This window comes from Lolium perenne, chromosome 2 (genome assembly GCF_019359855.2).
Source record: "Lolium perenne isolate Kyuss_39 chromosome 2, Kyuss_2.0, whole genome shotgun sequence".
Classification (NCBI taxonomy): Eukaryota; Viridiplantae; Streptophyta; class Magnoliopsida; order Poales; family Poaceae; genus Lolium; species Lolium perenne.
In genome coordinates, this window is record NC_067245.2 from 165,321,873 (window position 1) to 165,436,184 (window position 114,312).

The 114,312-nt window shown below is 45.5% G+C and overlaps 1 protein-coding gene and 1 pseudogene across 1 annotated transcript; both read right to left on the reverse strand.

Moving 5' to 3' along the window:
• Positions 1–24,819: 24,819 nt before the first annotated feature.
• On the reverse strand, positions 24,820–111,970 carry LOC127328897 (protein PAT1 homolog; annotated as a pseudogene).
• On the reverse strand, positions 46,390–50,136 carry LOC139835078 (uncharacterized). The gene is made up of 4 exons (XM_071825062.1): positions 47,838–50,136; positions 47,364–47,728; positions 47,107–47,284; positions 46,390–46,416 (listed from the first exon to the last, which is right to left on the reverse strand). The coding sequence occupies exons 1-4, from the start codon at positions 48,708–48,710 to the stop codon at positions 46,390–46,392; spliced, it is 1,443 nt and encodes a 480-aa protein (XP_071681163.1). The 5' UTR covers positions 48,711–50,136.
• Positions 111,971–114,312: the final 2,342 nt, after the last annotated feature.

Consider the following 114,312-nt stretch of genomic DNA (forward strand, 5'->3'; position numbering starts at 1 on the left):
GGACCCCGCCAGCCGCCGGTCGACTAACGAGAACTCAAAACAATGCCGAATGCATGGAGCAGCCGGCAAAAGTACGCATGTCAAATGACACAGAGTACGAGGTTAAGATTGCGCAACGTTAATTATTCAAGACATGTAACGTATACGAGGTAGGTGATTAGTTGATCTGTTGAGGCGGCTTCTTCCTGGACGGAGCATGCTACTGCAGCCTGCAGATGTTCATACTTGAGCTGCGTTTAACACGCGATTTATTTCGTAGCGTAGTATGTTTTGATAAACTAAATTAGTTTACATGAATACTCATGGAATTAGTGGAGTATTAGTTATTGGTTTCAAGCTATGGCTTGACGTACCGGATGATGTACGGCAGGAAGGAGCAGCAGCTCAGGGAAGTACTCCATTGATTCAACTAGCTTGCTACAGGTCAAAAATTGCACACACGCACGTGACGAGACAAGTACGTTCTAATTAGTACACATTTTCCTATCAAATTATTTTTTGATGGTAGCACAATACACTGAAACCTGATTCCCCTGACGTATTCTCCGCTAGAAAAGTTACTTATTTACATTAAGAATAGGTCTTCCTACAAATCCTAAAACCTTTGATCGGCGACTACAGCGCTGTTGCACTGTTTCCTTCTTGGAGGTGTCGCTTTTGGAGAGTCTGTACTTCAGGTGTTATCACGGTTGTGGTTGTATTGCTATTGCTAGGTCTAGAAGGCTGTAGTGGGACTTTTATTTCTTAGTTTTCTTTACTCGTTTTTGACTGTGTGCATCCGTACTGTCATTAGGGTGGAGCGTTGTTGCACAGGCTGGGTGTAATTGGTATCTTTTGATATTAATATATTCCCTTTATCGAAAATGAGAATATAATGCTGCCTAAATCAAATGTATTTATATTATTTAGGAATGGATCTAGCATGGACGTCAAGCATTGGATTAGGAATGTGCATGGAGATGACAGCAGGCCTGCGAGGATTCAGGATGGCATTGCAAGCGAGGATTTCAGAACATTGAAGCCACCATAATGAAGCAACGATGCTTGGACGAATTCTACAAGTTAACCCATCATGAAATTCGTCCAAGAGTTATTTTTGGTGCTGTGACACCTTGTTTAATGGGCCAAACCCATGTATATTTTGGATTAGGTATTTTAGGAGATTTTAAGAGGCCATATAAGTGGAGGAAGGCCCATTTAGGTGTGTTTTTGGCCAACCCTAGCTGGTTGGACGAAAATCCCTTCAATTCCCCCATATATATCCCTCTGTAGCCGTCGTTAGAACTTGGATTTTGATTAGATTAAAAGTTAGCCAATTGCTGCAACTTCGTGTACTACTTTTGAGACCAACGCCCAGAACAAGACCGACTATTCGGAATCCCACCATTATCAATCAAGCTTTCATATTTATCCGCAATATTTTGATTGCATCTTTAGTTCTTACTTGTTCTTGATTTCAGGTAGAAATTAAGACCTTCTGGTCAGGTTGATCGTGCTTCCGCAAGATCAATAACTCCCGGAGATTGTCCTAGCGATTGCATTAATCGATCTATCTTCATCTCATCGAAAGTTCGGATACCTTTGTCCTATCAAGTGGTATCAGATTTCAGGTTGCTCGGTGAGATTTTACAATTTTCCTAGTGTAGATTGCACCGTCTTCATACCTAAAACCCACGAAAAAGCCAAAAATATATTAGGTTTAGATCATCCGTCCCATAGCCCCTGTCAAGCCATTGCATGATCTTTTCGGTTTTTTTCTTTTTGAGTCTTCGTCTGCAATCGTCGTGTCCCGTGCTGGTCTTAGTGCCTAGAGTCGTTAGAGTTCCGAGTTCTGGTCATAGTAGTCACATCCCGCACCATCTCCTCTTGCAGTCCGCGCCATATCACCACCACCATACACTTCCGCCACATCTACCATCAACTCCGTGTTGTGCCCCCTTCCTTCCCATCATCGTAGTGTCTTTTTTATCTCCGTTTCAGAGTTTTTTCGGGTTTTAGATCCATTTTCTTGGTCAATTTCGTGTTTTCCGTCGGAATCCTGATAGCAGTTTAGCTGCAAAAAAAAGTCTGGGTGCCCCATGATACGCGTGAGGCACACATCCGTTGGGAACCCCAAGAGGAAGGTGTGATGCGTACAGCAGCAGGTTTCCCTCAGTAAGAAACCAAGGTTATCGAACCAGTAGGAGTCAAGAAGCACGTGAAGGTTGATGGTGGCGGAGTGTAGTGCGGCGCAACACCAGGGATTCTGGCGCCAACGTGGAACCTGCACAACACAATCAAAGTACTTTGCCCCAACGTAACAGTGAGGTTATCAATCTCACCGGCTTGTTGTAACAAAGGATTAGATGTATAGTGTGGAAGATGATGTTTGCGAAGAACAGTAAGAACAAGTATTGCAGTAGATTGTATTCGATGTAAAAGAATGGACCGGGGTCCACAGTTCATTAGTGGTGTCTCTCCAATAAGAAATAGCATGTTGGGTGAACAAATTACAGTTGGGCAATTGACAAATAAAGAGGGCATAACAATGCACATACATATCATGATGAGTAGTGTGAAATTCAATTGGGCATTACGACAAAGTACATAGACCGCTATCCAGCATGCATCTATGCCTAAAAAGTCCACCTTCGGGTTAGCATCCGCACCCCTTCCAGTATTAAGTTGCAAATAACAGACAATTGCATTAAGTATGGTGCGTAATGTAATCAACACAAATATCCTTAGACAAAGCATTGATGTTTTATCCCTAGTGGCAACAGCACATCCACAACCTTAGAACTTTCTGTCACTGTCCCAGATTAAATGGAGGCATGAACCCACTATCGAGCATAAATACTCCCTCTTGGAGTTACAAGTATCAACTTGGCCAGAGCCTCTACTAGCAACGGAGAGCATGCAAGATCATAAACAACACATAGATGATAGATTGATAATCAACATAACATAGTATTCCATATTCATCGGATCCCAACAAACAGAACATGTAGCATTACAAATAGATGATCTTGATCATGTTAGGCAGCTCACAAGATCGAACAATGATAGCACATGAGGAGAAGACAACCATCTAGCTACTGCTATGGACCCATAGTCCAGGAGTGAACTACTCACACATCAATCCGGAGGCGATCATGGCGATGAAGAGTCCTCCGGGAGATGATTCCCCTCTCCGGCAGGGTGCCGGAGGCGATCTCCTGAATCCCCCGAGATGGGATTGGCGGCGGCGGCGTCTCTGGAAGGTTTTCCGTATCGTGGCTCATGGTCCTGGGGTTTTCTCGACGAAGACTTTTTATAGGCGGAAGGGCAGAGTCGGGGGGGCTAACGGGGGGCCCACACGCTAGGGCGGTGCGGGCCCCCCTAGGCCGCGCGGCCCTAGTGTGGCGGCGCCTCGCCGCCCCACTTCGTATCCCCCTCGGTCTTCTGGAAGCTTCGTGGAAAAATAAGACCCTGGGCGTTGATTTCGTCCAATTTCGAGAATATTTCCTTTGTAGGATTTCTGAAACCAAAAATAGCAAAAAACAACAACTGGCTTTTTGGCATCTTGTTAATAGGTTAGTGCCGAAAAATGCATAAATATGACATAAAGTGTGTATAAAACATGTGAGTATCATCATAAAAGTAGCATGGAACATAAGAAATTATAGATACGTTTGAGACGTATCAAGCATCCCCAAGCTTAGTTCCTACTCGTCCTCGAGTAGGTAAACGATAACAAAGATAATTTCTGAAGTGACATGCTATCATAATCTTGATCAATACTATTGTAAGCATATGTAATGAATGAATTGATTTGAAGCAATGGTAAAGACAATGAGTAAACAACTGAATCATATAACAAAGACTTTTCATGAATAGTACTTTCAAGACAAGCATCAATAAGACTTGCATAGGAGTTAACTCATAAAGCAATAGATTCTTAGTAGAAAGTTTTGAAGCAACACAAAGGAAGATATAAGTTTCAGCAGTTGCTTTCAACTTCAACATGTTTATCTCATGGATAATTGTCAACACAAAGTAATATGATGAATGCAAATATGCAAATATGTAAGAATCAATGCACAGATAACACAAGTGTTTGCTTCTAAGACAGAGATAAGTAGGTAAACTGACTCAACATAAAAGTAAAAGAATGAACCTTCGCAGAGGGAAGCAGGGATAAAATCATGTGCTAGAGCTTTTCAAGTTTTGAAATCATAAAGAGAGCATAAAAGTAAAATTTTGAGAGGTGTTTGTTGTTGTCAACGAATGGTAGTGGGCACTCTAACCCCCTTGCCAGACAGACTTTCAAAGAGCGGCTCCCATGAAATTTTTATTTTTGGGTGACACTCCTTCCAACCTTTGCTTTCACAAACCATGGCTAACCGAATCCTCGGGTGCCTTCCAACAATCACATACCATGAAGGAGTGTCTATTTATTTTAGTTTTATTTAGAGATGGCACTCCTCCCCACCTTTGCTTTCTCAAGCCATGGCTAACCGAATCCTCGGGTGCCTTCCAACAATCACATACCATGGAGGAGTGTCTATTTGTAAAATTATGAAGGTTAATTAATTGGGGCTGGGAACCCCATTGCCAGCTCTTTTTGCAAAATTATTGGATAAGCGTATGAAGCCACTAGTCCATTGGTGAAAGTTGCCCAACAAGATTGAAAGATAAAACACCACATACTTCCTCATGAGCTATAAAACATTGACACAAATAAGAGGTAATAACTTTTGAATTGTTTAAAGGTAGCACACGAAGTATTTACTTGGAATGGCAGAGAAATACCATGTAGTAGGTAGGTATGGTGGACACAAATGGCATAGTTTTTGGCTCAAGGATTTGGATGCATGAGAAGTATTCCCTCTCAATACAAGGCTTAGGCTAGCAAGGTTGTTTGAAACAAACACAAGTATGAACCGGTACAACAAAACTTACATAAGAACATATTGCAAGCATTATAAGACTCTACACTGTCTTCCTTGTTGTTCAAACCCTCACCAGAAAATATCTAGACTTTAGAGAGACCAATCATGCAAACCAAATGTCAACAAGCTCTACAGTATTTCTTCATTAATAGGTGCAAAGTACATGATACAAGAGCTTAATTATGATCTATTTGAGCACAACAATTGCCAAGTATCAAATTATTCAAGACATTATACCAATTACCACATGTAGCATTTTCTGTTTTCAACCATATAACAATTAACGAAGCAGTTTCAACCTTCGCCATGAACATTAAGAATAAAGCTAAGAACATATATGTTCATATGCAACAGCGGAGCGTGTCTCTCTCCCACATAAAGAATGCTAGGATCCAATTTTATTCAAACAAACAAAAACAAGAACATAAAGACGCTCCAAGTAAAGCACATAAGATGTGACGGAATAAAAATATAGTTTCACTAGAGGTGACCTGATAAGTTGTCGATGAAGAAGGGGATGCCTTGGGCATCCCCAAGCTTAGATGCTTGAGTCTTCTTGAAATATGCAGGGATGAACCACGGGGGCATCCCCAAGTTTAGACTTTTCACTCTTCTTGATCATATTGTATCATCCTTCTCTCTTGATCCTTGAAAACTTCCTCCACACCAAACTCAAAACAAACTCATTAGAGGGTTAGTGCATAATCAAAAATTCACATATTCAGAGGTGACATAATCATTCTTAACACTTCTGGACATTGCACAAAGCTACTGAAAGTTAATGAAATAAAGAAATCCATCAAACATAGCAAAACAGGCAATGCGAAATAAAAGGCAGAATCTGTCAAAACAGAGCAGTCTGTAAAGACGAATTTTTCTGGGGCACTTACCTTGCTCAGATGAAAATGCTCAAATTGAATGAAAGTTGCGGACATATCTGAGGATTACTCACGTAAATTGGCAGATTTTTCGCAGTTACCTACAGAGAATACTACTCAAATTCGTGACAGCAAGAAATCTGTTTCTGCGCAGTAATCCAAATCTAGTATTATCTTTACTATCAAAGACTTTACTTTGCACAACAATGCAACAAAATAAAGATAAGGAGAGGTTGCTACAGTAGTAACAACTTTCAAGACTCAAATATAAAACAAAAGTGCAGAAGTAAAATAATGGGTTGTCTCCCATAAGCGCTTTTGTTTAACGCCTTTCAGCTAGGCGCAGAAAGTGTGAATCAAGTATTATCAAGAGATGAAGCATCAACATCATAATTTGTTCTAATGATAGAATCAAAAGGTAACTTCATTCTCTTTCTAGGAAAGTGTTCCATACCTTTCTTGAGAGGAAATTGATATTTAATATTACCTTCTTTCATATCAATAATAGCACCAACAGTTCGAAGAAAAGGTCTTCCCAAAATAATGGGACAAGATGCATTGCATTCAATATCCAAGACAACAAAATCAACGGGGACAAGGTTATTCTTAACCGTAATGCGAACATTATCTATCCTTCCCAAAGGTTTCTTTGTAGAATTATCAGCAAGATTAACATCCAAATAACAATTTTTCAATGGTGGCAAGTCAAGCATATTATAGATTTTCTTAGGCATAACGGAAATACTTGCACCAAGATCACATAAAGCATTACAATCAAAATCATTGACCTTCATCTTAATGATAGGCTCCCAACCATCTTCTAACTTCCTAGGAATAGAAGTTTCAAGTTTTAGTTTCTCTTCTCTAGCTTTAATGAGAGCATTTGTAATATGTTTTGTAAAGGCCAAATTTATAGCACTAGCATTGGGACTTTTAGCAAGTTTTTGTAAGAACTTTATAACTTCAGAGATGTGATAATCATCAAAATCTAAACCATTATGATCTAAAGCAATGGGATCATTGTCCCCAATATTTTGAAAAATTTCAGCAGTTTTATCACAGGCAGTTTCAGCAGTTTTAGCAGTTTCAAACAGTTTTGCACACTTTGCATTAGGAGTAGAAACATTGCCAACACCAATTATTTTAGCATTGATAGTAGGAGGTGTAGCAACATGTGAAGCATTATCATTACTAGTGGTGGTAATAGTCCAAACTTTAGCTACATTATTCTCTTTAGCATTTTCTTCTTTTTCCCACCTAGCACGCAATTCGGCCATCAATCTAATATTCTCATTAATTCGAACTTGGATGGCGTTTGCTGTAGAAAATGACTTAATATCTTTAGTTTCATTAGGCATAACTTTCAATTTTAAAAGATCAACATCAGCAGCAAGACTATCAACTTTAGAAGCAAGAATATCAATTTTACCAAGCTTTTCTTCAACAGATTTGTTAAAAGCGGTTTGTGTACTAATAAATTCTTTAAGCATGGCTTCAAGACCAGGGGGTACATTCCTATTATTGTTGTAAGAATTCCCATAAGAATTACCATAACCATTACCATTATTAGAAGGATATGGCCTATAGTTGTTACCAGAATTATTCCTATAAGCATTGTTGTTGAAATTATTATTTTTAATGAAGTTCACATCAACATGCTCTTCTTGAGCAACCAATGAAGCTCAAGGAACGTTATTAGGATCGACATTAGATCTATCATTCACAAACATAGACATAATAGCATCAATCTTATCACTCAAGGAGGAGGTTTCTTAAACAGAATTTACCTTCTTACCTTGTGGAGCTCTTTCCGTGTGCCATTCAGAGTAATTAATCATCATATTATCAAGAAGCTTTGTTGCGGCGCCTAGAGTGATGGACATAAAAGTACCTCCAGCAGCTAAATCCAATAAGTTCCGCGAAGAAAAATTCAATCCTGCATAAAAGGTTTGGATGATCATCCAAGTAGTCAGTCCATGGGTAGGGCAATTTTTAACCAAAGATTTCATTCTTTCCCATGTTTGGGAAACATGCTCATTATACAATTGCTTAAAATTCATTATGCTACTTCTCAAAGATATTATTTTAGCAGGAGGATAATATCTACCAATGAAAGCATCCTTACATTTAGTCCATGAATCAATACTATTCTTAGACAAAGATAGCAACCAATCTTTGGCTCTTCCTCTTAAAGAGAAAGGAAACAATTTTAATTTTAGAATGTCACCATATACATCCTTATAATTTTGCATTTCACAAAGTTCAACAAAATTATTAAGATGGGCAGCAGCATCATCAGAACTAACACCAGAAAATTGCTCTCTCATAACAAGATTTAATAAAGCAGGTTTAATTTCAAAAAATTCTGCTGTGGTAGCAGGTGGAGCAATAGGTGTGCATAAGAAATCATTATTATTTGTGCTTGTGAAGTCACACAACTTAGTATTTTTAGGAGTACCCATTTTAGCAATAGTAAATAAAGCAAACTAGATAAAGTAAATGCAAGTAACTAATTTTTTTTGTGTTTTTAATATGGAGAACGCAAACAAGATAATAAATAAAGTAAAGCAAGTAACTAATTTTTTTGTATTTTGATATAATAAAGCAAACAAAGCAGTAAACAAAGTAAAGTGAAGCAAGACAAAAACAAAGTAAAGAGATTGGAAGTGGAAGACTCCCCTTGCAGCGTGTCTTGATCTCCCCGGCAACGGCGCCAGAAAATGTGCTTGATACGCGTGAGGCACACGTCCGTTGGGAACCCCAAGAGGAAGGTGTGATGCGTACAGCAGCAAGTTTTCCTCAGTAAGAAACCAAGGTTATCGAACCAGTAGGAGTCAAGAAGCACGTGAAGGTTGATGGTGGCGGAGTGTAGTGTGGCGTAACACCAGGGATTCCGGCGCCAACATGGAACCTGCACAACACAATCAAAGTACTTGCCCCAACATAACAGTGAGGTTGTCAATCTCACCGGCTTGCTGTAACAAAGGATTAGATGTATAGTGTGGAAGATGATGTTTGCGAAGAACAGTAAGAACAAGTATTGCAGTAGATTGTATTCGATGTAAAAGAATGGACCGGGGTCCACAGTTCACTAGTGGTGTCTCTCCAATAAGAGATAGCATGTTGGGTGAACAAATTACAGTTGGGCAATTGACAAATAAAGAGGGCATAACATTGCACATACATATCATGATGAGTAGTGTGAAATTCAATTGGGCATTACGACAAAGTACATAGACCGCTATCCAGCATGCATATATGCCTAAAAAGTCCACCTTCGGGTTAGCATCCGCACCCCTTCCAGTATTAAGTTGCAAACAACAGACAATTGCATTAAGTATGGTGCGTAATGTAATCAACACAAATATCCTTAGACAAAGCATTGATGTTTTATCCCTAGTGGCAACAGCACATCCACAACCTTAGAACTTTCTGTCATTGTCCCAGATTAAATGGAGGCATGAACCCACTATCGAGCATAAATACTCCCTCTTGGAGTTACAAGTATCAACTTGGCCAGAGCCTCTACAAGCAACGGAGAGCATGCAAGATCATAAACAACACATAGATGACAGATTGATAATCAACATAACATAGTATTCCATATTCATCGGATCCCAACAAACACAACATTTAGCATTACAAATAGATGATCTTGATCATGTTAGACAGCTCACAAGATCGAACAATGATAGCACATGAGGAGAAGACAACCATCTAGCTACTGCTATGGACCCATAGTCCAGGGGTGAACTACTCACACATCAATCCAGAGGCGATCATGGCGATGAAGAGTCCTCCGGGAGATGATTCCCCTCTCCGGTAGGGTGCCGGAGGCGATCTCCTGAATCCCCCGAGATGGGATTGGCGGCGGCGGTGTCTCTGGAAGGTTTTCCATATCGTGGCTCTTGGTCCTGGGGTTTTCTCGACAAAGACTTTTTATAGGCGGAAGGGCAGAGTCGGGGGGCTGACGGAGGCCCCACATGCTAGGGCGGCGCGGGCCCCCCTAGGCCGCGTGGCCCTAGTGTGGCGGCGCCTCGTCGCCCCACTACGTATCCCCCTCGATCTTCTGGAAGATTCGTGGAAAAATAAGACCCTGGGCGTTGATTTCGTCCAATTCCGAGAATATTTCCTTTCTAGGATTTCTGAAACCAAAAACAGCAGAAAATAGCAACTAGCTCTTCGGCATCTTGTTAATAGGTTAGTGCCGGAAAATGCATAAATATGACATAAAGTGTGTATAAAACATGTGAGTATCATCATAAAAGTAGCATGGAACATAAGAAATTATAGATACGTTTGAGACGAATCACCCTACCATAGAGACCTCTGTGGTCTAGCGCCAAGGTAGATTCCACACAAAAAAATCTGGGCGCCCTACCATAGAGACCTCTAGGGTCTAGCGCCATGTAGATTCAAAAAAAAATTATGGTCGCTCGATCATAGAGACCTCTACCCTCTAGCGCCAGGGTTGAGTCAAAAGAACTGGGCGCCTTACCATAGGTGCCTCTATCCTCCAGCGCCAGTTTCGCTGCCTCTTGCATTTTGTGCCGTGTCGTGACCTCGTTGGTGATTTAGGCTCGCGTCTCTAATACGATCTAGCCTAGGACCAGCACAGTACCGTCTTTGCGCGTTTACTCAATTTGCATCGCTGGTTTGATAATTGTACCACCATACCACAATATTTTGCCTTCCCAGAGCTCAACATATTTCTCCACGTGCTTTATGTCGACACCTGGTAATCGCTTTGTGCAATTTTGGGGAGAAGCTGATCTTCGTGGGTTGCCATATCGCCTTCCTCCTGTTTGGTAAGAACTTGTAAGAGCTTTGTATTTTTCTTAACGGATTACGCCTGATACCACCATGTAGTTTGTCGGCATATACACTTGTGCTTTTTGGGTACTAACCATGACAGGAATTGAGGACCAATCGATGGACCTGAATACCATGACGACTACGGAGATGCATGTGCGATCATTTACAGGAGATCATGATCAGGTTATTTCTTTACCAATTTATGAGAGTAGATATAATACGGATGCTTATTTTGATTGGGAGTTTAAGTCGACCATATTTTTGGATGCCATGATTTTACTGAACATGAGAAAGTAAGAATTGCTGCTAGAGTTTTCACGAGGTTTTATTCCATTTGGTGGGATATGACTTATATAAAAACGTTGATAATAAACCTACTACTTGGGGAGATTTAAAATCTGCTTTGCGACATAGATTTGTGCCTCTTTCTCATCAACGTGAAATGATCCGCAAACTTAAACGGTTAGAACAAGGTAGTAACACCGTGCATGTTTACTATCGGGAATTTAAATTTTACATGTACCATTGTGATATAAATGATTTTGAGGAAAGTACTAGAAACATGTTTTTCAACGGCTTGAATCCTGATATTAAGGTTATGTTTAAGTATATTCCTCGTTCTACTATTGGTATATATGTTCGCGCTTGTGCTTTTGAGAAACACATACAAGAGAAAATGTTGGACCATTCCAACTCCTTCAATTCATGCACACTAGCACCGGTTGTTTCTTCCAACATTCCACGCATGAATATTGTTGTGCAAGTCGCCTAGCCACAGATTTGTGACACGTCGCTGTGAACATCTTCTAAGTCGGAGTCACAAGGTAAAAATAAAGGTACCGATTTTGTCCTTCCACATGTGACTGATGAATTTAGTGATGATCTACATATGTGATACGTCCAATTTGCATCACTATTTTGTATCATAATTTGCTGTTATTCATTGATATATTTCATGTTTGGACACAATACTTATGTTATTTCATCTATTTTGCATATTTCATGATCATTGGAGGATCAAGCACCGGAGCCAGGATTCTGCTGGAAAAAGCACCGTCAGAACGCAATATTTCGGAAGATCAACTGTGGAAGGAAATTATACCAAAAATCCTATTTTTCCAGATGACGAAGGAAGCCAGAAGGGGGAGCCGAGAGGAGCCAAGGTGGGCCCAGACCACAGGCCGGCGCGGCCCATGGCCTGGCCGCGCCACCTGGTGGTGAGGGGGCCCCACAGCCCCTTTCGCCTCCTTTTCTTCGCGAAATCCTTCGTCCCGAAGACCTAAGCCACAGAGGGTACCTCGCGAAGAGTTACAGCTGCCTCTGCGGGGCGGAGAACACCAGAGAGAAAAGAGCTCTCCGGCGGGCTGAGATCCGCCGGGGAAATTCCCTCCGGGAGGGGGAAATCGACGCCATCGTCACCGTCATCGAGCTGGACATCATCTCCATCACCATCATCATCATCTCCACCATCATCACCGCCGTCTCCACCGCTGGACACCATCACCGCCGTAGCAATTTGGGTTTGATCTTGATTGTTTGATAGGGGAAACTCTCCCGGTATCGATTTCTACTTGTTGTTGATGCTATTGAGTGAAACCGTTGAACCAAGGTTTATGTTCAGATTGTTATTTGTCATCATATCACCTCTGATCATGTTCCATATGATGTCTCGTGAGTAGTTCGTTTAGTTCTTGAGGACATGGGTGAAGTCTAAATGTTAGTAGTGAACTATGGTTGAGTAATATTCAATGTTATGATATTTAAGTTGTGGTGTTATTCTTCTAGTGGTGTCATGTGAACATCGACTACATGACACTTCACCTTTATGGGCCTAGGGGAATGCATCTTGTACTCGTTTGCCGATTGCGGGGTTGCCGGAGTGACAGAAACCTAAACCCCCGTTGGTATATCGATGCAGGAGGGATAGCAGGATCTCAGAGTTTAAGGCTGTGGTTAGATTTATTCTTAATTACTTTCTTGTAGTTGCGGATGCTTGCAAGGGGTATAATCACAAGTATGTATTAGTCCTAGGAAGGGCGGTACATTAGCATAGGTTCACCCAGACAACACTTATCAAAACAATGAAGATTAATTAGCCATATGTAGCGAAAGCACTAGACTAAAATCCCGTGTGTCCTCGAGAACGTTTGGTCATTATAAGTAAACATCCCGGCTTGTCCTTTGTGCTAAAAAGGATTGGGCCACTCGCTGCAATTGTTACTCTCGCACTTTACTTACTCGTACTTTATTCATCTGTTATATCAAAACCCCCTGAATACTTGTCTGTGAGCATTTACAGTGAATCCTTCATCGAAACTGCTTGTCAACACCTTCTGCTCCTCGTTGGGATCGACATTCTTACTTATCGAAGATACTACGATACACCCCCTATACTTGTGGGTCATCAAGACTATTTTCTGGCGCCGTTGCCGGGGAGTGAAGCGCTATTGGTAAGTGGAATTGGTAAGGGAAACTTCTACTGTTTGTGCTGCTTTTATTTCTGCCTGCTGCCATAATCATTATGGAGAGATCTCCTCTTGAATGTTTATTTGGAAAATCTGCTACTACTGCAAAGGTAGTGGATGAGGCGCCAGGTAAAGAAGAGATACCATACAAAATACCTATGAAAATTATTGAACGCGTAGTGGGTAACCGTTATACAGGGGATGGAACTGTCCACCCTGGAGATCATTTACTGTTCTTACATGAATTATGCGGTTTATTCAAGTGTGCAGGTATTGCTATGGATGAAGTGAGGAAGAAACTATTCTCTATATCGCTGTCTGGTAAAGCGGCGCATTGGTATAAATTACTGGATAATGGGGATTCTCTTGAATGGAATGATATTGTGCCCCGGTTTTATTCTAAGTTCTATCCTCCAAGTGAAATTCACAAGGATCGGAATCGCATATATAATTTTTGGCCTCATGATGGAGAGAGTATTGCCCAAGCTTGGGGGAGATTGAAGTCTTTAATGCTCAAATGCCCCATTCATGAGCTTCCTGGTAATGTTATTATTGATAATTTCTATGCAAGACTTTCTTTTGAAGACAAGACCTTGCTGGATACTTCTTGTTCTGGATCATTCACGCGCAACAAGGAAGAGTTTAAAAGGGACCTTCTCAATCGGATCCAGGAAAATACTGAAGGATGGGAAATCGACAAAGATAGAGAATCAGGTATAAAATATGATTATAAATGCATTGAAGCTTTTATGGATACTGATAAATTTCGTAATATGAGTGCTACTTATGGTCTTGATTCTCAAGTTGCTGCAAATCTTTATAAAGCTTTTGCCTCTCATTATGAATTGCCTAAGAAGAATTTTGATAAGTATCATGAACCATATAAAGATAAAATTGATTCATCTATTAATAAATGCGTTGTAGTTGAAACTGTTGATCATGTTATTCCTGAAGCTTATATTGAAAAAACTCCTTTCCCTACTAAAATGAAGGAGTACTCTGTTATAAATAGTGCGGTTCATAAAAGTGAAAAGAAACCTATAGAACCTGAAGAACAAATAAAAGTTGAACCTGCTGTTGCAATAGTTAAAGATCTTGTGACTGAAAATTTGGAGGAAGGTCATATTATTTTCTGTGAAGATGCTTCTAATATTGTTTCACATCCTAATAAACCCAAGCAAGCTAGTGTTCCTATGCTATCTGTTAGAATTGGTGATCATTGCTATTATGGTTTATGTGATATTGGTGCAAGTGTTAGTGCTATTCCTTATGAGCTTTATACGGAGATTATGCACGAAATTGGTTCTTGTGAACTTGAAGATATTGATGTGGTTATTCAGCTGGCTAATAGAGAAACTATTTCTCCAATTGGTATTGTTCGAGATGTGGAAGTTCTATGTGGTAAGATTAAATATCCCGCAGACTTTTTGGTTCTGCTGCTAGTGAATATTGTCCTATCATTTTTGGTAGACCTTTTCTAAATACTTGTGGAGCTATTATAGATTGCAAGAAAGAGAAAATTTTGACCAAATTTGTTGGTGAATCTTATGAGTTTAACTTCTCTAAATTTACCAAAACTCCTTATAAAGCTGATTTGCCTAATAATGATTTTAAAATGGAACAGTGTGCATCTATTGTTCTTGTTCCTAATAACCCTTTGCAGCAACATTTGGAGAATAGCGAGAGTGAAGTTTTTAGGAAAGAAAGAGATGAGCTTGAGGAAATTTTTCTTCGTCAACCTATTCTTAAGCATGATTTACCGGTGGAAGATCTGGGTACAACACCGCCACCAAAGGAAGATCCTGTCTTTGATTTAAAGCCTTTGCCCGATATTCTTAAATATGCTCATATTGATGATAAGAAAATATATCTTGTTATTATTAGTTCTAAGCTTACAGAGTTTGAAGAAGAAAGGCTATTGGAAATATTGAAGAAACACCGAGGTGCTATTGGCTACACTCTTGATGATTTGAAGGGGATTTCTCCCTCTATTTGCCAACACGCCATTAATATGGAAGATGATGCGAAGCCTGTTGTTGAACCTCAGCGTCGTCTAATTCCTAAGATGAAGGATGTGGTAAGAAATGAGGTATTACGACTTCTTGAAGCTGGTATTATATATCCTATTGCTGATAGTAGATGGGTTAGTCCTGTGCATTGTGTTCCTAAGAAAGGAGGAATGACTGTTGTGCCTAATGATAATGATGAGCTCATACCTCAAAGAGTAGTTGTAGGGTATAGAATGTGCATTGATTATCGAAAAGTTAATAAGGTTACTAAGAAAGATCATTACCCTTTGCCTTTTATTGATCAAATGTTAGAAAGGTTATCTAAAAATACTCATTTTTGTTTTCTTGATGGTTATTCTGGGTTTTCACAAATTGCTGTTAAAACTAAGGATCAAGAGAAAACCACTTTCACTTGTCCCTATGGAACTTATGCTTATAGACGTATGCCTTTTGGTTTATGTAATGCTCCTGCTACTTTTCAAAGATGCATGTCTGCTATTTTTCATGGTTTTTGCGAGAGTATTGTGGAGGTATTCATGGATGATTTTTCTGTCTATGGGAATTCTTTTGATAATTGCTTGCGGAACCTTGATAAAGTTTTGCAGAGATGTGAAGAAACTAACCTTGTTCTTAATTGGGAGAAATGCCACTTTATGGTTAATGAAGGAATTGTATTGGGACATAAAATTTCCGAGAGAGGTATTGAAGTTGATAGAGCTAAAGTTGAAGCAATTGAGAAGATGCCCTATCCTAGGGATGTTAAAGGTATTCGTAGTGTTCTTGGTCATGCTCGGATTTATAGGAGGTTTATTAAAGATTTCTCCAAGATTTCAATGCCTCTTACTAATCTTCTTCAAAAAGATGTACCTTTTGTTTTTGATGATGATTGTAAGGAAGCTTTTGAAACTCTAAAGAAAGCCTTAACAACTGCTCCTATAGTTGAACCCCCTGATTGGAATTTACCATTTGAAATTATGTGTGATGCTAGTGATTTTGCTGTTCTTGGGTTTTATTGGCGCTGTTCTTGGACAGCGGGTAAATAAAAAATTGAATGTTATTCATTATGCTAGTAAAACTCTTGATGCTGCTCAAAGAAATTATGCTACTACTGAAAATAATTGTTAGCTGTAGTTTTTGCTTGTGATAAGTTTAGATCCTATATTGTTGATTCAAAACTTACTATTCATACCGATCATGCTGCAATCAGATACATTATGCAAAAGAAAGATGCTAAGCCAAGGCTTATTAGATGGGTACTTCTGTTGCAAGAATTTGATTTACATATTGTAGATAGGAAAGGTGCTGATAATCCTGCTGCTGATAATTTGTCTAGATTGGAAAATATTGCTTATGATCCTGTTCCTATTAATGATAGTTTTCCAAATGAACAATTGGCTGCAATAAAGGTGAGCTCACGAGACAGTCCTTGGTATGCTGATTATGCTAACTTTATTGTTTCCAAGTATTTGCCTCCAACCTTTTCAGCTCAGCAAAGGAGGAAATTCTTTTATGACTTGAGGCATTATTTCTGGGATGACCCACACTTATATAAAGAAGGAGTGGATGGTATTCTGCGAAGATGTGTTCCCGATTATGAACAACAAGAGATATTGAGTAAATGTCATGGTAGTGCTTATGGAGGACATCACGCCAGAGAAAGAACCGCGCAAAAGGTTCTACAATCAGGTTTTTATTGGCCAACTCTCTTCAAAGATGCGAGAAAGTTTATTTTATCTTGTGATGAATGCCAAAGGGTTGGTAATATCTCCAGACGCAATGAAATGCCGATGAATTATACTCTTGTTATTGAACCGTTTGATTGTTGGGGATTTGACTTCATGGGACCTTTTCCCTCTTCAGAAGGTAACACTCATATACTTGTTGCTGTTGATTATGTTACTAAATGGTTGGAAGCCATACCTACAAAAAGTGCTGATGGTGAGACCTCTTTAAGAATGCTTTTAGATATTATTTTTCCTAGATTTGGAGTTCCTAGATATATTATGACTGATGGAGGTTCTCATTTTATTCATGGTGGTTTTAGAAAAACTCTTGCTAAATATGATATTAATCATAGAATTGCTTCCGCTTATCATCCTCAAACTAGTGGGCAAGTAGAATTATCAAATAGAGAGATTAAATCTATCTTGCAAAAGACTGTTAATAAAACTAGAAAGAATTGGGCTAGTAAATTGAAGGATGCACTTTGGGCTTATAGAACTGCTTATAAAAATCCCATGGGAATGTCACCTTATAAAATGGTTTATGGGAAAGCTTGTCATTTACCTCTAGAACTAGAGCACAAAGCTTATTGGGCAGTTAGAGAATTAAATAAAGATCCTAAACTTGCCGGTAATAAGAGGTTGCTACAATTGAGTTCTCTAGATGAATGGAGAAGTGAAGCTTATGAAAATGCTAAACTCTTTAAAGAGAAAGTTAAAAAATGGCATGATAGAAGGATTATCAAAAGAGAATTTAATATTGGAGATAAAGTCCTATTGTATCGGTCTCGTCTCAGATTCTTTGCAGGGAAATTACTCTCGAAATGGGAAGGACCATATGTTGTTGAGGAGGTGTATCGTTCAGGAGCAATTAAAATTAGTTCTCTCCAAGGCAATGCTACGCAAGTGGTGAATGGACAAAGACTCAAGCATTATATCTCAGGTGATTCCTATAATGTTGATGTTGATATTATTCAAGTGGAAACACCGGAGGCTTTCATCAAAGGACAAGTTGACAGTCCGCCAGAACTCGACTTTGAATAGGTAACAGTACTGGTAATGAAAAGTTCGCAATTTACTTTCTGAACAATATTTTTGCTGTTTTTGGAAAATATGAAAAATTACGAGATCGAAACGGAGTGGAAAAGACGCACGAGGGCGTGCCCCCATAGGCCGGCGTGGGCCCCAGCCAGGCCGCGCCGCCCTATGAGCTGGCTGCCTCGTCGCCCCTTTCCGACTCTGGTTCGACCTGGTACTTTCCTTTTGTCGTGAAAATATTTGCTATATAATCCCCCGGACCTCTGGAGGTTCGTATATCGCTTTTTCGACGTGTTTTGTTTCGAGCTGTTTCTGCCAGGATCTGTTTTCAGTTTAGGAGCACCATGGCCTCCAACAACAAGGACAAGGGGCTTTCGGAGGAGGAAGTGAGAAGGGTGTCGCCAAAACAAGAGCAGCAAGCCGTTGGGAGTAAGCAAATCTTGGTGGGATCTGTTGACACTCGACGTTCTTTCTCTCATAACTTGCAGGGATCCTTACCACCTGCCCTTAGCCTCGACTCTTTCCCCGTGTTGGAAGAAGCTCTGCGGACTGCCGATGAGTTTTGTGATCGATACCGGGCTCTAAGAAGGGAAGTGGAGATACTCCAGGAAGAAAATTACCGTCTCCGTAGGATGCTGGAATACTATCCGATTCCCATCACAAGGTCAATATCGACAACTTCAGATAACAATGAACATCTTCGAGTCTTAGTGCAGAATTGCCAAGCTGAGAAACTGAAGCTGAAGGAGATCTGTAAGAAGCGCGGAGGAGTTCATCACCACCATCGCCAAATGAGTAATTCATCATCGGTATTGGCATCCCCTTGGTTTGTTCCAAGCTTGGGGGAGTGCCGCGGTATCACATCATCACTACCTTTTACTTTTTACTGTCAAGTAGTGTCATATCATGAGTAGGGAAGTTATCATATAAGATGGGTTGCAGTTTGGAAGTATCTCTCCTTTAGTTGGTTATCTATGTATCCCTTGGTGTGAGTTATCGTTATGGAATATTAATGAGAAGTCTTATCATTTACATATTGCACATCTTATTTTAGTTTGCAATCTCTACTATATGATTGATCTTGATCTTAGTATTGGTATCACTTTGGGAGCATAGAATAAATCTATTTGGTTTTGGCAAACTTAGCATTGGTCAATAGCAACAACACTTTGAGGTTTAAGTAGAAAAGAGAAATACATGTAGTTGTTTCATTGTCTTTCTTTCTTGTTGGCTCATAGCTTATTATTCTGAAGTTAAAATTGTTTGCGCTTACAAGGAAGATGCATGATTGTTTCTATCACATGTATATTTGTTTGTTTCCTTCGACTCTTATGCTTGCTAACTAACCTTGCTAGCCAAAGACCTGTACTGAGAGGGAATACTTCTCGTGCATCCAAACCTAAACCCAAACCTATGCCATTTGTGTCCACCATACCTACCTACTACATGGTATTTTCTGCCATTCCAAGTAAATACTTCGTGTGCTACCTTTAAACAATTCAAAACTTATTATCTCTTATTTGTGTCAATGTTTTATAGCTCATGAGGAAGTATGTGGTGTTTTATCTTTCAATCTTGTTGGGCAACTTTCACCAATGGACTAGTGGCTTCATCCGCTTATCCAATAATTTTGCAAAAAGAGCTGGCAATGGGATTCCCAGTCCCGAATTAATTAAACTAAATAGACACTCCTCCATGGTATGTGATTGATGGACGGCACCCGAAGGATTCGGTTAGCCATGGCTTGTGTAAGCAAAGGTTGGGGGGAGTGTCATCATAATAAAACTAAAATAAAAAGGCACTCCTTCATGGTATGAGATTGTTGGCGGGCACCCGAGGATTCGGTTAGCCATGGTTTGTGAAAGAAAGGTTGGAAGGAGTGCCACACAAAATAAAAATAAAATGGGAGCCGCTCTTTGAAGGTTTGTCTGGCAAGGGGGTTAGAGTACCCACTACCAGTCGTTGACAACAACAAACACCTCTCAAAATGTTACTTTTATTATCTCTATATGATTTCAAAACTGAAAAAGCTCTAGCACATGATTTAATACCTGCTTCCCTCTGCGAAGGGCCTGTCTTTTACTTTATGTTGAGTCAGTAAACCTATTTCCCTCCATCTCAAGCAAGCATTTGAGTAGTTGTGATCAAACCATTATATTTTGATTTGCTTCATCATGTCTTTTATTCTTCCTTGTTTAGTACAAGTTTTATCTGAATGAATATAGCTTTGCAAGTTATCAATGATTATGAGGAGACTATTATGATTGAGTATGCAAGTTGTGCAATATAAACTTTAACATGAGAGCATTGCTCGATAGATAAGTATAACCTGTTAATTGTTCTCTGACCAAGAACGGAGTTTGCCATCACCAACTATGATTTCTTATGCACCTTTATTTGTGATTACCTTATACTTGTTTCAAGTTGAGTTATATGAGGAAGTTGTTTACTAGAATGTCTTGTGTGAATGAATATGATGCTTCTTGTCCGTATTTTATTTATCGACTCTTCACTCCATAAACATGTGGTCCTGTTTACTGAGTTCAGTTTCGCTTGGGGACAAGCGAAGTCTAAGCTTGGGGGGAGTTGATACGTCCAATTTGCATCACTATTTTGTATCATAATTTGCTGTTATTCATTGATATATTTCATGTTTGGACACAATACTTATGTTATTTCATCTGTTTTGCATATTTCATAATCATTGGAGGATCGAGCACCGGAGCCAGGATTCTGCTGGAAAAAGCACTGTCAGAATGCAATATTTCGGAAGATCAACTGTGGAAGGAAATTATACCAAAAATCCTATTTTTCCAGATGACGAAGGAAGCCAGAAGGGGGAGCCAAGAGGAGCCAAGGTGGGCCCAGACCACAGGCCGGCGCGGCCCATGGCCTGGCCGCGCCACCTGGTGGTGAGGGGGCCCCACGGCCCCTTTCGCCTCCTTTTCTTCGTGAAATCCTTCGTCCCGAAGACCTAAGCCACAGAGGGTACCTCGCGAAGAGTTACAGCCGCCTCTGCGGGGCGGAGAACACCAGAGAAAAAAGAGCTCTCCGGCGGGCTGAGATCCGCCGGGGAAATTCCCTCCGGGAGGGGGAAATCGACGCCATCGTCACCGTCATCGAGCTGGACATCATCTCCATCACCATCATCATCATCTCCACCATCATCACCGCCATCTCCACCGCTGGACACCGTCACCGCCGTAGCAATTTGGGTTTGATCTTGATTGTTTGATAGGGGAAACTCTCCCGGTATTGATTTCTACTTGTTGTTGATGCTATTGAGTGAAACCGTTGAACCAAGGTTTATGTTCAGATTGTTATTTGTCATCATATCACCTCTGATCATGTTCCATATGATGTCTCGTGAGTAGTTCGTTTAGTTCTTGAGGACATGGGTGAAGTCTAAATGTTAGTAGTGAACTATGGTTGAGTAATATTCAATGTTATGATATTTAAGTTGTGGTGTTATTCTTCTAGTGGTGTCATGTGAACGTCGACTACATGACACTTCACCTTTATGGGCCTAGGGGAATGCATCTTGTACTCGTTTGCCGATTGCGGGGTTGCCGGAGTGACAGAAACCTAAACCCCCGTTGGTATATCGATGCAGGAGGGATAAACGGGATCTCGTAGTTTAAGGCTGTGGTTAGATTTATTCTTAATTACTTTCTTGTAGTTGCGGATGCTTGCAAGGGGTATAATCACAAGTATGTATTAGTCCTAGGAAGGGCGGTACATTAGCATAGGTTCACCCACACAACACTTATCAAAACAATGAAGATTAATTAGCCATATGTAGCGAAAGCACTAGACTAAAATCCCGTGTGTCCTTGAGAACGTTTGGTCATTATAAGTAAACAACCCGGCTTGTCCTTTGTGCTAAAAAGGATTGGGCCACTCGCTGCAATTGTTACTCTCGCACTTTACTTACTCGTACTTTATTCATCTGTTATATCAAAACCAACTGAATACTTGTCTGTGAGCATTTACAGTGAATCCTTCATCGAAACTGCTTGTCAACACCTTCTGCTCCTCGTTGGGATCGACATTCTTACTTATCGAAGATACTACGATACACCTCCTATACTTGTGGGTCATCAATATGTCATGTGATGATTTGTCTATTGAGTTGATTGAGGATCGAGTTGTCTCTTTGAAACAATTTATTGATCAAGCAATGGAGATGCTTCCTAGTTTTGTTAATCCACTTGAAATTGGTAAATACCATGTTGACATTAATATACCATGTGTTGAGTTTGCTGATGATTTGGCCACACCGACTATATTAGAGGATCATAATACTGATTTGCACGTACCATGTTATCAAGCCACTGAAATTATCATTGATATGACTAGCAATCTTTTGGTTGACTCTAGTTATGACAGACCTACATATTTGTGTGTACCATGTGCTGTTCTTCGTTCCTCTATTGATATGAGTGTACCAACAGAGACTTTTGTTTCCAAGGATGACCATGTGTTAGGAACTTGTGTAAATGATATACCAACTATGTTGAGTACACCTAGTGTACAAGTTAATTCTTCCATATATATGAGTGTACAAACTTAAATTCTTGCTCCTGATAATGCACTTTGTGACTTGAAAGATGACTCTAGTATGGATCATATAAAACTGGTTATGAACAATGAAGTGTTGGCTAAGATTTCTCATGCTAATTCTTTGTTTTCTGTTGTGATGAATCCACCTATATCTTTGTCACATGCTAGACATAAAATTGATTAACTTCCTTGTTTAAATAGTGTCTGCGCCCCCGATGTTACTTTTAATTTGGTTGGGGAGTATGTTAGCACCAATGTTTTTATGGTACATAGGATTTGCATCATGTGTGATGATTCTTATAGTTCCAATAAAACTGAATTTGTATATATGCTTTCTTATTTTGATATGACCTCCAATGTTGGTATTCATTCTATGCCAAATAACTTGCTGCAAAATTGTTTAATTCATTATGATGTGGCTAGTAAATTTGAGACCTTACATTTTGGTTTACCAACTTTAGGATGGTTTAATGATGAGCATTATAATTTGAAAGGAGTCAATATGTGCTTCACTTATATCTGCAAACTGAGTTGTGATAAATGTGTAATTGGTACTAATGATCTTCTAAGCTACTACAATACTGGTATATGTACAAACTTCAATGGGCAACATGACAGAGTTGTTAAAACGAATGACATATACATATACCATGCATATACCTTGTCTCTTTTGTTAGCATGTTTACATAATAAACATCGCCGAGGACGGTTTTTCTTTCAAGAAATGGAGGATGATGAGGACATCATAACCTCTGATTTGAAGGCATATCTTGGTGAAAAAGATGAGACTACGTCGAGGACGACTTCAATTGAAGAAGGGGAGGATGATGAGGACATCGCTATGATAGATACAACCGATACTCCTACAACCACATATCCTCTTGTACTGCAAATACAAGGATCTATCGCAAGAGCGTGTGTGTGTCAACTAAATTATCAGGTATCTTCGTTACTAGAAATCCTTCCTAATATATATGAGAATATGATGCTACCTAAATCAAATGTATTTATATTATTTAGGAATGGATCTAGCATGGACGTCAAGCATTGGATTAGGAACGTGCATGGAGATGGCGGCAGGCCTGCGAGGATTCAGGATGGCATTGCAAGGGAGGATTTCAGAACGTTGAAGCCACCATAATGAAGCAACGATGCTTGGATGAATTCTACAGGTTACCCCATCATGAAATTCGTCCAAGAGTTATTTTTGGTGTTGTGACACCTTGTTTAATGGGTCAAACCCATGTATTTTAGGGTTAGGTATTTTATGGGATTTTAAGAGGCCATATAAGTGAAGGAAGGCCCATTTAGGTGTGTTTTTGGCCAATCCTAGCTGGTTGGACGAAAATACCTTCACTCCCCCCATATATATCCCTTTGTAGTCGTCATTAGGACTTGGATTTTGATTAGATTAAAAGTTAGCCAATTGTTGCAACTTCGTGTACTTCTTTTGAGGCCAACGCCTAGAACAAGACCGACTATTCGGAATCCCACCATTATCGATCAAGCTTTCACCATTATCCGTAATATTCTGATTGCATCTTTAGTTCTTACTTGTTCTCGATTTCAGGTAGGAATTAAGACCTTCTGGTCAGGCTGATCGTGCTTCTGCAAGATCAGTAACTCCCAGAGATTGCCCTAGCGATTGCATTGGTGCACAAGCTCTGCACGTGTAGTCGGATCGTTAAGCACGAACTCTACCAACAAATCGATTTATCTTCATCTCATCGAAAAATCGGACACCTTTGCCCTATCACTAGCTTCCCACACAAAAAAACTTTACCTACGAACAAAACTACATGCAAAACCATATACATATTCCTGAAAGCAACCAAAAATGATATCATGATTTACCGCTAACAGTAAACGCAGAGCCTTGTACGACCAGCAGTTTGTTGATGGTGCAACAACCCTCTCGATATTGTCTGTTATGATTCATATCACGAGTTCAGTATTACTTCTCTGACGGGCATAGCCATTTTCAAACCTCTCAGAGGAGCCAACACGGCAAGTCTATAGGTGTAGAAAGTAGAAGAAACTCATGCTTCAATTTATTTCACCAGATCATGTTGGTTTGGGCCTGCCAGGTGCCATCATGGGTCGATTACCAGGCTCATTAGAACTCTGAGTGCTGCTAAGGCTGGCCATAGTGCTAGTATCTCAGGTAGTATCATGCATCTTAGGTCCACAAAAATGCTGATGTGGTATCTAATTAATGAGGAGAGACAAGATTAGAGTAACATAGGTGGATACTGTATCATAGCGCACATTACGAGAAAAGCTAATGCTAAATAGATCTTGTACACACATTTTGTATTAGGATTCTACAAAACAATAAATTTAGAAGATTATGATACTACTCTATAATACCACCCACTATAGTGATAGTATCATAGACAAGTATCATATGCATGATACTACATTATGATACTATGCACTATGACCAGCCTAAAGGGCACGGTACGCTGGGCAAAATTGAGTAACCGCTTACGCTGATGCTCATTTGTGTGAGGAAGGCTAGCACGCAACAGCTCCACTGGTATTTCTCTGTGAAATCGAACAAGGAAAAAGTGTTTGCGTGCTAGGGTTCTTTATATATATAATGTATAGTATTTGGTTTACAATACGTATACGGGTATACGAATACTATTCTAACACCCTCCCTCAATCTCAACTAGGGAAAGATTGAGATTTTGCTTACAATGATCATACAGCGGTAAGGGGAGAGGCTTAGTAAAAATATCAGCAACTTGATCCTTTGATGATATGAACCGAATCTGCAGTTGCTTCCGAGACACACGCTCACGGAAAAAGTGAAAATCAACTTCAATGTGCTTTGTCCTTGCATGAACTGGATTAGATGACAAATAGGTAGCACCAATATTGTCACACCAGAGTATTGGGGGCTGAATTTGAGTAACACTAAGCTCCTTCAGTAACGACTGTACCCAAATAAGCTCAGCTGTAGCATTACCAAGAGCATTGTATTCTGACTCAGTACTAGACCGAGAGACAGTAGACTGCTTGCGAGCACTCCAGGCGATCAAATTACCTCCATAGAAGATAGCATACCCTCTCGTGGATCGCATGTCATCCATATTGCCAGCCCAATCTGCATCTGAAAAGGCTGAAAGCAGCGTAGAGGAGGACGACCGAAACAACATGCCAGTGTCAACTGTGTAACGAACATAGCGGAGGATACGCTTAACAGCTGACAAATGTGGTGTGCGAGGCTCATGGAGATATTGACACACCTTGTTCACCACAAATGATAAATCAGGTCATTTCATAGTCAGGTATTGAAGACCACCAACAAGACTGCGGTACTGAGTAGGCTCCTCACGAGAGAGAAAATCACCGTCAGTACTGCAAAGGTGCTCAGAAGATGCCATGTGTGTAGTCACAGGAGTGCGCTTCAACATGCCTGCACGAGCAAGAAGCTCAAGTGCATACTTGCGCTATCGAAGAAGAAGACTGCCAGATGAGGGTGAGGACACCTCAATCCCCAGAAAATAATGGAGGACCCCAAGGTCCTTGACAGAGAACTCAGAGCGAAGCTCACTGATCAACTTAGGGATAACATCATCTGTAGAACTGAGAACAATTATGTCATCAACATAAATCAGCAGATAGACTGTAATACCATAACGCCGAAGAACAAACAACGACGTATCAGTCACAGAAGGAGAGAATCCCAGTGACCCAAGCACAGAGCTGAGACGTGCATGTCATGCACGAGGAGCTTGCTTCAGTCCATATAGTGACCTAATGAGCTTGCAGTAGTGATCATGCTTATCAGGATCAACAAAACCAGGTGTTTGGCGCATATATACCTCTTCATCCAAATAACCATTGAGAAAGGCGTTCTGAATATCAAGCTAACGAAGATGCCACTTGTGAGAGAGAGCCATGGCTAGCAACAGGCAAATAGTAGTTGGCTTGACCACAGGACTGAAGGTCTCATCATAATCTAAACCATAACGCTGCTTGTATCTTTTAGCAATAAGACGCGCCTTGTACCTCTCAATAGAACCATCTGCATGAAGCTTCACCTTGAACACCCATCGAGAGTCAATTAAATTCACACCATAAACAGGAGGAACCAAGCGCCAAGTCTGATTTGCTTGAAGAGCAGAAAATTCAGTCTCCATAGCATCACGCCAGTGTGAAGTGCGAAGTGCTTCTTTGTAATCACGAGGCTCATGAGTATGCTTCAGTGCCGCATGAGCTGCAAGTACACAAGTCCAAGCAACTGTGCCATCAGTGCGCTTTTTAGGATGATGTATACCGTGTCGCCGACGTGTCATAGGTCCGGCTGGCGGAGCAGAAGGCACTGATGTGACCACTGGTGTTGTTGTATCTGTGGAAGTAGAGGCAGGATCTGTATTGGAGCAAGCTGGAGAAAATTTGGCCGGCCGACCAGGTGCTGCAGACGAAACATCCATGGAAGGCTCAAAATCTGAAGTGCAGACATGCTGTTGTTGTTCACGCAACGGGACCTGCTGCTGCTGTCCGTGCAGCGGTCCCGATGGCTGCTCATGCGCGCCTGTGCACTACTCGCCGCGCAGCGATTGCTGCTGCTGGGCATGCAGCAGACCGGGTGGAGTAGTGGCCACTGGGGAGGCACGGGAGAGACCTGAGGCGGAGCTGTGTGATACTTCTCCAACGTCTCTATAATTTCTTATGTTCCATGCTAGTTTTATGACAATACCTACATGTTTTATTCACACTTTATAATGTTTTTATGCATTTTCTGGGACTAACCTATTAACAAGATGCCACAGTGCCAGTTCCTGTTTTCTGATGTTTTTGATTTCAGAAAAGTTGTTTTACAAATATTCTCGGAATTGGACGAAATAAAAGCCCACGGCCCTATTTTCCATGGAGTGTTCCAGAAGTCCGAAGAGGAGTCGAGGAAGGCCAGCAGGGGGCCCTCCCAATAGGGCGGCACGGGGAGCCCACTGCCGCGCCGAGACGTGGGGAGGGAGCCCCCTGGCTCCCCCGACGCTGCCCCTTCGCCTATTTATTCATTCGTCCCTGAAAACTCTAGTACCGAGAGCCAAAATACCAGAACAGTTCCAGAGACGCCGCCGCCGTCAACCCTAACTCGGGGGGTTCAGAGGATATCCTCCGGCACCCTGCCGGAGAGGGGAATCATCACCGGAGGGCTCTACATCACCATGCCCGCCTCCGGACTGATGCGTGAGTAGTTTATCCTTGGACTACGGGTCCATAGCAGTAGCTAGATGGTTGTCTTCTCCTATTGTGCCATCATGTTTAGATCTTGTGAGCTGTCTATCATGATCAAGATCATCTATTTGTAATGCTACATGTTGTGTTTGTTGGGATCCGATGAATATGGAATACTATGTCAAGTTGATTATTGATCTATCATATATGTGTTGTTTATGATCTTGCATGCTCTCCGTTTCTAGTAGAGGCTCTGGCGAAGTTGATACTTGTAACTCCAAGAGGGGGTATTTATGCTAGATAGTGGGTTCATGTCTCCATTGAATCTGGGGGAGTGACAGCAACCCCTAAGGTTGTGGATGTGCTGTTGCCACTAGGGATAAAACTTCAATGCTTTGTCTATAGATATTTGTATTTTTTACATTACGCACAATACTTAATGCAATTGTCTCTTGCTTGCAACTTAATACTGGAAGGGGTGCGGATGCTAACCCAAAGGTGGAATTTTTAGGCATAGATGCATGCTAGATGGCGGTCTATGTTCTTTGTCGTAATGCCCTAAGTAAATCTCATAGTAGTCATCATGCTATGTATGTGCATTGTTATGCCCTCTCTATTTGTCAATTGTCCAAATGTAATTTGTTTACCCAACATGTTATTTATTTTATTGGAGAGACACCACTAGTGAACTGTGGAACCCGGTCCATTCTTTTACATCTGAAATACAACCTACTGCAATCATTGTTCTTTTTTTGTTTTCTGCAAGCAAACATCATTTTCCACACCATACGTTTAATCCTTTGTTTTCAGCAAGGCGGTGAGATTGACAACATCACTGTTAAGTTGGGGCAAAGTAGTTTGATTGTGTTGTGCAGGTTCCACATTGGCATCGGAATCCCTGGTGTTGCCCCGCACGACACTCCTTCACCAACAACCTTCACGTGATCTTCATCTCCTACTGGTTCGATAACCTTGGTTTCTTACTGAGGGAAAACTCGTTGTTGTACTCATTATACCTTTCTCTTGGGGTTCCCAATGGACGTGTGCTTTACCGTCACAAGCAGCTACTTTTCTGGCGCCGTTGCCGGGGAGATCAAGACACCCTGCAAGGGGAGTCTCTCACACCTAATCTCTTTACTTTGTTTATTGTCTTGCTTTATTTTATTTTCTGTCTTGTTCGCTTTCTTTATATCAAAAACACAAAAAAACTAGTTACTTGTTTTACTTTACTTAATTCGGTTTTGCTTTATTTATTTTTAAAATGAGTAGTCCTGAAGTTGAAGTTCATTCGTTTAAGCAACAAGGGGGAGAAAGTTTTAAAGATGTTTGTTATAGAATTAGTGATGCTCATCATAGGTGCACTAAGAAACACTCCACCATTATCCTCCTTAGGAACTTTTATGTTGGTATATCTAGATGGAATAGATATGTTCTTGATACTCTTACAGGAGGTAATTTCCTACGTACTCCTGTTTTAGAAGCTAGTTACATCAATGAGAGTCTAGTTGGAATACCACCTGTTAATGAAGCTAAAATTGAAATCTCTCTTGAGGATGTCATGAAAAAGTTGTAGGCCATAGAAAAAAATCTTCCAAGTGTTGAGACTACATTGGGAATATTACTTGATAATACTGATAAACTTGATAAATCCCTAGGAGGAATTAATGAAAGAATTTCTGTCTTAAAAACTTGTGCTATCCATGATAATCAAACCCATAGGATTGGTGAACTTGAAGAAGCTATGGGAACCTTGGGTTCAACTTTTTCTTCTCTTAAGTTTAAGGAGAAAGCTTATGTGGGTAAGGAGCAAAAGTTCATGTATGTCCCTAAGATGCCTAAGCCAAAGAATCATTATGAGCATAAAATTGATAAAACCCTTAGTACCACTATGGGAAATTTAGATAATGGAGCATCTAAGGTACCTTTTGCGACAAGTTGCGTTTTTAAGGAAAATTATGATGTTGATGTTTCTTCTCTTGATGTTACTTGATTTTCACTTTTTGCGCCTAGCTGAAAGGTGTTAAAAAAAGCGCTTATGGGAGACAACCCATTATTTTATTTATGCATTTTTTGTTTTATATTTGAGTCAATGTGCTTTTTACTACTGTAGCAATACCTTTGTATATTTATTTTATTGCATTGTTGTGCCAAGTAAAGTCTTTGATAGAAAGTTGATACTAGATTTGGATTTCTGCGCAGAAACAGATTTTTAGCTGTCACGGTTTTGAGTTTTTCTCTCTGTAGAAAAATCTAAAAATCCTGAAACAATTCATGAGTAATCCTCAGATATGTACGCAACTTTCATTCAACTGGAGCTTTTCCATCTGAGCATGTTAAGTGCCCCGAAAAAATTCTTCTTTACGGACTGTTCTGTTTTTGACAGATTCTGCCTTTTATTTCGCATTGCCTCTTTTACTATGTTTGAGTGGATTTCTTTGCTCCATTAAATTTCAGTAACTTTGGGTAATGTCCAGAAGTGTTGGAAATGATTGTGTCCTTGCTGAACATGTGAATTTTTGATTATGCACTAACCCTCTAATGAGATTGCTTTGAGTTTGGTGTGAAGGAAGTTTTCAAGGATCAAGAGAGGAGGATGATATAATATGATCAAGAAGAGTGAAAAGTCTAAGCTTGGGTATGCCCCCGTGGTTCATCCCCATATATTCCAAGAAGACTCAAGCGTCTATGTCATCGTGGTGAACAGACAGATGCCATGGGATGGCTTAAGTTGGGGCCGAATGTGCTTTAGAGGATTTAGGGGAGGGTTTTGGTAATGATGGGATGAACTCCGGATGGATTCCGGTATCTTTATTGATGAACTTGGCCTTGGCCAGAGGTTGAAGATGTACAGTACAAGGTCTTTTTCTCTACTTCTAACTTCTCCTCTGCTAACTGGGTCGATCGTCTGTCCAGCATAGGGTGTGCTTCCTCTCCTTATATAGGGGAGAGGGTGGCTTACAAGGGAAGAAACCCTAGGAAACCCTAATGGTATCTTTGACTAGACAAACTACTTTACAAAGCCACTTTGGGCCGGATGACACCGGTAGACCTTTAATCAGGAACGGTGAATCCTCTGGTACCTTTTACGTCATCATCTGCTTTGGCCCCAGGGCTTCAATTAAAGCTGAAGTGCTTCGCTCATCTTTGTCCTCTAGCCCTTGAGAGCATCATTGACCAGTCTTGCCGACATGCTACAGTGTAGTCTGTACCGGTAATCCGGTACCTTCTTTGCCTATTCCGGTATACCCCTTCTGGGATACCGGTATAGATTTACTTAGTCTCACGCTTAAGTGCTTAGCCCGGAACAATCTTTAAACCGGTATCTCGATGGCTCAAACCATCCGGTTTGGCATGCCTTTGGCATACCGGGGGTCATCCCCCCAACATTATTCCCCGAAGCTGGTATAATCCGGTGGATCCTATCCAACGAACCATGCCAGGTTCCCATCACCAAAAATACCGGTTTAAACCTTCCGGCAACCAGTTCAAACTTTCCGGCGTTTGCCGAACTTATGTCATCATACCGATTTTCCCCGGTACCTTTGTCATTAAATCTCTCCTCGACGAAGTCGTGAATTTCTTGGACACAGTGGCTGTCAGTGACATGCGCATTGTTTCTGGCGCAGCAGTGTCAGGGGTCACTTCCCTTCGACTTCTGCGCTAGCATTTATGGCGCCACACCGGATCCTCGCCGCCGTTCCGGATCCGTGTGGCCTCCCTGTGGCTTTCTGTTTTCTGTGCTTGTATCATCACACCACGTGGCGGCCCACGAAGTGAACCGCCGTGGCCCAGTGGTTTCTGGCGCACGAACCTATCTCCCTATTTAAGGGTGCGGCGGTTCCTCCTTCTCTTCTTCCTCGCATTCACCACTTCTCACGCGCTTTGAGCATTTTCCCCTTGCGCTCCTTCCGCCGCCGTTCGCCGCCGACGTTCTATTCTCCGACGAACCTGCGAAGAAGCTCCGCAGGGATTCACCGCGCACCTTCGCCTTTCCTGCACCGAGCGCCGCCGCGGCACTCTCCTCCTCTTCTCTGTTCTTCACCGTTGCCCGCAAGCTCACCCTACTCCGGCGGCCGTCGTCTCCACCGTTCGCTGCCGCCCTAGGTTAGCCCCACAGACTCAGTTACTTCTTCCTCCTTCGTTGCATTGCTTCCGGGCCGGTAGAGTATTTATCTTTCCTTTTCTTCTGCTTTTTCTCTTACTCGTAGATCTTCTCGAGCGGCTAGGTTTGGGGAAAACTGTTTGTAGGTAGATCTCGGAACCTTTTAAGCCTGAATGTCTACAGAAGAATACCTTTCCGAATCCACCGCCAGCATCCATCACAGTGAGACCCCTACCGCATCTACCGGGGAAGAAATCTCAGCCGACCAGGCCTCTGATGGGCTCGAGGCTGAACTCGCCCAGATGGATGCTTCATCATCCGCTCCGGAAGCCGGTACCAGAAGGGGCCAGGAGGCCAGCAGCTCTGGCCAAGGTTCCGGTGTGAACTTGGCCGCGCCTACCCGCAGTGCCTGGAAAGGCTCCGATGTGAAGCAGCCGGAGATCAACTGGCTATATCGCTCCCGCAAGGTACCGGCACAGGTGTCTTGCCGGATTCCCGGCAACGAGCGGGAGCCCGCGCCTCAACCCGGAGAGTTTGTAGTCTTCACCACTCACTTCGAGCGCGGCTTCGGACTACCGGCCTCTAACTTTTTCCGCCAATTCCTCGATTTTTACAAACTCCAACCTCACCATCTTCCTGGCAACGCTATTTTTTTATCTTTCTTGCTTTGTTTCCTTCATGGAGGCCTACATAGGTCTCCTCTCTACTCTTGAAGCTTTTGCTCGCTTCTTCTGTCTTGGGATCAACTCGGTCCAGGGCAAAAACATTCCCAAGCCCAAACCTCCGACTCAATGCGGCTCCTGCATCATCAGTGCGCGCCAGGGGAGCCCCTTCTTCAAATTCTCCGGTCTGGAGTCATGCCGGGCATGGCAACAGACCTTATTTTATGTGAAGAACAAGGGCGCCGCTGATTTCATCAATCTGCCGGCCTACCATCCGGGAACGCCATCGAGGGCCAATTGGAGGCACAATCCGCGGAATTCCCATATCGAAACCAACCGGATTGTTCGGTTCATGGAGCAGCTCATCAAGGACACGGACATCTACTCTGACGATATCATCCGCGTGTTCATCTCACGCCGGGTGCTCCCCCTCCAGCATCGGGTTCACAAGATGAGCCAAATGTGCGGTCGCCGTGATCCCACTAAGATCACCAGCTGTAGCCTAAGCACAACGGACGTGGTCCTTAAGGCTAGGCAAATTTGCCAAACCGATATGCCGCTGGAGTGGTCCTGGGGCCTCCTTCCCCTCAGCTCCACCAATCCTCCATCTGCCGACGTAAGAGCTTAAGCAATCTGGATTGTTTTTCCGGTAGCCTCTGATGTGTAGCTAACTATCTTTTTTCTCTTTTTCAGGCCTGCGAGCGTTTTCCTCGCATTGCCGCGGAGGCACGAGGCCCTTGCCGCAAGCACCCCTTGGACGAGGTGGACCCGAATCCTTACGTGGTCGGGAACAAACACAAGATGGGCCGGACCCTTACCTCGCGCCCCGGTAACTTTCCAGCCAATGATTCCAGTTCTGGTGATGAGGTCTCTATTCTTGAGATATTTTGTTCTTTCGCTTCCTCATATATTGTCTCTCTGTAGATCTCCCCTCAGCCAGCGCCAATCCTCAGGTCGTGGAGCACGCTGCACCCCTGCAGGCAGAGGTTGGCCGGGAGTACCTGGACAACCCCACCTCGCGCGGCCGCAAGAACAAGGCTCCGGCCTCCGAGGCCGGTGTAACATCCCTGTTTTAGAAAACCCTAGTTAGGGTTGTTTGTGCATTCATGAGCATCATTTAAAATGCATTAAGAAAAATTTGCAAATAAATCAATGTGGAAACCCTAGGGTTATGCAAGTCTTTCTTTATTTGAAATGCCTTTTAAAGGTTCAAAATAAAAATATGTGGACTTTCAATTATTATTAGGAAGGCCACAAAATATTTTCCCTAAAATAATTGAGTTATTTCCTAACTCCAAAAGGTTGCAAAACTATTAAAAGGATTAGTTCTAGTGTTGTTTTAAAGCTTTTAGAAAAATCCCAAAGACCCAGGGGGCTGTGGGCAATTTCGCCCTTGTCTTCTTCCCCAGGCAGGCAGGGCCAGAGCTGCCTGGCGCCCGCGCTGCCGTCGATGGCGCCGGCGGCCTGGATCCTCCCCGCTGCCCCCGAGCGCCTATAAAGCGCCGCGCCGCCGCCAGGAGAACCCTAGCACGCCGCCCCACCTCTTCTCCTTTCTTCTTTGTGAGCCCTGCCCGAAAACCTAGCCCCTGGACACTTCGCCGTCGCCGTCGCTACGCTCCTCCCCGTGCCAAGCCGACGACGCCAACAGGTCCGCCGCTTTGCCCTCGTTCTCCTCCACCAAACGGAGTCTGCGGGGGAGCCATCAATCGCGCCAATCGGCCGGAGCCCGAGCTCGCCGGCCGCCACCGTCCTCACCGTTTCCGGCCACCTCCCGGCTCGCCGTCGCCTCCACAAGAACCAGGGTGAGCTGGCTGACCTCCTGCACCCTCCTGCGCCCTCTCTCGCCTTCCCAAACGCTGCCGCGGCACGCGCCCGCACCCGGCCGCCGCGCTGCTCAACGCCAGCGCCGCTCCGGCGACCTCCTTCGGGCGGCGCCACCATCCCTCGACTCGCCGCGTCGGCGCGCATCTAACGCGCCTGGTCGTGCGACCAGGGGCGCCCTGTAGCGGCCGCGCCGCTAGCCACTGCCGCCGGTCCGCCGTGGTCAACCACCGGCGGTTGACTCCGGTGGGACCCGGTTGCCAGGTGTCTTTTCTTTTCTTTTATTTTTGTTTTATCATTTTCTGTAATTCAAATTAATATTACAGGTGGGGTCCGTTCGTCAGAAATTTAATCATTTCCAGTATTTTAGATAAAGAATAAAACTATGACAGTGGGCCCCTATGTCAGAATTTTAATAATTACTAGAATTTCAGAAAATGGATAAAACTTGTAAAATCCATAACTATTTCATTTTAATTCAGAAAAATGTGTATAATATATCAAAATCTTCAGAAAAATGAGATCTACACTTTAGTATCAAAAGCATGCATTGTTAAACAACTTTGAACCCTGTCCTTAATAGGAGAACAAATGAACCCTTGTCTTATATGTGGGGTTAATGGAATTGCAATGCATTATGCATTCCAACCCTATTCAAATTGATGAGCATGTTATAGGATCACTTTCATTACTATTAACATGTCATATCATCATCCTTGTATGCGCATTGGATTATGCCATGTGTTGATTGTTCTTTACCTTTCCGGTATTTGCTTCTTCACGATCGATAGAGCACGAGTCCGAGACGATGAAGATCAACGACACCGAAGATCAATAATTGTCCACCGACGAACAAGTCAAGCATGCATCGAAGATCCACATTGGTTTGTCAGGGACAAAGGCAAGCCCAAGCCTGGTTCATATATGTTTTTGAAATGCTTTTACTTCTGGTTCCTACATATTGCACATGATTCAACCGTCTTTTATCGATAGGTAGAGTTATTCTATCTATTGCATGTTCCACCTTTGTATCCTCGATACCCTGATCCACTACTCCTAGCATAACTAGGTTTGGCATGTGTGCGTCGCGAGAGCCTTTATCTCTTTATGTTTAGCCATGCTTAGTTTGTTACGCTACTACTCTGGTCTTCGGACTGGAGTCTTACAATGAAATGAATCTAGCATGACAGCTTGACGTGGTAAGTGTAGAAATGTGGTTAAACATGATTAAAGGCTCAGACGAGAGGCCACATTGGGATGTGGTGGGTTGTTTCGTTTCTGCCGACCCTAGGAACCGAGTTCTCGCCTCTTGAACCAAGACTGAGCGTACAACCACACGAGGCCCTATTATGGTACCCTCTTGACTCACTAACTTGCCTAGTAGATTCCATTAGTCACATAGTTTGCGTGTTATCTGGACATATGCATCGAAAACGTTTGTGAAAAGGTGCATGGCATACATGTAGGTAAGCGTGGCCGAGGTGGCTTGGGTTAGAGTCCCTGGTGAAACCCACCTCACCTCACATCGTTAAGGACCGACTTCGGGACTTGACCCGTTACGGTGGAACAATCCTTAGCGCGTGACTCATGGTCTCGGCGACAGCAAGGTAAAGGTCGTGGTCGACCACCCTCTGCCGGCTTTCCAAGGAAGAGAGCTAATAATTTGGCATTAAGAGTCGGTTGGCACGTGTGGGTAAAGTTGTGCACCCCTGCAGGGTTAAATCTTTTCGAAAAGCCGTGTCCACGGTTACGGACGACTTGGGAATGGATTCTGTGATCATAGAAAACTTGAACCTGATCGTAAAACTTGGCAAACAATGTGTGTTTACGGATACCTTCTCCGGGTTGTTGAGGGGGTAATCCGAGGATAGTGGTTCGAGATGATGAAGATTGGTGGATACAATATGATGATCAATAGAGATAGAGATATCGCTCTCTTATCCCCTTTCAAAGGTTCTAAGTAGTCGAGCTTCTTCTCCCTCTTGTTTATTAAAGGAAAACTGGCTTTATGCAAAAGAAGCTCCACAGAAAGCCCGCATACCCGCTTTGCTAAAAGGTTGTACTAAGTCTTGCTGAGTCCCTGTACTCAGCTTTGCATGCTCTTGTTTCAGACGAAGTCGCTCCAACAGATGGTGGTTTCTAGTCGACATCGACGAGTAGCTTGGGGTTCCCAGGTGGCAGCCTGGAATCTATGGGCTGGGACGTCGCCGTTATGCTCCTGGCCTCTTAGGCCTTTTGCTATCTTGCTATGTCTAATAGCATAACTTCGCTTCCGTTGATTGATGTAATGTCAGGTCAGTGACCTCTGCTTGTAATACTTTGGTTCTTCGCTCAGTTATGAGCTTGTATTACTTCTTGAGTCGTAGAGTCACTGTTGTGTTACCGATTCTCTCACTGTAGTCTCTCGAGCTCTAGGTTAGGCTTATATTAGATGAAGATCTGGTATTTGTCTAACCCTGATACCGGGGGTGCCACAGGTTTTGGTATCAGAGCAGGACTGCCTGTAGGAAAACCCTTTCTACTGGTCGATGTTGAGTCTAGTGTTTGTGAAAACTATTTGAAAGCTAAAAGTATTTGCAAAAATCTGATTAGGCTTCTTTTTACTCCTTATCTGGTATCGCTCTAATTCTAAGGTGCCTTACCTTGTGTTGATTTGAAAGTTTTTCTATCTTTACTAGTCTTTCAAACTTAGGTGCCTCAAGGGCGGATCGTTTCAAAACCAGATGACCTAGTGCAAAGTTGTCGGGGGGAAGACCCCGGATAGGGCAATGGACGCGGAGCAGCCGGCTGGCCACTGGCCGGCTCGCGGCAAGGCCGGCTGAGGAGCAGCCGGCTGGCGCCGTGGCCGGCTGGTCCGGAAGCCGGCTGGCTCTAGGTCCTAGTCGGCCTGGCTGCGGCCACCAATGCTGTAGCTGGGCCGGCTTCTACAAGCCATATCCGACTGGGGTTTGTACCTCAGACCGACTCGAGGCTGGCGAGTCTTGCACTGGAAGGAACCGGGTTGGTGATCCGGGTTCCCAAAGTCCACGCTGACTCCATCTTCCGTAATGCGCGGGGCACTGTGGAGCAATAGTGCCACGCGCAGGCCGTCAGAAGCTTACGACGATCCGTACCGGCCACAGTGGCTGACGGCGACAGGGACACCTCCTCCATACCGCTGACCGTGGCAGCCGGATGGGACAGGCCATGACGCTCAACCACTCCTGACGTCACCGCCTCGGGAAGGAGCGGGAGCCGAAGCCGGCCAAGCCGGCGATGAACTATAGGGTCTTATGTGTAAAAGTGCCGGTGCCTATATAAGCCGCACTACCCCTCTAGTGCGGGGACGATCGATCATTTCATTGCTTTCACCTACCTACAGAGCTGCCCTGTGAGAGAGATCATCATCTCCCTTAGCCTCTCAGGGCAAGCCGGACACAGCTCTAGGAGCACCACTGTACTGTGTGATCATCATATACACTCACAGCAGGAGTAGAGGTTTTACCTCCATCGGAGGGCCTCGAACCTGGGTACGTCGCCGTGTCGCTCGTGCCCATACCCGCTTCCGGATACCGCCGTGAGATCTCTCAGGAACCACTTCGATTAGCCACCCTATGGCATATGCCGTGACGATACCACGACATTTGGCGCCCACCGTGGGGCCTTCAGCATCCTCGGCCGGTGTCTTCATCCGGACGGGCCTCACCATCACCACCGGCGAGCGAGTCGCTTCAGGCTTGATCTGGAGATTCGGCTCCCTCAAGCTGCGTCGGCGACAACGCTGGCTGCTTCGCTGACCGGCCTTTCCCAGCCAGCGGCAGCGTCATCTCCTTCGGCGGCTTCGACGTCTACGTCGCCACCGTCGCACCGCCGCGCTACCCGCGGCAGGTGCTGCGCTGCGCTAGCCCTCCTCCGCGAGCCGGCAGCAGCGCTCCCGCCAGCCCCGCCGTCGTGCAAGTCATGATGGCTGGCGAGGAGCTCCCCGAGAAGAACCCGCGCACCCGCGGCCCCGGCTTGGAGCGCAACATCGACCCCAACGCCTCCGGCTCGGGCCCGAAAGCGCCACCACCACCATCCCGGCTGGATGCAGTCCGGGCAAAGTTGAGCACCCCGCTCACGCCTGGCGGAGATCCCACCGCCGTCGAGGCGGACTTGGAGGCGCACCGCCAGCTCCTCCTCAAGCAAACCGAAGAACTGGCTGCTGCTAAGCGCCAGATGGAGATCACCCAGCGCGAGTACAACCGCGCCCACGGCCTCACTCCAGGCGGCGACGAGCCAAGCCGAGCCGGCCATGTCCGCCGCAGGGGCCGCGACCTTGGCGCTGAGATCGCCCGCGACGGCGCTCCTTCGCCGGCTCCGTCCGTGGAGCTCCCCGTCTACAACACCCCCGACAAGAACGTGCGCGCGGCAGAAGCCGCCGCAGAAGAGCTGAACCGCCTCGAAGGCGAAGAGTTACGCCGCCAGACCAGGCGGGTGACTGAGCTGCTCAACGCAGCCAACAGGCAGATCGCCGACCCCAGGTATGTCAATGCCCCCAGAGCTTCTCACGCTCGTGGAGCTGCAGGCAACGACAGGGAAGGCGCCAGGGACACTGCCGAGTCCGCCTCCCCAGGACCAAGCCGGCGCCATGACTCCCGGGCCACGCACAGCTCGGGCCGGCCAAGCCACCAGCCGAGCGGCGGCGAGCCGCAGCCGGCCCCCTCCAAGCCGGAACCAGGAACAAGACTCCGGGCCCCGCCGTCATCGCCGGCCGGCTCAGAAGCAAGCGGCGCGCGCCAGCCGGCACACTCCCGGCTGGGCCCGCGCATCGAGCCCGCCGACGCCCGAGACCGCCTTGACCGGCTGGTCGAATCCCGCATCGCGGAAGAAGAAGCTCCAGCCGGCCCAAAGTGCTTCGGGCCCCGCATCGCCAACGAGCCCACGCTCGAAGGCTTCACGCTCCCCCGCGACACCCCCAAGTACGACGGCACCGCCAAGCCGGAGGATTGGCTGCAGGACTACTCCACCGCAGTCGGCATCGCCAAAGGCAACAAGCGCTGGGCCGTGCGCTACTCCCCCCTGATGCTGGTCGGCTCCGCCCGCACTTGGCTCAACAACCTGCCAGCCGGCAGCATAAACGGCTGGCTCGACTTTGAAGCGGCCTTCATCAGCAACTTCACCGGCACCTATCGCCGGCCGGGTCGCCCCCAGCAGCTTGAGATGTGCAAGCAGGGCCCCGACGAGACGGATCGCGCGTACCTAACGCGTTGGTGCGAGATGCGCAACTCCTGCGAGGGCGTGCACGAGATCCAGGCCATCAGCTTCTTCATGGGAGGCTGTCGGCCCAACACCATGCTGTGGCACAAGTTGCGCCGCAGTGACCCCAAGTCGATGGCCGCCTTGATGGCCATCGCCGACAAGTACGCGCTGGCTGAGGAAGCCGGCAAGGCGCCGGCTGACATTCCGCCGGCCCCCACCCGAAGAGACAACCACAAGCCGGCCGAGGCCGCCTCGCACGGCAGCCGGCGGGACAACTACCGCGGCAAGCGTCACAGCGACCAGCCGGACCGCCGGTACGGCTCCACCCACGTAGCCGCCGTGGCAGACAACGCGGCAGGCGGCAGCCGCCGCCAGAAGCAAACAGACCGGCAGTGGAAGCCGAAGTACACCTTCGAGCAGATGCTCGACTCGCCGTGCAAGTACCACAGCGGCAAGAACCCCTCCAACCACCTCACCCGCGATTGCCACTTCATGAAGCGGCTGACAAGCGGTGAACCTCTACCGCCTCCACCCCCGCCTCCACCAGCCGGCGGGCCGGGTGGCCAAGCCGGCGCAGAGAACGCCAACCTCGAGCACCACGAGGCTAACCAAGTGCATCATGGCGGCCGGTATCTGGCCGAGGACGCCACCTACATCATCTTCACCTCTGAGCCCGAGGACAGGACGAGCCAAGAGCGCCGTTCCCTCGAGGTCAACGCGGTCATACCGCCGGTCCCCCAGTACCTAAACTGGTCGGAGCAGGCCATCACTTTTGATCGCCGCGACACACCGGCTGTCCTGCCGAAGCCGGGCAGCTACGCCATGGTCCTCGACCCCACCATCGGCACAACCCGGCGCAGCGTGCGTTTTTCGCGCGTCCTTATCGACGGCGGCAGCAGCATCAACATCCTCTACCGCGACACCGCCCGCAAGCTGGGCATCCAGGAGGCCGAGTTGCGCCCCACCCCCACCGTCTTCCATGGCATCGTGCCAGGCCATTGCTGCCAGCCGATCGGCCGGATCACGCTGGAGGTGATGTTCGGGAAGCCGGACCACTTCCGCACCGAGAGAATCGAGTTCGAGGTGGTGGACCTCGTGAGTCCCTACCACGCGCTCCTGGGCAGGCCGGCCCTGACCAAGTTCATGGCGGTGCCCCACTATGGGTACCTGAAGATGAAGCTGCCTGGCCCCAAGGGGGTCATTACCGTAGCCGGCGACTATCGCCGCTCCATGGACTGCGCCATGCAGAGCTCCAAGATGGCCCAGACGCTGGTCATCGCCGCCGAGAAGCAGCTCATCCACGACGCCGTCGCCCTCGCCAAAGCCGCGCAGACAGACATGCCGACTGCGGGCAACCCGGCTGGGACGACTCACTTCCAGCCGGCCGACAACACCAAGAAGATCCTCCTGGACCCGGCGCAGCCGGACAAGTTCGTCACCATCGGTGCCGGCTTGAACAAGAAATAGGAAAGCGAGCTCACCAGCTTCCTCCGTGAGAATCGGGACATCTTCGCATGGACTCCAAGAGACATGCCGGGTGTGCCGAGGGAGTTGGCTGAGCACCACCTCCACGTCCGGCCTGAAGCCAAGCCGGTGAAGCAGCCTCTCAGGCGCTTCGCCGAAGAACGAAGGAAGGCCATCGGTGAAGAAATCGCCCGGCTCCTAGCTGCCGGCTTCATCATGGAAGTGCTGCACCCGGACTGGTTGGCGAACCCGGTCCTGGTGTTGAAGAAGAACGGCTCCTGGCGCATGTGTATCGACTACACCAGCCTGAACAAGGCATGCCCGAAGGACCCCTTCCCCCTGCCGCGCATAGATCAAGTCATAGACTCGACTGCCGGCTGTGAACTGTTGTCTTTCCTAGATGCCTATTCAGGCTACCACCAGATTCCTTTGAATCCGGCTGATCAAATAAAGACTTCGTTCATTACCCCGTACGGGGCTTACTGCTACACGACTATGCCATTCGGCTTGAAAAATGCAGGCGCCACCTACCAAAGGTGCATGCAAAAGTGTTTGCAGGATCAAATCGGCAGAAATGTTCACGCATATGTGGATGATGTCGTTGTAAAAACCAAGGAGATGCCTACCCTCCTTGACGACCTGAGAGAAACCTTCACCAATCTGAGAAGATTCCGGATGAAGATAAACCGGCCCATGTGCACATTGGGCGTGCGGTCTGGCCAGCTCCTTGGCTACCTCGTCTCTCAGCGAGGGATCGAAGCCAACCCGGACAAGATCAGTGCCCTGGAGAAGATGGAACTGCCGCAGTGCCTCAAGGACGTCCAGAAGTTTGCTGGCTGCCTGGCCTCCTTGAGCCGCTTCGTCAGCCGGCTGGGGAGAAGGCACCGCCGTATCAACTAATGAAGAAGGCGGACAAGTTCGTCTGGTCACCGCAGGCGGACGAAGCCTTCCGTGACTTAAAGCGCGTGCTCTCAACCGCGCCAATCCTTGCGACGCCGGCTTCCATGGAGCCGATGCTGTTGTACATCGCAGCCACCAACCGAGTGGTTAGCGTTGTCCTGGTGGTGGAGCGCAAAGAAGCCGAAACAGAGAGAAGCTGGTCCAGCGCCCGAGTCTATTACCTCAGCGAAGTGCTCTCCCGGTCGAAGCAAAACTACCCCCACTACCGAGAAGGTCACCTACGGCGTCTACATGGCGGCCAAGAAGCTCAAGCATTACTTTCAAGAACATCCCATCAGGGTGGTCGCCACAGCACCTCTGGCGGAAATCATCGGCAGCAAGGATGCCAATGGCCGGGTTGCCAAGTGGGCCCTGGAGCTAGCCGCCCACACCATCCTCTACGAGCCACGCACAGCCATCAAGTCGCAGATCCTCGCCGACTTCTTCGTCGGCGGGCCGAGATGCGTGCCTGCCGCCTGTGCCGGATTCCACACATTGGAAGATGCACTTCGACGGCTCGAAGATGCGCAACGGCTTAGGAGCCGGCATCGTCATCACCTCCCCCAAGGGAGACCGGCTGGACTACGTCCTGCAGATCCACTTCGCCGCATCCAACAATGTGGCGGAGTATGAAGCGCTCATTCATGGGCTGAAGCTGGCCAAGGAGATTGGCGTGCGCCGCATACTTTGCTTCGGCGACTCCGACTTGGTCATACAGCAAGCATCTGGCGACTGGGACGCGAAGGACGCCAACATGGCCTCGTACCGCTTCCACGTCCAGCAGCTATCCGGCTTCTTCGACGGCTGCGAATTCCACCATGTGCCACGGGCAAACAACGAGGCGGCTGATGCCTTGTCCAAGATTGGCTCAACCCGGCAAGCCATTCCGCCGGGCATCGCCTTGGCGGTCCTCAAGAAGCCGTCCATCATACCGTCACCGGACTCGGATTCAATATTCGTGCCGGCTGACCCGGGGCTGCTCAGCCGAACCCGGGGCTTCACCGCCCAAGTCGGGGCTAACAAGCCAAACCCGCCGGCTAGCATGCCGAACCCGGGACTTCTCAGTCCAACCGGGGGCTTCATCGCCAAACTCGGGGGCTAACAAGCCGAACCCGCCGGCTAGCAAGCCGGACCCGGCGACCATGCAGTCGAATCCGGAAGCTCCCACGCAGGAGGCCCTGTTGGTCAGCGTATTCGAGATAAAATGCGTACCTTCATGGGCACAAGAGTTCCTCTCCTACCTCACCGACGGTGTGCTGCCCGACGATAGAGTCCAGGCCAGGCAGATTGAGAGAAGGGCCAAGGCCTATACCATCATCAACCACCAGCTGTACAAACGCAGCGTAAGTGGGGTGTTCCAGCGGTGCGTCGAGCCGGCTGAAGGGATTGAACTCCTACGGGAAATCCATCAAGGAGAGTGCGGACATCACGCCTCATCTAGAGCCATAGTGGCCAAAGCCTTCCGGCACGGCTTTTCTTGGCCGATCGCGCTCGAGACGCGAGAAGATTTGGTGAAGAAGTGCAACGGCTGTCGGCGCTTCGCAAAGCAAAGACACCAGCCGGCTTCCGCCTTGAAAACCATCCCCATCACATGGCCATTTGCCGTATGGGGCTTGGATATGGTGGGCCCATTCAGAACAGCGCGAGGCGGCATGACACACCTCTTGGTGATGATTGACAAATTCACCAAGTGGATCGAAGCCAAGCCAATCAAGAAACTGGACGGGTCCACAGCCGTCACATTCCTCAAGGAGATCATTGTGAGATTCGGCTACCCCCACACCATCATCACCGACAACGGCACCAACTTCTCCCAAGGCATCTTCTCTCGCTATTGCGGGGAAATGGGGATCCGGATGGCCCTATCTTCTGTGGCACACCCGAGTCCAACGGACAAGTGGAAAAGGCTAACGGCTTAGTCCTAGCCGGCATCCGGCCCCGGCTGGTGGAGCCGCTCGAGCGAGCAGCCGGCTGCTGGATTGAGGAGCTGCCCAATGTCTTTGTGGAGCCTGCGCACAACGACAAACCGCTCGGTCGGCTTCACACCATTTTTCCTCGTATACGGGGCCGAAGCCGTCTTGCCGACTGATATCGAGCATGACGCGCCAAGGATCAAGCTCTACACAGAAGCCGAAGCCAAAGAAGCTCGCGAAGATGGAGTCGACCTGGTCGAAGAGGCCCGGCTGCTGGCTGAGTCTAGATCTACCATCTACCAGCAAAGCCTCCGACGCTATCACAGCCGGAAGGTCCAGCCCTTAGCATTCCGAGAAGGAGACCTAGTGCTCCGGCTGATCCAGGAGGACAGCCGGACAGCATAAACTGTCATCCCCATGGGAGGGTCCCTTCATCGTGAGCAAGGCGGTAGGCAATGATTCCTACTATCTCATAGATGCCCAAGAGGCTAAGAAAACAAGCCGGACAAGGCTGACGAGGAGACTAAACGTCCCTGGAATGTCGAGTTACTCCGCCCATTTTACACATGAGAGCAGGAATGTATGTATCCCTTGTATCCCTTTTGCAAGTTATGAAAAAGCTTGCGCCAAGAGCGCCGTTTCCGACAAGTTTTTCGCGTACTTTACCTTGTTTCGCCAATTGGCTTGAACCCTCTCACGCGGCCGGCTCAGTAACGTGATCCGGTTTCCGACAGCCGGCTTCCGATCCAGCTACAGACCGCAACCCGGCTGTCCGGCGGGAGTAAGGCCTAGGGAGCCGGCACGCGAAAAACGACTAAGGGAAAGAGTAAAAGCGAGTTGACTTGCAACTTTTCATAAAGTGCCGGATTGCCGAATTCAGCTCGTTCGACTGAATTACTGTCGGCCTCACCCAGCGGCCCGCTCTTGATCCGGCGACGGATCGCAAGTCGGACGTACGACCGGCAAGGGCACAGCCAAAGAGTGGGGCGGATGGGAAAAAGCGAACGAGTCGAAAGAAAGCAAATCGGCACACAAATGATTAACAAACACACTAAAGTGTGACTTAATAAAAGGCGATAATATTGTCTTACATCTGCACCCGGCATCCCGGGGATTTAATAAATTGTCTTGCAAAAGAACAACTGAAAAGCAGGAAATCTAAGCCGGAGGGGCATCAGTGGAGCCGGCGGCCGGGTCGTCCTCAGGCACGTCTTCCGCCTCCTCCTCATCCATGTATTCTTCATCATTGGATGGAGGAGGGTTCGGATCCGCGACGAAGAGGGTCTTGTCGACGAACTCGGCGATGGTGCTGGCTCGAGCGAGGCGGGCGGCCTTGAGATCGGGCTGGGAGCTTGGTCTCCACGCCGGCTCGCCGGGACTCCAGCTGCCCCAGGTCCACCTCGTTGTACCGGGGAGAGGACGAAGGACAGCGCCATGTCGGCACCGGCGCGCGTGGCCGACTCCTTCCAGTCGAGGAAGCGGTCCGGCGCCCGCTCCATCGCGGAGATGAGGCCGGAGATGTCTTGCGGCACCGCCTCCCCAGGCCATAGCATGGGCACCAGCTCTTCAGCCGCTTTCCGCAACTCCCAGCCGAGCTGGGTGACGGGCTCGATGCGGGCGGCCATGGACGCCAGGTGGTCCTCCATGGAGAAGTACTCCGAGCTGCCCTCGCCAGTCTCCGCCTCCTGGAGTCACGTGCGGCGCCGACGGCTGCCAAAGCCGCCTCCTGCGTCTCGGGAAGGCCGCTGAAGAAGAAGAAGCATGTCGAAGCCATCAAAGCCGAAATAAGCTGAAAAATGCAAATTTTCGAAGTCCTAAAGTAAGCTTTGGCGGCAGCCGGCAAGAACCGATCGCCCCAGCCCGAAGATGGAGATTCCGAAGCTCTAAAGTAAGCACAGCGGCAGCCGGCAAGAACCGATCGCCCCCAGCCCGAAAATGGAGATTTCGAAGTAAAAAGAAAAGCACAGCGGCAGCCGGCAAGAACCGATCGCCCCCAGCCCGAAGATGGAGATATCGAAAAATCAGAAGTTTACGCTGCCGGCTACCAACGAAAGTCGGCGGTCGACAGCCGAAAGCCGGCACGGGGTAGGAACATAAAGATGCACTCACCCGCCAAGCCGCGATCAAGCGCGCTAAAGTCATCAGTCCAGCGTTTGGCGGTAGCCGTCAGCTCTGTGGACTTGGCAGTGACCTCCTCCTGCAGCACAAGCCGCTGCTTCTCCACCTCCGACAGCCGCCGGCTCAGATCATCCACCTTCTCCTTCTCCGCCGTCCTGAGGGAGTTGAGCTCGGTGATGTGGTTCTTCTCCAGCAGGCGCAGCCGTGTCAGCTCCTGCTCGGCCGGCTTGAGCTTGGCTGCGGCGGATCGGCCCGCCTCCTCGCTCTCGGCGCACTGCGCGCGCGAGCGGCTCGGAGATCCGACTCCAGCTGCGGGACCTTGGCGGCCTCAACTGCGAGGCGGCCGGAAAGAAATGTCAGCCAACCAAGATTAAGAAAGAAACAAGACATCAAGTCGAAAGAAGCGTAGAGCTTACCCTTGACAGCCTCCAGCTCGCGAGCCAAGCCGGCTCGCTCGATCTTAGCCTTGTGGTAGCTGGTCACCACCTGGTTGTACAAGAAGGTGCGCCGCTCCTCAACCGTCTGAAAGAATCAGTTGCTTAGACAAGACCTGGACTGGCTTCAGCAGCCGGCCCACGTCTCGGAGGGCTACCGAACAAGAAAATTGCAAAAGAAAAGAAAACACACCTTCTCGGCATCCTCCGGCGTCGCCGGTGGGCAAGGGTCTCGGCGGCCTTGGTCTTGAGGCTGGCCCGATAGCCGGAGAAGAGCATCTTCATGGGCGCCGTGCCAGGCTGCCCCTCCCGGCTGAGTACCTCGCAGGAGTTCGCCTGATGCCATGCCCTCTCCATGGTTCCTGCCGAGCCGAAGCTGGAGTCGGAGGCGGACGGCACAGCCACCAGCCGGGCACCCTTGGCCACGTGAAGGCCCTCAGACGGGCCCGCTGCGCCCTCCGTCCTCACCAGCGCGTGCGAGTCGGCGCCCTCCGTGCGCGCCGGCTCGTCCCTCGCCGGCTCCTGCCTGGTTGGCTCGTCCCTCGTCGGCCGAGGCGGCGGCGTCGCTCCGGGCGCAGCGGATGGCCCAGCCGGCCCGATTGTCTCCGGCGCACAGGCGCCCTCCGGACTCTCGTCCAACTCCACCACGGTGGGCCTGCTGCCGGCTCCGGCCGCAGCGGCGGCGCGGCCCTGCCGGCGCCAGTCCTAGGAGCAGCCCCGCCGGCTCCGGCCCCGGCTGAAAGGCGGCATGCCCCGCCCCGGCCCCGCGGCTGGGTCCGAAGAGGCGTCCGGCGCGGGAACATGTCGTCCAGCGTCGGCTGCCGCGTTGGCTCGACCCGCGTGCCGCGATCTGGCGCGGAGGCCGGCGGCACGGCAAAGGAAGAAGCCCCTGTCGCAGCGGCGGCGGCGTAGGTGCGCGCGAGGAAGGTTGCGGCGTCGGCTCCCTCCTCTGGCGCGGAAGCGGCGACACCACGCGTGGAGCTTGCCGGGAGCCGCCGCCCTGAGCAAACTTGATAGGGGCCCTAGCCGGATAAACAGAAAGATAATAAGCATAAAAGGAAAGAAAAGGAATCGAACAAGAAAAAGAGAAAGAGAACTCACCCGGCTTGCTCCGGGACCTTCTTCGGCTGCTGCCGGCGCTGCTTCTTCGCCTTCGCCTCCAAGGCGGCGGTGGAGCCGGCTCGTTTCGTGCCCTTGGGCGCCGAAGTCGCCGTGGTGCTTGGCGGCCTCGAGCGCAGAGGCACGGCGGGGATTGGCCCCGTGCCGGACGTCGCCGGCTCCTCCTCCTCCTCCTGGTGCTCTGGTGAAGGGGGCGGATTGTGCTCCCCCTGGCCGCCTAGATCAGGCGCCTGCGGCAGATCGTCGTCGCCGGCATGGTCGCCGGCTTGGTCAGCCGGATCGACGAGATCCGGCGTCCACCTCTTCGTCGCCAGGTCGCCGTCCTCGGCGTTCTGGCGCTCAAAAACCTAGAAAGACAGAAAAGCATGAGCATATGACAAGCCGGAAGTCGGCAGAAGAAAAAAGAAGTCGGCCTCGCAGCCGCAAGCCGGAAAATGGCAAAGACTCGAAGCTTACCCGCGCCGGTGGATGGTTCCTGTCGCAGGGCGCCAGCCCGTAGCTCCAGTCCTCCGCCAAGTTCGCCTTGGTGATGTGGTTCACCCGGCTGGCCACCTGGGCCTTGGTGAGCGGCGCCTTGGACGTCCGGTTCGGATCGAACCGGCCGGACATGTGCCCGATCTTGTGGGTGCGCATCTGGAGCGGCAGCACCCGGCGCTCGGCGATGGTGCAGAGAAGATCTTCGGCAGTCAGCCCGCCTGCGGTGGCTGTCGCCGGGAGATCCCAGAGCAGGTTCACCTCGGCGTTCTGGTCCGTCGAGCGGGCGTTGTGGCTCCAGTTGATCCGGCCGACTGGAGGAGCCGGATTGAACTCCGGCAGGTTGATCCGGTCGACGAGCTCCCCCTCGTTGCGCACGTAGAAGAATGACATTTGCCAGTTCTTCACCGAGTCGACGGTGGGGATCTTGGGGAAAGGCGTACCAGGCCGGGTGTAGATCGAGGCGGCGCCGCAGGCTCGCAGGCGACCGTCGTTGGTCTGCGCCTTCAAGAAGAAGAGCCGGCTCCAGAAGTCGATGTCGGGCCACAAGCCGGCGTAAGCCTCCATGAACGCTACGAAGCAGCTCAGGAGGACGCACGCGTTGGCCGGCAGGTGGTGCGGCTGAAGGCCGAAGTGGTCGAGGAATTGCCGAAAGAACGGCGAAGCCGGCAGACCCAGCCCGCGGTCGAGGTGCGCGCCGAAGACGACGCGCTCGCCGTTCCTCGGCTCGGGCTCCGTCTCCTCGCCGGGCACCCGCGTGATGACCGACCGCGGAATTCGCCGGAGGCGTACTAGGCGCTCGATGTCGTCCTCCTGCATGTAGGAGCCCCTCCACGATCCGCTGGGGGACGCCATTGACGAGGTCGAGGAAGAAGATGACCAGGAGAGGCTGAACGGCGAGGAAGAACCTTGCGACCGCGGCGGCGACAGCGGCGGCTGAGGACGCTCCGTCGAGACGCGCGGCCCCGTGGCGCCGGATTGGCGGGGTGGCGGCGGCGGATCGGTGGAGATTCGCCCGCCGGAGTTCGCCAGCGGAAGATGTTCGCCGGAGCAGCAGCGAGCTCGAGCGCGCAGAGGATAGCGATGGGGGCAAGAGCGCGAGGAAGAAGAAATGGCAAGTGGCCGCCTCGGGGCGCCCCCCCCGCGGCATTTATAGCCACCCGACGCGGGCGGTTGGCCTCCAAGTGGCGGTCGTGGGCCGTAACTCCTCCCACGTCGCCGGATTTACTGCGCCGTAACTGCGCCGTAACTCCTCCCACGTCCACGACGGTTACCGAAAACGGCCACACCACGTCGCCCACTACCGCACCGGATCCGGGGGAACATTGATGTGACCAGACAAACCGACCACCGGGCCAGGCGTCAGACCCGTCAAGTCGGGCGCGGGACCCGAGGCGGCGGAGACTCCGGCGCGCCGCAAGCCGGAGCCGGACCAAAAGTTCCACTCAAGCCAAAATTCATCAGCAAGGCGGAGGCGCCATCAGATCTTGCGAGAAAGCAAAAAACTGCACAAGTGTAAAAAGCGGCCGGCTAGAAGCAGCCGGCAGGAACGAGCCGGATGAGGGCGCAGCCGGCTGAATGGAAATTCTCAGTCGGCCCCTCCAAGTGCCGTCTAATATATTCGAGAGGCCAGGAAAACCTGCCTAGGTCCTTCTAAACGCAGGACCTTGCCAGCTTCGGGGGCTAATGTCGGGGGGAAGACCCCGGATAGGGCAATGGACGCGGAGCAGCCGGCTGGCCACTGGCCGGCTCGCGGCAAGGCCGGCTGAGGAGCAGCCGGCTGGCGCCGTGGCCGGCTGGTCCGGAAGCCGGCTGGCTCTAGGTCCTAGTCGGCCTGGCTGCGGCCACCAATGCTGTAGCTGGGCCGGCTTCTACAAGCCATATCCGACTGGGGTTTGTACCTCAGACCGACTCGAGGCTGGCGAGTCTTGCACTGGAAGGAACCGGGTTGGTGATCCGGGTTCCCAAAGTCCACGCTGACTCCATCTTCCGTAATGCGCGGGGCACTGTGGAGCAATAGTGCCACGCGCAGGCCGTCAGAAGCTTACGACGATCCGTACCGGCCACAGTGGCTGACGGCGACAGGGACACCTCCTCCATACCGCTGACCGTGGCAGCCGGATGGGACAGGCCATGACGCTCAACCACTCCTGACGTCACCGCCTCGGGAAGGAGCGGGAGCCGAAGCCGGCCAAGCCGGCCAGTAGACTATAGGGTCTTATGTGTAAAAGTGCCGGTGCCTATATAAGCCGCACTACCCCTCTAGTGCGGGGACGATCGATCATTTCATTGCTTTCACCTACCTACAGAGCTGCCCTGTGAGAGAGATCATCATCTCCCTTAGCCTCTCAGGGCAAGCCGGACACAGCTCTAGGAGCACCACTGTACTGTGTGATCATCATATACACTCACAGCAGGAGTAGAGGTTTTACCTCCATCGGAGGGCCTCGAACCTGGGTACGTCGCCGTGTCGCTCGTGCCCATACCCGCTTCCGGATACCGCCGTGAGATCTCTCAGGAACCACTTCGATTAGCCACCCTATGGCATATGCCGTGACGATACCACGACAAAAGTTCTCTGGACTCGTGTGTGTTCTATGCATCCTCCTTGTTTTGTTTCAACAGAGAGATCCCTTTCCATCATGATCTCTCTATTTTGTGGGTTCCATATCATTCTATTCTAGGCTTCGAGGTTTCCTTTTGCCTTGTATGCCTCCTTTTTATTTTATTGGGTACTTCGGAAGCTATGCATTGTTTCTAGATGCTACATCGTGACTACTACCTCGCAGTGTCTTTTGTGTCACTCATTTAGTAGTTACTCCTTTCTCGGGTTTTAACCCTTGGACTTGAACCGAAGGTCCCCGATTGTGCTGGATTCTAGTATGCGAATCTTAGTACATGAAGCTGGCCTTTAACCCAAGATCCATTCCGTTGAACCGGTGTTAATGTTCAAACATTACATCGGGATGGCTAAATTCAAATAAACCCAGCCTTAAAGCTTGTGCTTATTGTCGTGTTGAATTGCGGCAATAAAGATCTTTCCCTTCCACTGGCTATCGCAGAGGTTCTATCATTGAACCAAATGGACCACGATAAGAGTTCTCTTTGTCAGTCTCACATCTATGTCCGTGACTCTGCCACACCTCCCTTTTTAGCATGAGTTTCACAAAAGTGTTAACTTGTGCATCTACCTCTCAGGAATTCTGATCCTGATTGTGTTCTTCCTCTTTAGTTGCTTTCCGACCTTTGTCTGCTAGTTAGAAGCCAAGTGCTAAATGTGCATTGGTGTTTACCAATGTATGTTACTCGTGTGTGGTTCTTCAAGACATTCCACTTCAGTATGTCAGGAGAAACAAACTCCAATACCTTGTCCATTTTTTGGACTTGGTCAAAGTGTTGTAATCCGTTGTTTAAGAGGCCTCGTTAGCTTCTGTTCTATTCTACCTTAGAGTAGCACACTCTTCTATATCATGAGGTCGTGCTTTGTATCATGGCCTTATTGATGAAGTGATGCTCTTACATATCTTTACTCGCCCTTCCTCCGAGTTGTCCATGCTTGGGAATGTTGGGGTGTACTTATTGATGTGGCCATCCGTGATTCTTAGCAATTCTAATTGCTTTGAAAGCCAAGGACAATTGTGTCATCCCTAGCATGATTGGTTAACCAATCACTAAGCGAAGTTTGACTATGATGCCAAGTCTATTTCTTTCAGGATCCTTCTTCGGTCAAAGAGTTAGGTTAATCCCAAAGCTCTCAACACCACATCGGTTGCTTTGTAAAGCAAGATCTCCTCTCGAACTCTGTGATATACCGGTGGTTCGTGATATTCTGGATGTCTTTCTAGAAATATCGCCATGCTGACGCATGACCGTGTTATCGAGTTCATGAGTAAGTTAGTTCTGTGAACTACTTCTTTCTCCAAGAAACTGTACTGGACACCCTGGACTAGTTGATTGAGCTTAATCAACAACTTGGAGAGTTGAAAGTCAAAAGGTCTATCCAACTTTGTTCCTTCTTAAAGGTATGTCTAGTTTTGTTCGTGTAGAAGTCAGGAAGTATCTCCTTTATGGATATGCTATCTTTCCCATATTTGAATTGAGTTTGGGCTATCGTCAAATCAAACTCAGTTCCAAGGACTATCTTGATGATGTTTATACTCATGGTGTCTCGTCTGAGTATACCTTCATGTCCTTTGGTCTGACCAATATTGCTATCGAGTCATATAGAATATGAGTTCCTCATTGGAGAATCATGATAAGTTTGTTATTGAGCCCATCGATGACATTCTTATTTCCTCCATGTTTAAACAGATTCATATTGAACAATTGGCACTAATGTTGGAAACTTCTAAGAACCATCTTTGTATTATCATGAAGCATGTGTTCTGGATGTCAGAAGTGACCTTCTCTAATTCACGTGCACTTGGTGAAAGATGTCGCCGTGAGTTCGAGACGAGTTCCCTTTGTTTTCCTCGGGAACCATCGCAAGTCGGTCAGGAATGTGCGAAGTATTCTTGAGATGGAAGGTTGTTACCTCCATTCCTTGAAAAGTTTCTCTATGCACACCAAGCCACTGACTGATTTGTTCAAAGAGAAGAAGCTTAATAACTTCATTATCTTATTTGATGTCCCCACAATGACTCAAAGGTATTACATTGCAAGTTCATATGTGCGCAATTGCCTTTGGCAGTCGCAACCATATGGATTATGCAATCTGGCTCAATCTTTTGGAGCTTGACATTATAGTCTATATCTTGAGAATCTAGCAACTTTACCTTTGTGGTAGTTGTCGCAATTTCTATTCGTACATTCTGAGTCTGAAATATCTTTACACCTAACCTAAGCTGAATCTCAAGCGGCAATGATGGTTAGTGTTTCTCAAGGATTTTTATCATAGGTCTCTTTGTAAATCCGACAAGATTGATGTCGTGGTTAACACAATTAGTTGGAAGGCCTAATGCCATAATCTCTTGAATCATCAAGAATAACCACTCTCCATAAGGATGTGTGACTTATTCTAGGAGTTTCCCTTATGATGCTTTTCAAATCCTGAAGTCTTGACCTCCGCTTGATGACCTATTGAAGGCTATTCAATAGCCTAATATTGGTGTCTAGAACATCAAGGAGAACATCGTGTGTAGTGTAAATGTTTCTCGGTAAATCCCTCGAAATCATTTCTCCGGTGACAACAACTTCGTTCGAAGAAATTTCACTTCCCGCGGATCCTTGGCACTTCTCTAGCCAGTACCCTTCCCTTTCCGTTGGTTATTACCTGAAGTTTCAATCAATTCACACGTTGTGTGAATTCGTCAGTCATCTAGACCCCAGCCTTTTGTGTAGACTCTAATTGTTTCATGTAACCATACCAAAAGAGTGACTATGATTCATAAATCCAAAGTTTCTCTGGTTGTTAATCTTTTGTGCTTCTACGAGTCATCCTCTCTAAGAGTGCCTCGTCATGGTATCAAATGCAATTTAACTCCTCGCTACCTTGTCCCTTCGAATTCTTGTCAAGCTTGGAGCAATTGCCTACCAGAATTTGAAACTTCTTCCGTCTCCGCCGTTACCTTGATGTGTTTCATGATGTCATCTCAAGAGGTCTTCCTATACACCCGTTCCTTGAGTTGACCATGAGATACTCGATCTTTGTGAAGATCCACTATCTAGTGTCATTCCCTCTTTCCTTTAGAGTGAAGAAAGCAAAATTAAGAGGTCTTCATGGTGTTGCGGGTCAACTTCTTCATGATGTCGTGGATCAACTTCTTCGACAAAGAAGATCGTCGTTGTATCGACAAGTTCGTTGAAGACCGGTGTAGTTCTTGTTACCTTCTCTTTTCTTACCTTAGGAATCTCGGGGACGAGATTCTTGTAAGGGGGATAGAGTTGTAACATCCCTGTTTTAGAAAACCCTAGTTAGGGTTGTTTGTGCATTCATGAGCATCATTTAAAATGCATTAAGAAAAATTTGCAAATAAATCAAAGTGGAAACCCTAGGGTTATGCAAGTCTTTCTTTATTTGAAATGCCTTTTAAAGGTTCAAAATAAAAATATGTGGACTTTCAATTATTATTAGGAAGGCCACAAAATATTTTCCCTAAAATAATTGAGTTATTTCCTAACTCCAAAAGGTTGCAAAACTATTAAAAGGATTAGTTCTAGTGCTGTTTTAAAGCTTTCAGAAAAATCCCAAAGACCCAGGGGGCTATGGGCAATTTCGCCCTTGTCTTCTTCCCCAGGCAGGCAGGGCCAGAGCTGCCTGGCGCCCGCGCTGCCGTCGATGGCACCGGCGGCCTGGATCCTCCCCGCCGCCCCCGAGCGCCTATAAAGCGCCGCGCCGCCGCCAGGAGAACCCTAGCACGCCGCCCCTCCTCTTCTCCTTTCTTCTCTGTGAGCCCCGCCCGAAAACCTAGCCCCCGGACACTTCACCGTCGCCGTCGCTACGCTCCTCCCCGCGCCAAGCCGACGACGCCAACAGGTCCGCCGCGTCGCCCTCGTTCTCCTCCACCAAACGGCATCAGCGGGGGAGCCATCAATCGCGCCAATCGGCCGGAGCCCGAGCTCGCCGGCCGCCACCGTCCTCGCCGTTTCTGGCCACCTCCCGGCTTGCCGTCGCCTCCACTAGAACCAGGGTGAGCTGGCTGACCTCCTGCACCCTCCTGCGCCCTCTCTCGCCTTCCCAAACGCTGCCGCGACGCGCGCCCGCACCCGGCCGCCGCGCTGCTCAACGCCGGCGCCGCTCCGGCGACCTCCTTCGGCGGCGCCACCATCCCTCGACTCGCCGCGTCGGCGCGCATCTAACGCGCCTGGTCGCGCGACCAGGGGCGCCCTGTAGCGGCCGCGCCACTGCCGCCGGTCCGCCGTGGTCAACCACCGGCGGTTGACTCCGGTGGGACCCGGTTGCCAGGTGTCTTTTCTTTTCTTTTATTTTTGTTTTATCATTTTCTGTAATTCAAATTAATATGACAGGTGGGGTCCGTTCGTCAGAAATTTAATCATTTCCAGTATTTTAGATAAAGAATAAAACTATGACAGTGGGCCCCTATGTCAGAATTTTAATAATTACTAGAATTTCAGAAAATGGATAAAACTTGTAAAATCCATAACTATTTCATTTTAATTCAGAAAAATGTGTATAATATATAAAAATCTTCAGAAAAATGAGATCTACACTTTAGTATCAAAAGCATGCATTGTTAAACAACTTTGAACCCTGTCCTTAATAGGAGAACAAATGAACCCTTGTCTTATATGTGGGGTTAATGGAATTGCAATGCATTATGCATTCCAACCCTATTCAAATTGATGAGCATGTTATAGGATCACTTTCATTACTATTAACATGTCATATCATCATCCTTGTATGCGCATTGCATTATGCCATGTGTTGATTGTTCTTTTCCTTTCCGGTATTTGCTTCTTCGTGATCGATAGAGCACGAGTCCGAGACGATGAAGATCAACGACACCGAAGATCAATAATTGTCCACCGACGAACAAGTCAAGCATGCATCGAAGATCCACATTGGTTTGTCAGGGACAAAGGCAAGCCCAAGCCTGGTTCATATATGTTTTTGAAATGCTTTTACTTCTGGTTCCTACATATTGCACACGATTCAACCGTCTTTTATCGATAGGTAGAGTTATTCTATCTATTGCATGTTCCACCTTTGTGGCCTCGATACCCTGATCCACTGCTCCTAGCATAACTAGGTTTGGCATGTGTGCGTCGCGAGAGCCTTTATCTCTTTAAGCTTAGCCATGCTTAGTTTGTTACGCTACTACTCTGGTCTTCGGACTGGAGTCTTACAATGAAATGAATCTAGCATGACAGCTTGACGTGGTAAGTGTAGAAATGTGGTTAAACATGATTAAAGGCTCAGACGAGAGGCCACATTGGGATGTGGTGGGTTGTTTCGTTTCTGCCGACCCTAGGAACCGAGTTCTCGCCTCTTGAACCAAGACTGAGTGTACAACCACACGAGGCCCTATTATGGTACCCTCTCGACTCACTAACTTGCCTAGTAGATTCCATGAGTCACATAGTTTGCGTGTTATCTGGACATAGGCATCGAAAACGTTTGTGAAAAGGTGCATGGCATACAGGTAGGTAAGCGTGGCCGAGGTGGCTTGGGTTAGAGTCCCTGGTGAAACCCACCTCGCCTCACATCGTTAAGGACCGACTTCGGGACTTGACCCGTTACGGTGGAACAATCCTTAGCGCGTGACTCATGGTCTCGGCGACAGCAAGGTAAAGGTCGTGGTCGACCACCCTCTGCCGGCTTTCCAAGGAAGAGAGCTAATAATTTGGCATTAAGAGTCGGTTGGCACGTGTGGGTAAAGTTATACACCCCTGCAGGGTTAAATCTTTTCGAAAAGCCGTGTCCACGGTTACGGACGACTTGGGAATGGATTCTGTGATCATAGAAAACTTGAACCTGATCGTAAAACTTGGCAAACAATGTGTGTTTACGGATACCTTCTCCGGGTTGTTGAGGGGGTAATCCGAGGATAGTGGTTCGAGATGATGAAGATTGGTGGATACAATATGATGATCAATAGAGATAGAGATATCGCTCTCTTATCCCCTTTTAAAGGTTCTAAGTAGTCGAGCTTCTTCTCCCTCTTGTTTATTAAAGGAAAACTGGCTCTATGCAAAAGAAGCTCCACAGAAAGCCCGCATACCCGCTTTCCTAAAAGGTTGTACTAAGTCTTGCTGAGTCCCTGTACTCAGCTTTGCATGCTCTTGTTTCAGACGAAGTCGCTCCAACAGATGGTGGTTTCTAGTCGAAATCGACGAGTAGCTTGGGGTTCCCAGGTGGCAGCCTGGAATCTATGGGCTGGGACGTCGCCGTTATGCTCCTGGCCTCTTAGGCCTTTTGCTATCTTGCTATGTCTAATAGCATAACTTCGCTTCCGTTGATTGATGTAATGTCAGGTCAGTGACCTCTGCTTGTAATACTTTGGTTCTTCGCTCAGTTATGAGCTTGTATTACTTCTTGAGTCGTAGAGTCACTGTTGTGTTACCGATTCTCTCACTGTAGTCTCTCGAGCTCTAGGTTAGGCTTATATTAGATGAAGATCTGGTATTTGTCTAACCCTGATACTGGGGGTGCCACAGCCGGCCCGAGCGATTATCCACCCGCCAAGCGCTCCAAGAAGGGCACCGTCAAGCGCTATCGGAGGCAGATTCCGGTCGCTGCCGGGTAAGTTTCCGGTTTTTCTTTTATTTTGCCTTCCGTTGGTGAATTTCCTTTGCCCGGTTGCTTTTTCTGACCTTCTTTCTATTTTTCTCTCTCTCAGGCCTGCCCTGACCCTCACTAAGAGTGCCTCTGGCATGAGGCCGGAGACTTCCGAGGAAGCCGCCAGAGCCTCACCTCCTCCTCAACCGAGTCCGGTACCATCTGGTGCCGGCAACTCTCCTGCCTCCTCTCGGGGGGGACAACACAAGTGCGGGGCGCGCGGCCCCTGAACCTACTGATCACCGCACGGAGGAGGATTTATCTTCCCCTCCAGAAGCTGAAGACACCGGCGCCAGCAACATCGGCGTCGGTACAGAAGAAGCGGAGCGGGCGGAACCTCTGGTTCCTCCCGTTCCCAAGAAGAAAAAGAAGAAGGCAACTGCCTCCCCCTCCAAGACCGTGCCGGAAACTTCCGCACCGGCAAACTCTCATTCGGCAAAGGAAGCACCGGATGCTCCTTCGCCACCCAAGGACGCGCCAGCACCCACGACAGCTGCCCATACCGGCCAGCCAGCCGCTGACAAGCTACCTCAACCGGAAGGTGCCAAGCTCACCGCCCAGCAACTTGCTGCGGTGGTCACGGCGGCAACTGCCCCTTCCTCCGGCTCACGGTCGCTGGTTCTTCATGCCGGCCCGCGCTGCCGTTGCAGCCAGTGAGACGGCCTCAGTTCAGCTGGGCCGGATTACTGAGCTCAAACGGGGAGAGGCCGACCTGGGGCATCTACTTGATTACGCTAAGAAGTGGAATCAGGCGGATCTGTCCCCCGCGGCCTCGGGAAGGACAAGCTTCCGGTGGTCGACCCTGCCGGCCCTTGGAGCACTGGGCAACAATTCAGCCAGCTCCGGCGCGCGGTCAGAGAGTTTGACACCGCGTGGCATGATGCCAACAACAATGTGGTGGTAAGTTGCACAACCTCAAAGTTTTTTATATTCGTGCCGGTTTTCAATCTTATATATATTCTCCCAGTCCCCGAGTTTCGGGTTGAGAACGTAGTGCTTAGCGTGAAACTAAAACGCCGGCAAAGTCTAACCGGAACCTTTTAACTTGAACAGGGCACCTTGGACACCCGGAAGCAACTCTTTGAGGAGCTTCTGTGGGAGCACCGGTTCCTTGCCGATGCTCACAGCAAGTGCCAAGGTTTGTTTTTTCGCTCTCCGGTCTCTCTTGTACCGATTGCTTTTTCCCATCTGTATTCACAAGTCTTTTTCACAACAGCGTTTCCGGAAGCTTCCTTTGAGGGTCTCTCCGCCCAGCTCTCCACGCTCAAGGGTACAGATTTCTTTCCCGGTTGTCTTGCCTCTCTTTAATCTACCGGTTATTTTTTCATTAACATTTCTTTTCCGGATTCCAGCTGAAAAGGAGCAGCTAGTCCTGGAGCACCGAAAGGCGCTGGACACTCAGGAGGGCATCACCGTCGCGCTGAAGGATCAGCTGATGGAGGCTGAACTCCGGCACTCACGGGAGCTCAAGGAGGCCCAGGGTGCAGCTGAGGCCAATTTGGATGAGTCCCTGAAGGAGTACACCAACACCATCGCGGTGCTGCGGACGGAGCTGGAGGAGGAGACCCGGGCGCGGAAAGAGGCGCAAGACCGGATCGGCACCCTCACCACAGATCAGGCCGAATACGACCGGTTGGTCATGCAAGCCGATGCCCTGGCCCTCAGTAAGTCGTTCTTCTTTTCTCTATCGCTTATAAGCTTATGTTTTCTGGTGGTAGTTCCTTACACCGGTTACTTTTTTCTTCTTTTTCTTTCCTTCTAGGACTTTTCCCGGATTTGGAGACACATGCTGATACGTCTCCAACGTATCTATAATTTCTGATATTCCATGCTTGTTTTATGACAAAACCTACATGTTTTGCTCACACTTTATAATGTTTTTATGCGTTTTCCGGAACTAACCTATTAACAAGATGCCGAAGTGCCAGTTCCTGTTTTCTGCTGTTTTTGGTTCCAGAAAGGTTGTTCGGGCAATATTCTCGCAATTGACGAAACTCCAGAAAGACTCCAGGGGTGCCGCTGCCATCGCGAAACTCCAATTCGGGGGACAGAATCTCTGTTCCGGCACCCTGCCAGGACGGGGAAGTGCCCCCTGAAGCCATCTCCATCGACGCCACCGCCTCCATCATGCTCCGTGAGTAGTTCCCTCATGGACTACGGGTTCTAGCCGTAGCTAGTTGGTACTCTCTTTCCCATGTACTTCAATACAATGATCTCATGAGCTACCTTACATGATTGAGATCCATCTGATGTAATCGGTGTTGTGTTTGTTGGGATCCGATGGATGATACATTATGATTAGTCTATCTATAAAGTTTGTGAAGTTATTGTTGCTGCAATCTTGTTATGCTTAATGCTTGTCACTAGGGCCCGAGTGGCATGATCTTAGATTTAAGCTCTATAATTATTGCTAAGATTGTATCTACAAGTTGTTTGCACATATTGCTGTCCGGAACCCGAGGCCCCAAAGTGACAGAAATTGGGACAACCGGAGGGGAAGGCTGTGATATGAGGATCACATGTTTTAACCAAGTGTTAATGCTTTGCTCCGGTGCTCTATTAAAAGGAGTACCTTAATAGCCTGTAGATTCCCTTGAGGCCCGGCTGCCACCGGCTGGTAGGACAAAAGATGTTGTGCAAGTTTCTCATTGCGAGCACGTACGACTATATATGGAAAACATGCCTACATGATTAATAATCTTGATGTTCTATCTTAATGCTTTCAATCCTATCAATTGCCCAACTGTAATTTTTTCACCCAACACTTGTCACTTGTTATTGGAGAGTTACCACTAGTGTAGATCGCTGGGAACCCCGGTCCATCTCTCATCATCATATACTCGTTCTATATGACATTGGAATTAGTATCAACTATTTTCGGGTGCCATTGCCTACGTATTCTTGCTACTCTGCGGTTATTCTTGTTACATTATTGCTCTCATATTACTGCTGCTTTCACATCACCCCTGTTACTAGTGCTTTTCCAGGTGCAGCTGAATTGACAACTCAGTTGTTAAGGCTTATAAGTATTCTTTACCTCCCCTTGTGTCGAATCAATAAATTTGGGTTTTACTTCCCTCGAAGACTGTTGCGATCCCCTATACTTGTGGGTTATCAAGACTATTTTCTGGCGTCGTTGCCGGGGAGGCATAGCTCTACTCATAAGTTCACCTGGGGAGTACACTCTACCTCTCTCTCTGTTTTTATTTTATTTTATTTTGTTTTGCTTAGTTTACTTTTGTCTAGTTTATTTCTGTCTAGTATTATTTTGCTTAGTTTACTTTTGCATAGTTTCTTTTGGTTTTGTTTTATTTTTCTCATAAACCCAAAAATCCATAAAAATTTGAAAAACCGAAAAATTAAGAACTGTTGTTATGGAAGAACGCATAACCATGTTGGAGCTTATAGAAATATATAATAATTATAGAGAATCAAGAGCGGGTAAAGTTATGAGTGCTGTGATAGAAAAATTGAATACAATTGCTAAAATCTTGTTTAAACGCCATGATATAAATTGTTGCTCTAAAGAGGATACTAAATATCTGAAATTCCAATGTGGCTTTAGTGAGGAAGCTTTAATTAAGAACTACAATTGGAATAACTATATTCATCTTGGGTTCGAAGAGGTAGAACAATTTGTCTTATTTATGGGAGCTTCTGAGATCGAATCCTTGATACGCGTACAGCACGCGACCGTTGGGAACCCCAAGAGGAAGGTGTGATGCGTACAGCGGCAAGTTTTCCCTCAGTAAGAAACCAAGGTTTATCGAACCAGTAGGAGCCAAGAAGCACGTTGAAGGTTGATGGCGGCGGAGTGTAGTGCGGCGCAACACCAGGGATTCCGGCGCCAACGTGGAACCTGCACAACACAACCAAAGTACTTTGTCCCAACGTAACAGTGAGGTTGTCAATCTCACCGGCTTGCTGTAACAAAGGATTAGATGTATAGTGTGGATGATGATTGTTTGCAGAAAACAGTAGAACGAGTATTGCAGTTGATTGTATTCGATTAAAAGAATGGACCGGGGTCCACAGTTCACTAGAGGCGTCTCTCCCATAAGAATAAGCATGTTGGGTGAACAAATTACAGTTGGGCAATTGACAAATAAAGAGGGCATGACCATGCACATACATGTTATGATGAGTATTGTGAGATTTAATTGGGCATTACGACAAAGTACATAGACCGCTATCCAGCATGCATCTATGCCTAAAAAGTCCACCTTCAGGTTATCATCCGAACCCCTTCCAGTATTAAGTTGCAAACAATAGACAATTGCATTAAGTATGGTGCGTAATGTAATCAACACATACATCCTTAGACATAGCATCGATGTTTTATCCCTAGTGGCAACAGCACATCCACAACCTTAGAGGTTTCTGTCACTCCCCCAGATTTAATGGAGACATGAACCCACTATCGAGCATAAATACTCCCTCTTGGAGTTACAAGCAAAAACTTGGCCAGAGCCTCTACTAGTAACGGAGAGCATGCAAAATCATAAACAACACATAGATAATAGATTGATAATCAAAATAACATAGCATTCTCTATTCATCGGATCCCAACAAACACAACATGTAGCATTACAGATAGATGATCTTGATCATGTTAGGCAGCTCACAAGATCCAACAATGATAGCACAATTAGGAGAAGACGACCATCTAGCTACTGCTATGGACCCATAGTCCAGGGGTGAACTACTCACTCATCACTCCGGAGGCGACCATGGCGGTGAAGAGTCCTCCGGGAGATGATTCCCCTCTCCGGCAGGGTGCCGGAGGCGATCTCCTGAATCCCCCGAGATGGGATTGGCGGCGGCGGCGTCTCTGGAAGGTTTTCCGTATCGTGGCTCTCGGTACTGGAGTTATTATCGATGAAGGCTTAAATAGGCGGAGGAGGTAGGTTTAGGGGCGCCACGAGGGGCCCACACAGCAGGGCCGCGCGGCTAGGGGGTGGGCTGCGCCGCCCTGGCGTGTCGCCGCCTCGTCGCCCCACTTCGTTTCCTCTCCGGTGTTCTGGAAGCTTCGTGGAAAAATAAGATCTTGGGCGTTGATTTCGTCCAATTCTGAGAATATTTCCTTACTAGGATTTCTGAAACCAAAAACAGCAGAAAACAACAACTGGCTCTTCGGCATCTCGTTAATAGGTTAGTGCCGGAAAATGCATAAATATGACATAAAGTATGCATAAAACATGTAGGTATTATCAATAAAGTGGCATGGAACATAAGAAATTATCGATACGTTGGAGACGTATCAGCATCCCCAAGCTTAGTTCCTGCTCGTCCCGAGTAGGTAAACGATAACAAAGATAATTTCTGAAGTGACATGCCATCATAATCTTGATCATACTATTGTAAGCACATGTAATGAATGCAGCGATCAAAGCAATGGTAAATGACATGAGTAAACAATTGAATCATATAGCAAAGACATTTCATGAATAGTACTTTCAAGACAAGCATCAATAAGTCTTGCATAAGAGTTAACTCATAAAGCAATAATTTCAAAGTAAAGGTATTGAAGCAACACAAAGGAAGATTAAGTTTCAGCAGTTGCTTTCAACTTGTAACATGTATATCTCATGGATATTGTCAACATAAAGTAATATAATAAGTACAATATGCAAGTATGTAGGAATCAATGCACAGTTCACACAAGTGTTTGCTTCTAAGATAGAGAGAAATAGGTGAACTGACTCAACATAAAAAGTAGAAGAAAGGCCCTTCGCAGAGGGAAGCATTGATTGCTATGTTTGTGCTAGAGCTTTGGTTTTGAAAACAAGAAACAATTTTGTCAACGGTAGTAATAAAGCATATGTATCATGTAAATTATATCCTACAAGTTGCAAGCCTCGTGCATAGTATACTAATAGTGCCCGCACCTTGTCCTAATTAGCTCGGATTACCTGGATTATCACCGCAATACATATGTTTTAACCAAGTGTCACAAAGGGGTACCTCTATGCCGCATGTACAAAGGTCTAAGGAGAAAGCTCGCATTGGATTTCTCGCTTTTGATTATTCTCAACTTAGACATCCATACCGGGACAACATAGACAACAGATAATGGACTCCTCTTTAATGCTTAAGCATTCAACAACAATTAATTTTCTCATATGAGATTGAGGATATTTGTCCAAAACTGAAACTTCCACCATGGATCATGGCTTTAGTTAGCGGCCCAATGTTCTTCTCTAATAGTATGCATGCTCAAACCATTCAACTCATGGTAAATCACCCTTACTTCAGACAAGACGGACATGCATAGCAACTCACATGATATTCAACAAAGAGTAGTTGATGGCGTCCCCAGGAACATGGTTATCGCACAACAAGCAACTTATAAGAAATAAAATGCATAAGTACATATCCAATACCACAATAGTTTTTAGGCTATTTGTCCCATGAGCTATATATTGCAAAGAAAGAGGATAGAAATTTAAAGGTAGCACTCAAGCAATTTACTTTGGAATGGCGGAGAAATACCATGTAGTAGGTAGGTATGGTGGACACAAATGGCATAGTGGTTGGCTCAAGGATTTTGGATGCATGAGAAGTATTCCCTCTCGATACAAGGTTTAGGCTAGCAAGGTTATTTGAAACAAACACAAGTATCAAGTGGTACAGCAAAACTCACATAAAAGACATATTGTAAGCATTATAAGACTCTATACCGTCTTCCTTGTTGTTCGACCCTTACTAGAAATTATCTAGACCTTAGAGAGACCAATTATGCAAACCAAATTTTAGCAAGCTCTATGTATTTCTTCATTAATAGGTGCAAAGTATATGATGCAAGAGCTTAAACATGAGCACAACAATTGCCAAGTATCAAATTATTCAAGACATTCTACCAATTACTACATGTAGCATTTCCCGTTTCCAACCATATAACAATTTAACGAAGAAGATTCAACCTTCGCCATGAACACTATGAGTAAAGCCTAAGGACATATTTGTCCATATGCAACAGCAGAACGTGTCTCTCTCCCACACAATGAATGCTAGGATCCATTTTATTCAAACAAAACAAAAACAAAAACAAACAGACGCTCCAAGCAAAGTACATAAGATGTGATGGAATAAAAATATAGTTTCACTAGAGGAACCTGATAATGTTGTCGATGAAGAAGGGGATGCCTTGGGCATCCCCAAGCTTAGACGCTTGAGTCTTCTTGAAATATGCAGGGGTGAACCACCGGGGCATCCCCAAGCTTAGAGCTTTCACTCTCCTTGATCATATTGTATCATCTCCCTCTCTTGATCCTTGAAAACTTCCTCCACACCAAACTCAAAACAACTCATTAGAGGGTTAGTGAACAATCAAAATTCACATGTTCAGAGGTGACATAATCATTCTTAACACTTCTGGACATTGCACAAAGCTACTGAAAGTTAATGGAATAGAAAAATCCATCAAGCATAGCAAAACAGGCAATGCGAAATAAAAGGCAGAATCTGTCAAAACAGAACAGTCCGTAAACATGAATTTCTAAGAGGCACCAGACTTGCTCAAATGAAAATGCTCAAATTTAATAAAAGTTGCGTAAATATCTGAGTATCACTCACGTAAATTTGCATAATTTTCTGAGTTACCTACAGAGAATTAGGCCCAGATTCGTGACAGCAAGAAATCTGTTTCTGCGCAGTAATCCAAATCTAGTATGAACCTTACTATCAAAGACTTTACTTGGCACAACAATGCAACAAAACTAAGATAAGGAGAGGTTGCTACAGTTATAACAACTTCCAAGACTCAAATATAAAATAAAAGTGCAGTAGTAAAATCATGGGTTGTCTCCCATAAGCGCTTTTCTTTAACGCCTTTCAGCTAGGCGCAGAAAGTGTGTATCAAGTATTATCAAGAGACGAAGCATCAACATCATAATTTATTCTAATGATAGAATCAAAAGGTAACTTCATTCTCTTTCTAGGGAAGTGTTCCATACCTTTCTTGAGAGGAAATTGATATTTAATATTACCTTCCTTCATATCAATAATAGCACCAACAGTTCAAAGAAAAGGTCATCCCAATATAATGGGACAAGATGCATTGCATTCAATATCCAAGACAACAAAATCAACGGGGACAAGGTTATTGTTAACGGTAATGCGAACATTATCAACTCTCCCCAAAGGTTTCTTTTGTAGAATTATCAGCAAGATTAACATCCAAATAACAATTTTTCAATGGTGGCAAGTCAAGCATATTATAGATCTTTCTAGGCATAACGGAAATACTTGCACCAAGATCACATAAAGCATTACAATCAAAGTCATTGACCTTCATCTTAATGATGGGCTCCCAACCATCCTCAAGCTTCCTAGGAATAGAAGCTTCACGTTCTAATTTCTCTTCTCTAGCTTTTATGAGAGCATTTGTAATATGTTTTGTGAAAGCCAAATTTATAGCACTAGCATTAGGACTTTTAGCAAGTTTTTGTAAGAACTTTATAACTTCAGAGATGTGGCAATCATCAAAATCCAAACCATTATGGTCTAAAGCAATGGGATCATTGTCTCCAATGTTGGAAAAAATTTCAGCAGTTTTATCACAGGCAGTTTCAGCAGTTTTTCACGCTTTGCATTAGAAGTGGAAACATTGCCAACACCAATTATTTTACCATTAATAGTAGGAGGTGCAGCAACATGTGGAGCATTAGCATTACTAGTGGTGGTAATAGTCCAAACTTTAGCTATATTATCTTCTTTAGCATTTTCTTCTTTTTCCCACCTAGCACGCAATTCGGCCATCAATCTTATATTCTCATTAATTCTAACTTGGATGGAATTTGTTGTAGTAACAATTTTATTATTATTATTTTCATTAGGCATAACTTTCAATTTCAAAAGATCAACATCAGCAGCAAGACTATCGACTTTAGAAGCAAGTATATGAATTTTCCCAAGCTTTTCTTCAACAGATTTGTTAAAAGCAGTTTGTGTACTAATAAATTCTTTAAGCATGGCTTCAAGTCCAGGGGGTGAATTCCTATTATTGTTGTAAGAATTCCCATAAGAATTACCATAGCCGTTGCCATTATTATAAGGATATGGCCTATAGTTGTTACTAGAATTGTTCCGGTAAGCATTGTTGTAGAAATTATTATTTTTAATGTAGTTTACATCAACATGTTCTTCTTGAGCAACCAATGAAGCTAACGGAACATTATTAGGATCAATATTTGTCCTACCATTCACAAGCATAGACATAATAGCATCAATCTTATCATTCAAGGAAGAGGTTTCTTCGACAGAATTTACCTTCTTACCTTGTGGAGCTCTTTCCGTGTGCCATTCAGAGTAATTAATCATCATATTATCAAGAAGCTTTGTTGCGTCGCCTAGAGTGATGGACATAAAGGTACCTCCAGCAGCTGAATCCAATAGGTTCCGCGAAGAAAAATTCAGTCCTACATAAAAGGTTTGGATGATCATCCAAGTAGTCAGTCCATGGGTTGGGCAATTTTTAACCAAAGATATCATTCTTTCCCAAGCTTGGGCAACATGCTCATTATCCAATTGTTTAAAATTCATTATGCTACTTCTCAAAGATATAATTTTAGCAGGAGGATAATATCTACCAATAAAAGCATCCTTGCATTTAGTCCATGAATCAATACTATTCTTAGGCAGAGATAGCAACCAATCTTTAGCTCTTCCTCTTAATGAGAAAGGAAACAATTTTAATTTTATAATGTCACCATCTACATCCTTATACTTTTGCATTTCACATAGTTCAACAAAATTATTGAGATGGGCAGCAGCATCATCAGAACTAACACCAGAAAATTGCTCTCTCATAACAAGATTTAGTAAAGCAAGTTTAAGTTCAAAGAATTCTGCTGTAGTAGCAGGTGGAGCAATAGGTGTGCATAAGAAATCATTATTATTTGTGTTTGTGAAGTCACACAACTTAGTATTTTTAGGAGTACCCATTTTAGCAACAGTAAATAAAGCAAACTAGATAAAGTAAATGCAAGTAACTAATTTTTTTGTGTTTTTAGTATAGCAAACAAGATAGCAAGTAAAGTAAAACTAGCAACTAATTTTTTTGTATTTTGATATAATGCAGCAAACAAAGTACAAAATAAAATAAAGCAAGACAAAAACAAAGTAAAGAGATTAGAGGTGGAGACTCCCCTTGCAGCGTGTCTTGATCTCCCCGGCAATGGCGCCAGAAAACAGTCTTGATACGCGTACAGCACGCGACCGTTGGGACCCCAAGAGGAAGGTGTGATGCGTACAGCGGCAAGTTTTCCCTCAGTAAGAAACCAAGGTTTATCGAACCAGTAGGAGCCAAGAAGCACGTTGAAGGTTGATGGCGGCGGAGTGTAGTGCGGCGCAACACCAGGGATTCCGGCGCCAACGTGGAACCTGCACAACACAACCAAAGTACTTTGTCCCAACGTAACAGTGAGGTTGTCAATCTCACCGGCTTGCTATAACAAAGGATTAGATGTATAGTGTGGATGATGATTGTTTGTAGAAAACAGTAGAACGAGTATTGCAGTTGATTGTATTCGATTAAAAGAATGGACCGGGGTCCACAGTTCACTAGAGGCGTCTCTCCCATAAGAATAAGCATGTTGGGTGAACAAATTACAGTTGGGAAATTGATAAATAAAGAGGGCATGACCATGCACATACATGTTATGATGAGTATTGTGAGATTTAATTGGGCATTACGAGAAAGTACATAGACCGCTATCCAGCATGCATCTATGCCTAAAAAGTCCACCTTCAGGTTATCATCCGAACCCCTTCCAGTATTAAGTTGCAAACAACAGACAATTGCATTAAGTATGGTGCGTAATGTAATCAACACATACATCCTTAGACATAGCATCGATGTTTTATCCCTAGTGGCAACAGCACATCCACAACCTTAGAGGTTTCTGTCACTCCCCCAGATTTAATGGAGACATGAACCCACTATCGAGCATAAATACTCCCTCTTGGAGTTACAAGCAAAAACTTGGCCAGAGCGTCTACTAGTAATGGAGAGCATGCAAGATCATAAACAACACATAGATAATAGATTGATAATCAAAATAACATAGCATTCTCTATTCATCGGATCCCAACAAACACAACATGTAGCATTATAGATAGATGATCTTGATCATGTTAGGCAGCTCACAAGATCCAACAATGATAGCACAATTAGGAGAAGACGACCATCTAGCTACTGCTATGGACCCATAGTCCAGGGGTGAACTACTCACTCATCACTCCGGAGGCGACCATGGCTGTGAAGAGTCCTCCGGGAGATGATTCCCCTCTCCGGCAGGGTGCCGGAGGCGATCTCCTGAATCCCCCGAGATGGGATTGGCGGCGGCGGCGTCTCTGGAAGGTTTTCCGTATCGTGGCTCTCGGTACTGGAGTTATTATCGACGAAGGCTTAAATAGGCGAAGGAGGTAGGTTTAGGGGCGCCACGAGGGGCCCACACAGCAGGGCCGCGCGGCCAGGGGGTGGGCCGCGCCGCCCTGGCGTGTTGCCGCCTCATCGCCCCACTTCGTTTCCTCTCCTGTGTTCTGGAAGCTTCGTGGAAAAATAAGATCCTGGGCGTTGATTTCGTCCAATTCCGAGAATATTTCCTTACTAGGATTTCTGAAACCAAAAACAGCAGAAAACAGCAACTGGCTCTTCGGCATCTCGTTAATAGGTTAGTGCCGGAAAATGCATAAATATGACATAAAGTATGCATAAAACATGTAGGTATTATCAATAAAGTGGCATGGAACATAAGAAATTATCGATACGTTGGAGACGTATCAATCCTTCATGACTAAAAATTATGAAACTTGTGTTGTTTGTAAGGACCTTAAAGATTATGTCTCTTCTATCCTTAATTTTTGCATAGAAAGTTACAGTGATAATCCTTATATCATTGATTATAAAGAGAGACTCATTAATGCAGAAGAATGCGCTCACAATTTGCAGGAACCTCTGGAAGAAGAAATTGATGAACATGAAAGCTCATTGGATGAAAAAGAGGAGGAAATTGATGAACCTGAAAGCTCATTGGATGAAAAAGAAGAGGAGAGTGATGACCAAAAGGAGGAAGAATGGATTAGCTACCCATACCAACCTTCTAATGAGAGTAACTCTTTATCTCTTACACAATTTGATTGTCCTCCATGCTTACCAAAGGAAGTTGAATGTTATGTTCCTGTGGATTCTCTTGAAATATTTCCTATGAGTAAAACTTGTGAGAATAATTATGCTACTGTTATCTATGATAATCCATGCTATTTTGATAAATCTTATGATAATGCTTTGTTTGTGCCTGATGTCGAAATGCATGGTACTAAAGAGTTTTGCGTAGCAAATGTTTATGATAAAGCTCTAGATGATGGTCCTATGTTACTTGATAATATTAATTGTACTACTAATGAAAATGTGATTGGAGAAGTCTTGACTTTATCTAGGAGTCCCATATCTTTTGAGATTGATCAATCATCTTGTTATATTATTGATAAAAGTGGGTTTGAAAGTTTCAATCCCACTATTTTTGAGCTTGATAAAAATTATGTGTTTGTGGATCGTGAAAAACATGCTTTATGTGATAGTTATATTGTTGAGTTTATTCATGAAGCTACTGAAAATTATTATGAGAGAGGAAAATATGGTTGTAGAAATTTGCATGGTACTAAAACACCTCTCTATATGCTGAAACTTTTGAAGTTACTCTTGTTTTATCTTCTTATGATTGTCACTTTGTTCTTCATGAATTTATTTGTGTACAAGATTCCTATGCATAGGAAGTGGGTTAGACTTAAATGTGTTTTGAATTTGCTTCTTGATGCTCTCTTTTGCTTCAACTCTTATTTCTTGCGAATGCATCATTAAAATTGCTAAGCCCATCTTAATGGCTATTAAGAAAGCACTTCTTGGGAGATAACCCATGTCTTTATTTTGCTACTATTTTGTTGTGTCTTGGAAGTTGTTACTACTGTAGCAACCTCTCCTTATCTTTATTTTATTGCAATGTTCTGCCAAGTAAAGTCTCTAATCGAAGGTTGATACTAGATTTGGATTTCTGTGCAGAAACAGATTTCTATCTATCACGAATTTGGGCAGGGCTATCTGTAGATAACTCAGAAAAATCTGCCAATTTATGTGCGTGTTCCTCAGATATGTACGCAACTTTCATTAGTTTTGAGTTTTCTGATTTGAGCAACAAAAGTACCTATTAAAAATTCGTCTTTACTGGTTGTTCTGTTTTGGCAGATTCTGTCTCTGTTTTTTGCATTGTCTCTTGTGGACTTTAAGCAAGGCTTTCTAGACGTGGAGAGCTATAGCTAATGTTTTATTTAGTTCTTGCAATGTGTCACTACATGACTAAAGTGGATTAAAGTTTTTTTAAGTACTAACCCCTCTAATGAAGTTTATGAGAAATTTGGTGTGAAGGAAGTTTTCAAGGGTCAAGAGAGGAGGATGATATATGATCAAGAAGAGTGAAAAATCTAAGCTTGGGGATGCCCCCGTGGTTCATCCCTGCATATTTCAAGAATACTCAAGCGTCTAAGCTTGGGGATGCCCAAGGCATCCCCTTCTTCATCAACAATTTATCAGGTCACTTCTATTGAAACTATATTTTTATTCGGTCACATCTTATGTGCTTTACTTGGAGCGTATGTGTGCTTTTATTTTTGTTTTTGTTTGAATAAATTCGGATCCTAACAATCCTTGTTTGGGAGAGATACACGCTCCGCTTTTTCATATGAACACTTGTGTTCTTCGTTTTACTTCTAATGTTCAATGGTAAAAGTTGGAAGCTATTGCACTTATTGTTATTTGGTTGGAAACAGAAAATGCCTCATATTGTCTTGGATAATTTGATACTTGGCAATTGTTTTGAGCCATCAAGTAGATCATGATTAAGTTCTTGCACCATGTAGTTTAAACCTATTAGTGGAGAACTACCGTAGAGCTTGTTGAAATTGGTTTGCATGATTGGTCTCTCTAAGGTCTAGATATTTTCTAGTAGAAGTGTTTGAGCAACAAGGAAGACAGTATAGAGTTTTATAATGCTTGCAATATGTTATTATGTGAGTTTTGCTGTACCGGTTCATACTTGTGTTTGCTTCAAACAACCTTGCTAGCCAAAGCCTTGTACTGAGAGGGAATGCTTCTCGTGCATCCAAAACCTTGAGCCAAAACCTATGCCATGTGTGTCCACCATACCTACCTACTATGTGGTATTTCCTGCCATTCCAAGTAAATACTTCATGTGCTACCTTTAAACAATTCAAAATTTGTCATCTCTTATTTGTGTCAATGTTTTATAGCTCATGAGGAAGTATGCGGTGTTTTATCTTTCAATCTTGTTGGGCAGCTTTCACCAATGGACTAGTGGCTTCATCCGCTTATCCAATAATTTTGCAAAAAGAGCTGGCAACGGGGTTCCCAGCCCCAATTAATCACAAATAGACACTCCTCCACGGTATGTGAAATGTTGGAAGGCACCCGAGGATTCGGTTAGCCATGGCTTGAGAAAGCAAAGGTGGGGAGGAGTGTCATCTAAATAAAACTAAAATAAATAGACACTCCTTCATGGTATGTGATTGTTGGAATGCACCCGAGGATTCGGTTAGCCATGGCTTGTGAAAGCAAAGGTTGGAAGGAGTGTCACCCAAAAATAAAAATAAACTACATCATGGGAGCCGCTCTTTGAAGGTCTGTCTGGCAAGGGGGTTAGAGTGCCCACTACCATTCGTTGACAACAACAAACACCTCTCAAAACTTTACTTTTATGCTCTCTATATGATTTCAAAACTTAAGAAGCTCTAGCACATGATTTAATCCCTGCTTCCCTCTGCGAAGGGCCTTTCTTCTACTTTATGTTGATTCAGTTTACCTACTTCCTTCCATTTTAGAAGCAAACACTTTTGTCAACCGTGCATTGATTCTTACATACTTGCTTATCTGCATTTATCATATTACTTTGTGTTGACAATTATCCATAAGATATGCATGTTGAAAGTTGAAAGCAACCGCTGAAACTTAATCTTCCTTTGTGTTGCTTCAATGCCTTTACTTTGAACTTATTGCTTTATGAGTTAACTCTTATGCAAGACTTTTGATGCTTGTCTTGAAAGTACTATTCATGAAAAGTTTTTCTACATATTATCTATTTGATTAGCAACTATAGATCATTGCCTTGAGTCACTGCATTCATCTCATATGCTTTACAATAGTATGATCAAGGTTATGTAAGTAGCATGTCACTACAGAAATTATTCTTTTTATCGTTTACCTACTCGAGGGTGAGTAGGAACTACGCTTGGGGATGCTGATACGTCTCCAACGTATCTATAATTTCTGATGTTCCATGCTTGTTTTATGACAAAACCTACATGTTTTGCTCACACTTTATAATGTTTTTATGCGTTTTCCGGAACTAGCCTATTAACAAGATGCTGAAGTGCCAGTTCCTGTTTTCTGCTGTTTTTTGGTTCCAGAAAGGCTGTTCTGGCAATATTCTCGCAATTGACGAAACTCCAGAAAGACTCCAGGGGCGCCGCCGCCATCGCGAAACTCCAATTCGGGGGACAGAATCTCTGTTCCGGCACCCTGCCGGGACGGGGAAGTGCCCCTGGAAGCCATCTCCATCGACGCCACCGCCTCCATCATTCTCCGTGAGTAGTTCCCTCATGGACTACGGGTTCTAGCAGTAGCTAGTTGGTACTCTCTATCCCATGTACTTCAATACAATGATCTCATAAGCTGCCTTACATGATTGAGATCCATCTGATGTAATCGGTGTTGTGTTTGTTGGGATCCGATGGATGATACATTATGATTAGTCTATCTATAAAGTTTGTGAAGTTATTGTTGCTGCAATCTTGTTATGCTCAATGCTTGTCACTAGGGCCCGAGTGGCATGATCTTAGATTTAAGCTCTATAATTATTGCTTAGATTGTATCTACAAGTTGTTTGCACATATTGCTGTCTGAAACCCGAGGCCCCAAAGTGACAGAAATTGGGACAATCGGAGGGGAAGGCTGTGATATGAGGATCACATGTTTTCACCAAGTGTTAATGCTTTGCTCCGGTGCTCTATTAAAAGGAGTACCTTAATAGCCAGTAGATTCCCTTGAGGCCCGGCTGCCACCGGCTGGTAGGACAAAAGATGTTGTGCAAGTTTCTCATTGCGAGCACGTACGACTATATATGGAAAACATGCCTACATGATTAATAATCTTGATGTTCTATCTTAATGCTTTCAATCCTATCAATTGCCCAACTGTAATTTGTTCACCCAACACTTGTCACTTGTTATTGGAGAGTTACCACTAGTGTAGATCGCTGGGAACCCCGGTCCATCTCTCATCATTATATACTCGTTCTATATGACATTGGAAGTAGTATCAACTATTTCTGGTGCCATTGCCTCTGTGTTACCGCTCTTTGCTGTATTCTTGTTACTATTGCTCTCATATTACTGCTGCTTTCACATCACCCCTGTTACTAGTGCTTTTCCAGGTGCAGCTGAATTGACAACTCAGTTGTTAAGGCTTATAAGTATTCTTTACCTCCCCTTGTGTCGAATCAATAAATTTGGGTTTTACTTCCCTCGAAGATTGTTGCGATCCCCTATACTTGTGGGTTATCACATGCGAATAAAACGGTAGCAGAGCGCTGGGCTGAGCAAGCTATGAGCAACCCGGATGCGCCCTGGGACGCTTATGACCACTTGGTCGCGCTTGCCGCCTGGATCCAGCACATGTGAGCTGTGGACCGGCACCTAGTCGATCTGCTGGATGTGGCCATTCAGATCTTCAAGGTGTTGTGGCCTGGGAAAGCAGTGCCGGTCAACCTGACGCTCACCTCCGATCGCCTGAAGGATGCTGGCCGGAGGATCCGTGAGTGGAAGTGCTCAGTGGCCCGTGCCGGAGCAGATGCAGCGCTACGCGTTGCCTATTCTTGGTATGAAGAACTGGATCTGGACGCCCTCCACAGCCTTCGCGGCGATGCGCCCACCGACAAGGATCCAGTCCTAACCGCAAAGCGGAAGGACCGCGCCTACCGGATTGCGGAATTCGCCCACATGCGCACCTTCATCCCTCCTCCTCCCGACGTCAGGGACGCACTCACTAATGACGAGGAACAAGACGTTGATGACGAGGAGGATGAGGAAGCCGGAGAAGGCGATGCCCCTCCGGAAGAAGGCGATGCCCCTCCGGAAGCTCCCGAAGCTGGCCCGCAGCCCCCTGTCGTTTAGATATTCTCATTCTACACATGTTGTATCTGTTGGCTGAAAACAATGTCTGTTAAATTCTACCCCGATATATCGGGGTTTATGATGTAAGATAATACTTTGCCGTTCCTTTTGGCTGTGCTACAACACCTTATGCCAGTATCTTATACCGGTAACTTATTAAGTTAAGTTCGTATGCTACCTTAGCACTTTTCCTATTGTTTGCTTTTATCTTGCACTGTGAAGATTCCGGAATTGTTTCCGCATCCAATCTGATGCACGATTGGTTCTTTTGCTTTGGCTCTGCCTACCTCTCTGGGTGTTTTGGCGTATGAGTCACAAAGTTCTTTTGCCAAGCAAGCACTTTCTTGAACTTAGAAATAATTCGAAATTTTTTCACAAAAAACCGGTATACCCGGGGTTAGTTAAACTTTTTCCGGATTGTTTGTTCTCACTCCCTCTTTTCGTGTTTCACGTCCTTAGTTCCTTCCGGTTTATCTTGCTTGCCATGAAGTCGGGTTGCGGACAGTAGCAAAGTCGAAGACTCCGGTAGGTTTAGCACGTTACTAAACCGGAAAGAAAAAACGTCCAACAAGCAACCGGAAACTGAAAAAAATAAACACATTGCATGCAATTTCTGTAGAGGCAGTCCCCAAGATTCATTCGAGGTGCCGGCATCTTTTATTCATAGCATATAAGATACAAAAAAGAACTCCTTACAGCACATCTTCAGGAATAGAAAGGACGTAGCAAAGCTATGTTCTATGGACGCTTAGTCTCCTCTCCTGACATGTCCGCCTTTCCCTTCTTCGCTTCCTGTGCATCGATCAAGTAGTAGGCATCATTGTGTAGAGCCTTGCTCACAATGAAAGGTCCTTCCCACGGAGGTGAGAGTTTATGGCACCCCTCAGTGCGCTGCACTAGGCGTAGCACCAGGTCTCCTTCCCGGAACACTCTTGGATTAACCTTCCGGCTATGATAGCGTCTGAGGTCCTGCTGGTATATGGCTGTTCTTTCCAAGGCCAGCTCTCTTGCTTCCTCGAGCAGGTCCACATCATTTTCTCGGGCCTCTTTTACCTCTTCTTGGGTATAGAGTTGAACCCTTGGTGAATCATGAATGATATCGGTTGGTATCACGGCTTCTGCCCCGTAAACCATTAAGAAAGGAGTGTATCCGGTAGAACGGTTTGGTGTTGTTCTTATGCTCCATAGCACTGACGGTAGCTCGTCGAGCCAGCATCCCGGTGTCCTTCCAAGCGGTTCAATCAGCCTTGGTTTGATACCGGAAAGCACCAGAGCGTTAGTTCTTTCCACTTGGCCGTTGCCTTGCGGGTGTGCTACTGAACACAAATCCAACCGGATATTGTTATCCTCACAGAATCGTTTAAACTCTCCTTGGGCAAAGTTTGTCCCATTGTCAGTGATGATGCTATGCGGGTATCCATACCGCAAGATAACATCTTTCAAGAACTTCACCGCCGTATGCCCTTCACACTTTGCGATAGGTTTCACTTCCAGCCACTTGGTGAACTTATCCACCATTACCAGGATGTGGGTCATGCTTCCCCTTGCAGTTTTGAATGGACCAACCATGTCAAGGCACCAAACAGCGAACGGCCAAGTTAATGGTATAGTTTTGAGACCGGATGTTGGGGTATGGTTTTGCTTGGCGTACCTCTGGCACCCGTTGCATTTTCTTACCAAATCCTCAGCATTTTCCAGCGCCGTGGGCCAGTAGAACCCATGCCGGAACACTTTTGCCACCAGTGCCCTTGATGAGGCGTGGTGCCCGCACTCTCCTTGGTGAATTTCCACCAGCATTTCATTTCCTTCTTCCGGCTCCACACATCTTTGGAGAACACCGGTAACACTTCTCTTGTACACCTCGCCATTGATGATAGTATAGGCCTTGGACCTCCTTTGGATCCTCCTTGCTTCATTTTCGTCAACCGACAGAGTGCCATTGATCAGGAATTCCTTAATAGGTACAACCCAAGTTGGTGCTTCTCGAACCAGAAACACCGGTACGTCTATTTCCATACTGTCCACCAGCATAGCCTCTTCCGGCTTAGATCCTGCAGTCCCCGGGTTTACCGGGACAGTCCCCGGGTTTCCCTCGTCAATGTCCATTGGCACAACATGCGACTCCAGTACAAAAATTGACTCAGACTCCGGACTTGGCTTGATGGATGGTGCCCTTAGGTGAGCCAAAGCCACTCCGGGAGGGATTTCCTGTCTGGAGGAGCCCAACTTAGAGAGCGTATCCGCGGCTTCATTTTCCGCGCGTGGAACATGGTGAAACTCACACCCCTCGAAGAAGCCGGCAATCTTTTGCACATGAAACCGGTATGAGGCCATGTTGGCATCTTTTGCGTCCCAATCTCCGGAACATTGTTGCACCACAAGATCTGAGTCGCCGTAGCAAATGACCCAGTGTGCACCGATTTCTTTCGCGACCTTGAGCCCATGTATTAGAGCCTCATACTCAGCGACATTGTTCGATGCCCTGAAGTGTACTCGTAAAACATACCGGAGATGATCTCCTTTAGGTGAAGTGAGGACCACACCGGCACCTAGACCCTCTTTGAGCTTGGATCCGTCAAAGTGCATCTTCCGGTACTCTAATTTTTGTTCCGGCGGCTTGTATTGCATCTCCGCCCAATCAATCAAGAAATCAGCCAAAGCTTGAGATTTTATGGCATCTCTCCTTTCGTACACTGGTACGTACGGTGATAGCTGAATTGCCCATTTGGCAATTCTGCCGCTAGCATCATTGTTGTACATGATGTCTGAAATGGGTGCCTCACTCACCACCTTCATGGGGTGCTCCTCAAAATAGTGATTGAGCTTCGTGACGGCCATGAACACGCCGTAGGTTATTTTCTGGAGGTGAGGGTAGATTTGTTTTGAGAGGGAGAGCACCTCGCTCAGGTAGTATACCGGACTCTGCACGGTTTTTCCTTCCTCTTCTCTTTCTACCACAACCACAACACTCACAACCCGGTTCGTTGTTGCTATGTATAATAGCATGGGCTCCCTTTCCAAAGGCGACGCCAATATCGGCGCAGTGGCTAACATGTTTTTTAGCTCTTTGAATGCTGCGTCTGCCTGAGGGGTCCAGACGAAGGTATCGGATTTTTTCATCAAAGCATAGAGTGGTAGAGCCTTTTCTCCCAACCTGCTTATGAACCGGCTTAGCGACGCCAAGCTTCCGGTAAACTTTTGCACATCTTTGAGATCTTGCGGTATAGTCATTCTTTCAATGGCCCGGATTTTTACCGGATTAACCTCTAAACCCCGGCTTGATACGAGAAAACCAAGCAATTTGCCGGCAGGAACACCGAAGGTGCACTTTACCGGATTAAGTTTCATCCGGAACCTTCTTAAGTTGTCAAAAGTTTGCCTCAGATCATCGATCAAGGTTTCTTTTACCTTAGTTTTTATCACGACATCGTCCACATAGACTTGCACATTTTTTCCAATTTGATCAAACAAACACTTTTGCATGCAGCGCTGGTACGTTGCACCAGCGTTGCGCAAACCGAAAGGCATAGTAATATAGCAATAAGCCCCGTGCGGGGTAATGAACGCAGTTTTTATTTGATCTTTATTTTTCAGGGAAATCTGGTGGAAACCAGAATAAGCATCCAGAAAAGACAACAGCTCACAACCCGCGGTAGAATCAATCACTTGATCGATCTGGGGTAAAGGGAAAGGATCTTTCGGGCAAGCCTTGTTCAGGTTGGTGTAGTCGATGCACATGCGCCACACCTTTGGAGCTTTGGGTTCCTCCTCTTTTTTCTTCTCGGCCAGCACCGGATTGGCTAGCCATTCCGTATGCAGCACTTCCACGATGAAACCAGCAACCAGTAATTTGTTACTTCTTCCCCAATGATTTTCCTCCTGTCCGTAAGGGCTGTCTTACCGGCTTCGCATCCTTCCGGACATTCAGAGAGTGCTCAGCCAACTCCCTTGGAACACCTACCAAGTCATCAGTAGACCAGGCAAAGATATTCCGATTCTCACAGAGGAAGTTGACGAGCGCGCTTTCCTATGCCTCACTCAGGCCAGCACCGATATGAACGGTACGCTCAGGATACGCCGGATCCAGCACAATGTCTTTTGTTTCCTTGGTTGGCTTGAATGCCGGTGTGCCCAAGTTGCCACTCATTGCCGCTAAGCTCAACTGTGAGGACTGAGCCAGTGCAACTACGGTTTGTATCCTTCTTTTTTCCTCTGCAATTACCAGCGATTCAGCCAGGTTTGATCCGGCGAAAGCGGTTTCCAGTGAGATCTTATAGTTTCCCATCACAGTTAAGGGTCCATGAGGTGCCGACATCTTCATCTTGAGATACGCTGTATGAGTTGAGGCCATAAATGCCGCCAATGCCGGTCTCCCTAGCAGTGCATGGTAAGGACTGTCCAAGTCCACCACCTCGAACAGAAGGTTTTCAACCCGGCAATTATCACGTCCTCCAAACGATACATCCACCCGGATTTTTCCCATAGGTGAACAGGACAACCCCGGAACGATTCTGTGGAAAGTTGTGTGAGTTGGTTGCAACATGTTCTCGGTTATCCCAAGCGTATGCATGGTGTGCCGGTACATGATATTTATGCTGCTCCCGTTGTCTATCAGCACTTTGCTGAACTTGGCACGAGTCGTTGGCCCATGCATGATTGGGTCTACAACGAGAGCGTAGCCACCCGGATTCGGCATTATGTTAGGGTGATCCTTGAATGACCAGGTGATTTCCTGATCTGACCACAGCATGTATTTTGGAACTACCGGCATCACTGCGTTCACTTCCATGGAACGGCGACGCACACTTTGCTTGTCTGTTGGCTCAGTAACGAACACAACACAGCACAGGTCCGGATCCTGGTAAACATTCCGGCCCAAAGGTGCCGGCGGTGGTGGTTGGCCATTGCCATCTCCCACCTGATGAACTTTCTGGTGCTGCTGCCGGTTTGGCTGAGGCTGTACCGGTAGAGCATTTGCTCCGGTAAGCGGTGGTGGTGGTGGTAGCTGTTGCCGCAAGAGGTCTTGCGATGGTGGTAGCAACGTAGTACAGCCTTGTGCTTGCGCATCTTTTACTGCACCTTTCAACATCAGGTACTTGGTCCAAGAACAATCCTTTGTCAAATGGTTTGCCGGCTTCGCCGGATTCGGAGTGTGCCACCGGCATGGTTGTTCCATAGCCGATTCCATGGTGTATCTTGCATGTTCTTGCCAATTCTTTTTCTCTCCCCACGGCTTCTTTTCAACCCATTGTTTTTTAGGACCCACCCATGGCTGCGATCCGGTTTTTTGCCTCTGGCTTCCGCTGGCGCCGGAGTTATCCTGCACCGCGGCTACTTGCTGCGGACCGTACCTCCGATCCGGAAAATCTTCCCTTCTTTTGTTGTGCCGGTTATCCCGGTATTGATCCTGGCGCGGTTGGCTTGTTTGCGCCGGATAGGCTTGTACTGCCGGTTGCATTAGGTCTCCCAATGCGTAGCTATCTGCCACACATATCATTTCTGCCAAAGTTGTTGGCATGTTTCTCTGTAGCTTTTGCCACAGCGGTGAACCTCTTCTGCACCCATTGCAAAACCAAGCAATGGCCTGTGCCTCGATCACTCCTTCACAGGAGTTTCTTGTGGAGTTCCACCGGGTCAGGTAATCCCGGTCTGTTTCATCGGAGCGCTGCACGCACAAAGCGAGCTGTTGCGGCCTGTTTGGTCTCCGGTATGTACTGCTGAAGTTACTCACGAAAGCTTCCTCAAAATCCAGCCAGCCATTTATGCTTCCTGCCGGCAAGTTGTTAAGCCAAATGCGTGCCGGTCCTACCAGGAAAGATGGTACGATTCTCATGGCCCAGCGCCGGTTCCCTCCGCCTGTTACGGTTCCTCCGCCACCAGCAACATAAAATGCGGTTACGTAGTCCGCAAGCCAGTCTTCTGGCTTAGTGGTGCCATCATATGTTTTTGTGTCACGAGGTAACTGGAAGTTGCGAACCGGTGGTTCCTCTCTCATGATTCGTGGGCCAAAGCATTTTGGGCCCGGAGGACCTTCTGCCTCGATCATTTCAGACAAGTATACCCTATCCAGCCTGTGCCTCGCATCCCGATCTGGTAGGCATCTTTCTTCTAACCGTTCCCCCAGAGGGTTCCGGTAGGCCGCGACTCTTTCAGTTCCTGAATCAGCTTCATCGTAACGTTCTGGTACCGCAGCCCTTGCCTGTCGGTACCTTGGCGGAGGCATTTCCTTCTCCACATACGCTGCTCTTGCTGCGCGGTAGTTTTGCCCGCTTTCTTCTCTACCGGCATAATCATTTCCGGCGTAGCCCTTTCTGGCATAACCGCGTACTGCCCCTTGGTTTTTTCTACCGGCCTCGTGTCGCCCGGCTTGTTGTTTTCCGGCAAGTACCGGATCGTACACAGTCATTTGCTGCGCATTCACTTCTTTTTCTTTTCTCTTGTCCGGATGGGGGGACGATGCCTGCCCGTGGGACTTACTTCCGGCATTCTTTGTAGAACGCACGGATTTTGAAGCCGCAGCTTTGTTTACCTTAGCAAGCTGCTCAGCATTTTGTTCCTGAATCATATCAAGCAACTCCCTAACACGATCCTGCTGTTTTGCTAAAGCATCTCCGGTAAGTGATTCACACAGCTCTACTGCAGCCCTAGCAGCTTTTATGGTTTTATCCGGACTGCTGTACTTAGGTTTCTCTACAATGATCAAAGATGCAGAGGTACTTTTTCCGGCAAGAATCTCCTTACGCAGATCCTGATCTAGGTTGCGAGCTCTAAGCCGGTTTTCCGGTACTCTAGCAGCCTGAGGGCTAACAGAAGCAAAGCCATGGGCAGCATTATACTCACGTAGGGTTCGGTTCAGCTCGCGCTGCGCCCGTATGATGTTCGCGCCTCCGGAGAGCAACTTCTGGCGCTGTGCCTCCAGCTCCGCCTGAGCCGCTGCTGGATCGATGTTCTGCGTGATGGGCATCGCCAGCACGCTCATGGCCGCTTGAAGAGGAGTCTCCGGTGGTGCTGTGGACGCACCCGCAACCTCCCGGTTGCGCTCGGTCGGCGGCTTGGCCGTGCGCGTGGACTTCGTCTGTCCTGCGCCTTCCGCCGCTGCTCCCTTGCCGGCGTCAGCCGCGCCAACCACCAGCACTTCGACGCTGCCAGCGGTGTGGCCGTTGCAAAGCGCAGACCTTGGCGGGTCCGGAGCCACCAGCACCGGCGAGAGGCACTGGCGCTCGGGGACGGTGTCGTAGTAGACGCAGAAGCTTCCAAACTCGATGACGCGGCCGTTCTTGGGGAACTTACCACCGTTGGCGAAGCAGCCCGTGTTGTCGTTGATGAAGTCCATGGCAAGGACGCGGTCGGCGAGCGCAGTGACCACACGCTCGCCGGCGATGGTGAGGAGGCCCGCCCGAATATGAACTCCAGCAAGCGCAGCTGCTGGCCCCACGGTGGGCGCCAACTGTCGTCGTGGTGAACAGACAGATGCCATGGGATGGCTTAAGTTGGGCCGAATGTGCGCTAGAGGATTCGGGGGAGGGTTTTGGTAATGATGGGATGAACTCCGGATGGATTTCGGTATCTTTATTGATGAACTTGGCCTTGGCCAGAGGTTGAAGATGTACAGTACAAGGTCTTTTTCTCTACTTCTAACTTCTCCTCTGCTAACTGGGTCGATCGTCTGTCCCTAGGGGAGAGGGTGGCTTACAAGGGAAGAAACCCTAGGAAACTCTAATGGTATCTTTGACTAGACAAACTACTTTACAAAGCCACTTTGGCCCGGATGACACCGGTAGACCTTTAATCAGGAACGGTGAATCCTCCGGTACCTTTTACGTCATCATCTGCTTTGGCCCCAGGGCTTCAATTAAAGCTGAAGTGCTTCGCTCATCTTTGTCCTCTAGCCCTTGAGAGCATCTTTGACCAGTCTTGCCGACTTGCTACAGTGTAGCCTGTACCGGTAATCCGGTACCTTCTTTGCCTATTCCGGTATACCCCTTCTGGGATACCGGTATAGATTTACTTAGTCTCACGCTTAAGTGCTTAGCCCGGAACAACCTTTAAACCAGTATCTCGATGGCTCAAACCATCCGGTTTGGCATGCCTTTGGCATACCGGGGGTCATCCCCCCAACAGTCTAAGCTTGGGGATACCCAAGGCATCCCCTTCTTCATCGACAATTTATCAGGTCATCTCTAGTGAAACTATATTTTAATTCCGTCACATCTTATGCACTTTACTTGGAGCGTCTGTGTGCTTTTATTTTCGTTTTGTTATTTTCATTCTCTGAATAAATCGGATCCTAGCATGCTTGTGTGGGAGAGAGACACGCTCCGCTTTTTCATTTGAACACTTGTGTTCTTCGTTTTACTTTTAATGTTCATGGAGAAAGCTGAAAGCCGCAGCACTTATTGCTATTTGGTTGGAAACAGTTAATGCTTCATGTGGTAGTTGGTATACTGTCTTGAATAATTTGATACTTGGCAATTGTTTTGGGCTCTCAAGTAGATCATGTTTAAGCTCTTGCATCATGTAGTTTAAACCTATTAGTGGAGAACTACCGTAGAGCTTGTTGAATTTTGGTTTCCATGATTGGTCTCTCTAAGGTCTAGATATTTTCTAGTAAAAGTGTTTGAGCAACAAGGAAGACAGTGTAGAGTCTTATAATGCTTGCAATATGTTCTTATGTAAGTTTTGCTCTACCGGTTTATACTTGTGTTTGCTTCAAACAACCTTGCTAGCCAAAACCTTGTACTGAGAGGGAATGCTTCTCGTGCATCCAAAACCTTGAGCCAAAACCTATGCCATTTGTGTCCACCATAACTACCTACTATGTGGTATTTTTCTGCCATTCCAAGTAAATACTTCATGTGCTACCTTGTAACTCCCCAAATTTCAAAACAAAGAGAAAATGAATTTCCTTTTTCCAAAAATGAGAACCAACAAAAACTTTTCTTAAATGGAGTGCTATGCTTAGTGCTCATACCTATTACTTGTGTTTTTGCCATGATGAGTGTTATTATGCTTATGTGATAAACCCTAAAACCCTAAAGTGATCAAGTGAAGATCACAAACCAAATAAAGTTAAAAGAGAAAGAAATCAAATAAGAAAAACCCTAAACCCTAACCTTCTCAAAAATCTTTTGGATCTATTTTGAGAAACCTAAAAATAAAGAAAAAGGCATATGTGGGCCTATAGACTTAATATGTAAATCTTGAACCCTACCTCTTCTTACTTTGATAAATGGTGGTGAACCATTGCAAAACTTACTAAACCCTAAACCTCATCCCTCTTGTCATCAATCTTTGAAAAATAAAATAAAAAGAAAAGATCTTATTTAAGAAAAAGGCATATGCAAGCCTATGGCTACTTTTTGAAAATGATGAGCTTTGCTTTGTCTACCTTGAGTAGATGAATTGGAATACCTCAACACACTCAACAAAGCACTTACCAACCAATTCAAGTAAGAAACAAAATAAAATCAAATATATGCATAGAGGCATACTTGGCACTTAGCCAAATTATCAAATCTTGACCTAGCCTTTTCCATTGCCTCAAAATGGTTTGAACCTTTAACCTAACTCAATCTAACACCAAATAAACCTCACTCTTGTCAAAATGAAGCAAGGAAAAATAAAAGAATAAAAGTTGGAAATTCACAAAACCCTCACATATGGCCTATGCCATTTTTATAAATTTTGACCCTAGACCATTTTGGTCTTCACCACTAATTGAATAATGTTACTAAACACATATTACAACTTTTGGAATCAAGGAAACACAATTCAAATCAATTTCAAACTCAAATTATGATCACATGTGATAATGGTCAAATCTACCATTTTTAGTCTGATCACTACTTTGAGCCCTTGCAATTCAAAATTTTCAAACTAAACTTTGCCAATTCTTTGCACCTCATCCAAGAGCACATCAAGGTGAACACTTTTTGTAAAGACCACCATGCCAAATTATTTTTAGATCAAATACTATGCTCATCCAAAGTTGCAACATTTTATCAAGTGGAACATTCTCACACTTATCAATTTTTGCAAATCTTTGGTTTAAACAATTCCACCACCACCTCTCATCTTCTCTGGTCAAATACAACTCAACTAAATACAACATTTACAAATCTTGCCACCTTTTGAACCCATTCAAATTTGAGCAAATATTGCAAATTACAAATATGGAATAATGCAACACTATTTGAAATAGTGTCCTATCTAACCCTAACCTGCCCCAAATCACTCTCTGGTCCCCTTGACCTCTCTCACCCTAGCCAACCCACAGGAACCCTAAGAGAAGCTAGCCAACTTGGCCATGGCCATGCCATGCCGGCCACATGCATGTGCACACCCTCCCCTCCTCTCCTTCCCTCTCCATCACTGCCCACCTTGTCCAATGGCGACACCTAACCCTACTGAGCATGCCTAGCACCGCCATCGCCGGAGACCGACACGCCACCGCCGGGAACGCGTCGCGCCCAGGGTGACCAGCACATGCCGAGGACGTCGCTCGTGGACATGCCCTGGCCACGCGCCGCCCCATCACTCTGCGCAGCCCCTGGACCCCCATGCACCGCGTTGAGCTCCGCCACCTCGCCAGGATCCCGCAGGACACGCTCCCCTGCTCGCGCGAGCCGTGTCGCCGACGACCACCTCGCCGGAATCCCGTGATCCTGCCACCAGCACCTCGCCCTCTCGCGCGCGTACCAGGCCGTCCCCCACCTCATTCTCTAGCTCCCTAGCACCGCCTGGACGCCGCCTAGCTCTCGCTGACGTCGCCGACCCACTTCCTTCGCCGGAGTTGCCGTGCCACTGTCGCCCTCGCCGCAGAACCACGGTCGCCTCGCGCCATTATAAATAGAGCCATCCACGCGCCTTCATCTCCACACCAAACCTGCTCGCCTCCTTCTCCTCGATCTCCTCGACCCATTTCCCCTCTCCAATTCTCACCGGAGCTCGCCAATTGCTCCGTCGATCGCCGGAACCCGACGCAGAAGCCGCCGTCGATTGACGCCTCCCCGAGCGATGCCACTGGTACCAGCGCACTCCTCATCGTCGACAACGCCGTCCTGCACCTCGCCAACCCCTCGCCGGAGCTCCAGCTCACCACCGACCCCCTACCTCCACCGCGGCAGCACGCCCCTCTCGTCGACGTAGACGACGCTTGTAAGCCGCACGATCCTCTTCTGATCCGACGTCCCACGATCATCCATACCGTTTCGGTAATTTAAGTCACTGACGCGCGGGCCCCATTGTCAGCTGGCCCGCAGCGTTAGTTCGGCTGCCCCTGGCTTTTCAAATCTTTCGGCCCATTTAATTTCCCGCCGGCCCACTTCTCCTTTTCTGGTGAAATAAATTTGCAGAAATTTCAATACTGATCCTATTTTAGAAATTGAATAGTTTCAAATCTACCCAACCAAATTTGATGAATTTTATATAGTTGGAAAGATTGTAAAAATATCTATCCAACCCCACTGGCCCCACTTCAAAATATTGTGTAGAATTAATGTGACATAAATAACAAGGCAGGGACTTTTGTGACTTCATATAAACCTTAAAAATCAACCAATTTGAATTTTGAAGTAATTCCAATTGCTATAATTCACAATTCACTTACACTAATTGTTTCTGCAATAAAATGGTGTGGTCACTTTGTATGATCATGCCCTAGTTTAATTAATGAACAATATGGCTAGTTTATTTAGGTGATATTGTCCAAAACTATTATGGAAATTATATGAAGTGCTTCACTTCATTTAAATCTTGTCCCAAATACTTTCATCTGAAGTATTGACCCCTGGTCAAATACTCTCAAATGAAATGCTTGGTGATTTTAAATCATAATAGGCATTATTAAATGGTATGGGGTACTGTACCTCATTTAAATCAATTCCTCAAATGATGATGAATGGTTGACTTATGTCAACATGATTTCAAGTATAATTGTTTGAGGAAATTAAATCTTAAGAAGATTCAATGAGAGGAAATTATTTCTTAAAAACTATATGGAAACTATCATTTACATATGTAAGGAGAGAAATTATTTCTCTAACACTAAGTAAGAAACCCTAGATTAATTTTAAGTAGCAATGCTAAGTAATGATTGATACGCGTACAGCACGCGTCCGTTGGGAACCCCAAGAGGAAGGTGTGATGCGTACAGCGGCAAGTTTTCCCTCAGTATGAAACCAAGGTTTAATCGAACCAGTAGGAGCCAAGAAGCACGTTGAAGGTTGATGGCAGCGAGATGTAGTGCGGCGCAACACCAGGGATTCCGGCGCCAACGTGGAACCTGCACAACACAAACCAAGTACTTTGCCCCAATGAAACAGTGAGGTTGTCAATCTCACCGGCTTGCTGTAACAAAGGATTAGATGTATAGTGTGGATGATGATTGTTTGCAGAGAACAGTAGAACAATTGCAGTAGATTGTATTTCAGATGTAAAGAATGGACCGGGGTCCACAGTTCACTAGAGGTGTCTCTCCCATAAGATAAATAGCATGTTGGGTGAACAAATTACAGTTGGGCAATTGACAAATAGAGAGGGCATGACCATGCACATACATGATATGATGAGTATTGTGAGATTTAATTGGGCATTACGACAAAGTACATAGACCGCTATCCAGCATGCATCTATGCCTAAAAAGTCCACCTCCAGGTTATCATCCGAACCCCTTCCAGTATTAAGTTGAAAACAACAGACAATTGCATTAAGTATGGTGCGTAATGTAATCAATAATTACATCCTCGGACATAGCATCAATGTTTTATCCCTAGTGGCAACAGCACATCCATAATCTTAGAGGTTTCTCTCACTCCCCCAGATTCACGGAGACATGAACCCACTATCGAGCATAAATACTCCCTCTTGGAGTTACTAGCATCAACTTGGCCAGAGCCTCTACTAATAACGGAGAGCATGCAAGATCTTAAACAACACATAGGTATAAATTGATAATCAACATAACATAGTATTCTCTATTCATCGGATCCCAACAAACACAACATATAGCATTACAGATAGATGATCTTGATCATGTTCGGCAGCTCACAAGATCCGACAATGAAGCATAATGAGGAGAAGACAACCATCTAGCTACTGCTATGGACCCATAGTCCAGGGGTGAACTACTCACTCATCACTCCGGAGGCGACCATGGCGGTGTAGAGTCCTCCGGGAGATGAATCCCCTCTCCGGCAGGGTGCCGGAGGTGATCTCCTGAATCCCCCGAGATGGGATTGGCGGCAGCGGCGTCTCTGGAAGGTTTTCCGTATCGTGGCTCTCGGTACTGGGGGTTTCGCAACGAAGGCTATTTGTAGGCGGAAGGGCAGGTCAAGGGGCGTCACGAGGGGCCCAGGAGACAGGGTGGCGCGGCCAGGGCTTGGGCCGCGCCGCCCTATCATCTGGCCACCTCGTGGCCCCACTTCGTTGACTCTCCGGTCTTCTGGAAGCTTCGCGTGAAAATAGGCCCCTGGGCGTTGATTTCGTCCAATTCCGAGAATATTTCCTTACTAGGATTTCTGAAACCAAAAACAGCAGAAAACAGCAACTGGCTCTTCGGCATCTCATTAATAGGTTAGTTCCATAAAATGCATAAATATGATGTAAAGTATGCATAAAACATGTAGATATCATCAATAATGTGGCATGGAACATAAGAAATTATCGATACGTCGGAGACGTATCAATGATGCTAGATCATTTGGAGTCATCCATTAAGGCTAATTAAGGTTACATAAGTATTGTTTGGTGATTGTATCCTCGTATTCATGTATAGACGCTAGTGCCGGAGAATACCAGAAAGAAGAAGGATTCTACCCAGAAGAAGAAGAGCACTTTGACCACCTTAACAACCAAGGCAAGCTAACACCAATGCAAGCTAATATTCTTGCAAAGTGCAAAGCCCTTTGGGGAAAGGCACCATGAATCTTATCTTTTCTTACATAAGCCTATCCCCAAATTTATACCTTACAAGTTTTTACTTGTTTATTCAAAGAGTTACATTTATAGTAACTTTGGTCAAAGAAAAGAAGTTTACTAGAGTAGTAAAGTTAGCCTCAATCAAGCAAAGCAAGATAGCACCCCTCATGATTTAGAGCTAGTGCTAATGAAATAAAACTTGACTACTCTAGATGGGAACAAGGTGAATTGAGTTGAATTTTGAAACCTTGGAATGATGAAGCATTCCATTGAATGATTTTTGAAGGTGAATATGACAAAGAGAAGATGGTGATTTTTGATAAACATGATGTTGGTTTGAATGTGATACCTTTCCAATATTGAGTACCCCCACAATACCTGATTATGGGTAGGGCTTAACTGGAAGTTTATGCATCTTAGTATGGGTTCCCTCTAAACACACGTCATAGGGGTTACGCTTGAGGTTGCCTCCGTTGTTGAGAAATGATGTGAATTGAGGTGAATTGTACGGCCAAGCCCTGTGCAGTTCCCAGGTTGACAGTTGGTCTTCACTGGGAGGCCAAGCTCATGGGGAGAGGTGCTCATACTAGGATTTGTAAGTGAAAGGTTATGGTTGATGATCCGCGTACTGTGTTATGATGATTCGGGGTAATCCCGACGGATGAAATCAAATGTTGTGGCACAAGTGTGCAACCTCTGCAGAGTGTCAATCTATTCGAATAGCCGCGTCCACGGTTACGGACGGTTGGAAAGGCCATACAGTTTCCAATGTCAATTTCTTGAAAATGATGTTGAAATGAAATGGGTGAAATGAAATGACTTGTGGTGAATTGAATTGAAATCACCACTTGAGTGGTGGGAATGACACTAATGTTCCCACTTGAGTTAGTTAGCACTTGAATAAGCTTTTCTCAAATACTTGTGAACTAAAATTGGCTTTATGCAAATAAACTAGAGCTTAGCAAACCTTACTAGAATTGTCTAGCACTTACACTAGTATTAGTTTGAGTACTTTAAAGTACTCACGGCTGTGTCCCTGGCTATTCAAATGGCCAGACTATGAAGAGGAACAGAACTATCAAGATGACGGCAACCAAGATGTCTAAGACAACTAGGAGATCTTCTGACGTCAGACGTTAGCCTGTGGACTAGAGAGTCCCTTCTATTTACGCTTCCTCTATGAAACTATGAACTTGGTGTCCGTTGATCAATGGATCAACTATTTGTGTAATATTGGATCATGTGATCTCTATTTGTAAGACGACTATGGTATGTAATGAATGATGACTTATGATATTCAACTGTTATGTCTCGCAACAACAATATTCCTGGGATTGCGATGTATGGCATAACAGGCATCTGGACTTAAAAATCCGGGTGTTGACAAGTTGGTATCAGAGCCATTGTTTGACCTTAGGAGACCCTAGTTAGAATGGACGTCTGAAAAACTTAGTTTCAAAACAAATAAAGTGAATATTTATGAAAACTTATTCTCACTCTTATCCTTGAGATCTTTTTCAAAATGAGAATCTCATGCTTTACTTTTTTCTTTGAGAACTACATAAAACTTTACACACTTGGCCACTTCTTTAACTTACTCATTCTCATTGCTCACAGATGGAGTACAAATGGGAGTTCTATCAGCTTGGTCACGGAGGCAACCTGATGTTCGAGAAAGACTTGAAGCAACTAGTGGAATATCTAGGACGCCCGTATCCCGAGTTCTTCGGAACACCCCTCAACAATCACTCAGGAGGACCACCTCGGTGGGAAGTTTCTGCTGATATACGACGAAAGCTTGGAACCCCAATATGGGAAACCATATGGTTTTCTGTAACGGGAAAAACTTGGAAGGAAGGACTAGTCAGAGCGATGCAAGAAGCAATTGCCCGTCTGTGTGGACAAAATGAGAACAAGATCAAGAACACTCGCTTCATCTACTACCCAAGACATGACCCCATGGGAAGACCTATGACCATGCCCCCGCACACGGAGATGAACCACTATGTAGCACACCTCAATTTCATGTTGTACAAGACCCGCAAGGAGTTAGACAACGCCCTCGCCTCTCGACAAGCACATTACCCGTGAAGATGAAGAATCCACCCCGAAGAGTAGTATCACTCCAGCACTTAAGTAGGTGTGAGTTGTATCAGGATCCCCTTGTATCGTAGAGCAAATGAATGGTTCTTCAAACCAACAGAGTGTTAGATTTGTAATGTGTGATGTTTGGTATGAATGAAAAAAAGTGTTGTTTGTTATACCCCTCAACACTACTCAAATTTTCAAGTTTTGAACTTCATGAACTTTAATTCAAACAAACCGTAGAAATTTCCCTCTTATCTTATCATCCACTCCGATGTTCAGATGGCCCCACCAACCCGCAACACCACCCAAGACACCATGCTGCAGATGCTAGAGATGATGATGGCCGACCGAGAAGCCGAGAGAGCTGAATGCCAAGTCAACATTGCTGCACTGCAGCAGCTTGCGCAAAACAACAACGGCCATGGAAACCACGACCACCCTGGGTCAAAACTGAAGAACTTTCAGAACACCAATCCACCTATCTTCAACAAGACCGAAGAGCCCCTCGATGCCGATGACTGGCTCCAGACAATGGAGAACAACCTGGAGGTGGCAGGAGTTGAAGCCACAGAGAAAGTACTGTTCGCCACCCACTATCTCGCCGGACCAGCCCGAGCCTGGTGGACTAGCACCCGTGCCATGAACGGAGGTCAGTTCATGACCTGGGAAGACTTCAAGCTTAAGTTTAGCAAGTACCATGTGCCCAAAGGACTGATCAAGATGATGAGAGACGAGTTCCGTGAACTCAAGCAAGGCAGAATGTCCGTGGTAGAATACCGCGACAGATTTCTTACTCTGTCAAGGTACGCCCCAGACGAGACCGACACCAATGAGAAGAGGAAAGAGAGATTTCTGAACGGATTACACGACGAGATGCAGACTGTACTGGTCAACATTCCCTTTGCTGACCTAGAAGCCCTGGTGGACTCCGCCATCCAGATGGAGGGCAAGCTTCACCAAGCCAACGAGAACCGCAAACGCCGGATGATGAACCAGCATGGGTCCAGCAATACCCAGAAGTACCGCAACAACTCATCTGGAGGATATACTCCAAAATACAACAAGCCCCCTGCCCAGAACTACCGCCCAAACTACACCAACAACCACGGAGGACCCCCGAAGCCCAGAGGCAACAACAACAACAATCACACCAGCAACAACAACCCCAACAACAACAACAACGGGAACAACAACAACAACAACACTGGCCCTAGGACTGGAAGCAACGCCATCCCCGTCGCCAACAAGGACAAGGCCACCATCACTTGTTATGAGTGTGGGGTGGTTGGGCATTACTCCAATGAGTGCCCCAAGAAACTCGCCAAGATTGCCGGCAACACCGCTGCACCTGCTCAGAACCAACGCCGCTTTGCCGCAAGAAAGAACCAGAACAACAACGGCCGCTTCTACAACATGACGGCCACAGAAGCTCAAGAAGCACCTCAGAACATGCCAAGTATGTTTCCCTGTTAAATCACATCGCCCAATCTCTCTTAGGAACCTAACTTTTCTTAAAATATCGGGACGAGATTTGTTTAAGGGGGAAGGGTTTGTAACATCCCAAATTTCAAAACAAAGAGAAAATGAATTTCCTTTTTCCAAAAATGAGAACCAACAAAAACTTTTCTTAAATGGAGTGCTATGCTTAGTGCTCATACCTATTACTTGTGTTTTTGCCATGATGAGTGTTATTATGCTTATGTAATAAACCCTAAAACCCTAAAGTGATCAAGTGAAGATCACAAACCAAATAAAGTTAAAAGAGAAAGAAATCAAATAAGAAAAACCCTAAACCCTAACCTTCTCAAAAATCTTTTGGATCTATTTTGAGAAACCTAAAAATAAAGAAAAAGACATATGTGGGCCTATAGCCTTAATATGTAAATATTGAACCCTACCTCTTCTTACTTTGCTAAATGGTGGTGAACCATTGCAAAACTTACTAAACCCTAAACCTCATCCCTCTTGTCATCAATCTTTGAAAAATAAAATAAAAAGAAAAGATCTTATTTAAGAAAAAGGCATATGCAAGCCTATGGCTACTTTTTGAAAATGATGAGCTTTGCTTTGTCTACCTTGAGTAGATGAATTGAAATACCTCAACACACTCAACAAAGCACTTACCAACCAATTCAAGTAAGAAACAAAATAAAATCAAATATATGCATAGAGGCATACTTGGCACTTAGCCAAATTATCAAATCTTGACCTAGCCTTTTCCATTGCCTCAAAATGGTTTGAACCTTTCACCTAACTCAATCTGACACCAAATAAACCTCACTCTTGTCAAAATGAAGCAAGGAAAAATAAAAGAATAAAAGTTGGAAATTCACAAAACCCTCACATATGGCCTATGCCATTTTTATAAATTTTGACCCTAGACCATTTTGGTCTTCACCACTAATTGAATAATGTTACTAAACACATATTACAACTTTTGGAATCAAGGAAACACAATTCAAATCAATTTCAAACTCAAATTATGATCACATGTGATAATGGTCAAATCTGCCATTTTTAGTCTGATCACTACTTTGAGCCCTTGCAATTCAAAATTTTCAAACTAAACTTTGCCAATTCTTTGCACCTCATCAAAGAGCACATCAAGGTGAACACTTTTTGTAAATACCACCATGCCAAATTCTTTTTAGATCAAATACTATGCTCATCCAAAGTTGCAACATTTTATCAAGTGGAACATTCTCACACTTATCAATTTTTGCAAATCTTTGGTTTAAACAATTCCACCACCACCTCTCATCTTCTCTGGTCAAATACAACTCAACTAAATAAAACATTTCCAAATCTTGCCACCTTTTGAACCCATTCAAATTTGAGCAAATATTGCAAATTACAAATATGGAATAATGCAACACTATTTGAAATAGTGTCCTATCTAACCCTAACCTGCCCCAAATCACTCTCTCTGGTCCCCTTGACCTCTCTCACCCTAGCAAACCCACAGGAACCCTAGGAGAAGCTAGCCAACTTGGCCATGCCATGCCGGCCACATGCATGTGCACACCCTCCCCTCCTCTCCTTCCCTCTCCATCACTGCCCACCTTGTCCAATGGCGACACCTAACCCTACTGAGCATGCCTAGCAACGCCATCGCCGGAGACCGACACGCCACCGCCGGGAACACCTCGTGCCCAGGGTGACCAGCACATGCCGAGGACGTCGCCCATGGACATGCCCTGGCCACGCGCCGCCCCATCACTCTGCGCAGCCCCTGGACCCCCATGCACCGCGTTGAGCTCCGCCACCTTGCTAGGATCCCGCAGGACACGCTCCTCTGCTCGCGCAAGCCGTGTCGCCGACGACCACCTCGCCGGAATCCCGTGATCCTGCCACCAGCACCTCGCCCTCTCGCGCGCGTACCAGGCCGTCCCCCACCTCATTCTCTAGCTCCCTAGCACCGCCTGGACGCTGCCTAGCTCGCGCTGACGTCGCCGACCCACTTCCTTCGCCGGAGTTGTCGTGCCACTATCGCCCTCGCCGCAGAACCACGGTCGCCTCGTGCCATTATAAATAGAGCCATCCCCGTGCCTTCATCTCCACACCAAACCTGCTCGCCTCCTTCTCCTCGATCTCCTCGACCCATTTCCCCTCTCCAATTCTCACCGGAGCTCGCCAATTGCTCCGTCGATCGCCGGAACCCGACGCAGAAGCCGCCGTCGATTGACGCCTCCCCGAGCAACGCCACTGGTACCAGCGCACTCCTCATCATCGACAACGCCGTCCTGCACCTCTCCAACCCCTCGCCGGAGCTCCAGCTCGCCGCCGACCCCCTACCTCCGCCGCGGTAGCACACCCCTCTCATCGACGTAGACGACGCTTGTAAGCCGCACGATCCTCTTCTGATCCGACGTCCCACGATCATCCATACCATTTCGGTAATTTAAGTCACTGACGCGCGGGCCCCATTGTCAGCTGGCCCACAGCGTTAGTTGGGCTGCCCCCTGGCTTTTCAAATCTTTCGGCCCATTTAATTTCCCGCTGGCCCACTTCTCCTTTTCTGGTGAAATAAATTTGCAGAAATTTCAATACTGATCCTATTTTAGAAATTGAATAGTTTCAAATCTACCCAACCAAATTTGATGAATTTTATATAGTTGGAAAGCTTGTAAAAATATCTATCCAACCCCACTGGCCCCACTTCAAAATATTGTGTAGAATTAATGTAACATAAATAACAAGGCAGGGACTTTTGTGACTTCAAATAAATCTTAAAAATCAACCAATTTGAATTTTGAAGTAATTCCAATTGTTATAATTCACAATTCACTTACACTAATTGTTTCTGCAATAAAATGGTGTGTTCACTTTGTATGATCATGCCCTAGTTTAATTAATGGACAATATGGCTAGTTTATTTAGGTGATATTGTCCAAAACTATTATGAAAATTATATGAAGTGCTTCACTTCATTTAAATCTTGTCCCAAATACTTTCATCTGATGTATTGACCCCTGGTCAAATACTCTCAAATGAAATGCTTGGTGATTTTAAATCATAATACGCATTATTAAATGGTATGGGGTACTCTACCTCATTTAAATCAATTCCTCAAATGATGATGAATGGTTGACTTATGTCAACATGATTTCAAGTATAATTGTTTGAGGAAATTAAATCTTAAGAAGATTCAATGAGAGGAAATTATTTCTCAAAAACTATCCCATTTACATATGTAAGGAGAGAAATTATTTCTCTAAAACTAAGTAAGAAACCCTAGATTAATTTTAAGTAGCAATGCTAAGTAATGATGCTAGATCATTTGGAGTGAGCCATTAAGGCTAATTAAGGTTACTTAAGTATTGTTTGGTGATTGTATCCTCGTATTCGTGTATAGACGCTAGTGCCGGAGAATACCAGGAAGAAGAAGGATTCTACCCAGAAGAAGAAGAGCACTTTGACCACCTTAACAACCAAGGCAAGCTAACACCAATGCAAGCTAATATTCTTGCAAAGTGCAAAGCCCTTTGGGGCAAGGCACCATGAATCTTATCTTTTCTTACATAAGCCTATCCCCAAATTTATACCTTACAAGTTTTTACTTGTTTACTCAAAGAGTTAACTTTATAGTTAACTTTGGTAAAAGAAAAGAAGTTTACTAGAGTAGTAAAGTTAGCCTCAATCAAGCAAAGCAAGATAGCACCCCTCATGATTTAGAGCTAGTGCTAATGAAATAAAACTTAACTACTCTAGATGGGAACAAGGTGAATTGAGTTGAATTTTGAAACCTTGGAATGATGAAGCATTCCATTGAATGATTTTTGAAGGTGAATATGACAAAGAGAAGATGGTGATTTTTGATAAACATGATTTTGGTTTGAATGCGATACCTTTCCAATATTGAGTACCCCCACAATACCTGATTATGTGTAGGGCTTAACTGGAAGTTTATGCATCTTAGTATGGGTTCCCTCTGAACACACGTCATAGGGGTTACGCTTGAGGCTGCCTCCGTTGTTGAGAAATGATGTGAATTGAGGTGAATTGTACGGCCAAGCCCTATGCAGTTCCCAGATTGACAGTTGGTCTTCACTGGGAGGCCAAGCTCATGGGGAGAGGTGCTCATACTAGGATTTGTAAGTGAAAGGTTATGGTTGATGATCCGCGTACTGTGTTACGATGATTCGGGGTAATCCCGACGGATGAAATCAAATGTTGTGGCACAAGTGTGCAACCTCTGCAGAGTGTCAATCTATTCAAATAGCCGCATCCACGGTTACGGACGGTTGGAAAGGCCATACAGTTTCCAATGTCAATTTCTTGAAAATGATGTTGAAATGAAATGGGTGAAATGAAATGACTTGTGGTGAATTGAATTGAAATCACCACTTGAGTGGTGGGAATGACACTAATGTTCCCACTTGAGTTAGTTAGCACTTGAATAAGCTTTTCTCAAATACTTGTGAACTAAAATTGGCTTTATGCAAATAAACTAGAGCTTAGCAAACCTTACTAGAATTGTCTAGCACTTACACTAGTATTAGTTTGCGAGTACTTTAAAGTACTCACGGCTGTGTCCCTGGCTATTCAAATGGCCAGACTATGAAGAGGAACATAACTATCAAGATGACGGCAACCAAGATGTCTACGGCAACTAGGAGATCTTCTGACGTCAGACGTTGGCCTGTGGACTAGAGAGTCCCTTCTATTTACGCTTCCGCTATGAAACTATGAACTTGGTGTCCGTTGATCAATGGATCAACTATTTGTGTAATATTGGATCATGTGATCTCTATTTGTAAGATGACTATGGTATGTAATGAATGATGAATTATGATATTCAACTGTTATGTCTCGCAACAACAATATTCCTGGGATTGCGATGTATGGCATAACAGGCATCTGGACTTAAAAATCCGGGTGTTGACATACCTTTAAACAATTCAAAACTTTATTACTCCTTATTTGTGTCAATGTTTCATAGCTCATGAGGAAGTATGTGGTGTTTTATCTTTCAATCTTGTTGGGCAGACTTTCACCAATGGACTAGTGGCATATACATCCGCTTATCCAATAATTTGGCAAAAAGAGCTGGCAACGGGGTGCCCAGCCCCAATTAATTAACTTTCATTAATAATTCTCTTCACATGTTTTGCCCTGATTTATCAGTAAGCAACGTAATTTTGCAATAGACACTCCTCCATGGTATGTGAAATGTTGGAAGGCACCCGAAGATTCGGTTAGCCATGGCTTGTGAAAGCAAAAGGTTGGGAGGAGTGTCATCAATAAATAAAACTAAAATACATTTGTAAACAAAAGAGAAGAGGGATGATCTACCTTGCTGGTAGAGATAACGTCCTTCATGGGAGCCGATCTTAGAAAGTCTGTTTGACAAGGGGGTTAGAGTGCCCACTACCATTCGTTGACAACAACAAACACCTCTCAAAACTTTATTTTTATGCTCTCTTTATGATTTCAAAACTTGAAAAGCTCTAGCACATGATTTAATCCCTGCTTCCCTCTGCGAAGGGCCTTTATTTTACTTTATGTTGAGTCAGTTTACCTACTTCTTTCTATCTTAGAAGAAAACACTTGTGTCAACTGTGTGCATTGATTCTTACATGCTTGCTTATTGCACTTATTATATTACTTTGTGTTGACAATTATCCATGAGATATGCATGTTGAAAGTTGAAAGCAATTGCTGAAACTTAAATCTTCCTTTGTGTTGCTTCAAAACCTTTTATTAAGAATCTATTGCTTTATGAGTTAACTCTTATGCAAGACTTTTTATGATTGTCTTGAAAGTACTATTCATGAAAAGTTTTTGCTATATGATTCAGTTGTTTAGTCATTATATTTTTGTTAGCAAACTATAGACCATTGCTTTGAGTCACTTCATTCATCTCATATGCTTTACAATAGTATTGATCAAGATTATGTTGGTAGCATGTCACTTCAGAAATTATTCTTTTTATCATTTACCTACTCCAGGGCGAGTAAGAACTAAGCTTGGGGATGCTTGATACGTCTCCAACATATCTATAATTTCTTATGTTCCATGCAAGTTTTATGACAATACCTACATGTTTTATTCACACTTTATAATGTTTTTATGCATTTTATGGGACTAACCTATTAACAAGATGCCACAGTCAAGTTCCTATTTTCTGCTGTTTTTGATTTCAGAAAAGTTGTTTTACAAATATTCTCGGAATTGGACGAAACAAAAGCCCATGGCCCTATTTTTCACGGAGTGTTCCAGAAGTCCGAAGAGGAGTCGAGGAAGGCCAGCAGGGGGCCCTCCCCATAGTGCGGCACGGGGGGGGGGGCCACTGCCGCGCCGAGACGTGGGGAGGAAGCCCCCTGGCTCCCTCGACACTGCCCCTTCGCCTATTTATTCCTTCGTCCCGGAAAACCCTAGTACCGAGAGCCAAAATACCAGAACAGTTCCAGAGATGCCGCCGCCGTCAACCCTAACTCGGGGGTTCAGAAGATCTCCTCCGGCACCCTGCCGGAGAGGGGAATCATCACCGGAGGGCTCTACATCACCATGCCCGCCTCCGGACTGATGCGTGAGTAGTTCGTCCTTGGACTACGGGTCCATAGCAGTAGCTAGATGGTTGTCTTCTCCTATTGTGCCATCATGTTTAGATCTTGTGAGCTTCCTATCATGATCAAGATCATCTATTTGTAATGCTACATGTTGTGTTTGTTGGGATCCGATGAATATGGAATACTATGTCAAGTTGATTATTGATCTATCATATATGTGTTGTTTATGATCTTGCATGCTCTCCGTTGCTAGTAGAGGCTCTGGCCAAGTTGATACTTGTAACTCCAAGAGGGGGTATTTATGCTAGCTAGATAGTGGGTTCATGTCTCCACTGAATCTGGGGGAGTGACAGCAACCCCTAAGGTTGTGGATGTGTTGTTGCCACTAGGGATAAAACATCAATGCTTTGTCTAAGGATATTTGTATTGTTTACATTATGCACAATACTTAATGCAATTTTCTGTTGCTTGCAACTTAATACTGGAAGGGGTGCGGATGATAACCCGAAGGTGGACTTTTTAGGCATAGATGATGCATGCTGGATGGCGGTCTATGTTCTTTGTCGTAATGCCCCAAGTAAATCTCATAGTAGTCATAATGATATGTATGTGCATTGTTATGCCCTCTCTATTTGTCAATTGCCCAACTGTAATTTGTTTACCCAACATGTTATTTATCTTATTGGAGAGACACCACTAGTGAACTATGGACCCCGGTCCATTATTTTACATCTGAAATACAACCTACTGCAATCATTGTTCTTTTTTTGTTTTCTGCAAGCAAACATCATTTTCCACACCATACGTTTAATCCTTTGTTTTCAGCAAGCCGGTGAGATTGACAACCTCACTGTTAAGTTGGGGCAAAGTAGTTTGATTGTGTTGTGCAGGTTCCACGTTGGCATCGGAATCCCTGGTGTTGCGCCGCACTACACTCCTTCACCAACAACCTTCACGTGATCTTCATCTCCTACTGGTTCGATAACCTTGGTTTCTTACTGAGGGAAAACTCGCTGCTGTATTCATCATACCTTCCTCTTGGGGTTCCCAACGGACATGTGCTTTACTGTCACAAGCACTGTGCGGTGTGAAGGTGGAGTTGGATGGTGTGGAGCCCAAGGTGGGGAAGCATCCAAGCTCTAGCGCGGATCCTGAGGGGGGAAAAGAGCCAAGCTCGGTGGCTCCTAGCTCGGCTGGCACTAAGCCCAAGGCAGGGCCAAGCTCGGTGGGAGGAGTTGTGCATGGCTGCACGCAGCCCGAGGCGTTCCCATGCAGTCCATGATCGACGTGAGCATCCAATGTTGGAGTAAAAACTTCAAGCCGACTCCCGTGTCCGATACCTGCACCATGGTCAGCGAGCAAAGGCAAGGCATGTGCAACATCCATAAAGTGGTCAGCTGAAAGTAAATAAGACTCCGACACAGGTGGTATATCATGAGAGTTGGGCATGTTGGCAAAGGGAAAAACGTTCTCATCAAAAATAACGTCCCTAGATAGATTAGATGGAACATGAAGACATTTATGTCCCTTATGAAGAGAGTTGTAGCCCAGAAACACACACTTCTTCGAACGGAAATCAAGTTTATGATTGTTATAGGGTCGAAGGTGTGGCCAACAAGCACACCCAAACACCTTAAAAGGTATAGTCAGGTGTTTCGTTAAGAAGTCTCTGGAGAGGTGTTTTCATCGCAATGGTGCGACTAGGAAGCCTGTTAATGAGGAAACAGGCTCTAGAGAAAGCATCATTCCAATAACACAAGGGAACTGATGCATGTGCTAGTAAAGTAAGACCTGTTTCAACGATGTAGCGGTGCTTATGCTCGACAGTGCCATTTTGTTGGTGTGTGTGAGGACAAGATACACGATGTGAGACACCCAAGTTATGAAAGAAGGGATGAAGTTTCTCATACTCCCCACACCAATCAGTCTGTACATGAATAATTTTGCGATTCATGAGACGTTCAACATGTTTTTGGAACTGGTGAAACACATCATAGACATCAGATTTATGTTTGAGTAAATAGAGCCAAGTGAAACGACTATAAGCATCAACAAAACTCACATAAAAACGATGTCCACTAACAGAGGTTTGAGCAGGACCCCAAACATCAGAATAAATAATCTCTAATGGAAACTATGTTACACGAGTAGACAAGGAAAAGGGAAACTGATGGCTCTTCCCTTGGTGACAAGCATCACAAACAGACTCAATTTTATTGGACTCGTGTGTAGATGGTAACTCATGACTATGAAGAACATGCTGAACGGCTTGTAATGCTGGATGCCCTAGACGATGATGCCACATATCACGCGACACCTTGACACTGGAAAGGGCTTGCTTGATGACAGGTGCTTTAATCTCATAGAGACCTCCACTGCAACGACCTCTAAGGATGGGTGCTCTCGTGTCCAGATCCCTTACAAAAAGATCATGAGGATGAAGTTCAATGAACACATTATTATCATGGGAAAGCTTACTCATGGATAACAAATTTCGAGTGGCTTTAGGAACATGAAGGACATTATTTAGAGCTAGAGATCTAGAAGACGGAGTGGATAAAATAGCTTGAGCAACATTATGAATGTGCATACCTGTTCCATTAGCTGTATGGACCTGATCAGTGTCGTGGTAGGGCTCGCGCGAAGTAAGCTTGTCCAGCTCACTAGTAATGTTTTGAGTGGCACCGGAGTCCACATACCACGCCGGGTCTACGGACTGTGAAGCACCCTGAGAGCCTTGAGAGGAAGACATCGCCATAGCAAGTTGCTTCTCTGTAACACTCCCATCGTTGCCCATGCCAAGGAAGTCACGGCTGAACCTCTTGTAACACCGAGAGGCCACATGGCACGGAGTCCCACATAGGTGACAGACAACATGAGTACGCCCACCATTCTGCTTGGGCGTGGCTGCAGGTGTGGTCTTGGCGGATGGTGTGGAGGGACGGGGTCCACCACGGCCGGCCCCATAGGCAGCTGCAGGTGCAGGGGGTGCAACAATGTGTGCAGCAGGATAATGCGAGGAGCCACTCGAGCGACGCTGAGCCAATTTGCGTTGTTCCGTAGCCTGAAGTTGCGAGAACAAGTCACGAATTTGTATAGGAGTTGTACGATTCGTAACCACTTGGTGCAGGGCATCATACTCCTCATCAAGTCAAGCAAGTATGTATGAGACAAACTCCGCATCGCGCAGGGGCTCGCCAATGCTAGTGAGGGAATCTGAGAGGGCCTTCATCTGATGAAAATAAGTATTGACGGTCTTGTTTCCTTTCTTCAATTTAGCCATCTCTTGTCGAATTGCGGAGGACCGAGCAATGGAGGTGGATGCAAAGGCTCCACTCATGGTCTCCCAAGCCTCGCGAGAGGTACCCGCAAACATGATCATGCCTAGGACGCCTTCAGTCATCGAGGAGACGAACCCAGAGAGAATAGCCTGGTCCTGCTGAGTCCAATGTTGATGGGCCGAGTTAGGTGCATGATGCATGGCACCGGCGTGAGACACAACAACATGAGGACTGGGACACGGAAGAGAGCCATCAACATATCCCATGAGTATATGACTGCGAAGAAGAGGACCAACTTGTGCACGCAAGAACAAGTAATTTTCGCTCGTCAACCTGATGGTGATAGACGAGGCAATGGTGACCACCGGTGGCAGACCATGTGCTGGGAACGGCTGATGGTGAATCGGAGGTACTAGCATGGATGGTGCAGCAGGGCCCGACGGCGGAGGTGGAGTAGAGCCGTAGGGCAGGGCTAGCGCCATTGTCGGTTCCGGTGTGCCAAACCCTAGAGAGGGTGGCGCCACGGGCAGGGGCGCATAGCTGCCCGGCGTCACGGGTGGAGGCACATAGCTGCCCAACATTGAGTAGCCAGGATAGCCAGGGTAATACCCTGGATAGGCAGGGAAGTGGAAACCATGTCCCTGGCCGGATCCACCGTGTCCCGATCCTTGACCGAAGGAGGCAGCATGAAGCGCGGCGTCTGTGTAGATCGCGGGCGGGATCAGAGGCGACTGCGCGGCCGCGCTGGTGGAAGACTCTGCAGCAGACGGAGCACCAACCATGGTGGCACCTGAGGGCACGGGAGGAGGAGGCGGGGCAGAAGTTGCCGGGGGAGCGGGAGGCGGCGGAACCACGCTCGCACTCGGAGGGGCGGCCGACAACGAAGAAGGTGACTCGGCAGAAGAGGCCATCACGGCCTGGAGGAGCGGCGGCGAGTAGAACGGCGGCGCCGGAAGACTTGAGGTGAGCACGACCTAGGTTAGGACGATCGGCTCTGGTACCATGAAATCGAACAAGGAAAAATTGTTTGCGTGCCTACCCCGGTGTACCTCACCGGGTAGGATTCTTTATATATATAATGTATAATGTTTGGTTTACAATACGTATATAAGCCGTATACGAATACTATTCTAACACTCTGCTTATCCCAGCAGCCGCGGAAGGTTGCATTTGCGCTGTATGAACCATATTATCAAACTTACTCATGCAGTACTCGGTAAGCAGCCTGAAGAAAGCGTCGAATGATGCCTGCCACAGGCCTCGATTCTCCATGCTGTACGTAGAGGCCACATGCTGATCAGTTAGAAGCTCTGTTGCTCTGTCCAGGACAGACATTATGACAATGGAGGCCCCATCGCCTGCAGCATATCCAAGGGGAAGAGGTGGCTGCAGTGACGAACAGACAGTAGCTGCAAGACAGGCACTCAAGCCACTCAACTCCATCTGATGAACACAGGTAGATATGGCACTCGCAAGTTTCGTTGTTGCCCCAGCTGCACTGCTATCCGAGGGAAAATAGCCAAATATAAATCTTAGATGCCGAAAGACTGCCATGCATGTTATCCTTGCAAGCTCGCTGCTTGGAGTCACAAGTTGAAGGTAATGGGAAAGCAGTTTTCAACCTTTTGGTAGAGAGGTTATGCGTAGAAACACGAGGTCATTGCTTGGTGATAGAGATGCGCTCTTATTAGGTCCAAGTGGATCAACCAACTGCAGCGATTCTGCCAGCTGCTCAAGAAGAGCATGTTTTATGTTTGTCAGTTGCAAACCACCATCTTGTTGCTGGCAAAATTGCAGCAAACGAGTAATGTCATCTGCATCAAGTAAATGACAAAGCCCATCTTCAATTGTGATCCTAGCATCAAGCATAGGTTCCTGATCAAGAGTTTTTGATGCATTTTTTAGGAATGCTACCGCTTGGAGCGGAGGCTTCTTCAACATCCAGAAGTGGGCGAGGCCTGCGGATGGAAGAAAATGGGAGCCTGCCAAGAGCATCAACCTGAAGATATGCATGTGGCTCATCCTTACTGTGTGCACGAGCAGATGTATCTCTGATCAAGGTTGGACAGAAGTGGTGCTTCAGTCGTCCTCCTGCTGATTTTCTAGCCAAACAAGCTTGGTGGTAGTAATCATCAATGTATGGGTCATTGCTGTGAGTGGCCGCTTGCTGCATCCTAGCAATGTTCTCGATTTCTTCAGTGGACATGTACTTGGATCTAAACCGTTGCCATCAATTATCCATCCTCATATTGCTAAGTTCAAAACCTTGGGGAGAATAACATTGGCCCTTCATACTGTGGTGCAACATTGATCTTTCTCTCAGATCACTCAAGTCAGGCATCTCGAAATTTGCATCAAACCTACCCCTCATTTGTGATGGAGGAAACTGAGGACCAAACATCTGGAGGTTTTGTGGTGGAGAATGTCTGGGACCAAGCATCTTGGCATGCAGTTGTGAAAACTGCGGTGACGATTGTTGAATTGGGTGGACTCCATGCTGTTGAAGGGGTGGTGGCATTTGAGGCGGAATTAACCCATTTGGACGCTCCATCGAAGCAGGTGTAAAGCCGGCACCATTCCCATGAATTGGACCACTATTGAGACGGTGGTTTTGTTGCATAATGTTAGTTGATAAGGCTGACGAACCCATCTGAACCAGGTTTCTGCCAAATAGTGGCCCTGGAGGCATACCTCCGTGCTGGAGATTGGAAAGGGGTAGTTCATTTTGTGTTGATGCAAGCATATGCAATGCAGTGGGAGTAGATGGTATATTCATGTGATTGGTTCCACCAGATGAAGAATGAGATACTGAAGATGGAGGGTACAGAACGAATGATGATTTAGGCACAGGAACTGGCTCAATATGATTGTATTGGGGATCTTGTTGGGGATATGATGACATTCTGTGAAAAGAGAATGGGCTTGGTCCAAGAATATGTTCAGTAGGATGATACTGAGCATCTTGGTGTGGGGATGAGGATGTCCTGTGAAGCCTCGAATTAGAAACATGGGCTAAATGAGGAGATTGGGATGACCATTTCTTGTTATCCTGCCCTTGGTCAGCGTCCAATACAGGTTGCTTAAGCCAATACAAAGATTCAGGCTCTTGTTGCATCCAATCTGCACTGGAGGAACCTATAAATTGATGCATAAGGGTACTCCTTCCGGCCCAAATTAATTGACGCAGCAGAGTACACTTGTAATGGACATAGTATATGGCTACGCCAATTAATTTGGGCTGGAAGGAGTACTATTGGTTTTCACGTAATAAACTAAACTGATAGTTTGAAATTTACATTCTACCAATGAAGATTAACATATATTTCGTATATGCATATCATCTGTCAGCATAATGATAACAATGTCACATGAAGTACTCAATAAAAAAATCAAACATGTGTAGTTTTCTATAAAATGCCTACAACATTCCTTGTTGAAACACTAACTTTCCATTTAGTATCGTGCACACTAAATTAAGGTTCCAACAGTCTTATGCGGATTGAAGAACCATACCAACAAGTCAAGAATACTTAAAACGATCGAGCAAACCCGAATACTACTTACTCTGTCTAGAAACGGATTCCACGTGACCAACTATTCGATGGTGCTTTGGTTCATTTACAACTCTGGTCGACTGAAAGAGAAGCCATATGCATCAAACAAACAGGTAGACTTTAACACTTAAAACAGAGAACCAGTAGGACAAACATGCAAAGAGCTGATAAGTACAGTCTACATCGAAATCGTCTACATTTGTATGATATTTTACAAAGTACATAAGTGCATCATAATATTGTTAACTAATACAAAGGGCACACCACGAATCAAATGTACAAGTCTATTGCTCTTTCTATATAATGATACATGTGCAGGGTATAGCTCCAAAAAGAAAAGCAGGCCTTTGAGAATGTTCCAGCAAGATCATCAACATCAGTAAATGACCCAACACCGTCATCCTGAAAAAGAAAAGTTTGGTCAACTAAGCAGCACAAGCATTTCTGCTTCTGCATAACTGAAAACATATTTTGGCTGCAATAGTAGGTAAAAAACAATAATTATCAATTTCATGCACATGGAAATGGGACTACCTCCAGTATAATGCATAATCATAAGCTTTCTACCACTTTCAAGTAATGTACAGGGTTCCAACCATATTTGTCCGCACAGATAATTTGACGGTTGCACGGCAGATAATGCCTTGTTTCCAGTTTGCAAGGTGTTATCGAGGACATAAACGACAGCATTCTTTATCGTGAATTTTGTACCAGGCTACTACCGTAAGAGTGAAAAAATATAATGACCAATTCATAAGAGCCCCCTTCATAGCTCTAGAGCAAGCAAGCCCGTCTGTCAAATCATGTCAGAGAAACAGAGACATGGCGCCAAATCATTGTTGTTCCTTTCTTCAAAAGGACCTAAAATGGTCAAAAATGAGACATTATTACCTCCAACATTTTTCGAAATGGATTATTACATCCAACATATCCCTTCCATGGATAGAAGGGTATTTTTTGTCACCAAGCGCAACAAAATCAGCATCACCAAAACCATCATCGTCTTCCAATCCACCTAGCTCAACCTCTTCCATCACATTGCTGCCAAAGAAATTATATTGTGATGCATTGAATTTGGTATCCCCTGCAGAGAAAATATGCAAGAAATCAATAACCACAATCAGATGATATGGTTTACCAAAGCAAAAGAATAAAGTAAATCATAAATGTACTGATATAGCAGGCTCGTGGAGAATGTGTGAGGCTGAAAGAGCTTCAAATGGAACAACCAGAGAACATCGCAGTACGAAGCTAATCACATATGGACGGAAGTTGCAGGTGGTGAGCAGTTGAGGAACGGAAATCACCAAAAGCGGCAAACTGCTAAGCGATAGATAAGCTCAGCCCACCACCACAACCAATCACTGTTTCAGTTAGTATAGACCTCTTCAAGCATAGTCCCAAGAGAAAATTACATCTGGTTAACTCAAAAAGCCTAGACCAATTATCATGGGACTGGTTGATCCATCACTTGAGCATGAGAGAATGGATGTTGTCATCCCTGTTGATGGTTTGCATCATGAAGTGGAGAATATGCAGGAAGATATGCAGGAGGGACTGACACAGGAGGAAATCCAAGAAGAAGATGCAAGAGGTGCAGGAAGAAAAATTGTTTCAACAAAGCAAGCCGGGCAATCCACCAGGATGAGTTCAAGAATTGCTGGCCAACCCACCACAATTGGCAGGGTTGATGATGGAGTGAGACATCACACCCAGACAGGACTGTTCCAGGTACCAATCTTAACTCTCTGAACTCTTTTGCTGTTTTAGATGATGATGATATATGTGCTAGAGCTTTAGATATGGGAGTTGCCCCATATACTTTTAATTTGGAAAAAATAAATCATTTAAAAGCCCTAGAAATTGCTAGACATAATTTGAATGACAAAATGAATAAGGATAATAATCTGGTGGAGGAACAACATGCTGCTGGCTGTGTTCAGACTTTGTTTCTTGGTTTTGATGAAGAAGATGTGTATGATGAGGGGTATACTCCAGTTCTGTCAAGAAAATCTAAAAGGAAAATGAAATCTTCTTGTAAGATACAAAAATCTCTGGAGAGGAACAGGCAGAAAAATAATGGTTTGGGAGCACAAGCAGGATATGGTGCTGCCCAAGTGAAAGTCAACAATGATCACCCTGTGTGTGGCATTGTGTCTGGATCCAGAATTAGGAAAAAAATCCCAAGTATTTATGATAGGAGCAAGCTTGAACTGCAGAGGTGTGGGGAAGAAAGGTATGAGTATCTTCTTGGCAGATTTAATCAGTGAGCAACATCTTGATTTTATTGGTTTATAGGAAACTATCAAAAAGAACTATTCTCCCTCCTTTTTCATCATGGAACTGGATTCCTTCTGTAGGAAGGGCTGGTGGCATTTTGGGTGGTTTCAAGGTGTCCAGATTTGATATTATTGATACTGTGATGGGGAGATATTGTATCAAGGTGTCTCTGCAAGATTTGAAGTTACATAAGAGATGGAATCTGGTGTTAGTTTATGGTGCTGCACAAGAAGCAGACAAGGAGAACTTCTTAGTGGAATTGGTAATATCTGCAGTGATTAGAGGTTGCCTTTGTTGATAGGTGGTGACTTTAATATTCTTAGATTTCCTTCTGAAAAAAAAACAAGGAAATGGGGAGAAGCAAATGGTCAAGTGTGTTCAATGCTATTATCAATACCTATGAACTTAGAGAGTTTAATATGTCTGGAGGACAATTCACCTGGTCCAACAACCATGCAAATCCTACCTTGGAAAAACTTGACAGATTTCTGATGAATAGTGAATGGGAAAATCTATTCCCGGTTACTGTACATAAAATCTCTAGAGACATTTATGATCACAATCCAATTATTCTGGATACCTTGGAAGACAAGGAACATAGAAGCATATCCTTTAGATTTGAAAAAAGTTGGTTGAAGGAGGAAGATTTCTTAAGCAGGGTTGAAAGGATTTGGAGAGAGCATGTAAATACCAGGAATTCCCTAGAATTGGTGCAAATTAAGCTGAAGAAGGTAAAAAAAATACTTGAAAGGCTGGGGAGCAAATATTAGAGGAAGAGACAAGACGAAAAAACAAGATTTGCAGAAAGAGCTTGATGAGCTGGAAGAGTTAGAGGAGAAAGGCTGCATATCTTGTACACAAGCCCACAGAAAATCACATATCCAAATGGAAATACTGGTGTTACTAGAAAAAGAGGAAGCTTTGTGGCAACAAAGATCTAGAGAACAATGGTTGCTACAGGGAGACAATAATACTAGTTTCTTTCATAGAGTTGCTAATGGAAGAAAAAGAAAGAGTACATGTTTTCTCTGAAGGATGGAGCTAATGATATCAAGGGGACACCTGCCTTGCTGGAACATGCCACAAATTTCTATAAGAATTTGTTTGGCCCAGTAACAGATGTTGGAGTTAGATTGGATGATAATATCTGGGAAGAAAATGAAAACTGGATGAAGCTGACAGGGAACTCTTGGATATTCCTTTTACAGGAAATACATCAGGTGATTGATCAAATGGAGAGAAACAAAGCTGCTGGCCCTGATGGCATCCCAGTGGAATTTTCTCAACATTGCTGGGGGATTGTGAAAGATGATATCATGAGAATGTTCAATGATTTCCATAACCATCAAATCAAACTGGAGAGAATCAACTATGGGATTATTACCCTTATCCCAAAATGTGATGGTGATGAAATTATCCAGAAATACAGACCTATCTGCCTGCTTCAAGTGTTATTTAAAATTTTCACAAAAGCTATGACTGTCTAGTGGAGCCTGTCATGAACAAATTGATACATCCTTGCCAGAATGCATTCATAAAAGGGAGATTTATCACAGATGGTGTGATGCTGTTGCAAGAAGTGCTGAGAGAGTCCAAGAGCAAAAAGAAACAAGGAGTGATTTTGAAAATTGACTTTGAAAAAGCTTATGACAAAGTTAACTAGAATTTTTTGATTGATTGTTGTAGACAAAAAAGTTTCAGCAATAAATGGATTGTTTGGATTAAGGAAGCTGTTACAAAGGGTACTCTTAGTGTTAAGATCAATGCCAGTGGGACCATACTTTGGTAGTTTCAAAGGTGTTAGATAGGGGGATCCTTTTGCTCCCTTCCTGTTTAACATGCATGCCAATAGCTTATCCAAAATGATAGTTTCTGCACAAAGAAATGGTCTGTTGAAAGGCTTGGCTGATAACTTGGTGGATCAGGGTGTAGCTATTCTTCAGTATGGAGATGATACAAAAGGATGACATGGAGGGAGCCAGGAATTTGAAATTGCTGCTATATATATTTGAATGTATGTCAGGCTTGAAGATTAACTTTGAGAAGAGTGAGACAATGTTGGTATTGGAAGATCCAGATAAAGTGTAGGACTATGTGAATTTGTTTAATTGTCAAAGTGGAAAATGGCCTATTAACTATCTTGGTACCCCTATCTGTGCCTGGCTGAAATGCAGTTTATTGAAGAAAAAGTAAAAAAGAGTATGGGTGGCTGGATGGGTGGAGCTATGTCAATTGGAGGGAGACTGATCAAAGTATACCAAATTTCCATCAGACTATTGCACAAAACAACTGTGTAAGCTATGTCAAAACCCATCAGAGCTTTCTTTTGGGATGGTGATGCAAATAAAAGGAAATATCACTTTATCAAGTGGAGATGGATTTGTAAACCCAAAAGTAAAGGGGGTTTGGGGATCAAAGACCTATACAAATTAAATATAAGCCTGATGTGCAAATGGTGGTGGAAACTGGAGAAAGAAGAGGGGCCTTGGCAAGAGTTCATGAGAAGAAAGTACCTGGGAGATGCAGGGATCCAATGGGGCAGACACAGGGCTAGTGATTCCCCTCTTTGGTAAGATATGCTTCATGTCAGGGATGTTTACTTGTGTGGTAGAAGAATGAATGTAGGAAATGGCTGCAGAACTAGCTTTTTGGGAGATGCTTGGTGTGGTCACACTCCTCTTAAAGAAAAATTTCCTGAGATTTATGATATCTGTAATGAGCAAAATATCTCTGTGGCTGCTGCTGCTTAGATGGGTTGGAGACTGACTTTCAGGAGATGGCTACCAAATGATCTATATATCGTGGCATGGACTGGTGAATATCCTGAATCAAAGGACCTTATCAGATGAGGCAGATAAACCAGGTTGGAAATGGACAAAAAAATGGGCAATTTTCAGTTAAGAGTTTGTAGAAACAGATGTGCAACAATGGTGTGGAAAGATCCTTCAAGCATTTGTGGAAATGCAAAATTCCTGTAAAAATCAAAGTGTGGCTTTCCCTGATCTGGCATAATGCCATAGCCACTAAAGATAATTTGCTGAAAAGGGGCTGGATAGGAGATCCTCTTTATCAATTTTGTTCCACACATGAATCCATTTTGCATCTTTTCTTTTCCTGTCCTGCCAAATATATTTGGAGCTTGGTGGGGATGGTAGTGGGTGCGTCTACCTGTCGATCTTTTGCACAGCTGGCGGATGCCACAATTCTCCAGCGCAAGTCGCAATGTCCAGAACGCCAGCATCGCTGCCATTTGCTGGGCGATTTGGAAAACGCGTAACAATTCGTGTTTTGAGAGGAAAATCTTAAAGAATCCTGTTGATCTAATTTGTCTTGCTGCTGCTTTCATGAAATATTGGACAGGTCTTCACTCTGATGCTGATGCGGCGCAGCTCCAACAAGGCGCGGATGCCCTCCTCAACCTGGCCCTTGGTGTTGGATGTAATGCTGGTGGAAGTAGCTCTGCAACGGCTGATACTCGCCGTCTGACCAATCAAACAGGTGATGACATGGATACTGGCGCACAGAAGGATGGTGATGATATGGAATCTTGATCTTTGGCTGGAAAAACAAAAGAAAAAAAAGCCTCAGCCCTTTGCTCCGTTGTGATTGTGCTTTTGTGTTCCAAAAACTTATGTTGTCTTTGCTGGTGCTGGGATGTTACTTGCTCCATCTGTGAGCGTGGTGGTGATGGTTTGTAAGTGGTTGACTTAGCTTTTGGATAGCCTGATCTCTTGTGTGTGTATATAACTGAAGGAAAAAATGCCTGATGATGTATTTTCATTATCGATGATAATGAAAATTCGTGCCCTGTGTGGGTTTGCTTGGAAAAAAATGCTAAACCAATAGTGTACGAAGGCTAACCCCAAACTACACAATACCACAGTCAATCTAATAGTAGAATAATAAAAACCTCCTATAGAAGAATCTGCGCTCAGAACATAGAAGAATCTGCGCTCAGAACAACGAATGCTAATATAAAGTATCAGAGGAATCTCAACAAAGTAGACAGACCTCGATCAAGCTCCTGATTCCATGGGTTGGCAACCTATGAAACAACCACCCCACTCATAAGCATTCTGCGATTATTTGAGCAAGGTTCGCACAGCCTGGATTTACCATCATCCCTCACACTAAATTACCTAACTAGAGGACACCCTAGGGGAACCACTAGCAATAAAACCATATATGTGGTTTCCTGACCGACCGTTAGACACACCAAAAAAAGTCCCAAAACCAAAAATTCAATCCAAATTATACATAACTACTATAATAGCTAATCGATGGAGAAAAGCATAAGCCATAACTTCGATGGAACCACATCATCTAGAGGACTTGTAGATTCACCAAGAAATTAAACCAAATCACTCAGAAACTAGGACGCACCTCCAGTGTCATCCTCTTGAGGATTTGTAGCGGTAACAACAACTGTCTGGTTCAATAGCATGCCCTCCATGGCTCTCCCATCCTGCTCTCTGATGCCAAGCAAACCATACGTCCGCTCTCCATCCATCTACTAAGAGCTCTAAGCTCCCAGTACTGTGAGCGCACTGAGCGAGCCGAGAGTCGCTGTCGCGGACCCCACCTGCAAAAATATGTGTGTAAGTGTGAAACCGGCTGTGTCGATGTTCTTGCTAATTGTGTTTCCTTAAGCACACCTTCTCGCGTCAATTGATGAGGCTAAGTGCACCCTCCGTGTTGTTTGCCTTGCCCATTTGCTGTTTCTTCCACAGTGCCTAGCGCACTACCACCTTATTTCTTGCTAATTGCGTTTCCTTAAGCACACCTTCTCGCGTCAATTAATGAGGCTAAGTGCACCCTCCGTGTTGTTTGCCTTACCCGTTTCTTCCACAGTGCCTAGTGCACTACCACCTTATTTATACTATTGTTGCTGTTGGAAAAAGGAAGTAGGAGTATTAAATTTTCCTCTCGCTTGCAGCTGCTTGTGGGAAAACATGTTAGATTCCTTTCATTAATTTTTTTTTGGTGAAACCAAAATATGGATATAAATTTTAAATATATTTACTGATTTTGATATCTCATGAGTTCGAAAGAATGCTCGGACGTAAATATTTTAACATTTTAAAAACTGCTCGCACTTAAAAAATGTTCGCGCTGAGAAAATGTTCGTGTTCTGAAAACGTTCGTGCTTAAAAAATGTTCAAGTTTAGAAAATGTTGGCGTTTAGAAATTGCCAGCGCTTTAAAATGTAATAGTTCAGAAAATGTTAGCATTTTGAAAACATTCTCGCTTAAAAAACGCTTTTAGAAAATTTTCACGCTTAAAAATATTTGCATGTTTAAAATTTAAACACTAGATTTTAAAAATGTTCACGAATTTAAAATATTGAGGGATTCGCCATTGGAAAAAAGTATTCACAAATTTGAAAAAAGATGTTTGCAATTTTTTAAAAAATCAACAATTTTAAAAATATTCATGAATTTGGAAAGATGTTCATGCGAATGTTCGTGCATTCGAAATAGTATTCCCGACTTTAAAACTGTTCACCAAATTGAAAATGTTCACAAAATTGAAAATGACATTAATTTAAAAAAGGGGAAATATAAAATACAAAAGAAAAAGGAGAGGAACATGATGCAGGTTCGTGGTGATGAAACAAACCAAGAAGAATACGGGGAAAGACATCTCTCAAATAAACCTAATAGGCCGGCCCAAAACTACCGATCGGGAGTAAGTGCTGAAGGACAATGTCAAGTAGATACCATTCATGTTGAGCGTTAAATAGATTTCACCATTTGCCTGCCGGCTGTGGAGATCCGTCCGTCATTTGGTGATGGACCCTTATTTGGGCCCCGTATGTCAGCATGTGTTCGCACATCGGTTCGCGGTTGCTCAAACCAATCAAGCAGAAAGCCACTGAACCAACAAAGGAAGGCAGTCGTCGAAATCACCACAAGATTTTGAGTCGTGCGCTCCACCCTTTCAACCGGAGCTCGCCTTCATCGAGGCCCCTCCGTGCGTCATCCCGCAATAACAACACCGGTGAACATTTCCACCACTACCTCCACTCCTGCGTCTGGTGCACGCGCACGCTCACGCTCACAGGAAACATATACATCTTCATGTACATGTAAACATCCAGACCAATACACCTTATTGTTATGAAGCTGACACTCTGGCCTGATCATCTAAACATGGTTCCTGATGGTTCCTGATGAGATTACGTACGTACGCGGTAAGCCATAGGTGACACCCCGTTCTGCAGCGAGGAGTGTCCGCAACAGCAGATCGACAATGACAAGATGGTGGAAAAGGGATCCAAGATGTCAGTAGCCGCGACGAGGGAGCAGCAGATGCATCAGCAGAATAACACACACAAAGTGCCTGTTTGGACTCGCTAGAAGCATCCAGTAGGCAGTAGCTTACATGCCAAATCCTACCAGCATGTGAACAATTCAGAATTGTGCTGGCACGCATGACGCCTCTCAAGATTATTGCGTGTGGCCTCCACCTTCTTCGGTGGTAATTTATGTGATCCGAACCTTGCGCCTCTACAATCGTCCCCGCGATGAACACTAACTGCAGTGAGGTGGGTCTAATCTCTTGCTCTGCACGCGACTGTGCATGGAGATGATGTGACACAAAACTCGAGGTTATCCCTTCAATGCTAATAGAGCATATCGGCGGGAAGATGGAGCGAGGTGGCGCGAGCACTCTCTTGCCCCTTCTCTCCCTTATCCCGTTTTTTTTGGCTCGCGGTGATGAGTGGTTCTTGGCTCGGTAGATAGCGTTGCAATCTGCCCTTGAAAAAAATGGAATCCTGGAAATGAGGCAAAAAAGGATAATGTGTTCGTTGGCAAGTTGGAGCATTTACACCATTTACAGTGC

Coding starts and splice junctions, on each gene's coding strand:
- LOC139835078 (XM_071825062.1), bottom strand. CDS start 48,710: ATGGCGTCCCCCAGCGGATCGTGGAGGGGCTCCTACATGCAGGAGGAC. Junction 47,729..47,837: donor GGAACCATCCACCGGCGCGG/GTAAGCTTCGAG, acceptor CTGTCTTTCTAG/GTTTTTGAGCGCCAGAACGC. Junction 46,417..47,106: donor GGCCTCCGCGCCAGATCGCG/GCACGCGGGTCG, acceptor CTTGTTCGGTAG/CCCTCCGAGACGTGGGCCGG.